The sequence below is a fragment of the Blennius ocellaris genome, assembly GCF_963422515.1.
Source record: "Blennius ocellaris genome assembly, chromosome: 15".
Classification (NCBI taxonomy): Eukaryota; Metazoa; Chordata; class Actinopteri; order Blenniiformes; family Blenniidae; genus Blennius; species Blennius ocellaris.
The window spans coordinates 8,896,176-9,006,703 of NC_137664.1; the positions used below are offsets into that span (position 1 = coordinate 8,896,176).

Below are 110,528 nucleotides of genomic sequence, written 5' to 3' on the forward strand. Positions count from 1 at the left end.
GTGTGTGTGTGTGTGTGTGTGTGTGTGTGTGTGTGTGTGTGTGTGTGTGTGTGTGTGTGTGCGTGCGTGCGCGCGCTCGGATGGGGGGGTTGTCAATAGTTCATCCCCGCTTTGTCCCAGGATCCCCCACTGGCGCCGAGCAGGAGCGACGACGCAGCAGCAGCCCGACCGGTGCGCCGCTTTTAAAGGGAGTCTGGAAGCAATCAGTCAGGGGAAAAGGTTTGTCAGAGGGATTGTGGAAGTGACTGCAAAGAGTGCAGACTCACACTGTCCCCGCCTCTCTCTCTCTCTCTCTCTCTCTCTCTCTCTCTCTCTCTCTCTCTCTCTCTTTCTCTCTCTATTTCCTTTTGAGTATGTGACTGTTCTCCAGACTCCAGGAAGTAGACAGTTTTTATCTCACCGTTTTCCATTTCAGTCTGGCCCAAGGAGTCTGCACTGTAACCCGCATAAAGATGCAGGCCAGGACTTGTGCTTGAACCAGGAAACATGATTTATTTATGTCAGGCCACTCATGCAAATTAATAAATGCAATGCGCTCATCATCCCGAGTAACTCGAATCCTGTAAAACACAATAGATTCGCCAGAAAAAACGTTTCCCAAGACAAACATTTAAAGTGAATGCTCGAGTTTTATCAGTAGACTCTCATATTAGATTTACTAATTAAGATGTATTCATTGATTAATGTGTTATTGGGACGGCATAAAATGGCAAATGGATTTCACATATATGGCAATTTCCCACTGCCTGGGAAACCCCCCCCCCTCCCCCAGTTCAAAAGAAAAAAGTGCTTTATACTGTTAATAACATTCACCCATTCACACATGCATTCACTCCATTTTTGGTGGATTTACTCTGTTGATAGCAAGCCATCCAGGCTCTGAGAGAAAAAAATAGCAACCCCAATCTATAATGCTCCCTCTGACATATTTCACTGTGAGGTTGTTTCTGACTTGCCATGCGATTGTGTTTTTATGCTATTGGTTGTGTGTGCTTTTTTCTTTTAAAACAATTCACACTGACTGTCAGCAGTGGTAAGATGTGTCAAGATGGCAAACGTCCGACCTGCAGGGATGTTGCTCCATGTTGTCCTCTCACTGATGCCATGTGTGTTTAATGTTTTGGCTCACGACTATGTTTAATTCAAGCCTTCATTCGTTGAGTCAACATCCTTTAGCTTTAGTACCCTCATTACTAAACAGGAAACATTTAAGGACATTTCTTTAATTGTGGACTGGTGCAATTTGAAATGGCTTTGTAACTTCATCCAGTCTTTATTGAAATCATCTATTCCTCTACTTTCACGCTCTCGTGTTCAGGGTTCATATCAATTAATGCTTCATGTGAAGAGTACACTCATAAGGTCTGAGTCTTTTAATTTATCAGCCCCACACACTTGTTTCTAGCAGTTTATTGACTGTGTTCAATTCACATGCAGTATGAAAATTGTTGTTGCGGTTTCAGTTAAGGTGCGTATAGCGTTTGCCTTCACTCTGACTCAGATGCAAATCTGTTGTAATTTTATGACCAATTATTGCAAGAAAAGTCAGAAGCTTTACAGGGGTCATGCACTTTTTTTTGCCATTGTACAAGATGCTCATTTAACTCCTAACCAGAAAGTAAGCGAGTGCACTTCCAAAAATGCTGAACTATTGCTTTAACAGCCTCCTTAAGGTCTATCAAGTGGCCCACAGAGCTAATTGAAGAGAGGGCATGCAGAGGGGTAAAACAGCATTACGGAGAAGGAGGATGATTAATATTCCTGATAGCAATCCTGGCCTTTACTATAATTTATTGACACAGTGACTGCTTCCAGACAAGGGGTCATACATATGCAATTAAAGAGACTTATTCTGTGTGAATCACAGCACTCACAATGGGGTGAAGACGGCACCGGGAGCTGGTCAATGCAAGATAAGGCTGATAAAAAATAAGACAACTTTAATTAAAAAGATAGAGGAGTTGTTTTTTTTTTTTTCCCTCTCTTCCCCTCACACATCTGATATCTTGTCAGGAGAGAGCAAAACCGCTCACATTGGTAAATGTCACTGCATAATTAGAAAAATGAGGATCCAGAGGGGAGAAGTGAATAGCTAGATGGATCTACATGTGCTTCTGGAAGGAATTAAGTGTTTGTCAGAATCTCCAGTGATGAATAAGAAAAAGGGTCAAAGCTCGGGTGTGATGTCCTAAAACACGCTGCTATGTGACCCATATTTCATCCCAGAATAGCTGTAGATCTACCTGTCCCATGCTGAGTTGAAAGAGATCCGTTCCCTGCTCTATCTTCTCCAAACGGATGTTCATGAATATGCGGTGGGGATTTATCTTGTTGAATACTTTCCCTGGAAAGTGAAAATGAGTCAAATGTAATCTGACATGCCAATAATGAGCTGCCAGTGACAGCTGAATATGAGCCCCACGGAGGTCTAAGAGCTCATCTCATGTGTTCACAGAGTGAAATATTACCGTGTCAAGTCACCAGAGCAGCTCAAGAAAATATTGGTCAATGATATCACATCTCAGAGTGCAGGAGGCGACAGATATTATAGATACAGATCACAGAAATCATCTCAGCAGCACGGATACTGCTGCAGCCAACCATTATCTTCATTATAGATTCCTCTGCAGATTATTTTCTTATTCCATTAAACCGTTCAAACGGTCTGTAACATTGCAGACGAGGATTTGAAAATACCCACCGCTGTTTTCTAAAATCCACCGAGATATCGCCGTGGCAAAAAACACAGCTACGCTTTTACACATTCACTTTATTAACAGAGGAAATTAAGAAGTGAAACGAGAACCAGTGTTGATAGTAAAGTTCAACTGAATGCGGACATTAATCCCCAGAGATAATTTATATTTTTGCTTGAACCGTTAAAAGTAACTCATGACAAAAATAAGCTGCAACAGAAAAATGTATATTAGTGTTGTAATTACAAAAAATGTGCAAAACGTAATGAAATGAAATACTGTTCTATCCTCTCAGACATCAATGTAAGTTGGATGACTCTGAGGTTGATGTCTCAAAGTGTTCACTGTCAGCTGAAGTTGAAGAATTGCATAACATTTTTGCTCTTGGAGGAGAAAAATCTCTAACCACAGTGCTAAACAACGAGCCTGGTGTCAAATCACCACCAAGCAGTGCAGCAGTAGGTTCAGAGGATCTTGAGAGGTTGTTTCAGACATCGGACAAATTGACAAGATGCATTAAAAAAATAAGCTACATTGTTTTGCACACAATGTGTTTCACAAAAGGAGGGTGTTGTAGAGGATTGAATATGAAAACGGCTTATAACAAGCAATATTCAACCTTTGAACTACCCATCTCATGGTTAACTTTTCGAAAAAGCTCAACGGAATCAAAAAGTTAATCGAAAGCCAATGAGTATCAGCACGCTCAGTGTCAGCCTCTATTGGAAACGTTGACAGCTGAGCTCTTCATTTTGGGGTTAAATTGTACACCAAATCGTGATCTTTCACTGTGAGTTACACGATTCAGACAACACCAGTGATTAAAATCATGCTCGGGTTCGCCAGGTGTTAACTCTAATACAGGATGCACATGCCTCAAGTCTTCCGAATGACTGCAAATATTAGGCAAATGAGTGTCATCCTGTCAAAGGGAAGGAAGACAAAGACATGCAGATGTCCTCAGGCAGCAGAATCCAACCTGAGGGCTGAGGCCCCTCGAGGGATCAGGTGATCAATCTGAAGGGGCGTGAGATTAATAATAATAAAAAATAATCATAATAATGAGAACAGGTCCTGCAAGCTGAAATAATGCATCCTGTCTGTCCCGACTCAGCTGATTTTCATTTTCATTTTTATTATTTTATTATAGATAGATAGATAGATAGATAGATAGATAGATAGATAGATAGATAGATAGATAGATAGATACATAGATACTGTACATATATAGAGATGATGGACAATCAATAGTAGAAAAGTCCAATAGTGTGTGTAGGTTTTAAAAACATTGATTTCATATTTATTCTATACAGACTCAACAGTGCCTTGCTCAACAATGAAAAAATTTACATTCTTATGAATCTATATATATCTTAGCAGCTGTAATTATTTCTTTCTTTTCGTCTTTCTTTCAGAGTAATGAACGACAGTGTTTCTCACAGAACAACAAAAAGAAAACAGTGAGCCACAGTATTGAATTCTTCAGAAAGGTTTCTGCAGCTTTATACGCCAGAGCTGAGACATTTTACCTCCAACAAGAAGTCTGTTTTTGAATTGTGACACTTCCTATATCTACTACCGCTCCACAGATGTGAACTTTAAGATTTAACTGCACTGGAAAGGTCACCCGAATTAAAACCGTACGGTTTACGAGGTAAAGAGGAAGCTAAAACTGAAGCAGGCCTGCAATAAAGCCAACGCCGTCAAGGTTTTAATGTTCGGTTTTCGGCAAAACCTGTCAGAGAGGTTTTTCTCCGATCCCTCATTATCACTTTGGAGGGCGTCTACTGTTGTATCGGTTCAGATTCTCCTCTTTACTTAATAAACCTGCAGCTCAGTATGTAGCTCACAGCCCACAGACAGCAGTCAATAAAAAAGAAACACCTCAATACAATATTAATTACTTGTAATCGATCCAGACTTTTCTGATGAATCAAGGTCAGACTGAAGCAGGGTGATGCGTCGATGCATTTCTTTCTATCATATCGCCAATCATACATGTGTGCACTTGTTAAAAATTGATATGTAGCCAGCCATCACAAGCAATTATAAAGGGTAGCGAAGCAGAAGAAGATATTCAACCTTACATAAGAATCCTCCTGCTATCACAACCATATATGTTTTATTTCTGCCATAATTTTTGTGCGCGAGAGTTTCTCCGAGTCTTTTTATGATTATTTTTATTAAAATGTATTTTTCATGTATAATTCATGTTATAACGCTGTGCTGTAGGGAACTTACGCAAAGTAATTTGTAGCTCAGAGTCGAGGTAGCAGGAGGCCCCAGTGAGCCTTTTCACTGTGGTGGAACCAGATTGAAGATCTGCATCAGTCTGATAGTTTTACATGCTGAGGCCAAAGAGTGATGGAAGTGCTCCAGGTGTCTGTGGTACAGTTTAAAAAAAAAAAAAAAGAAGACCGCTCTGAAATCTGGGTGGGACATAAGGATGTCCAAAAGATGGAGGTGGTGGAGGGGGGGTTAGCCCACCACCTACAAAGTCCAACATGGAGGAGTGGTGCATCGCTCACGCATTGCGAGAGAGCGGGGAGCCACCCGGTCCCTGGCTTGAGACTTGGATTCTTAAGTGTTGAAGTGATTATACTTTAGTGTGAAATTAAAAAAATAAATCACCGCATGGTTTTTCTCTGTGGATAACCAAACAAAATGAATGTGTGGATTCATGCAGCATTAGGTAGTGAGAAGTTGGTCGATACAAGACTGAGCAAACAGTTTGTTGGAATTCTTATTATCATTCTAATTAAGCACGGGTATCACTTGAGGTCATTGTCAGCATTCACAGCCAACATAAAGCACAGCTTCAATCTGGTTAACCCCCAATGATTTCAAGTAGATAAACACAAATGTGTTTTGTTCACCCCTCACATTACAGGATTCTATCAACACACCCACGTCTTTCTTTACACTGTAAAATAGCTTCATAACAAGCTGTTGTTGGTTTCTCACCTTTCCTATGAGTCATATCATAAAGACTGAAGGATTTTTACTATTTGATCGACACCAATTGTATGAAAAACTACATTGACCCTTAAGCTTAACTATTTTATCTTTGATAATTCCCTTAAGTTTCCTCTGACGTCCTCATCAGATCAAGATTTTGATTTGGCAGATCTTTGCTTTAGGTTTTTTATTTTCATTGTGAATTGAAGATGAGCTCGACAACAGGGATGTTCACACACTGATATTGTGAGGTTAAACATGGTGCAGAAAATATTGTTTTACCCGTTGTCTTGTTTTAGCTTCCAACAGCTGCCGTTTTGTGATATAGTACAAATGTGATCCCGTATTGGTCTGAATATAGCACAGGCTTATTTTCTAGGTAATAAATGGGGTTGTCTTATATTTGATGTATTAAATTCACACATAATTTCAGGTGTATTGATTTCTTCATTGCAGCACAAGGGCCTCAGGCTCTGTTCACACAGCAATGCTTTCAAGTGAAACTTGCTCGGGTTTTGGCTGTTTCATTGTTTGACAACAGCTTTGTAAGCCTGAAAACCTTGGTTTAAAAAAATAAAAAAACAATTAAAACATCCCGGAGCATTGGTGCTGCTCACTCTTTTGTATTTAACAGCACTTAGATGATGATGATGATAATAATAAAAAAAATATATATATTAAAAAAAAAAAATTATAATAATAATACATTTTATTTTCAGCGCCTTTCAAAGCACCCAAAGTTAAAGCAGTTAAAAACAAAAACAAACAAACATATTAGTAGCACTAATAACAAACACTAAAAACAAACATTCCAACATTATTTATCAGATTGGCAAAGATTAAGATTAAGTGTTCAAGCATGGGATGCTTCTGATATTTGGTAAAAGTGAGTTTCAGAGCTGGGCCGAAATGTGTTCACATTTACCTAAAGTGTACATTTACTAAATCGTCACCTGGATCACATGCTGAGACTCTCTTATGATATAAGCCAGCTCCTTGGTGGACCCATACAATGAAGACAGATGGCTAAAAGGACCTTTGAATGATTTCATACTGTTCTCTGCGTGCATGGCAGTACTAAAAACACACACCAACGAGCCGCATTTGCTGCAAACTACAGTGTTTCTATTATGTACGATGGTCATTATCAAAGTACTGCTGTCAGTCTTTGTGACTTTGTGATTGTATCGGGGGGAAGAGGAGCTTGGTCCAGGTACTTGACGCTGTTGATAATAAGTCATTCATAAGCTTATGACGGCAGTAAGGAGGCGCCGCGAGGAGCAGACGGATGATAGCTGGAGAGAAAACAGTGAGGCAGGAGATCTGGGAACAGACTGAAGAAAACCACGGACCTCAGACTGAATATATAATGATGAATATATGTAACGTGGAAACATCCGACATGTTTGGCAAAGATTACACAGATTGCTGTTTGTTGGCACGCGCCAATGTCTGTGGGTGTATTTACCCTATTCCAGTATTTAAAGAATGTTAACATTCTGTGTTTTTACTATTTTTCTCAAAGATAATCGAACCATGTCTTCAGAATAGCAAGATTTCGTTTGTAAAAATGTTTTTTCAAATATTTATAGTCTCAAAGTCAGACCACTTGAGTATATTCCAATTAGAAGCTAAGAATCTCAGTGTGAAGTTTAAAAAGATCAGCTATTTCCTCAGTAAAGCCGTGGTTGTTGGCTCCAGGTGATCGATGTTGATTATCTGGTGTCTCACAGTTGTCAACATCCTGATGGTCCATTCGTCTCTTCTTTAAACCCCCTTCGGGAGATTTGTTTTTGTTTCTTTATGGGTGGTTCAGCGCTTTTAAAAACTCTGTTTCATGCCAGTGAAGCTTTGTAGGCAGCAGCGACAGCAGGTGGCCTGGTGTCTGTTTATTTCTTTATATTTATATCGAAGTCTCTGTTGTTCTCATGCTGCGAGCGAGCTCGTTTCTCGCTGTGACCTCATCCTAAAACCGCTGAGCCTGACGACCTCCCAACGTTATCATGGTAATCTGTCATATTAATGAGTTCTGTGTCATGGGGAGGGTGGAGGGGCGGGTGGGGTGGGGGTGGGGGGGGGCTTGGGGTGGGAAAACTCATACTTTGGCAAACTGGTCTCCGGTGCCCCACTTTCCACATCACTCAGCAGACTCTGATCTGCGTATGACCTCCGAATCGGTGTCACACTGCTTCTGGTAGTCAACACAATCTCTCGCCTGGACCTCGAGGAAAAACGTACCGGCATCCAGAGAGAAAACTACCTATCCCACAATCCCCTGCGCCATCCATCTTCCTGCTGTCACCTGAAATGGGAGCCGATGGTAAGGTGACCCCAGAGCCATAAAGGAACAAGGAGAGCCATGTCACTTTGTGAAAACCTCCGGCTCAACCATCTGGCACTACGATAATAGGGCTGGAAGCAGGTGAGAGTCGGCGTGGCAGCAAAGAGAGCGAGCGAGAGACAGCGCCGCGGTCTCCTCGAGCGTGCAATCTCGCTGTAACCCACCGACGACCCCGTGCTGAAAATGAGCCATTCTTTACATCCAAATGCATCCATTATATTGTCCTTGAGAATAGGAGAATTTCAGGCATGAAAATCAATACAATAGAGACGAAAGGCATGAAATTCTCTTGGGAAGTGGGAGCTCCAGCAACACAGTGGGTGCCATTGTGTTGTAAACTTTTCCCCTCCGAGTGGTTTTTTTCCTGCCTCCGTTTCTGCTGCATCTGCAGCTCTGACAAAAACTGGCAACGATAAGCCGTGAGAGACGCATTCAGCGCTCAAGTGTAATCATTTTCCGGGACACAGACGTAACTGGGCTTGACAGTTGGGGTTTAAGGCTGATATTTCTTTTGTGTTGTTTGCTGCTCAGAGGTACAAAAAAAAAAAATAATAAAAAAATAGGCCCTGTGGGTTTATTGAGCCAAGAAAACAAGTGAGGAAGGCCAAATAGGAAAAACATATTGGTGTATTTGCCAATTCTGTTGAAGCGATGTGAGCAAATGTATGTGATCTGCTTTGACTTGTAGATATCAATTCTACAGGAGCGAAAGGAGCCAATCATTGGATAAATCTGAAAGGCTTCATAATTCAAAGGTCAGGGTAAATTAAAAAAAAAAAAAAAACAACCCTGCTACAAAAAAACATTTTTCTAATCTTTCCTTCATTGCAGTTCAATATCTTCAGGGCTAAATCAAATAATCTATAAGACTGTATAAGGCATGTTTGGAAGATATCTTCATTTGCTTTCATGGGAATTAAAACATGATGTGGTGCTCAGATATTAGTGAAATATATATGAGAATTGAGCCAGCTGCTGGTCAGTTTAGCATAGAAAAGAAAAATGAAGGCATGGGGCTGTGCTGGCTAAACAAACTTTATTTTCCAGGACCTGAACATCCACTATAAATAAGTCATTCATTGACAAAATATTGATAGGAAAAATGAAAATTAAACCAGACAATTTCATGACTTGTTAAAAAGGAATTAAAATTATAAACTTTAAACAGTTGCAGTCTGTATATAAAGACCAACAACATTTTGAATTGAAGTAACAAATGATGGTTGTTAATGCTTTTGACATTTACATTAGTTTTCCAAAAAAACAGGATAAAAAATGTTTACAAGTGGAGTTCAAAAACTAATATTTTATCGAAACAAAGTCTTTAAAAGACTAAAGAAATTCTAAAGCAAGCTGTAACTGAACAACCATTGGTGTGACAGTCGCAGTCCTATATAAGGATGCATCACCTGACTTAGCAGGTTTCTAATAACAATGATATGAAATGAAAAATCTGTTTGAAGGTGAGTATTCTCCCCGAGCTGCTGCAGAGCTTCTCCAATAACCACACGACACTGAGACTTTCTTGTTTCATATTTTTATTTAAACCCCCATCGTCAAAGAATTTTTTATTTATTTTTTTTGCCATAAAATGACTCCTATTACAGAACATGTAATGATATAAAGCCAGTTTCCCACCTGGGAATCATCAAAGGGTCGTACCACCAATCCCCCCCCCCCCCCCCCCCCCGTCTACTGTAGTTTCAATACTACAAGCATGTATATTTTCTAGGTTCCAGATATATTTTATGTAAAAAAACAAACAGAAAAACCCCCAATATGCATGAAAATAAATAACTTAAGTCTCGAGTTAAGCATGCAGAAAAGTAACAATGTAAAGCGGCAACTGTAATTATGCACATGAGGACAGGAGGTTTAACGGCTGTCCTAGTTTCAGTGTATGTCGAGGGTTACCATCAGGGAAAAAAATAAAAAAAATCAACGTGACAAAGACAGGTTAAAGTCAAACAAAGGAGCTGGAAGCAACAATGAAATCACATAAACCAGAGTGATGCAGATGGTTAATATTATCCAGGGAACGCAATGAAGCTTTAATTAAACTGGACTCCGACAAGATGCCTTTAACATCCAGCCTTCACCGTTTTCAGCAAAACAGACCTTCTGACGGCGATGAATTCTCTTCAAAACTTGCTACACAAACCCCCCCCCCTACATTCACGGAGTATCACGTGGCAAACAAATTCACGGGATAATCGCATTAAAAACCTCGGAATAATGAAGGATGTTTAATTAAATTTCTGTTGTGTCTTTGGAGACGTGGGGTCGGCCTTGAATATTAAGTCGGAGAAATATTTTAGCATTCAGTGCAGCGACGAACGAACCAAAGCAGTCTAACACTGCATATGTTTTAATTGACCTTTTTCTTTGTAAGCAAGGCGAGGGGGGGGCAAAAAAAAAAAAAAAAACGAGGGATTATCCATCGCCCGTTTCCTTAGCTCCTCGCGATGACAGGAGTCGGCGTGTGCTGTGGCCCAGGTGCTCCGATGTTAAATAGGTGTTTAATACAGGGCCGACTGTACACGAGTGGGAGCTTCACAGTGTTGAAGCACAGGACTGATTACTATGATATGAAGGGGGGGGGGGGGGGGGGGGGGGGGGGCATAGAAAGAAACACCATCCTGTACAAGGTCGAGGCACTTTCAAAGCAGCGTGCACATACTATAAAGGGTAATGCACACACTTACACACACACACACACACACACACACACACACACACACACACACACACACACACACACACACACACACACACACACACACACACACACACACACACACACACACACACACACACACACACACACACACACACACACACACACACACACACACACACACATACACACCCTTAAAACACACACACCCACACGACCAGTCCAGTCTTTTATTGAATGGGGATGAGGACACACAGTCTGCTGCTGTGGGTTTTTCAGCCGGAGTCCATGCTGAACAGCTCGATGCCGTGCGGGCTCCAGTGGAGGCCGACTCCGGAGTTGAAGACGAGGGACCAGACGTACGGGATGAAGAAGTCCTCTGGCTGGTCTTCTTCCACGTACTTGAACTTGAGCTCAGGAAACTTCTATTCGCAAGCACAGAAAAGGAAAACAAGAGAAAGATCTTCATGATTTAACAAAGGATAGAAAAGGAAAGAAAAACACATGAAGGCTTGAAGTTGGAAGGACATAACAGCCGTCATGAGCAACGGGACAAATCGAGGAAAATTGATCGCAAAGAACAGATGCGATTCGATAGCTGTGTTGAGTAATATGTCTCAATATCTAATATGATGACAATGCATCAAACATTTATATCAATGACAAGCCCGAACATATGCATATACAACGTGATAGACAATACACAGTAATGTTCAAAGTGTTCTACTTTTTAGCAAATCACACACTTTATTAAAAAACATTAGTTATCGTTTGTTAACGCTCAAATATTTATAGAAATCGACTGAGGACTTTATCTTCAGTCGACAAATTGTGAAATATGTAGTATTTTGGTCAGTTGATTTATAATGACAAAATTTATCGAAATATGTGCCTCGGAAACTTGGAGCTTTGCTTCCAGGTACTTCTCTCCAAAGTACCTGAAACGATCATGATGCACTGAGGTTACATGTGAACAAGCCTGTTGACGTGAGGGAAAAGAACTGAAAGTAAATGCACTTCAGCTACGATCCAGCCCGGCAATAACAATACCACCACAGTAGGACATCACCTTCTAATGGAGGCGCCGGAGTTCCCGTCTGACCAACCGCATGGCGGAAGTGCAACTTGTGTCGTTTATAAGTGTGCTTTATCACACTGTAAATGGGTTCATTGAGACAACAATGGAAAGGAGATGAGATGAATAGAGAGATAGATCCAAAATGTAAGATATTCTCAAATCTGCCCAAATGGATCAATTAAAACAAAAAAGAAGATAACAAAAGGCAACTGCTGAGGCTTTTTTTTTTTTTTTAAATACATGTTGAGCAGTCATCTTATCACATATGTTCGGTCCTGCTGACCCCACCCAAGAGTGACTGAACCTGTTGAAAGAAGCATTGAAGAAATTTGTTTGGAGGGTAAAGAAAAATACCCCTGGATCTCACTGTAGACCCTGGATCCACCAATTCCAAGCAACGACAGAAATAACTCACAAAAGAAGCCCAAATCCTCTGCTTGCTTCCAGACAGGGTGGCCCAGTCTTTACAGTACACCTCATGAATCCAACCCTGTCCATGTTCGCTGAACAGAAACACTAAATTAAATCATCTAGGTGCACTTCACAGTTCGTACAGAAGTGTTTTAACTCACTGAAGCAGAATACAACGTTTGACAGCCACAACAAAAACGTGTTTTGATTCAGCCTCAAAATCACAGTCACTTCTTCATGACAACTGCTATTCCTCATGTTTGTACTGTGTCATGTCGTCCATTTTCTTATAAAATCTGTAGTCAAGGCAAGAAAAAACTACGATTAAACATCAAGCTGAGTGTACCAGGACTCCAGTTATTGAATCTATGTACACCTGTGTAAAACATTTTTTTACTATCCAACGGTTTTCCTTTCTTCTCCGTGGCTTTAATTTGGAAATTAAAAAAAAAAAAAAAAACCCACATCCCATAATGCTTTCACTGAAGATCTGATCTTGTATTTTTGCGTCAAATGTGAGAAGGTCCACTTTAAAATGACACATACACGAGCTTGAAAGGCTCATTTCAGGACTGAGCACTTTGTAGCAGTTCACCAGAGTCGAGCTATGGGAAAAATTATTTTAAGTGCTCCAGATTGTGCAGGAAAGAAAAAAGAAGATTAAGAATCTGCTGTTACATTATTACCACAGACTGTGACACATGGCACACACCTGGTGCTCTTTTCTACACTCCTGGTTGACTCACCGATTACAACTGTGCTGGAAAATGTCACAGGTTCAATTAAGTTTCACTTGCAGCTCCAATTAGTTTTATAACATTGAGAAGTTTCATGTTATTTTTAGGCCGCCTTTTAATTGCGCAACTGATAGAAAATGAGCTGTTACCGTTTCTGTAAATACTGTATGTGAGCACAAGGGATTGCAGACTTGAATAAAATTCTAAGAAAAAAACAAAAAACTCCTGCTTGTAAAGTGAAATATTGTGAAAGGTTTAAAAGTAGCAGTGCTACCTATACACAAAGGTTAACAGCTACAGTTGAATAATTTCTAATTAACATCTGGACCGTCTTGACATTTCATGCAGAAAGCTCAGAATGAGTCCCGTGACTCGCGGATCCAATGACATCTCGAGTCTAGCCGCTGTATTGACATCGAGGCAGCAGCCAATTATTTTCATAATGAATTAGGTTTGGTTGATCAATTAAACAAAGGTGTCAATAAAATGTCAGAATAGAGTAGAAAATAGCTCATTATTACAGCCCAAGGCCAAACATGACCTGCTTCAATATCAAAAGTCCAAAGACTCAACTTACGCTTCAATTTATAACAACATAAATTAGAAAGGTAAAGCAGAAATGATCCAGGTTTGACAGGTTACAATGAGAAAATGTTTGACACATTTGTTTAAAGCGCGCATAAAATATAAATCTAAATAGACTGAGTGAGCTGCTGGACAGGCTACGTATACACTCTGCTTTTACCTGGCTGTTTAGGTCTCTTAGTGGCAAACAATATATAAAAAGTCCTGTGTTTAAACATTTGCATGACAATTACTTTATATATATATATATATATATATATATGAATCATTAGAAAATTCCAGTTAATCTGAAAAGTAAGACTAATGAAGCTATGCCAAATTGAGAATAGAATTACAACACATGCGCAGACATGAACAATTTCTTTCTGTGAGACACAGAAACTCTCAAGCAACTCAAATCCTGCCTGACATAATATTTAGTCTCCAATGAAATAAGAGCTTTATTGTTTCATGAGCCTATTGGCAGAAAGTTCCACAAAAACCTTCCTCCACTTGTGTCAACATTGGTCAACAGCGGCACGATTAACAACAAATCAGTATCAGCATACGACTCTGAAGACACCACAGGAAAAACAAAGGCAAGAAGGCATTTACTTAAACGAGACACAATATCAATCCTCATCAATCCTCAATTGTGTACAACCTGACATTCTGACTATCCTCCAAGACGCTGAAAGCAGTTCAATATCTCTGAAAGCATATTCTTGGACAAACACAAGACCACTGAACGGACCGGGCGCCTGGCAGCCCACCTAACAGCAGGTAGGCAGCAGGAGAAGAGCATCAATAATAGAGCGCTGCCTCATTATATCTTCCTGTCTTCACAAGCATGTATGTGCGTGCACAGCCAGTAATCAGTCTGCGGTGAAAGACAGACGCTGAGGGCCTTTATGCGACGGTCCCAGTCCGGTCTATTGAGTCCTGACTGGCTCTATTCAAAGCCTCACTATCGGTATCATAATGACACAGACAGAGGGGCTACGGGGTCACAGGCCATATGCCGGGGCTACTGAGGCTAGACCACACACACCACGGCCATTGTGACTGGGAGACACAATGCAGGACCTGTATTATCCGACTGGTATTTGTGTGTAGGTGACCGTCTCAAAGCCTGGACTGATCAAATGTTTATATGACACTGATGGTGACAGTTACCCAACCGTCACACCACTTTCACATCCTCACACAAAGGATTAAAAGGGGTGCTTTATTTGATTTAAATTTTCAATTAGAGGCTATTATTTGCACCGATATTGATTTACAAGCATAATTCGGTCAACACAGACGATGACAGCAGATCGGATTAATGTCCTGCTCTCATCGTGGTGATATATGAAACATAACCAGTTATGCTAATAAGGTAATTAGGATAATTAATGCATTAATCAGCAAATACTGCTATACCAGCATACTTCAAAGCAGCATTTGTGGTATTACTGTTCTATTTTTAAAGCACTAAAGAATTACAATTTCCCTCATTAATGTGCAAATATATGTTAATAGTGCTCCAAACACGGACCATCAAGAAGAGGTTGAGGGGTAAAGAATCTTTAATTTCCCAGTTGCGTCTCTGCAATCAGACTGAAGACATTGGGATATAATGCAAAATCAAACATGTTTCCATAGCAGCACGACGTCAAGATAACATTTGAGGTTAAGGAGAGCAAATATAGTAATAACGACGTGCTTGGGGGCTCTTCTGTGTGGATTTACTCTGGGTACTCTGGTTTGAAAAACTGTTCACTCGGAATTGTCCGGAGTGTGTGTGTGTGTGTGTGTGTGTGTGTGTGTGTGTGTGTGTGTGTGTGTGTGTGTGTGTGTGTGTGTGTGTGTGATGTCCAGGGTGTACCCTGTCCTCACCTGCAATGATCAGCTTCAGCCTTCAAAATCCTCAGCTGGATAAATCGAAGGATGGATAATACTATGCCGTGACGTCACATCTTGACGTGCCTATACTCAAGTGATGTATTCCAAAAGAGAGTCTGGACTCTTGAAGCAGCTTTCACATTACAGGACTGAGGATTTAAACGTCTCAAGTTTGATTAATTCATTAACAAATGATCATATTTATCACTGTTTCTCAGAACAGAAAGTTCATTTTAGTTTCCAACATGCTGATCATAGTACATCCATGTGGAAATTGCTGTTCAGAACAGATGATCTACTATATACACCAAGTAAGCATGTATTTCTTTAAAAAAAAATTCATCAAGTCCTTCAAGTAGTTTTAATTTTTTCAAATGTAGTTCAACAGTGTTCCTTGCTACAAAATCTGATTTTACAGTATGTGACAACATGTGTTGTTATAAAGAAACTGTAGCGTGAGAGAAGCTTGTTGTGATGCTCAAGACTTTCAGACAGATATTGTGATTTGACTATGTAAATGTCATCACCTTTTTCCTCATCGTCTGCATAACATGGTAAACTGGTTTAGCGTATCAATGCAGCGATGTCTAGACACGGCCCAGTCAGTAAAAACCACAAACCAAACCACTCGTGTCTCTCTGAGCACCTGTCAGACTAGACACTGTATGCAGACTGTGTTGGTTAAAATAATAAACCATATATCTAGAGATAACAATGCCTCCTGTAATCAACTGTTTCAATCACAAACAGAAGATGGAAGAATCATAAAACAGTGTTCAGTGAACCACTGCCACCAACTTATTGATCATATAATCACATAATCTATCATATAATATGCCTCGGAGGAGGCTGCCTCTTTTTATGATTGCGCACTCATGTCACGGCTTGACAATTGAACCGTACAGTATGAAAACATGGCCGACGATTTACTTGGAGGGTGAACGCTAAACCAACTTGCTGGTCAAGTACACGGTCCTAAAATGACGCATCTATTAATATTTGAATTTTCCTCTTGGCACAAAAAATGAAATGGACATATTTCCTAAAAGTGGAATTGTTGCGTTAATGAAGCCGCTACTGTGCAGTTATATCAGAAAAAGAGTAAAGTAATCTCACAGGCTGCGCAGAGACTGAAAAGATGATGCAAGTTGTGTGGCTAAAACAAACATCATTTATCCAAACAAACGCTCCTCAAAACAAGTGCCTAGTGGAGAAGGAAAAAAAAAAAAAATCATAAACCTACATGGCAGGAGCATCAAGTCCCGAGTGAGCATCAAACCAGTTTCACTAAACCGTGAGCGCAAAATGAGAAGACAGAAAAATGATCCCACAATCACAACGACCACCATTTTTCCTCTGACTTTTATATTGGACACAGACACCGGGGGGGGATTTGGTATGATAGGAAGTCTTGGATATCACTACATGCCTCACGGCAAAAATATGTCTTTTCCAGGCTTGAGTGCTTTCTGGAAGAAGAAAAAAAAGAAGAATCGGAGCATTTCCAGACTGTCACATCTCATTCTAATATCATCTCTGTCCCTTTAGTCTGTCTTTACCGAAGCTTCCTGTCTGTACATATCTGGTCTGGTTCTCTGCTGCCTTCAGTCTCCCTCCCCTCCTCTGTTATGGTCTCCGTCTGGCTGCTGTCTGGGCCCAGTTGGCTCGGGCTCATATCAGTTAGTTAAAGGTCCCGGCAGGTCAGGCCCTCGCCCCTCAACATAGACTCACTGGCTGGCCTCATATCTCCACTCGGGACTCTGTGTTCCCGTTCTTCCTCTGCGCGCCGCTGCGCTGTCCGAGCACGGCCAGACACAGAAGAATGCAGCGGGGGAGCAAATATGAACCTGATACACACAAACACGCGCACACAGCGACATGCAGGTACGTACACAAACATGAGGAGGTTACGTTTCAAATTGCAACCATCAAGATCTCTGATTAAAAAAAAAAGACGTGAAAAAAATTCACGCCTGTACTCTGGCCATTCAAAACATTTCACCTCAATGAGCTTGTGATAAAGACAAATAATTTCAGTTCAACTTCACTGTCCTTATATACACAAAGTGCACTACTAAGTTTCAAAACAACACAGAGGTGTGGGAAAGACACGGCTCGTCTCAACTTTCAATCATTGTAAATTAAAAGGTCTTCGGGTTTGTGGCAAACAGAGATATTAAATGTGGCCAGATAACAACTCAAAATCTTTTTGTTGCCTGCACAATCTTTTGCTCGTGACATCAGAAAGTTCACTTAGTGGTCCGCAACACTGTGCTACCTTAAACAAAATAAATGCTACATTAAGCATTCACATAGCTTCTTAAAACACGTGAAGCCCTGTGCGCCTATGATGGACAGGATGGAAGCGCATACAACGCCACAGGTCAAAGAGAAAATAAAAGCTTGCAACCCCAAACCTGCCATCATCACTGGAGGATGAACCAAACTACTCTAGCCACTTGACTTCTCAGGGAAGCGGAGCTTCAAGATGGCATTGCATCACTGTGGGGGGAATGGATGGTGGATGGAACGCACAGCTTTGCGGCAACTGGGAGGACGGAAGTACCGGACGCATTCAACATGTTGTTTCATGTGATAATGAGCATGTAATATTTTTTTATATTTTAATCATCTTCATGATGCATTTTTTTGACCGATGTGGTATATATGAGTCGGACATCGGGACTGAGAGACCGGGCTTTTTTTTCTTTCTTTCCCCGGGCCGTGATTTTAAACCAATGTTGAGCTACTTTTTCAAAGGGAGTCGGTGTCATTGTGTGTAAAAATACATGACTATTCATTCTCGGTCACTGAAATGTTACAAATAATTAACGTAGTATAATAAGGTATGTAAATTGGAAGCGTCTTGGGAAGCATTTATCTGGGGGGAAAAACACTTGGGGTCTAATGGGGAAATGGCTATCTGGGATGACACCGAAAAATTTCTCAAGGTTCTTTGCAGAATCTGCATGTTTCTCCTGTGCATATATGTATATATATGCTCCATGGGAAGGACTGGTGTACTCTGCCTATTTCTGAATATATTTGCTGCGATCAGCTTTTCATGACCCCACTTTGAATAAAGTGGATACAGAAAACAAATAAAATATAAACTTTAATAACTCATCTATTATTTTTGTGTTTAACCAGATGAACACAAATGAACATCAGTCCAAGGATACTTTGTGACGAATGTTAACATGCCAAAGTAAGAAGGTCAACATCCTGCCCATTCACATCATGTCATACACGTCTTCTGAAGCCACTCCCTTGGTCTGGATAAGGCTTCAGTCTTCAAAAATGCATATTTGCTCTTAATGTGTGGGAAATAACAGCAACAAGCTATCAGGGTGACAAAGGTGCCGGGTAACAGCTGCTAATCTCCCCTCCCCACCCCTGTCTGTCGTTCACCCAGGAGCCAGGCAGTCTGTAAGCTATCGCTGCTCAATAAGGCAGATTTCAGCTGGACAGGCGAAACAACACATTCCACAGGCGCTGCCCATGAGCGCCACTCGAGCCCGCACACCCTGAAAAAACACATTCACAAAGAACGACAGACAGACAGACAGACAGTTAAGTGAGGAGGCAAGGAGGGTCGTCTCTGGGGTTATTTACCACCTTCCTTTTAACCCTTTCTTTCAGCTGGGAACTAATTTCCATGTCTGCGTCTTTGTGTAAATGCTTTCAAGCCCTTTAGGTAAACAGATCTTTTGTCGTCCCATGCCTATGATGTCCCCCCCCCCACCTACAACAACACGGATCTGTCAGCAATATCTCAACAAATTGGTTTAGTCGACATGTGGCAAGTCGGGTTCAAGCAAAGACTGGTATACAAATGTATTTTAAATTAAGACCTGAATTAACACTTTCATGTGTCGAGTTGGATGTGTCAATATGTTTTGCATGCGAAAGAACTTTTTAAAAAACCCTTAACAATTAAATACATCGGTAGGAAATGTATGTGGGAGGAAGTAAATTATGTGGCACCCAGCACTGCAATCATTATACTGGGTTACAGGTTATGCTGCATCACAATATGATAAAATGAAAAGTAAGGCCCAATTTATTGTCAATCAGGTTTTGAAATTCCTATTGCAAAGCAGTCTGGGTACTTCTTGGATGGTTATCTATTCAAAACATAACAATGCTGGTATTTTTGGATTGTAAATAGTCTTCTCAAAAAGTTTCAGTTTTGGTTGTTAATATAGGATGACATGAATTGAATACCTGCAACATAAACCAATTTGCTAATAACATTATGAGGTAAAGTTGAGGAACTTGGAGTATCCAGTTGGATATAATATATGGAAAGTGACTATTTTTAAGCGTGAGGAGACAAATAAATGGGCAAAGTGTAGAAATATGAACAAGCTTGACAAGAGGCGATTAGTGATGGATCAAACCATCTCCAAAACTGCAGTTCTTGTTGGATGTTCCAGGTCTATTTCAGTCAGTATTCATCCACAAGTGTTCTGGTGGGAAAAAAAGGTGAACTGGTGACATCATCACCAGCTGCCAAAACTCAGTGATGCACTTCCACCAGTTAAATCTGCTTCACAAGGAGGAAGGGTGACGTCGCCAGGTGGCAGAGCTTGGATCGGAGGGGCGGAGCCATCTTTCATTCTGCCAAACAGCCAGAGTGCAGTGTGTACTTTTGCTGGAGTGAGCTGCAGCTTTTGAGTTCAATCTTTTTCTCTTGTTTATTATAGGTAGGAAGGAAATACTTTGTGTATGTTTTCATGTTATTTGTTAGGCAAGTTTGAACCCAGAAAGAAAAGCGTGATTTTTGGTTTGTTGCTTTTTGGAGTCGAGCTCACTCTTGGATTAATTTGTTAATGATTCCTAATTTGTTTGTTGAACACTCGAGCACCTTGTAAATAAATTCACTTTTGCACTGAGTACTAGTTTGTTGTGGCTGTTTGGACCAGTGGAGTGATGGCAATTTCATGTTGTGCTCCAGTTGCTCCGAGGCTGGGGCACAACATAAATATTCAATCACAGAAAATGACCACAGGAGACAAAGTCACCAACAAATGACAGTGGGAGTTGTATAACATGGGCCCGACTTGTTTTTCCAGAGAGAAACAAATATCCTTACATCTTTGTATCTGGCCGCCACCCCCCTTCCCCCTCGCAGCTCGGCTGATTGAGACACCCATACTCTTTTGATGAGTAATTACCAACTTATTGGTGATTCCACATAACATTAATCTAACCTATGGATTTCCACGTTGGGGGCTGAATGGCACAATGAGCTCATGAGATGAGGGGACGCACAAGGTGGAGAGACAGTTGTATGTTTGAGCGATGGTACCATCAAACGGCGGTGACTTCCTCCCAGAGGAAGCATTGCCCAGATTTTCTTTTCGCTTCGCGTCACCCTGCAGAGCTGGAAAAGCACTCAGATGGCGGGGAGTCACCGTGAGACTCCGTGGCGCTTCTCTGCACCGAGGCAAAGACCGGCTGCCCGCTCGTGACCAAACATAGTGACGCTGACACACAAATCTGATGACAGATAGTCATCACGGAGACACGGACTCGCGAGCGGCGCGCACACGCACGTTCCCTCTGACGGCATGAGCTACAGGTACGGCACTTTCCTGAAGGACGCGAGAGGGTTATCCACACGGCTCCACGTGTAATTCTCCAGCGCGACGCTCGACCGCTACATTAGCGCTCCGAGGTGCTGACTTGAGAGTGAGACAGAGAGCACATGGACTCGCGGCTGTGCGCCATCCCTCTTCCACATCGGCTCGCGAGACAAATGCCTTGCAGCCAGCCGCCAAGTATAGAACATGAAACACATGATGAAACATGCAATTAAGAGCTTCTGTGCTGGTGAGGAGTGGAGTGTGGAGACTGCTGGTTACATATTTCCTCACTGATTAATGGAGGAGCATTCGGAGGGGAGGGGTTAGCGAACCCGCCAGGAGTGTTGGGTAACGAGGCAGGGAGGCAGATTTATGTCGCCCCCACCCCCCCTCTCCGATCTTATGTGCCCATGACAAAGTGCCCTCTAGCCCCCCGTCCCATCTCCTTGAAATGTCATTACATGTTCGTGTGGAGCAGGCCAGCAGAGATGGAATGAAGATGGGCATTAATGCTAATGAGAATTGGGCTTTGGCCTTTTGTTTGAAGTCCCGATGGGTCCTTCCATCTTTTCTCTCGCCCCAGTCCAAACTCTTATCCCGAACCTTTCCCTCATTCACCTGTCCACAAAAACGAATTCTCTGACTTCAATATCCCCAGGACCAATTTACCAAAGCCTGCAGTCTTTGACAACACATTGTACCAACTGCACATGCATCTTGCCGTCCAATGAGTGCCACTTCTTTTGTCTTCAGACAGCCTCATGTTTCAAGCCTGCTCGTCTCCGCTCTCTCCCGCTCCATCGACTGTGCGACTGTGTGCGCGTCAATTACCTTCAGCCTGTCTGTCGGCAGCGCCTGGGCTCCTTTCATGATGACCTCCTGAACCCTCTCGACGGAAAGGTCGCTTCCAGCTTGCTCCAGACGCTGACTGAAGAAGCCGATCACCTAAAGGTCGCAGAGGAAGAAACAAACTATCACAAATTTGGGAACTGTGACATTAGAAAATACCCGTTATTGAAACTGACATCATTAAAGCACATTTTCTTTGTGGTCGGGGTCTGTTGTCTGTTGAGTCAAGCTTCATTGCTTACATTGTTTTTGTCTTTTCGTGTCGGAAGAGAAATGGATACACCAGGAGACACACGCAGTCTTTTATTTGTGTTAATGTGTCATCAATTCCTGTTTTAAATGTCTAAACTTGGATTAAAATAGAAGAAATGTTTGAAACCATAAAGTTTTTTTGTTGTGTAAAAGCTTAGAATAACAATGAAAAGTCATTAAAATAATCGTAAAGTAATCTCAACTACAATCAGAGTTCTCCACCCTTTCTCATCTCTTTGTAGTAAAACAAGTGAAGCAAAAATAATGACTGTAAGATAAATTACTGTGATTATTTTGCACTAGAAATTAGGTTTACTTTCTTATTTTCCAATGGTAAAATCCATTCAATAAAGAGGAACATCCAGTAAAAGAAAACTAAAGAAGTAACGTTCTAGATTCTGAAAAATGTCAAATATCCACCAATGAACAAATACTAACATTTAAGTACAGATATTTGTAGAAGACAAATATTTGTATTCTAAATAGATATACTTGTTGATGTCCTGCATGAAACATTTACCATTTTTTCTGACTGTACTTCTAAGAATTAGTCAGGAATATGAGAATTCGCAGCAGAATTTAATGTTTCTCCTGTTGCGAACTGCACACGCAGGACCCAGAACCCATTGGGGTTTCATGTGAACACCAAGTACAATCACAAAGCTCTGTGACTCCTCTAATCCCACAGTTTGGAGCTGTCACATTAATATTGCAGCAGCCACACCCAATATGATGACACTGGGTGTAATATGGAGATCCAAGAACAAAGTGGCATCATGCTACATGTCAGGACCATAGAGAGGGGGGAACTCTGTAAACAATAACACTGATGAACATTCAGAGCTCTGAACAACATAACGTCTGAGAGTAATCCTTGTTAAGCCTACATAACTACTCTTTAACAAGTTTGTTTTGATATGTTTGCTTTCAGACAACATTTTGTAAAATCTGCCAACAGCCAATTAGATGTATGCATGGGCTGTCATGTGTCCTAGCAACAGTATGTCACTCTGAAAAGGAGCAGCGTTTAATGTAATTATATATATAAATATATACATATTTTTTTTAAAGCATAGTGGCAAAATGTGGAACACTTGCAAATAAGTAAGTAAATAAGTAAAAAAAAAACTAAACAAAAACAAATATGAATCATGCTCTTTTAGTCATAGGATACAAATTACAAATTCAACATCGGGCTTCTTCAACATGTTTTATCTCACTTGAAACAAGCACTTCAGTGGAGCTCAAATTATCTGATGCCTTCTGGGTTTAAGCTCAAACATGAAATCAAGCAAAGAGTATTTTGTGCTTTCACTGCAGTGCCCGGGTCTTCCCCGGAGAAATGTTTGATGTTTGATAATTAAAAAGCTTTAGGTTTTACTAGATTGTTTTTAATGTTGGTTTTTTTGTGTGTTTTTTTTGTCAAACCAACAGTGGAAAATGCTTCTACAGGCAATGTTTTTCCTGCTCATGCCCCATGGTTGCTTTAGAGAATTCAACACACCACAGCGCATGCGAGCTTGAGTGTGTGTGTGTGTGTGTGTGTGTGTGTGTGTGTGTGTGTGTGTGTGTGTGTGTGTGTGTGTGTGTGTGTGTGTGTGTGTGTGTGTGTGTGTGTGTGTGTGTCTGTCTGTCTGTGCGTGTGCGTGTGTACATCTATTTAATACTAATCTCTTCATTAACTCTGAAGGCCTCCCATATGGGGTTAATTTAGAGGAGCAAAAAAGCAGCCTCTCATCCTGAATCTTGTGCTCACACACATGGATTTGTGAGTGCGGGGAAGGCTTCGGAGAATAGCCTTAGGGAGGCTGACTTAACCGAGGGATTCTAGCTAGCATGCCTCCCTCATACTTATGGATAACAGCAAAGCCCGTGGCAATGTATGCAGCAACCCCCATCCCTTGCACATACACACTCATGCACACCAAAGCTTCCTTTCCTCCTCGACATGACTAATACGGGCATGAATGACAGCTTTCTCTTTCACTGTCCCTTCCTCCCTATGAACCGCACACTCTCAATGAATTTTTGAGATGGAGCCTCTTGGCACAAAGGGCCTGATTAATTCATCGATACTACTTAAGTTCACAGGGCCAAGTGTGCCATTCACTCAAACTGCACACTGGCTTAATGATGCACTTCACACGTGTTGCAGAGCAGTCTGAATTCTCTTAACCCTCTCCAGCAGAGAGGAGCGACATTGACAGAAAATCTTTAGAATCTATGCAGTAAATCTAATAAATCAACTAACAGCATGCAATAAAGAGCCATTAGTCAAACCTGTTTAGATCAAACAAGAAAAACATTGAGAAACATTATCTTCCTGGTTATGCTGCGTCCAGCATTTCTAATTCTCCCGAAACATGTGAACAGATGGCCTATTAAACACTTTTACAACTTTATAATGCGACACATCAGAGCTGTGTATTGAACCTTGATGTACTCATGAGATTATTGTGTATTTTTACCAGCAGAGCTCTTAATTGTTTTCAAAGTGTATAAGTGAACGAAAACAAAGGCAGGAATGCCACCATTGTACACACAAACAAAGGCATTCTGCAAGGTGACAGGGATTCCAGCGTCTGTCAGATCTTATACTGGGTTGATTTAAATCTCTGAGCCTCTGGGAGGCGTTACAGGAGTCTCCAGAATAAAATCGCCAGGTTTCAGGAGCATCTTTTCCCCTGACAGCTGTCTTATTGCGGAAGTTTGTCTGCATATGATACATATTGTGCATATTGTATTTACTGCAGCGTGAAGCACTTCCTTTCAGGTGCAATAACGATTTTGATGATTTGTGTGGCACATGTCATCACACTCATAGGTGAATCTGAATCTTTTTTTTTGCTCTGGTTCAACTGAATAGCTGAATAGTTTTATTTGAGGTCCACTTCACTTCCATCAAGCTTCAAAGCACATGTCACGTCTCTGCATCTTCTCATTCGTCCAAGTAGAAGACATCGCAAAGCAAATTGAACCTGGCCAACGTTACTTGGTCATGTGTCTTGGATGGTGTTTGTTTCGCCCCCAAATCCACATGGCTTTATCAGTTCACAATGTTCTTGGACAAGACAGTCTCATCAAGAGACCACGATAAAGTGATGCAACACAATTTTAAGTCACGGATTCTGCATGAATGTTGGGAGGAACAAAGCCAACTGACCGTATCCAGGTTCTGCATGATGTCCTGGAAGGACGGATGCGTCCGGAATTGCTCGAAGAGCTCCCTCTTGTAGAGTAGCGCGTACACCAAGTTGGGATTGTGGTGTAGAGAGTTGCACAGGCAGGAGTTGATGATTTCCAGCATCATGCGGATAACCTCCTCAATCACATTTAGATCTTGGGCCTGGAGGGAGAAGAAGAAGGATGTAAAGGTTAATTGGTTTCCCACAACACTGATTTTACTTATTATGGTGTTTTTTTTTTTTTTTATAATTATGTCCTGATAGAAAGACCATCAAGGGGAACGAGAGGGGAAAAATGACAGAAGGAAAGGAAGGAGGCTGGGGGGGGGGGGGGGGGGGGGGGATGCCAGCCAATATCGAGAACCAGAGGTGATCTTGCGAGTTGGAGATCAGGTCACATTGCAAACTCCAATGTGACCTGTGCCTACTCTAGGGGCTGGGACGAGTGACAGGTGACAGTATAGGAGGAGAGTGGTATAGGAATCTAGAGAGAAGGATGTAGCCGGTTGAATGACTAACATGATGAGTTATTTACAAAGTTCCCCATACTAAGCAGGCAGCGAAACAATGCACCACAAACCGGTAAAGAATAGGAACATGCGTGCACAAATGCGTTGTAGTCACAACGGCTGAAACCTAGAATATATTCCGAGAAAATAGTTTGACATGGGAAATATATTCAGGAAATATGGCTGGCTATTTGTGTCAAAATAAGTTAAAATACCAACAGTGTCACAGTGAATAAAAGGTTTAGCGAATGCATGGCTGTAGCCAAGATGAGTGTATGTTACAGCTGCTCCTTTCCAGGATCGCCACAGTATACCACAGCGTGTTTAATTCGGGCCAGCCTTTATCGCTTGACCCAACGTAATGATTGATATACAGTTGAGTGCAATCAAATCCACATGCTAGTACATAAAAGGTTCACTATTTAAAACACTATATCTCGTGAGTTTGTTTTTCATATGAACACTGGTGTTAAAATAAGAAATAATCTTCTGTATTGTATTTGTGCTCAATTGGTATTAAGTATTAAATACGTAACAGTCATTTTCTTTGTCACCCGAATCAAACACATGGGCATGAGCAGAGTCTTCATGAGTTTCAGTTCAGAGTTTCTTCATGAAGTACACACATTCTTAACACCCTTGATCACATCAGTTGGCAAATTAAAGCCAATGTATGGGAATGGCTCACTTTAATCAAACAAACTACATTTTTTTAGATTGCTCATATTCTCAGTTTGTGGCTACTCGGAACTAAACTGATCTGAAAAAACCCCCCAAAAAACCCCCAAAGCAATGAAAAAGATGTCAGATTTTCAAAAGATTAATCAAGAAATAAGGTTAAAAATAGATTTTGAATCGAGCATATCAGTTTCTAAATCAAAATCCAGTCACGTCTGCCAGTAAGTTGTATTTAAACGGCTCTTTTCACAGACATCAACAAATGCCTCAAATCAATGTGATACTTGTGCCTTAAAAATGCTCACCAGTTTAGGTTAAAAAAAAATCTTCAACTTCGGTACTAGCGATCAAAGACAAATGTACAGCAAAGACGTATTTGTTCTGAAAAAGACCCTTTCATCTCTGCTCTAGATCGCAACATCAAAATGTTCAGTCTCATCAGACGATTTGCTCCAAATGCAGAAGCCGTAGTTTCAGAACAAAGATGCGATCATGAGCCGTTCTTTGGTCAGTGCGTGTTGAACAATGCGTCTGCAAGATAGACGGACAGACGCCACCATGACCAGATAACGCCTTGATTGCCACGCTCCGCTGTGGAAGACGCACAAAGAAAATTGCAGAGACTATGGAAAAATGAATAATCTTTGATGAGATTACAAAAAAAAACAACAGGCAGTAATGAATTGGCCAGCACAGTTCAAGAAATGTTAACCAGCCTCCCCGTGGTGTGACAACTGTGCTCAGAAATTCTATCATGTACTCGTGGTATTACAGATAAGATCATGAAGTGATGCAAGTTTCCATCCCGTTCTAAAAATGGCCCCAAAAAATAAATAGCACCAAGAATAATCTCAATACAGCCGAGTGCTGCCGTCATAATGGACATGAGGCTGTACAGTCTGCTTTTTCATTTCACTTGGCAAATAAAATCGAGAAATACAGTAAGTGCGTCACATTTTGGTCAAAATTTATTGGAGGAGAATTTATAAAAGTGCAAAATTAGTGGCTAAGAAGCTTAAGAAATAACACTGGCTGCATTGTATTGACTTTAATCTACAAACAGTACACAGTGTCCATGTCAGGCGAAACCGAGCCAGAGATCTGACTGGTCAACAGCTAAGCTGAGCTGAGACAACAAAATGTAGACTTGCAGACTCAGAATGCAGGAGTCAAGAACATTCAAAGCAGCTTAGCTAGTGCCACGGAGTTCTAATGAAATCAGTCCAGTGTAACGCATGGCAAAGATTATGTGACGGGTTTCACTGCTGATACTGGCGGCATATGATTAGCCGGCATCACAACGACTAACTGTGCGTCTCTTCGCGTGAACATAGATGCACGTACAGTTCGATGGCATGACAGCAGCTCAGTAAGTGACTGAAAATCCATCAAGGACGTGGACATAAACAAGATAACACTGGAAAATAAATAAAACATCATGTAACAGATGCAGGTTTACAGGAAATCATGTCTACTGTAAGTTCGGTAAATGTGCAATTGACCACTTCAGTCAGCAGGTCTCAAAGCTTTAATCACCATCTTTGCTTTACGGGAGACGTCGCCTGAGACGGGACTGATCTGCATCTCCCCATGAGTTTATATTCTGCCGCACTTCCAAGTGGAAATGAGCAAAGTGTATTCCCCTGAAAGTATTGTGAATCCTGTAAAATACATTAATACAAGGTGCTGAGCAAGACAGTTTAATCTTTAATGCATATGAATTAGTCAAGCTTCATGATAAGAAAAGTGTCTCTTCTGCACTATTGGACACATTTCAAATTCCAGAAAAAGTGATAAACATTCATAAAATAGGCTCCTATGTGAAATAGAGGGGCTTTTAGGTCCTTAGTGGTCAAAACTGGTGCTTCTGGATCCAAGGAAACCAAATATTGTTTTTAGACAAACACCATTGTTCTTATGATGACCTGTTTCGACAGAGTTTTCAAGAGCAGATTTGAAGCAGCAAACCCAGAGTGATATCACAAGCCGATTGGGAACTGAGATTCCACCTCCAATCTGGGCTAACCATCTGTAACAGAACTGCATGTGGTAGCATTTTATATTCCATCTTCTGTGCCCTGCTTTGGAAACAAGTTCTTATCTTATAAATAACTTTGCTCCCTGTGTGGTTCTTTTTTTTTTTTTTTTTTTTTTTTTTTAATGTGTATATATTGCGGTCATAAGCGCCCCTCACCCCACCCACACCCCCACCCACACCCCCACCCACACCCCCACCCACACACACACACTCCCACACACACACCTGAAAGTAGCCAGTGGGATTAGGATCCTTTTAAATAATTGTCTTCTGTTGTGTACTGACCATGAATTACGCATGCAACACGGATGCAATAATGTAGTGCATCGATTTCCACAAGCTGGCAGACGAAGGTGTGTGCAGCTTTAACATGCAGACGTGAAGAGGCGAAAGCAGGAGAGTCAGCTATAATGAGGATTGATTGTGCGTCTAGAAGCAGAGGTGGCTCTCTGAGCTCAACTCCAGTTCTCAGCCAGACCTGCTCCATTCTGTTCCGCCGTGGCAGGCCATAATTAGACAGAAAGCAGGGACAGATTCAGGGGACAATTGAGTGGGAGGAAGAGGGGGGAGGCAGAGAAAGGAAGACAGCGATAAAAACGGGAGTGTAGGAGATGAGAGTGTGGGGGTGAGCTGATGGAGAACACGGAAAAAGAAAAGACAAGTGCGGGAAGGGAAGGCAGAGCAGGAGTGAGGGATGCCTAGTGTGTTTGTTCTCCAGCTCTGCACCCAGCTTAATGAGATTAGTCTGGCAGGGAAAAAAATGCCACACTGGGGAATTCAGGTCACATGAAAATAGGCTAGCTAGACGTCTGCCTGGCCCTGTGTGTATGTTTGTCAAGTGGATGAGATTAAGAGGTCCATGGACTACTTGAAACCCAGACAGGATTTAAATATCTTACCAGCTCCTCCTCTTTCTCTTCCACTCCCTGTTCTGTCTTCTTGCACTTGTTTTCCCCCCAAAATGCACCCTCTGACAGTCAGAAACCCCCTGATATGTGTTTGTTTGAATGCATAAAACTATTACTGCAATTCCCTCCCCTCGGTCTCTCCCCCTGTTCCTCTTCTTATCGTTCCCTCCCCTCTGCTTTTTCTGCTTCTTCTCCCGCAGTCATGTGCTCTTTTCCCAACCTCCAGCATTGTCATTTAGTCACAACCTCTCACGCTGCTATTTAATGTCTTCTCTCCACCCAGGAAAATACAGGCCTCAGACATGAGCTGTATCATTAGTCTCAATGATCCTGTCCCATTTTGCTTGTTTTACCATTTACCCAACACACACGCCAACCGTTAGCAGCTTGTGTCTGGGAGAGTGAGAGAGAGAGAGTAAGAGAGAGAGAGAGAGAGAGCAAGAGAGAGAGCGAGAGAGCGAGAGAGCGAGAGAGCGAGAGAGAGAGAGAGAGAGAGAGAGAGAGAGAGCAAGAGAGAGAGAGAGAGAGAGAGAGAGAGAGCAACAGAGAGAGCGAGAGCAAGAAAGAGAGAGAGTTCAGCTGCTAATACTTCTATAGGTCTGGACCAAATATGTTATGTCTACAGGTTTGTTTAACCTCTGCCATGTAACCGACTACTGAAGTGATGAGGGTTTTGCAAATGCAATCTGCGACTCGGAAGGACACACGCGAATGTGTGTCTAGCCGTCCTATCATACCCACGCATGTTTTTATGCAAGTGTTTGTGTGTGCGCGTATAAGTGTGGACAAGGGTGTTTAGAGGCACAGACATGTAAATCCCTGTAAAGTAGGAGCTGGCATCATTAAACCAATAGCTTAGTGATTCCCTGGCTGGCCCCGCTGCTGACTGCAGGCTGTTGCGGGGCAGACAAACCAGATATATTAAGAAAGAGGACTGACAAAGACAAAAGGAGCACAGATATGAAATAGACACACAGAACAAGGCAGACCAAGGGAGTGACAAGCCACACCTCAAGAACCACACCTGCTTGAAATCTTGGTTTGGTTCACGGTGACCGAGTAGAACTATTTCTAAGCCATTATAGACAAAATACAGCAAAAAAACAAAAAAAAAACACCAAGTGGATACAAGTTCAAAAACTTATAAAAACTCAACTCAACAACTTTAAAGAAGCAGGGTTTAATAAGAGGTTGTGAAAGGAAAAAAAGGTGCCACATGGACAGACAGAGAGGGTCAGACTGGCTGAGCAGCAGCAGCCTGCCCTGTCTTTTGGGAGTTTTTTAAATGGGTCATTGTCTGACCTGCATTATAGAACCAAAGCCATGTCATAATCATACCATTTTGTCGAGCGTTGTGGCCGGGTCAGTCTCTCATTACCACACAGTCTCACACACACTTTGAAGAGTACATACATACTTTCAATTAGGCAGAAGACTGCTTGACCTCCAAAAACAACTGCAGTACCAACACACTTTGCCATTTTCGGTCTCAGATCTGTTCAAAAAAAGCGAATGCTGCACCACCTCGGCATTCCGGTCACGGTGGAGGAAAGGTCAAGATTATTTGCAAATTCATTTCTCATTATTAGTTTAAATAAGCATACTACTACTTCTCGGGAGACCTGGCTCCCGCGAACAGCGGGAGCCACGGGTGGGGAAGCAAAACAGCGGTAACGTCGGTGATGATTGGGAGCAATAGCGATTTAAAAAAAAAAAAAAAAAAAGATGATGCCAACAGCTGCAACGGCACTCTGGCAGATAGGTGGGCAGTGCTAATTGATTTGCTATGAGGTGTGCAGCGTGTTGCAGGGGCTCCGTCACGGAGAGACCAGGGCGCAGCAGGGGTGCCCTAATTACCATTTGGAAGCAGACAATCATTAGGACCCCAGAGCACCTGCTGCCTGCAGGGGTGGCACTCCTACTGTCCAAGTATAGATACAGAAAGAGGCAGAGAGAACAGACAAAAGGAGATAAGAGAACAGGCACATTGAGAGAGAGGCTAACAAGTAAACTAACAACTAGCTCTGTCATCCATTTTCTTTTTTTTTTTCCTTCAACTGGGCAGGTGAAGAAAAAAAGAAACATGAGAGACCACAGAAAGGGGGTGCGATGCTGCTCTCCGCGCTCAGCAGGAGACAGACTTAATGAGGGGTACACAAGGAAACAGATTTATAAGTCAGAGAAGAGAACATAATGAGCTACTTAAAGACTGGTAAAAAAAAAAAAAAAGGTTAAAGGTTACTTGTAATATGTGATAATAATATGATTTAATTCACAAGAGATGTAGCATATAAATCGTGAGTTTAGTTCATTTAGTGGGGCTGACAACCCGTCTCTGGCTCATCTTACAATAAGCAGCTTTCTAGACAAACATTTCTTCAAACGCCTGCAGGTGAATTCTGAGTATGATTGGTGAATGTAAAGGTTCTTCAGCCACCAAAATGCTGTGCACAGACAGTGACACAAAAGTCTCCAAAAGTTTAGAAAAACACATGAAGGAAATACAACTATAATGAAGAAAGTGTTTTCATGGTATGAGGATGTAATGCCCCTGACAGCTTCTCATTAGCTATTATAAAATCTTCAAAGACACCAGCGGTGTATTTACTGACAAATGTGTAATAGATTGATGAGCCTGTAGACGATACAGACCCTCTGATACAAATTTTAGTATAAAACCTCTTCTGAAATCAGGAAATCTAAAAACATGAACACTATTCTGATTAGAAACAATTACAGTGAAATCAGGATTAGCTTGGTGCACGCTGCTGCAGAAGTACGTCACTGAGTGGCCCTCATACTGTATTCTGTACTGCTGAACACAAATCTAAACCTTAAACGGCAAAAACATACAAGCAGAGGTTAACGTGATAGAAAACGGTAAAGTATCTTCACTCTCTTCCTTACTCATTTGTTTTGCCATCTCTTCCCTCCAGTTATTTTCATTCAAGATGACAAGCAGCTCCCACTGCGAGCCCTATAACCTCTGAGGGGAATAGTAATGCACATCAGGTGGGTGGTGGTTGCCAAGGATTGGCTCAACATTGAAGGGCAATAAGAAAAGTGACAGGATAATGCAAAATTCACACTTCAATCAATCACTTCCTGCTTTCAGGTAAATGCTGTTTGAAGTGAGACAATGATCTCTGCCCTTCCACATGACATCTTGCCAGAGTCTCGATCAGATGAGACATCAGAGTGAGACCAGGTTAAAAAAAAAAAAAACCAACAAGAAACTGTGAGGAATAATTCAAAAACACACAAAGCTGGATTTTGTGAATAAAAGAACAAATTGGTAAAATCTCCCTCTACGTTAGAGGAATACTGCAAAATAAAAGCGGGAAATGTGGCATTTTGGATTTCAAATGAACCAGAGAAGAATGTCCAATGCAAACGCAGCTGCTTCTCGATTGTAGTCTGCTTCAAAGATGCCTGTTGTACTTATCTCAGGGATACGACAGCATTAATGGATGGCTGTGGATTTAACAAAATCATTTTGTAGGTCTCAAAAGAAAGTGGCAAATTCCTAAAAGCCCGGACAATAAACAAGAGGCATAATGTTTATTATCTGTTGATATATCCGCGGGCTCTGCTTTTCCACTAAACGAGAGGAATGGTGCTTCCAAAGCTAATGCATGTGTCTACTCTGGCTATTAAAAAGAGATCACAGATTGTGACTCAACCAGCACACATAAACACATAGACAGGGTGGTCCAACATGCTTCTGGCTCTGCGTGCATGTTTGTGCGTGTGTGCACGTGAACGTGTGTTTATCACTCTTGCGGGGACTTAAATCTGAGGGTCCCAAATTACGGAGATTTGCTTCTCTCGTGGGGACAAAACGTTAAGTGATGAGCGGTTTTTAAACATCAGATTGAATCGGGGTATAGATGAGGATCGCGGTTCGTATAAAGTCAAGTAATAGTTATGAATGGTTGACGGCTACAGTGGGTCTAAAAGGAAATTAATGTAGGTCAATGCAATGTCCCGAGAAAGTAATGAATACACGCCCTGTGCGTGTGTGTTTTCCAGGAAAATGTGCAACAGTAAACAGAGTACCGGTAAGAGGCAGAAAAGTAACATTACCATTACCACTGGCTGAGAACATAAACATTGACACACAATCCAATGCAACACAATGCAATGCAGGGCATCACCACAGCACATACTTACTTCTATTTTATGTTTGTATGTATAGGCACACACTGCATGTCACTGCACATGTCTCAAAGGACAAGAAGAAGAAGAAGAAGAAAAAAACCAACATCTGTAATAAGAGGTGCAGAGGCTGCAAAGAGCAACCACTAGGCCTCATGGGAGCTGCCCTGCTTGGACTGGGAGCCTCTGGATGTTCCCCGGAGGGCTGCAGGGGCCCTCACCCTTCACTCTTTCTTCCCTGACACTAACCAGATACAGCAGCACAAACACATTCAGGGATGCGTGTGTGTGTGTGCGTGTGCGTGTGCGTGTGTGTGTGTGTGTGTGTGTGTGTGTGTGTGTGTGTGTGTGTGTGTGTGTGTGTGTGTGTGTGTGTGTGTGTGTGCGTGCGTGCGTGCGTGCGTGCGTGCGTGCGTGCGTGCGTGCGTGCGTGCGTGCGTGCGTGCGTGCGTGCGTGTGTGAGAAAGCGAGACAGCGACCCAGAGGCAGACATCAAGAGCGAGGGAGGAAAGCATGGGAGAAGACAGAGAGTTAGGGAGACATTAACACCAGAGCAGAATGCGCCCAGCTTTAACCCACAGCTTAGAGCATTTGACGACGTTTTTTTTTTTTCTTTCTTTCTTTTTTTTTTTTTTTCCTTTTCATATCCTCTTCTTAGTCTCTCCCTCGTAAAGAGAGCAATTACATGTCCGGGACAATCCCACATTAAACAAACATTAGTTCTTTCTCCAGAGCCAGACCGGCCAAATTACATTGTTTCCAGATGCCTGTCACAAAAACACACTTACACCCACTCTCAGCTCGCCTCATGTTGTCCTCCACTTTGCTCCTGCCTGCTTCTCCTCCTTCTTCTATTGTTCTTGTTTTCTCCTCAGATTTTGCTCCTCTTTATATGTCCCTGGAGTTCCTTAAAACTTAAAGCAAGGGTTTGTGAACAACACCAGAGGAGTCTGTTTCCAATTAGACTGCCACATCCACTTGTACCGGAGGAGGAGAGGAGGGCCAGAGATGGAGGAAACAAAGGAGTCGGCATAATAAGACAGCAGTCCTTCCTTCACATGTCACATCTTTCAAACCAGTGACGGGCCTTGGCCAGTGCATTAGGTCATTATAACTGAGCAGATAAGCAATGCAGTGTACGAGGTATAATGGGAATTTTCTTTCAAGAAGAATACTAATGAATTGGGGTGGTGATAAATGACTAGTCAGCTAATGTTGAGCTTGTAGATAATGCTTGCAACCGTTTACTTTGGTACCAAATTATCAGCTTTTTCATTTAACATTTAATTGTTTTTTTTTTTAAATGACAATCTCATTTCAAGGTGGACATTAAAAATGTCAAATGAATTCAAAATGTGTGAAATATTCAAACATAGCTTATCTTCTCCTCAATGATAGGTAAGACAATTCCTAGACATGTCTGTAAAAAACAAACATATCACACATACTCACACCAACAGGGAATTCATAGTGAACAACTGACCTCAGACGTGCATGGAGAACATGCAAACTCCACTCATGGATAAGCTCCCAAGCCTGAACTTAAATCCTGGAACTTCTAACTGCTAACCACTACACAACTGTGGGAACCGTGTAATCCGTCTAATCCAAATGCTGAGGAGCACAGCAGCCGGGAAAAAAGGGGGTAAGAGATGCATCATATTTTTGTATTAAACTTAAAAGTAATAAAGTGTAGAAAAATATAATTTGCTTCATTAAAAAGCACTTTCGGAAGTGAATCCGCTGGATGTGCACAAGACAGTTGTAGGCTTTATATAAAGACTTAACATATATTTAAAATAATAAGCATCCAACTTGCACAAGAAGAGATTTCTTTTTTCCAAACCCCACCAGCCATTTGCAATTATCTTGAAATATGAAAAGCACAAAGATATTCAACATTTATCAAGTATTACTGATTGGTGTGGAGTGAAATAAAGCACGTGCAGCCTGAAAACCAGTGGCCAAGAAGAAAACCCTCAAGGTTGTTTCGGATATTTTTATGGATATAAAACAAGTATCTTTTGAATTGTACCGTGGTAAACAATACCAATGTGTGTTGTTGAGATTTCATTCATTGATTCATGAATCAAACTCATAAAAGAAGTTGAGTGAGCCTGGGTATGCATTTGCATTTACACAGTTTACACATACATTTATATACGAGTTCAGTTTTGTTTAACATTATTCCTGTTAAATAAATGCATGACAGAAATGGCATCATTTATTTAGCTATCTTTTTATCCAGTAAGACAAGAAGCAGTGTCGTGCAAGTATCACAGCGCTAATGTGTGGCGCGAACCCACAATTTAGGAGGGGCTGTAACACTCTACAGCCTAAAGGTGTATTCGCATATGGTGCTCCACCTCATTATTGTGTTTCTATTGTACACAGTTGTGCTGCAGAGCAGCAGTGGACGCAAAGCGCCTCCTTCTGAATGTTAACATGTTCATAATTAGCAGGCATAATGTTGACTAAGATAAACAATTTAGGTTAGGGGGGGGTTTTGTGCGCAATCAATTGCCAATTCTCACCGAACAAACAAATTGAGAAAATGCAGGGTGATCGTCCAAGACATTTCTTTGTTTTTCTCTTAGCACAGTACAAAAAATAAAATTAAACAGTACACAATGCTGTCGTCTCTGACTGACATGTTTCAGTCTCGACTTTTTCCTTCTCAAGTACCCATATCAAACAATGAAAAACACTTCAGCCGAGATGTTTACCAGCAGAGAGATGAGAGAGGCAGACTGTGCAGTACTGTTAGAGCACACATGACACTCAGTTCAAGACATGATTAAATGCAATTTATGTTGAGTGTGTGTGTGTGTGTGTTATCAAAAGAGGGGGGAAAAAAAGCTAAATATGTCCCCTTTCATGAGGAAATGCCTTTAAATTCAAAGTTAACTGGTAGAATTGGATTGTAAACACCAGAACCCTTGTAGACATGGGAACCAATGTCACATTGAGTTAGTATAGTCTAAGCTCAAGGACAACACTGGTATCAGAGAGGTTGACCAGCTCTGTCTTAAAAAGTCTATGACCCAGACGGCGTGTCAGACGCTATTCAAGGAAAAAAACATTGTCAAATTCCCATAAAATAATCATGCTGAAAATCTGTCATCTGCCCTTGAGCAACAGACTGAATTACTCCAAAGCGGGAGAGCTATTGACCTCTTACACTATGTAACACGTATTTCTTATTCACCCATATATTCTCTCTGAATGCATTCTCTTTTGGGAGCAGCTGGCCGGCCCAATTTCTTTAACAGATAATATTTAATCATGGCAAAGTAATATGTCTATGTTTTTCTTTTTCCATTTTCAGTTATATATAGTGTGTGATTACACATTTATGTAAATACATGAGAGCATTAAAATAGGCCCCGAAGGAAAGAGGCATAAAAACAAAGCTGGATAATTGCATTTTATATATTTCTATGAGTGTTTACGTCTGTCCGTATGCGTCTGTTGGTAAGGGGGCCTCATCAGACAGTCACTACATGGTTGAAGGAGCACTCACATACACTCATGTTTCCACCAACACCTCAGGGCATTTATGGGGGCCTAATCTAAACACATACACACAAATATGATTGTGTACACACACTCATCGAGGACCATACAAATCAGATGAGACAGCCAGACTGTGAAGCAGACAGACAAACCTGGAGGCACAAGGGCTTCGAACGCAAATACGGATGATGACATTTGTCAATAGTTAACAGGAAGTCCTCATCAGGTGCTTCTGCTTGTGAGATGTAGATATATTTGATAGTATTGGAACATTAGGAATATTGAATTGGAGGTTTAAGCATCATCACGTGGCTACAAATGTGTGACTGATAAGATTTAGATCTCACACCGGCACTAACTCGTCATAGGATTTTCTTCATTACTCCATTGCCACTATAAATGTAAAGTTGCACATTAAATTGTGTAATCGCTTACATACATAAATGCAAGCTGCCTGATGTGACTGTCGCCAGTTGTCAAACAATAGACTTTTTAGAATAAGAGAAGAGAATAGCTCTGGCTTAGGTTTGATCTCCATGCACATTGACACACAAGGTAGCGGTAATGTCATTATTTACTTATCCCCGACATGGGGACAGGATGAACCAGGATCTGACATAAGATACGATTGTGAGCACCAGCTGTCACTTTAACTACTGCTTGGCGACTATGTAGTTGTATTGGCAATTTTCAATTTGATTTACATCCCCGCCTTGTACGTTTTAGTCATCTCACAGTGCTTAACATAATTTGAATTAACAATATAATATAGAAAAAAAACCCACAGCCAATAGCTTCTGTTCAAACAAATGTGAAAGATAAAAGAAAGACAAAAATACTGTTCCACTTGAGCTCATTGTAAGTTAATTTAGATTTTTAAAAGGGAGAGGGAGACGGTACTCTCAAGTGTTTGTATTATCTACCAATAATGCAGTGATAAAGAACTAAGATGTCTTGACACATTGGATCTTAAACAGTGAGCTTTAGTTTATTAAAATAAGGCCCTTTGGGGTATCATAATTAAATTAAAATTGTGCGTCATTCATTAAACTGATGACAAACTGGCATTACTATTTACTTTTAACTCCTTGCTGAAATTTGAAAAGTATTGTTATATTATCATAAAAAAACCAACACTAACACTGGATGCTCAATCACTGTTTAAACATAAATATTTAAAATGTTAAAACTAATTCATGGCAAAAAAAAAAAAAGAAAAGAAAAGTGCAAACTCAACTCACTTAATCTCATACTTGCCAAACAGTCACAAACCCCCCTGTCAAATTAGTGCTCCTTATCCATGTAGACATAATTTGGCAACCATTAATAAACTTAGTGCAGACGGAGTGTGTGCGTGTGCGTGTGCGTGCGTGTGTGTGTGTGTGTGTGTGTGTGTGCGTGTGTGTGTTTTACTCACGTAGTCTGGCAAGGCTGTGCTGTCTCCCTGTCTGCCTCTCAGAGACTGTGTTGCCTGCTCCAAAACCTTGTTGTGCTTTTTGGAAAGCAAAGCAAATAAACTGCAGGGGAGACACAGAGAGAGGGAAAGGAATGAAAGCCCTGGCAGATGAAGACTTGTGTACTTCAATCAAGACCAGAGAACCTGAACTCAAAGTAGTTACACTTTACATGTTTTTCAGTAATGCTCCATAAATACAGTGAATAGTGGCCTTTATTTACGACAGCTGGAGAAAGAACGCCTCTATTTATGACAGATTATTATTAAAGTCAGTCTTGTTTTGCTTTACTAATGAGGCCTTTAAAGAACAACGAATAATGGAGGCTTTTAAATTGAAAATAAAAGCAAAGTTGGATACACTTTTAGAAAATAGATGTCAACATACCAAATCGTGTTTGTTTTGCCATCAATTGTCAATCACAAATACACTTTTTAACAGTGCTTTTAGTGTTCCCCTGATTTTGTATATGCACATGTTTAATTAAAGAAATCCCCTCTGAGATTAATAAAGCACTTCTATTATATTCTGTTTCTTCATTTTAGTCCGACATGCTGTGATCTGATTGTCATGTTTGTATATAGTGTTGTGTGTGATGGGACTTCATGACTGCGCCTGATGGCAGGATGTAGACATACATCACACATCACTGTGCCTGCTCGAGTGACCTTGGGTCACTAGCAATAGGGCGGCTCAATGCACACATGATGTCGTGTTCACATCACAGCAAACTGATTCACATATGTGGCTGCACATTTTTGCCACGTCTGTTTTTGCTGCGACAGAATTGTTGGTGAGCTTCAGACTTCACTTTTAATTCAAATTTTAGGGTGCATTTTTTTTTTTTTTTGTCTGTAGATTCTGTGATGATCAAGAATGAGGGGGAAGAAAACAGCATAAATTATTGAATGGGAGCAAAAGTCTCTGGAAATCCAGCAACACAAAAAAGCTCTAAGCCCCCTCAGAGCTCCACATGTCCATCTGCCAGCACTGGAAACACACATCGACTCACAGATTCTCCTATATCGTTCTTTATCTGGGATAATTGGTTATAATGACGGTTTGTGAGCTGCTATGTGGTTTTCAGGCTTAATGTCAAAGGCTCTATTAGACAAAAATACTTAGGGACCTGTGTTCCTGTGTTTTCAGATGGGAGACCACCGACGGAGTACCACCTGGGACGCTTGCCTACAAAAACGCACTGTGACCAATCAGTACATCCATCCGTCCTTTACACAGAGGCACTGATGGACACGGTGAAGGAAACGGCAATACAAAAGATTCCCACAGTGCTTGCATGATCCCCAAATCAGTTATGAGGCTGAGATAATGACGGACATGGCTCACCCTGACGCACCGAAGCCGGAAAGAAGCCCTGTCTCCAGTGGACAGATAGCTTTGTCTTATCTGGACACACAACGTGGGTGGTTGCTGCTCTTCAGAATAAAATGCCATGTCTCCTACAGCACATAGGAAACTGTCCGGTTCAGTGATTTTCAAGGTGTGGGGGATGCCCCCACAGAGAGATAAATCTGGGGGCCATTGGACGCCATCATTAGCCCCTACTGCTTTTTTTATTCTTTTAATTTCTCAGACGCATTTGTGATCAAATGAAATGTAGAGTGTAAAGCTAAAAAAGAATTAACTGTTACATGGAGATAAATTGAAAGTTATATAAAAAAAGAAAACCTGAGCGCAAAACTAAGTGTAATGGTTGTGAATGTTAAAAAGCATTGAATACACACGAGAAGAGTTGTGCTTTTAATTTGCCGTGGATTCAAAAAAAACCTGAACAATATTTCTTATGTGAAAAACATTAAGACGTCTGTGATGCGTCGTCATTGGAGCAGTAATCTGGGTTCAAGCTTTGAGAGGAGCGGCTCATCCCTCTCAACTTCAGAAACATTCGGTGTAGTTTTTGAGTGGAATAAAGAAGACTGAAACTGGTAATAAACCACTCTGCAAAGTGACTTGATTCAATTTGAAAAGTAAATATTTTCTTCTCTTGCGCTCATTGATTTAAGTTCAGTTGAAGTCTGATCTTAGAATGGAGCAAAGAGCTCTCTACACAAAACCAGGAAAGATTTTGAGAAGTTTTGTATCCTTCATGAAGAAGTGAGGAGGGAAGAATTCCTGCTGCTGTTTTAACACATAATTATTGCCAAGTTCTTCAATGATAATAAAACACCCCAACAACACTCCAACATGATTTATTTCCCATTTAACTCAGATTTTTTTTTTTTTTACGAATTTTGTTTCCTTTTTTTTCTGACCCAGTGTTTCTACCAAGAAGTAGAATGAATAAGAAGTGACATTTCTGTTGCGAGTCTGCAGACCTCTGAGCTGACGAACAGGCCTGTACAAATGGAGAGAGGCGCAATCCAGCAGAAAGGAAACACTGATGGTGAATGTGAAAAAATAAGCAACGACGTGTGGTGGCGAGGGTGAATCAACCCAACGCAGCCTTTAAATAAACAGCAGTAGCCACGATCCTCTCTGAGAGTCAATTATGGGGGACAGTTCAGTGCCGTCCAGCAGACATTTGGAAATTCCTGGCAGAAAATCCCCTTTATCTCACAGCCAAGCAGTCAGTTTAGCCGAGCCCCGGCCATCACAGTCATCTTCATTATTATTATCAACAGACGTGGAGTCGGTGTCTGTGCATCAGTCCCGGACCAACGTGTACGCATTCACAGACAGTGTTCCTTTCTGACTCAAAACAGCAGAGACACAGATATGGGGAGAGACACAGGCGGGAAGATAAGACAATCCTTGAATGTGCGTGAATGTGTGCACGTCTTTGGGGGGAAGGAAACATCCCTTCCTGTGCGCCTGGAGTTAAATGACTATGAATGACTTGGTGTGTGTGTGTGTGTGGTTTGGCCCCCATCCTCTTCTTCCGTCTACTCATGGCCAAACCCTCTCCCTCAATTTCCCTCACGTTACATAATGTTCTCTCAACAGGCAAAACACCCTCGATACTTTATATCTCAGCATCTTCGTCAAGTGAGGATTCAGCATGAATCATTCAAATGAATGCTTATCCAAGTCGAGTGATGCAGAAGATTCTCCAATTTTCTGACAGCTACATTAAAAAGTAAGCAGTATACAAGTGTACTATTCAGACTTACTTTAAGGGTCTTCAGGGAAAATAAATAAATAAATCGCAACCTTTTATAGCGGGATTGCTCAAATTTTGGCAGAGATTGTTCATGGGGGACAAAAGGTGAAACCGCATGTACAATTTAGAGTTTAGAGCAGTTGTGTCCCCATTTCAAATCGCTTTTATAGATAAAGCAGTGGTGTCCACTTGATCTGCAGCTCAAAGGATTTTATGCATTTTTCCCCCTTCATTTACTACAGTATTGTCATGAAATATTGTTATTTTTCTGTTGATTCAGGATTTTATTACACCATCGAAAAAGTACCGACTAAATGAAGATTTTAGGTGGCAGTTGACATATTCCTTTATGGTCTTTTCTATTGTAGTCGTTTTGTAACCTATACATTAATGGTCAGACCTCACCTGATAATTCGCTGGGCAGCATATTGGTGGAGACTCCGAAACTGGGCTGACATGTTGGCAAGAGCAGCAAGACAGTTGGTGTGCAGGTACTTATCCTGGAAATAAAGAAATGTGGTTAATAGGTAGCTTATTTATCAATGTTTTCGCGGCACTGGCAGTCATGTTTATGTAGAGTAGGTGGTTTTACCCTTGTCCGGGTCATGTTGAACTGGATGGTACGGATGACTACAAGGATGAGCAAACTGCCCAGTGAAATCTCTGTCAGCGACCTCTCTGTGTACCAAGAAATGTTCTTTAATACCTGTAAAGAGAGACAGAGTGATTTCGACAAATGATAAAATGTATATACTGACATTTGGTGGGATGTTGGCTGTGTTTGAAAATGTGCTTCTACCTACCACCTCATGGATGGAACGATTAAAGGCATCATCTTCCGTGAGGATGAGAAGAATTATAAGGGCCATGTAGACGTGATGGGAATTTCTTTCTTCAACATGGTAAAGGATCTCAAGGATGGGCAAAACCTGTAATAAAAAAATAAGAGCGCTTGAGGAAAAAATGTGTTTAATCCTTGTTAGAAGTCCTTGGACTTCATTTGAACATTAAATTGGACTTTTCAGGGACTGGGCTGAAGCATTGACTGGGGCCGGGAGAAATTTACTTTCAATTTGAGTAGGTTGTAAAGAGGTCAGATGTGTGGGAAGTGTGTAAGTATTCATGGTTACTATCTATATCGGTATCCATTGGTGAACAATAAAGCCAAAAGCTGGATCACAGAGACTGGATGTATCTTTTTAGGCTATTGCAAAAGTTTCTTGACAGGGTAACAAAATGAGTTCTTTGGAATATGGAGGAGCTCCCTCGGGATGCTGACTCATCACCACATGGTACAGCAATCTAGAAGGCGGATGTGCTGCGCTCTTTGGAGCTACTTTTTCATTATTGTAGTGGCTGCTGGTGGAACCGCTGAGGATTGCACTAATATTTTACTTGTTAACTATGGACGTAAACGTCCTTGTTTTTCCCTATCACTGATATATATATAAATTATTCAGATTTCAATTCAAAATACATTACTTTAGTGGGAGACGGCAATAAATACAACAGATGGCAAAAGTGATCTGTTAATGACAACAGTTTGCAAACGATTTGCCTCCGAGACACATAATACCAAAGTGAAGGTACTTAGAAGCTAGCATGGTGAGAAATGGATATACGCAGTGGCAGGGTTGGCTCATTATGCCGTCGCGTAGTGCTGCTTTATTGTTCAGCAGAGAAAGTGGCTAGACTCATTAAAAGCCCCCCCCCCACTTAATAAGCTCAATCTCGATCTGTTAATGATGGTGTTTTATTGATACTATAAATAGGGAGTAGCACAGAAAGGTTATGGGGAGAATTTTAAATCGAATGTACATGATGTATCCGGCACATGTTTGGGAGTTGTCAGAAACGTATCGAGGTGTGCTGCTGCACTTAAGGTTAGCTGCTGCTCGTACGTCCGTGTCCAATCCAATAAGTCAAAGGTGTGTGAAAGAGCCTCATTTGTGAATGTCTACCACTCCTGCATGTGATTCCATCTGACATGTTGAGTTTCAGATTGATTTCATTCACTAAATGCCCTGGTACATTCACTCTCCTATAAGGAATAACTGGCACTGTCCCACATGGACAGAAAAAGCACCAGCTGCTGCTGCATACATCCTGCCTGTTTACTGAGCCATGGCATTGGTCCTAGATGAAACAATTTCATGGCCATACCCAAGTGTGTATGGAAGCACTGCATAATGTGTTTTATTAAGCATTACCAAGTCACACATGGATTGATTCATAGCAGCATTTTTTTTTTTTTTTTGCTTCCACTCTGCAAAAAAGAAAAATGTCAGGCCGGAATAATGAAACCCGAGAGTCCTCATTCCCATCCTACCCACCAGATTGTCCATGTCAGTTCTTGACAGCATGTATGTCCTCATGTTGGCGTTCTGGTGAAGCAGGGTGTACAGCAGTAGCGTAGCCTGGTCAGAGCGTTGCTGCTCACACAGAGCTGTATAGAGACTGTTGAAATTGATCTGGAAAGTGTGAGGTTGCTCCACAGGCAGCGATGATGTGTCTGCACGGGCAAGGATAAACATTGTCAGGTTGATTGTCACATCTCTTCACTGTCCTCTGGTAGATGTCAAACATGCAAACAGCTGTCTCAAATTTGTATAGCAAAATCAAACAAACAAATTATCTAATGTTCAAATATTACCTTGTGTATTTCTGAAGCAAGTAATGGCCTGGCGGTAGGGGTTGGGCCAGTCGGGTCCATCTGTCAGATTGGCTAGAACCAGTAGTAACAGAAGGCTCTGATTGGACAACGGTAAGGGGTTGTGCTCCTGGTCTGTCCCAGCTTTGCTGCCAGCCCCACCCAATGTGAAGACACTCCACAGGCCACCTGCGGCGAGGCAGAAACTCAAGTAGTACACAGAAATAACGCCACATAAACATACACAGAAGTCTAATTTCCATTACTTCAGAGTTTGTATTTAATTTAATCTCATGTTAACGTGCAATAAAAATACTGTGAATAACATCAATCAGACGTAATGTCAGAAAGGACCATTTCACTGTTAAATAATTGCTACCAAATCATAATTTTTTAAATTATACAAGTTATCACTCGTAAAATCAGCCATATATACTACACCAATGAATACTAAAAACAGTGAATGCCCAAGCTGAAGGTGAACTTTCTTCATCACAACCGCGATAAATTACACGCGTAGATATTCTGCAAAGGCCACCAACTGATGATATGTATCCAATTTAAATTACCATGGAAATGGGTGTTAAAAGGCAACAACTCCAGTGTCAAAGAAAGAGCAAGCATCTATGCTTTGTAGAGAAAAATATGCTATTGTAGTCAGATTAGAAAAAAGAATATATAAATATTGACCCATCTCAGTACTACAGATGAGTGCATTAAAAAAAAAAAAAAAAAAAGCACACATGCAAAGCCACAAAGATCATCCTCAGAGTGGATTGGATCAAATGAGTGTGAAATCAAAATAAAAAGGCGAGAAATGGCAGCGAGCATCGCTTTGGAGATCAATGAAAATTACCAGATACAACTCAGTTCACAGGCCATTTGATGTAGGATCAATGAGTACATATACAAAGTGAAAGAGATACAGCACAAATCATTCATAGGCTCACACATTAAGACAACTGGGATTAAACTTATGCAAGTACATGCACAAAAAGACTGCAGCTTATGCAGACGTGCCATTTTCAGAAGGGTTTAAAGTCAGCCTACAAGATCTGATCGTGGAGATTTTGTATATAAAAGCAGAGGGATAAATTGCCGCCGCAATGCACAAAGGGTATTAACATATGGAGGTGGGAGAAGGCAGGGTTACACCGGCTGCCTGCTAAAAGAGCACATTTCAGCACATGGAGTATGCCATTGGGAAGAAATGTTGTCAATGCCATATGTGAATGAATAGAAAGCTCTTCTGAATGAAATTTCAGCACAGCAGTTTCAGGAAATATTTGAATCCCAAATTCATTTAAACTGCTTTCTAAGAAAAACAATTGAAGGCTAAATACTAAAACATTTTATCGATGAGTATGGATATAACAACTATCAAGTTTTCTTATTTCTTCATTGTATAAACACAACTTTAAAGTACAATACTGTGTGAACATTTTTGATTTGCATAAGTACTGCTTGCTGTCGTATTATGGTATTTGATCAATATGACTGCTTTTGGTGCCACTGCATCCCTTTGAAGTCAATATTTGAATCCCGTTTCCAAACACATACTCATTTGCATATCTAGTACTTTCAAAGAAGCATCCTATTTAATAAGAAGTCGTGTTTGTCTTTACCTGACAAACGCAAATCCAATGTTTACTCTATTTTCTGGGGCCGACACCATCTCGCGAAGGAAATCTCTGACTCTTTAGCTGCTTAAAGCTCTGTGTTGTTCTCGCCACAGTTGTTAACCGTGTCTGCTTTTCATAAGCAGGTACTGCACAATAGGTATTTTTCCACCGTCTTCACTAAAGGCAGCTTTCAGATGGAGCTGAGTGCAGTGAAGCTCCCAGCAATTCAGCTGAACAATGAGCACAATCTCTCTTTAAACCCTTGTAAAGATGAGGAGACCTGTTGCAAGTGACTCCTTTCACGTTGTCATGTGATACCTTCTTATTATAAGTATATCAATTATAGCCACTTGTCTGTGTTAAGTACACCTCTCTAGGTTGGACTTCAATATGGCGAGCGATCTAAAGACTGGAAACTGCAGCTCTCTGTTTGAACAGAAGGGTAATCGGAGTAGGATTCGGCGAAGATGAGCAGTTTGGTTATCTATGTCGACCTTTTCATAATAGGCATTAAAGTATTCTCATAACTGATGGATCTTCAGCCATATACTGATTTGCACTTCGCTGGGGAATGAATTGCACAAGAGTATGTGCGGTCATACTGATGTAATCAAGGCCAGAGAGGCCACAATGGAGTCACACACAATGGTTTGCAGCACCTGAAATTTGAAACAACATAGACGGCGCCACAGAACAAAGAGAAACTGGAACTCGTGGCCAACAGGACTGGGGCTGGAGCTGTTGTTTTTGTGTGTGTGTGTGTGCGTGTGTGGGGAGGGTGAGAGAATTTCTTACAGACCCACTGAAGTGCGAGTGCTTTCAGACATCACCAGAAGCACGAGAGACATGAGCAGCACGGTACACAGACGGCAGTCCGTGGCTCCTCCATGTCTAGCCAGGCAGAATGCAGGGACTGGGCTCTGCTGAGGGGCTGCCTGAGTGTTGGAGGTCCACACAGCTCAAGCTACTGAATCTGACGAGAAGCCAAGTACATCTGTTGCCATCTACAGGACAAGCTGGGTAGAGCTGCACCGGTGTACTGGAAAAAGTAATGTTGTGTCGACGTTCCTCTGTGACACCAGTTTAATGGATTTACTGAACGAGAAAGTCAAGCAACCGAGAAGACTTCGGTTTGAAATAATTATGCTTCGTGTAGTCTGCAGGAACATGACCGGCGACATATATGTGACTTCTGCTTATAGCAGTGGTGTTAAAATTGTAAGACAAGTCCTTGTGTTTATATAGAATTAAAAGAAAATAAGGAAAATAGAAATACTGAGCTCACTGAAGAAAATATCTACAAGCATAGAAATGTCTGGAGACTGTCTGGATTACTTCCAACATTGCTGTGATCTGGTTCTTTTTTTTTTTTTTTTGCCATGCTGCTTCAAGTACATATGTCATCCATGCAAAACACAAAGCCTTACTCAAAAAGATGGCCTTATCCATGTGTTATTGGTTCACACTCAAGTTAAAATCAGTGTTGTTGTCAAGGAGATCCAATGATCCATTATGATTCAGTAATGGTGATAATTCTCAAAAGATAAAGACCAAATGCTTTGCAGCTTAACTTGAGATTCCATGTATCCGTATATATTTGTTAGACTATTAGTCCCCACCTCTGTTTTGTTCCAATGAGACGAGAGAGAGAGAGAACAAAGCAACAGTTTACAACTGATAGAGATCATATGAGAGCGAAACTAAGGTTTTAAACAATACTGCACAGTGAAAAAAACCCTTTCAAGCACTTTCTCTCACTGCCTTCCCTTTATGTTTGTCTGCTGGTTTGCCTCTAAATTCACTAATGGCCTGTAAAGAGCTACTCCAACATTTGTGTATGCAACTCTAGTGTGTTTGAGGAAAGAATTTGTTTATATCTGGGCGAAACTACATCAACAAAGTGCTTTCACAACAAAAAAAAAAACTATCCTCAAGAGAGGAATTACATAATTTGCATTGGTCAGTCTGTCTCCCCCATCCACACAATGTTTCAACTGACCAGAACAGTCGTGAGTCTGAGAGAAAACAAGATCCAGTGAGAGGGGGGGGGGGGGGGGGGGGGGGGGGGGCATTTGTGACGGAGTCCTGTTCATCTCATCACTGGCACCACGGTGACTGGCCCAGCAGTGTCAGGGAGCCCGATCTGGCAGCCACATTTCCTGCACTCTCTGACACGCACGCATTCACAGAGCGCTATTTTACCTTAGTGGGTGCTGTTTGTTATCCGTTTGGCTGGTTTCCCTCTGCCTGTCTGCCTCCGCACCACATAAACCCAATAATGCTACACTGCTTAGGCTGCTCCAGCCCTGGCCAGCTGCCCGGTGGAAAAAGAGGAGGAGGACACAAAGTGGAGGAAGGGGAAAGTGAGGAAAAGAGAAGGTCACACACCGACACGGAGGCTGGCACGCTGAAATCAGATTCTGGGTTTTGTGGACTTTAGGGCATCGAAGGCATCCAACTGTGAGACACGCAACACATCTGCACCCACAGAGTCTCACTTTACGCGGGCTGCGACTGTTTTTCGAAAACAACAACCAAACGGTTTATTATTTCCTCTCGGAAAACTCTTCATTATCTGCCAATTTTCACAATTTAGTCTCCCAGACATCCATGAAAAGTCTTTCACCGTGCACAAAAAAGACCAAATTACAAGTTTTTGCAAGAGAGAATGAGCTGTTGATGCTTGACAAGACTTTAGCTTTAGGACAGAAGGCAATGACGTCCTCATTTTAGCCTTACATAATGACCACCAACATGAGAGACACCACCGCTGGCACATATGAGATTTCTCTAGTCAAACCAAATACTAAGGAGGCTTCTAAATCCAAAATCTTCTGGATAAAATAATCTTGATAAGCTTTTGTCTTATCACACACACACAGACACACACACGTACTCTGGTTACACACCTATCAACTGTGCCATTAATAGTCTAGTAGCGTATGGTGGAAATATAATGACTTCCTTAAATTAAGGGTTTTCACAGCATGGGTGGATGAGCCTCAAGCAGAGCTTGAAACACACTGTGCCCACCCACCCAATTCTCATGGAGAAAAAAAAAACGGGAAAAAAACACGCTTTGTCTCACACTAACTGGTAATTTTTGTTTGAATGCCGGACTTCCTGATGTTTTCCACAATATTACACGTTACTGTTAACAGCTGTTGGGATCCACAGACAATAAAGACTGCTATATTTTTAAGCCCCTGACCCTTGTGGTTTTGTACAAAAGTGTCTCTTATAACTTCATTTTATTTTTATGAGACCTGAAATGAGTTTCAAAACTGTGTTTTTATTAAATAATTCGTAAGTTTACCATGTTTACCATTACCAGGGGAAGCCCATTGCAAAATGAAAACAACTACTTTAAATAAAATTGTAGATGTTCTTATTCTGTATTGTAATTGTAAATGTTATGTACCAAATAATGTAGACAATGTTGTTTTTTTGCAGCCTTTCAAATCATATGTTTATGCAAACATAGCTTAAAGTACATGCAACCGTCATTGAAAATGAGTTTAACTCACTGTGGAAAAAGCTTAATTATTTATATTAAATGGGTTCAGCATCATGCGCAACTATCGTCTCAACGTGTGCACACCTCAGGAGCCTACACAGACTTGAGAGAAACAATAAGAAAACTGGGCTTTGGAAAGGAGTTCATTGTTGAGAGCTTGTGCGTGAGTGCAGACAGCGCTGTGGATGGCTGGTGAGCAGAGACAGACACAATGTGCTACTTAGTTATTTACTTGCATAACAGTGAATGAAATACAACATTGGGGCTTAAGGGAGAATGCTTCAGCCAAGCACGCAACAACACACACACACATAACACACACACACACACACACGTTTTCCTAAGCTGCAATGATTACCCAAAAATGCATGTGAGGAAACAGGCTGTACCGACGATAAATAAACATACTCTGCCGATAAACTCGAGCAAGTCAAAAAAAAAAAAAAAATCAAAACTCAGTCCAAAACCCTCACTCTACCATAAAAACATATAACGTATAAGAACATTCCACAGGGCTTTTTTTTTTTTTTTTTGCAAGAATAACTATTATCATAATAAAAATCTATCACTAAAACAAATCATTTGCCACTAATGTTCTATTGACAGCAGTTCCCAGTAAGAACTGCAAATACATTTTCTGGTAAGTGCGCACTTACAATAATGACTTCACACACAGGCATTAAAGATAAAGTGTGATAACTTTTTTCTTGTTGTTTTTTTTTTTGGGGGGGGGGATCACTTAACTTTTCATCTGGCATGATCAAAACTGAGCGAGATTAAAAGTGGAGAAGAGGAGAGGAGCCAGTCTGGTTGATAATCCCCATGCAGACACTTGCTCAGGCTCAGACAGCAGCCTGCGTGACTGCAGATCAGGAGGAGACGTTCAAGCACTCACACATTAAAACGGCAAAGGACATCATGATCTGCTTTGTTGTGCTGATGACCGGCGCTGCGGTTGTGGGAAATATCTAACTCCAATACATGAGTGATGTGAAATGCCACCGACGAGGAAATGTCATTTCCTAATCGCACAAAGAAAGATATGTCCCGTCGTGTCTCGTTCTGACCATTAATAAAGAATGCGTCTGCAAATTGTAATTAGAAGCTACTTAACTGGAAATTGCATATGATTTAGATTGTTTTACCACTTAAGCTGCAAGAAGACATTTAGAGGTGTGTGCTGCATATTTCAAGAGTATTAGTTCATACATGGACTTGTCAGTGCTACTGTAAGGCAGGATTGGGATTTTTATAAATGTTGGGAAACCTATGAAGGGCATAAGTGGAGATAAAAAAAGTCAAATTTAAATAATGGCGTCCGATCAAACATGACTACTATTAACAGTTGTATTTCAAACCTTTTGTTGCGGACAGGACAGGTTAAAAAATATGAGCTTAGCATCTATATACCAGTCATTATGTTGGCCAACAGAGACTTCTGCAGACCATTTGTCCAGTCGCAGACAAGAATCCCCACCAGTGTGTCACCCTCTGGTAGCATGCTAACACTGAACAACTGCCAGACACTGAAAGTTACATTTATCTTCAAAAATGGGCAGAAGTGCTTCATCATTTACGTCATAATACAAACCAACCTGAATATGATTTCAGTCACAAGAATGTTCACACTTAAAAACACTGGTTTCCAAAATCTGTCATGATGCAATTGTATCTTTTTGTAACTTTTCCCAATAAATACTTTACTAGGAACCCAAAGGTTTCTTAGAAAAGGCTTTTCTAAATACAGCTCGACGATTCTGTGCCAATTTCTCTCTAAATTAAAATGTGCTCGTGAGGTTTTTAAGCAACATTTGACCAAAAACGATCCAAAACAATATCTTGTCATTTGGTACAGACTTTCTTGTCACATTGTATAATTTCAGGAGGCTTTTTTTCAAACTTTTTTTTAACTTCACATAGGAATGTCACATGACAGATATCATAATATTATATTTACTTGAATAACTTGGTGCTGATAGTGTTGAATTACTGTGCTATACAAAGACCTAAAAGTATGGTGTTTTAAATTAATCCAAATGTTGGCAGCTCTCTGTTACAGACATAGCTATGGTAAGCCATTACAATGTAGACTGGGCTAGTTTTCTCAATAGATGCCCTTCCTACTATAACTGACACTGGAGCCCAGGTCCCCCCCCCACATTTTCAGTTGATACTTAACCTGATGCTCTACTGGGCGGGGCAGCATTGACACGTGGATAAAGACGCACGATAAACAGAGCTATCTTGTATTTTTAGGAAGTTTCATGATGTTGCTTGCTTTTACAATCCACAGCTATGTAGTCCCAAAATTCAACTTGATGCCTTGTCTCCTGTCACGTCATCCAAACAAGATCGATATTGCCCAGGCCCTTCCTGTAAGGTTCAAGAAATGTCTGAGGTTCTGCTGCGACCACAGAGCGCCACCCTTTTGTTGTGTATTCTATCAATCCCAAGTGCCAGTGAGCGTACGAGACAGAGAGACAGAGAAAGAAAACAAGTGTTGTTTCTGAGCTCAGAGTATAAGGGAGCTTGTGTCTTTGTTGGCTTGCGCGTGTGTGTATAAGGGAGGCGGCTGCAGACAGACAGGCTCTAGGGGATTACAGAACAGGACAGGGCACCATAACTCATCGAGCCGATCAGTGGCCACAGACAGACAGGCTGGGCTGAACGGTGATGGCTCTCTGATAGGAATCAGCCACCAACAACCGAGCATTTATCTGAGGGGGGGAAACCCAGCCCTATTCTCACACTCAAACAAACAAACACACTGAACTTTATCCGCATCACACTCGATTCATTTCTGACTCATCATTTTCAGGCCGACTCCCATGACTTGCTTTCATGGCTCGCACTTTTAATTACCAAATTAATCATATTTCCCTCACTTTTTGGCTACAAAGAAGAAGAAAAAGAATCCCAACCTAAAAATCTTGTTATTGTCATATTCAAACTCTGCAACTCTTATTTGGGGTTAATCATCACTGTGATAATTTGATGAAATATAATACACCATTTCAATTGTGATGTGTGGGCTGACGTCATCACATCATGCACAATGGATGAGCAGCGTGAGTGGTCATAATGACAATAATGAGCAGAAACCGGTCACAAGATTATCCAGACAAGTGAGAACATTCATGACTCTTACACAATATACAGTTAATATTCTTGTTTTCCTGTTTTGGGAGAAAATACTTGACATTTTCAAGTCAGTAAAGCCATAAAAATCCTTTCAATGAAACGAGCTGAGAAGGAAAGTCAGTACTTGAATACAAGGCTCAACAATCATCGTCATCGCTACAAAATATAGTGAAGCAACTTTAACAAATGATTCTTTATATAAATCACAAGCCATAAAGAAGCATAAAGGCACCTACATCTAAAATGAAATATGCTGCCAAAGTGCAGTAACTTTGTAGTTATGCGAGCTCCTCAAAATTGCCTTGGGTGAGCAACATGAGAATCTTCCAACAGAATGGTTCAGATTGCACCAAAAAAAATACAAAATTGCTGTTGGTTTTTGCCGGCTTTGTTTGATTGTGAATGTGTGTACTCGTACTTGCCACTCCTGACGCCAGGCCATAAAGCAAGCCGCCTTCAGCTTTGGACTCAAAAATGTGGGTTGCGGGAGGAGGACATTTCTCCTGCCTGATGAAGTTGTAGAGCAGGGTCTTCACGAGTCGACTGGTTAAACACAAACTGCAAAAAAGAAAAAAAAAAAAAAAGGAGAAGCAAACGACTTTTTAAAAACAAGCCGGAAAACATTCACAATATTATCTGGGACAATGAAGTTACTATAGATCTATCACCGCGTTCATAGTAAAGTCCATTTTATTTCGGTGTCTTATAGGATTTATTTACCATTACAACTGGTAGGAGAGTCTAACATAAAATGAGGAGCTGCATTGGACACCATATTCCTTTGTTTGCTTTCAGTGCTTAGCCTAGGGAATGTAAGACAAACACATCTGGCCAATTCTGCAACCGTGCTGAATGCAGATGTAGAATCTGCAGTATATAGCTGCAGCCTCAGCTTTATCTCAGTTCTTTAGTCAGTGCCACAGAGTTGCATCTTCTCTAAGATGTCCCTTGTGTGCTGAACCATAAGGTTTTCATCAGAATAGGGGTGAAGCCTAGCATCGCTGAGCGCCTTCCCAGAGGTTTTCTTTTTTAGTGATGCGATTGTATGAAGCTATTTCACATTTTAAACATTCATGCCGGCATTCTCTGAACACAGAAAGATGGAGTATGACTCATTAAGGAGCTTAGTTGCAAAATGTTCAAAGTAAGATGACTTAATTGAACTTTCACTTAGAAAGGCATTAAAAAAAATTTGCACAGCTAAAACATAAATTGTACAATACAATACAAAAAAACATAATCATCAACAATGCTGAAATTTGTCTTCGGTTTACCCATAAAAACATGCCATTAAAAAAAAAAAAAAAAACCCACAACACCTAAAATACCCCCCAAAAACATAATGCATCAACACAGAAAGTAAAAATTTGATAGATATAAAAAGTTTGAATTATTGCAGCAAGAAAGACAACACTAAGTTTCCTTGCTAACTCAGCCTTTGCACTTTGTACTGAGGCCTATTCAGATCATAAAAGCACCTAAAAGCAAAGACTGGACATGTGCCTATAGGCAGGTGGGCAGACATCCTATTCTTAGAATAAAAACATGTCTACATCTTCTTTCCTCATCATGTAAAGAAGTGCTTTGTTGTGCACAACATTTGTTATCAGTGTTGTTTGGTTTCTTGCCCGACCAGATCATTAGAGACAGTCTTGTGAACTCGTCTGCCGACATCAGCTGATCAGTTGACCGATCAGACATTTTACATTTTCCGGTCACTTTTGGGTTCACACACCCCACAGGACTATTTGAGCAACATATCTGAATGACCACATAATCACATAAAACATGGTAAGGTACGTCCTGGACAGTACAACACATGACCAAGCCAAAGACAATCACAAACATACATTCACAGCTATGTGCAATTTCCATTGTGGAATTAATTTTTCTCAGAGTAGGAGGAAGTCAGCATCGCGGGAGTAAGACCATCCATGCAAACTCTTCATAGAAATGCCCTAAAACATATTCTCAAATCAAGGATTTTCTGATATAGAAATGAATGTATTATGGTAGAAGTCAAGACCAGAGAGTGAATTTTAATTGGCTGTCTTAATTTTTCATCTATTACAATTTTAAAGTTACACCAGTTTCAGCAGGTACATGTGGCAAGGGTAAAACTTGCTCTTGCATAAAAAAGAAGTCGAATAGATCATATTCATCATCTCCTATTCTTTAAGTCATGATCGTTTGCTGAATTCTTTTCAGCTCACATGCACTCCTTTTTTTTTTCTCTTGCAAGGTTGCTTTTTTGGTTAAAACTGTGCTTTTCGGTTGACTTTTTTCTCTTTCTCTTCCCTCTTACCATCGACCCTTCATGATGTGTTGGTAGATCAATCCATCTCGTAGGATGTCCTTGTTGAAGAGCTGATAGGAGAAGAAAACCAGCAGGGTGGTCACTGCTTCAAACAGGATGCTGTAGGTGATGTCACTGCAGAAACACACATGGAGTTCATGTCAATTAACTTTAAAGTCCATCTTCATGTCCTCTTGTGTCATGAGTGGTTTTTTTTCTTCTGGTCTTTACTTTTTGTATGATCTGTATTTAATTGTTGTACAATGTATTATGGGTTTAATGTAAAAAACACTTTGTAACTGTGTTGAAAAAAGTGCTTTATAAATAAATGTATTATGAAGGGTGAAAAAGCACATGCTGCTTTTCAATTCTGTTTGTTTTGATCATTTTATAGAGCTAATTCTCAACCTGTGGTAAAAATGAAACCAGTGGCCTGATAGCGCCCTCTGGTGGTAATTATCAAAAAGCCTTGAATATAAAAAAAAATTCAACCAATTTGTAAATATTATGAAGAAAGAGAAAATAACTTGTATAAAACATGAAATTCACATCCAAAGTAAGTCATCCTTTTTGTCTCGATATCAACCAAGTTAATTAAGTTGTTTTTTTTTAACTTATAGCATTTTAGCTCTACTGTGTGAATGTGTGAAGGATTAAAAAACAGCAGTTATTACTACTCCAACAAAAGTTGGAGTAGAGGTTATGTTTCTTAATGCTTTTGTTTACGGCGTTTGACACATAAAGAGGTTCTGAGCCTGTTACAAATCTGGTGATTTTTTTACATTGAGGCTTTCTGAAATCATTGATGAATAACCATCATATTCAAAGTAAAGACATCTCCTTTGTGAACTGTCCAAGACGCCACAACTGAATGTTCTGGTCGACTGTGGAGATGCTACTTGAAGAGCTCAAGGTGGTGCACACTGTAAAAAGTTGGAGAACCACAGCATTACGCCATTGAGGGACCATAATTTTCAGGCAGGTGGGAAAACGATAAACGACAACCTGGTTAAATAAAGAGTGCAGAAGGCACAACTTCCCTCTTATTTTCTATGTTTGTATTCATTTCTCTCTCCTGCATATGATGCAAGTAGAGTACAATAATCAGCATAGTTACAGAAATAAAAGGGCTTGGTTGAAATCCTTAAATGACACTTTTTTTCCCCAAAATATTTGACTCTTCCTTTGAAATGTATGTTGTCAGAAAAAACGCTCGTCTAAAAAATTGTGTAGAGCAGTTATACAACAGTACAAAAGTCATTTTTGAACATTGTACAAGACAAATCTATCAAGTGATCAATAGGATCATTTCTTTTCGCCCGACGCCGGTGAATGGGAACATTATCATTTAATAATTTCATTTATTTGAGAACAAAAGAGCACAAGGGTATGGGTGGAAGTTTGGGAAAGCCATTCCAACTACAAGGGGAAAAAAACAAAAAACAGAGGCAAGTTTTACCTCCAAACCAGCACGTACAAAGGAAATTGGCCACAAAGTGGTGAAGGGAAGAAAAACAGGGAAAGTCTTTAGGCTCAGAACAATGAATAACGTCAAAATGCTGCGCGCGTTCACACGTGAAGGGTTTGATGTCCGGAGATGACAGAAGAAACGGAGGGAGAGATACGTGAGCGAAAGAAAGTGCGAGTGATTGGTAGACAGTGAGAAGAGAATGTAAAGAATGACAGGCTACAGATAAAAAAGTGTTAGATGCCGCGCCAAGGAAGCAGCAAATGTCAGTCATGTTGCATGAACTTGTTTTGACACTTTTAACAAGCGTGTGCAAAGTGCTGAGGAGATCTTCTGTACAGAGAAGTACTGTATATATACTGTGTCTTTGCACATCTCTCCCTGACAGCCTGTCAGCCAAATAATTCACCCGCCGGTACGTAAACACACTGAAATATTCACCCATTAATTCAAGAGTGTGCACAGCGCCCGTTGGGAGTTGAGGCTGATACCATTATTCAACCATTATGTTCCCCATGCTCCCATTCCTAAACTTCCACGTAGAGCCATTCCTCTTCTCTTAAATACCAAAATGTCCCCCCGTCTTTTTTAGTATTTACAGTTGCGCCGCTTCAAGGCCGTCATGTTGCCAGCACAGACTTTGAACATGTCAGTGCGGCATGTTCCGTAATGGATTTCGTCTTTTCTTGATTAGTGGATCAAGACGCGTAAAAGCACGCAAAGCTACATATGAGAACTTTTTTTTGTTTTTTTTTATTATAAACTGCTTTTCATTAGCTGCTTAATGACTAACATCCTGGGCAGATTAACAACAGAAGAAAAAAGAAAACGAACCCAAACAACGGAGTGAGAATCAGAGGGAATGGAACTGTCAGCGAGAACGTTACCAGCTCAGTGTGCCGGGGGTACCACCGACAAACTGAAGACATAAAATATCTTTTTACAGTGTATCGGAATCACTCTTGCATGTGTGACCTTTTTAGTGTGTGCAAGAGACAGCGGGGTGTTTTCATTCAACCTCCTCTTCACACACGCATTCACCCATAAGCATGCACAAACGCGGGAGGCACTTACAGCAGGGGCACTTCCACGATCAGGTGAACGAGGTTGGACAACAGCTCCTCGAGGAGGTCGTCACTTCCTGTTTCTACACAAGGGGTTCCAGAGAGTTATTACACCAGACGTGTTTGGCAGCACCCCATTGACAGCAGTCTCTTTGCTCTTTCCATCTCCCACTGCACCAAATCCTTCTCCCAAATCCCCCACAGCCCCGAATACTTCAAGCGATACGGCACAGAGGAATAACCCTGAGAGCTCTCCGCAAACGATGACTCTCGTGACATTTTAAGTCGCTGTTTAACTGCAAAGGTATGACAGCAGAATGGGAAACTGGTCGGAACGATCAAATTGTTTATTCAAATAATCTTTCAGCGCATCTTAGAAGTTCTGAATGTTTTGTATTTTTCTTCTTAGGTAGGTACCAGCATTTAAAAAAAAAAAAAAAAAAAGCAATTTAAAATTCTGATTAAATGTCAATTGCTCTATTGTATCTGTTAGTTTTGAAAGAAAGTGATCTCTGTTATGATAACGTGATAAATCACCTTGTGCCAGAAATCTTAGTTCATGTTGCAAATGATATTTCTCTCAAGCTGTATTTGAAGCAAACTGAAGTGTAAAAATGACTATGATATACAGACGATTCAAATAATTCAAAGTAAAAATACAATGCAGCAAATCTAGACAAGACTAAATGAATGTTTAAAAATTAATCTGCAAATAAAATCTGAACAAATTGTCTGTATCTTTGTATTCTGGGATTGCGTTTACAATTTATTTATTTGTTGCTTCTGATTATTTTAGTGTTTTATTTGAATTCATTCAGCTTTTAAACTATTTATCTTTGCCTTGTTATTTTTTACAAAAAGAATTACAAATACATGTACAGACATAAATAAGGAATAACGTCAATAGAAAATAGCATTAAAAAAACATTTATTACTGCTAATCTTTAGTTCCGTTTTTCATGTTTGTTTTGGTTTTCTTTGGGTGCATACATTGGTTTATTTAGCCGCTCATTTCATTGCGTTTAGTCATTTCAGTGCTTTCAGGTGACCACGTGCGAGCAACAACAACAGGTGTTCCCTCTGAGTCAGTCGTTGATCCTTTCAAGCGGACTTCTGGGAAACATCGGGACCAATTTCCTGGACAGTGGCGGACCTTCCCATTCCAAATCAACCTGTGACAGTGACTCACCTCCACAGAAGCCTGGTGCCCTCTCCTGGTAGGAGAACTGCAGGTGCAGCTGCTCTTCGCTCATCTCCCGGATAAACACCTTGAGCAGGCAGCGAATCATGAACAGGGCATTGTGGGCCTGCCAGATAAACAGCTGACTGTGGAAGAGAAACAGGACAAAAGCGTCCCACCCAAGGTCAAACACTCATCTGTGGCGGAGACAAAAGACATAAAAGTGCCTGCTGTCGGGCTTTTACGTGGAGCTTTATTTCCAATCATACCGACATTAGACTACAAGTATTTATGCTTAAAACTACATAAGAGCTCCTTTAATCTCCTCTGTTTACACAGGGAACTGAAACACGATTTCTATCGGCATATATTATGTGCATAGAGAAAGCCAGATGCTCATCAAGTATAAATGCATATTAAAGACGGGGACATTTGGAGGTGGTCGGGCTCGTTAAGATTGCCGATATCGTCTCAAGAAGAAGCTAATCCAATCCATAGAGCACAGCCATTCCCCAGGAGAGTAAAATCCTTCCCAACATCTCAAACGCACTGCTAACTCTTCCTGACTCATGCGCAGCCTGTTTCTTGGGAAAAACAAAAGAACTTTGTCTTAAGTTGTTTGTTCACAAGCCTGCCTGAGAAAGTGGCATCACAGACCGCACCCAGAACATGACCTTATTGGAAAAGAGCAACTTCATTTCCCGGCGGGAACTAATGAAGCACCAAGTTATCACACTGAAATCATTATTCCCCCGACAGATGGTCACTTGACTGAGCTTAGAATGAGGATCAGAACTGAGTGGAGGCAAACGGTAGACCTGACCTTGATAAGATTCTGGATCATAACGCAGGACCACAGGACACGATACACAATGAAACAGTCTGAACATCTAAAGCACAGATTAACAAAAGATTCTGCATATGGAGAGAACAGAGATTTAACTTGGATGAGGAGCAACGCGATGAGATTTCCAGATAGCAGGCGCTCACACTACACAAAATACTGCATATGTATTTAAGTCAGGGATTGAAAAATGATCTAAAAGTATGCAGCGTAAGCCGACATGTTTCACAACCACTGAAGAACAACTGTAGGGGTGTTGAATCAATCCCAGCCATTGACTAATAGTGTCATTTACTGGCGCCAATAAAACGTCCTGTTTTGCAATATAAGGACAATATACCGGTGTGGACAGATGCGACCTCGAATTGAGTTTACATTGAGCCTTGAAGGCCAACGAGGAGTTCCCACCCGAAGCGCTCGGGCCACTTGGACAGAATCAGTCCCTGTGGAAAAGGAGCTTGGCAGTATGTGGATGGCTATATACCTCAGTGGTTTTCTCATGGGAAAGTGGACAACTTTTTCCCTGTCTTTCCTTCTAAAGCAACCCGGGGACTCCCTGCCTGCAAGCAGTCAACAGTCCATCATCAATAACACAGTTCATTATCTCCCCTGACGTTCACATACTCACTCTTGGCATTCTGTGGAGATTTTCAGCTCTTTGGTTCTTCCCAGGAAAACTCTCACGAGAGCGCCAAAGTTCCCGGACCTGGGATTGTTTTCAACTTGGAAACAAAATAGATAAATAAATAAATGAACAGGATTATATCATCCAGAAACCCCCAAAATATGACTGTTTGGCAGGGCAGACAACACACACACACGCAAAAAAAAATCTTAATGTGAAAACTGAATTTTGAAGCACGGAGAAGTTGTCAATCCGTGGGGCTGCTCGGGTTCAGTAACGTTCCATTATTAAAAACAGACATATTTAGAGTTTAGTCAACATACTGAGGGCCTTGGCGAGAGGAATAACAGCTTCTTCCAGCAGCTTCGAGTCTCCGCTGTTAACAAGAAAAGAAAAACATAAATCGAATCAGTGGAAAAAAAAAAAGAGGACTTGCATGGTAATATAAACAGGGATTGCTGAGAGCTTTTGGGCATCTGCCTTCTACTGCAATGTCACTAAACAGTAATGCAATAAAATAGCATAGGTCTTGTCAATCCAGCCCGCATGTTTTATGGAGTTAGAAAGACCGACGACCGCATTTCTGAGGCACCTTTTGGGAAAACTAATCCAAAACTAGGTTGTACTGAGGCCTCTATCGTAGGCTAATTAATCTCGGTGCGACCGGTGTCTGTATATACTCGACGTCAAGTGAGCAGAGTTTAATTAACTGAATTTTCATCATGTGCTGAAGAATGTCATGGACAACCTGATTAATTGCGTTCTAACAACTGCTTCCGTTCATAATGACGGACAAAGAACGATGAGACCGACGTAAATTGAATGCGAAGTTTAAATTAATCAATCGCTCGAAACGCTGCTGCTTCGCTCGATAAAAGTCATGGAAACTAAATCATTACAAAATGTTGTGAAGATTCAGGACAGTGAAAAATTATATTATATGTATATTAAAAAAAAATAAACAGAGTAATACTAAAACTTCAATTCAATTTTATTTTTATCGCGCCAAATACAACATAGTCATTTCAAGGCACTTTTACAGAGGATAACCCAGCAGTTCCACAAGAGCGAGCATAGGCATCGGTGGAGAGGAACAATTCCTTTTTAACAGGAAGAAACCTGCAGAACCAGGCGAGGTGGAGGCTTTCTATTGTCAGAGGTGGAGACTTTCTATTGTTCTGTTTGGGGTTAGGGGATAGAAAGAAAGAGAATCTATACTTCTCTAAAGAAAATAAAAGAAAATAATAAGCTTTACATGCCATGAAAGATATTCAAGGTGCAGAAGGAGAGAACGTGTCTTACAAAATGTTAACAATTAACTAACCCATCTTAAGTCGAGCAGAACGTTAATCCTGTTGCCTCATCACTCATGTGCCTCTGCAAACATCCTGTTTGGGTATCCCTGCTGGATCTCATGTCTTAAAATTTGTATTTGGTGAATATGGTGTGGCAGACATTTAAAAGTAATCTCCCTCAAGGCCAAGGCTACTTAGGTCTGCAATTCAAAAAATGTTTGCTTGTATCATGGCCTGCAATTTTTTTTCAGCTTTGAAATATGCAAAGGTCAACTCCGTGGCTTTGTTTCAGCTCAGAGTCAGTCTTCAAGTGTATAAAATTAGATCATCTGTGAGCGGTGTCCTAAATGTTAGAGGAAAGAGTCTTGAGGACTGGGGTTTGAAACCCTCTGGACCTGGACGCCACTGCAAAATAACTTTCCCAAGAATCAGATTTGTAACTAAACAGAACAAAGTGACTTCAAAACTGTCCAAACAGATCGTTTGTAGGACCCCTTACAGCACAGTAGAAAATATCATCATATTATTATATTCATTTACCTGCTTGTGGGACTGATGAAGGTGAAGGAGATGAGCTGGTTCCAGAAAGGGTCATTCTCGGATATTGACTGGGTACCCACCAAAGCTTTAAGGCTGGGGTTATCAGACAGGTCACTGACCTGGCTGGTGTTGGCTCCCATCTTTACTGGCTCCACTCAGCCAGACTCACCACACTTTACTGCTTTTTAAGTGGGCATATGCTGAATCCTGAGGACAAACAAAATACAGTAATGAACAACTATACTCGTATGGAAATGATTCAGGTGTCAATGGGAAGAGCTTTGAGTTTACATGGACCACTGCGTAAAGAAGAGGTTGCAAATGAACATAGAACCTTTGAAGAAGTACAAATATATGCTATGAAATGCAATCTGTGTGGAAAACACAAATTGGCCCCATGACGGACATTAATAGCAGATTCTGTTGTTTGAGATGACAAAAAAAAAAATTCTAAAATAGGATCATGAATAAGCAGGTTGCCGGTGCTCTAAATTTGCTCCATCATCAGTGTTTTCTGGGTCATTTTTTTTTCTCATTTGTTCCCACTGTCAAGAATATCTTAGACGATTAGCATTCCTCTCTCTTTTGTTCCTTCGAGTTACACCTGTGATGTAGTTTGTGCTATTCAGTATGATTGCTTTTCTTGTGCTATTGTCCTATTCATTTGGGTATAAACTGAGTCTAGATGTAGAATGGTAAATAGATTTCACTTTATCACTGATTCAACAGCTTTACAGTGTTGGTCAGCTTTAACCCATTCACACATATAATCGCACAACAATGATCACCGCTGCCATGGAAGGTGATCAACCTCCCCTGTCGAACAATTTGTGGTTTAAAGTTTGCCTCAGGGACACCTGAACATAATACACGCAGGAGAAGATGGGGGGGATCTAACCCGCAACCTTGCACCATACAATGACCTTGGCACACAATGATGCAAATACCATTAGGTACTCTAATTTACAAACCTAAATTTGAACTAAAGTAATAAACCTGTTTTGAAAACATAAAGCAAGCAGGAAACAAAAGAAGCTTGAAAGCGTTTGCTATGAAGGATGTGCTTTTAATAACTCAGAGATATCTCAGATATAAGTGAAAAATAATGTGTGTGTATATATTTTAATGAAATCTTGAAAAATAGACAATTGTTATATTTTAACGAGTAAATGCAGGTGTTTCAAATAAGGAAGCAGTAATAAAGGATCTATATATAGCAACTTCACGCCACTGAATTTTAAATCGACTTTGAAGACGAGCATTTTTCTACAGTCACAGATTCCCAATAGGATGACACGTCAAGAACCAGGACGTGTATTGTTCTCAAATGACACACCTTTGGCATACAGGTGCACCATAAAGGAGACATGCACGCCAATAAAAAAAAAAATATTTGAAAAAAAGAAGCTGTTTTCTACTTGTAAACAGGCTGTCATTAAGCTGAAAGTGTCCGACCGATGCATGTGCAACCATATCCATTTCCAACATGAAAAGTGTGTTTATTTCTAATATCTCAACGTGTTTGGCGTGAGCTAGCATACACTGATCCCCAGGAAACGATCAATATCGCAGCGATTCACCAAGCCAACGCCTCTAAACAGTTCCAAATGAGCATAAAGTCAGAGATCAGATAAGCTGAGGTTCCAGAAGATGTGATCTGTTCACTGGTGTTGAGAAAACACCATCCGGAGAGCAGCTAACGTTCACTGTCTGAAATCAGCTGACGACTCGGCTTACCTGTCATAAATGCCCCTCGCAGCTTCGGAGGATCTCCTGGCGATCAGAGCCGCGAGGAGGCGACTGTTATCCGCAGAAATCTGAGCTTTAGTCCAATTGTGTTTGGAAAGCTTGACTTGGAAAGGCAATGACATAAAACGATGGGGGGTTTTTTGACAGTGAAGTTTACTCTACATACTCCTTTCCTCCATGTTTTCCACGTCGCCACCCCTTGCGTAATGACGTCAGGTGGGCGTCAGTTACGTAGGGTGACGTTGCAATCAGGGCACGGGATGCGTGTCGTATTTTATATTCGGCAAAATATAAAAATAGTCAATTCAAACTTAGTCAAAACTTCAAATTGCATCAAGAATATACCTTAGAAACATTTAGTCATGGAATATCCTTGTTCATATCATTGTTTATAGCTTTAAAACTATTTCGTTTTATATATTTTCCAAATGTATACCAAAGGTGAGTGAATTATATGTAAATAATGATCGGTGTGAAAGTGTGAAAAACACTTTATTAAGTAAGTGTTGATTTGATTTATAACACCTTTTAAAAACAAATATTAAAAAAAAAAGTTCAATATGCAAATGAGCACATTGCCTAAGATAGTGAAATTAATATTTTAGATATCACATAAGAATACTAAATAACTCTCACAGTATTGGTATTAAGTCAAAGTATTCTTAGTGCCACCACCTTTACACTGTCTCACAATGATCTATCAACATGCATTTTCCAAAAGCAGTCAAATGTAAAGTGACAAGGCCAACATTGATATAATGTTCTGATCTTCAATCATTGAGAAAATCATTGGAAAAGCCCAGTGAACAACCATGACCAAGCAAGGAAATGTAGCATGTGTTCCATGAATTCTTTTTTTTAAAAGAGCATTGTTCCTCATACTCAGCTCCCACACAAAAACACAAATGAAACAATTTTTATATTGTTTTAAAACAAGCGTGGGAATCCTATTTACTGCAGTATTTTTATCAACCAAGTGAGCAATGTGATTTAAGAACCTCTCCTTCGTCTACAAAATTGTTTTTCTTACAAATCCTTGTGAAATGTCTAGAGAAATGTACTGTGATGGAGACAGACTAAAGACAATATAAACATTGCTGGTTTAAATTGTGTAGGGCCACACGTTTTGTAAGTCACTTTTAAAAACACGTGGACATTCCACCAATGGTGCCATAACTGCCTGAGATGAAGACAGAGCAACTTAGCCTGAGAGCAACAAACAGAAATTCTTCTTATTCAACATCATTTTATTATCTCATCCATTCACTAAATTTAAGCTTTACGTACAAAATCTGTTTCATTGGGACAATGTCTTTAATACAGGAAGGAAACATATCTATTTATGATTAATGAAGAAATCTATACATAATAAAAATTAAGAACACGTCATCCAATGAAATAAAAGTATGCAAAATGTACTTAATTTGAATAAAACTGATAAGTTCATTTATATTTTCCTCTGTTTTATATTAATAGAATATTTACACAGTTTTTGATGCATAATTAACATTCTGAGCTATCAGTCCGTCTTCTTATCCCCTGCTATAGTAGACCCATTGGCAGTGACCTCGCCATTGCTTGCAGGCTGAAAGACAAAAGAAAACAGTATTTGACACACATATTTAATATATGAAAATTACATCATTGTGGAAACTCTCTTTTCTTTTCAAGTAATGGTTTCAGAGTTAAAGGTTTACACATCAAACCCTAAAAACCTCATGCACTATGGTTTAAGAGATGCATACATAACAGAAAAGATAACATTTTGAAATAATCTACAAGTTTGTACACTTTCTTTTTAAACATGTATCCTTTATGCTTATGTTCATAATGCACAAAAACCAATGATTGGCTCATCATTAAAAATTATAAAACACTGAACATTACATGAAACCCTTTGATCAAATCATTACACTAATTATACTGTGGAATAAATGTAAAAATAGTCAACAAAATGCCACACATTTTTTCATTGATCAAATCAACTTACCTTACAAGTCCCATTACTCTTAAGATTTTGATCCACTGTTCCAGTTTCCTGGACTGCCTTCTTAGTCCAGAATGTATTTATAATAGGTGAAATGAAAGGATAGATGAAGGGCTCCAGGAACCTCTTGTAGACCCACAAAAGGACAGGAATCACAATGCAGGGAATGCAGACCATGACTACGGCTCAGGCAGGCAATCCAATATGGAAACCCTGAAGTTATTAAAAAAAAGAAGACAATCTCAGAATACACAAGAAGAGAAAATGATTTTACGAGTTACGAGCAAGCTCTCTACTGTGTTTATATTATTAAATAAACACATATCAGCATGAACTGCAATTAACTTTTGAACTGGTCCTGCTCGAGAGCTTTAAATGCACTTCTGAGTGGTTGATGACATCATTGTAGATGGTTGCTGGTTGTAGTACTGTAATACACTTTTGATGCAGATCACTTCTCCAGTATGTTGTTATTTGAGCTTAGAAATAAATCAATCAGTAGTATATACGAGAACCACACTCTTTTCTTTAACATTCCGTATCGGAGCATATTAGATAGCACTGCTTGTACTAATGACAGGGGTATATACAAGCACGGCTTTGTGCGAATAGACACTAAAGTTTAGTAAAGATAAAGAGAGTGGGAAAGCATTGCGTCACGACCAAACTGTCAACAAAGCTAACATGACCTAGCCGTGTATCGTGGAGGAAGTGAGTAAATCTTTACCTCGCTTCGTCTCTGTGTGACTTTCTCTTTTTAAGGAGAATATTTACAACGCCACTGAGTGTTGTTACTCATTGATATTAGTCACTAAGTAATTAGCAGAACATGTTAGCAGCAACGCCATTCGCCTGCTACCTCGGGCTAACTTTTAGCATTAGCTCGGTGGCTAACTTGACATATAGTAACGACACGGCAGAATGACAAGCCATCTTTTGTTTTCCACTGTGTTGAAACCCTCACCTGTGTTTATAAAAAATAAATCTCCGCTGGAACGTTTAGAGGACCAAGACAACGAGATCCGTATGGCGTTATCAGGAGGCTTTAAGAAGAAGTGTCTGGAATGTGACAGTCGCTCGTTTGTGTCCGTAGAAGAAGAAGAAGAAACCGGAAGTTGAAACAATATCGGGCGCCTTCTTTCAAAACAGTCGTGTGAAACCCTGGATTTAGTGAGCATCGAGCATAATTTAGAATACATGGTAACAAACTTCAAATATTTAACGGGTGTTGCGTTTTATAATGCAAAAACCGTCTTGTTAAATCAGCCGCAATATTTGTATTTGGTTGCGTCGTCTGAAATTGTGATCTCCTCACTGTCGTTAGCCTAGCTTAACAACTGTTAGTGTTTGTTGTGAGTCTGTTTAATGTTAGTATCTTTAAAACTTCACTGTTGCATATCAACATAATATCTCGTATGCAACAAAATAGTTGTATTTTGTTAGTGGTACCTTGCATCGCATTTGCTGTAATAAGATTGCTAATTTCTTTGATCAAATAGAAACTGTATGTGATAAGTTCAAAGACCTGGAAACGAGAAAATTAGAGACACTAAGCATGTTACAAATTTAATCATTTCTGTTTTCTGTTATTTTCTGCAAGTACTTCTGTCATAGTTTGGAAATGTGTCATTTTGCTTATGTTGGTGTAAATATGAAATTACTGGCTTTCCATGACACTGTGTAGTCTATTGGTTGCAATTCCTAAAAGCATTGTGTTTCTTCATCACGCATGCATTTGCAGTTCAAAGGCTCTAATGCACGTGGTCCTGGCTCCTTTCTCCTTGTATTTAGGTGCTTAAATGCAATTTCTTGTGAAATCCACTGGTGTTTTTGTTGTTTTTTCCTCAGCTTTACCATGCCGCTGTCCACTCACTCCCAGAGCGACGATGAGCAATATGTTTTTGTGGCCAGTTTGGATAATGCTCGTAATCTCTCCAACATACTGAAAGCCATCGCCTTCAAAGACCATGCCGTCTTCACCGCCACACCAAACGGTCTCAAGGTCACTGTGGAGGACTCTAAATGCATGCAAGCCAATGCCTTTATTCAGGTTTGTTCAGTTCTTTTGTCATTGAGTATGCATTTGACTTGCACATGTAGAGTATTCATTTAGATTTATTTTCTTTGATATCTAAACGAACTGTACTTTTTTTTTTTATATACCAGGTGGAGGTTTTTCAGGAATTCACCATAAAGGAAGACTTGGTGGGTTTTCAGGTCAATCTCACAGTGCTGCTTGACTGTCTCAACATCTTTGGAGGAAGCACAGCACCAGGTACAAAACACGAGTTAAAAAAAAGAATGGTCACTAATATATAAAATCAGACAATCGTACTAATATCACACACGCATATCTACTTTATGTGATGTTGCAGGAGTGTCAACTGCGTTACGGATCTGTTACAAGGGCTACGGCCACCCTCTGACACTATTCCTGGAGGAGGGGGGTGTCGTCACAGTTTGCAAAATTAACACTGAAGAACCTGAAGAAACGATTGACTTTGAATTCTGCAGCAGTAACGTCACAAACAAGGTTTATTTCACTGTTTCATAAGCTTAATGTATAATCGACAGCTAAATTGTAGAGGTACAGCATATGAGAGGATCTAACTCATGTCTTCTCTTTGCTTTAGGTAATCCTGCAGTCAGAGAATCTGAAGGAAGCCTTCTCTGAACTCGACATGACCAGTGAAGTGCTTCAGTTCACCATGTCGCCCAGTCCGCCATACTTCAGGTTTGTGGTCCACACTTGACCATGTATTGTGTCTGTTGGTCCATATTAACATCATTTAAGTTTATAATAGCCATGTTTTGAAGAGAATGAACCTTGTTTCAACTAACAATGGAAGAAACACCCTTAAAATGATTTGCCCCCCCCCCCCACCCCCCCTTCGGTGATGTCCTGTAGAATGTTTTTTCTTCAGGAGATCTTTTCTAATGTTAAAGGTTCAGTAAACACGGGGTGTGATGTTAAACTGTCCTTTGTTCCCAGAGATGGTAGCCAATAAAAATAACTATTGTTCCTGTTAATCAGCACTTGTACTGAACCGAGGCTGAACACTGAAGGATTACTGCACTCTCGAGTTTCACATATGTATGTTTTGAACTTTATTGTTTGTTGATTTGTTTCACTCTCCAGGTTGTCCACGTTCGGGAACTCTGGAAGTGCCCATTACGATTACTCCAAAGACTCAGACATGATGGAGCTGTTCAAGTGCACCAAGACACAAGTCAACAGGTTTGCACAGTCACTAAAATAAGTGTATTGTCAACATCATAAGGCAATAAATGACAGTGTGGCATGTTGGTGGAGGAATAGAGCCTCTACACGACAGCCAAAAATAATTGTGGATGTAAAGAATTGATCAATTGATAATTTAATTATTGATTATTTAATGCATGTTTTTTTACAGGTTTAGGTGGTCATGGCCAAGCGACATAGACTTAGGATTTTGTGGTCAAATAAATAGTTTGCACTCTGACTCCACATTCTTGTTTACATCAGGCCAAAAGGTGTAAACAAAACATGCGCAACGGGCGTGAAGTATATTCACATAACAACAATGCTGTATGCTTTGCTAAACACAGCATAATGTATTTGGGACTCGATGACGGACGATAAAATATGTAAACAAATCAAAACAGTGACACAGATGACTCATCTGTGTTAATAAGTAAACTGAGGATAGTTTTAGTCTGCTTACTGTTCTTTGTATCCTCTTTGCTGCTTTATCCAACTCACAGGTGCTTTCCTGCAGAATCACTGCAGCACAATACATCACTCCAGGTTCATTGCTCTGTTGTCCTGTTTGACAGATACAAGATGTCCCTGCTGAAGCCGTCCACCAAAGCGCTGGCGTTGTCCTGTAAAGTGTCTGTGAGGACGAACAGCCGGGGATTTCTCTCTCTGCAGTACCTCATCAGGAATGACAACGGACAGATCTGCTTTGTGGAATATTACTGTTGTCCGGACGAAGAGGTGGGCGAGGCTTGACAACCAGCCCACAAAGTGTGACTTTGAATCGGCCTTGGAGCTTCAGTGCTTGGTCCGAGGTTTAAACTGGGTGGTTCAGATGCGAGAGGACTGGACTTGCAACGAGCACAGTAAAACTAGTGTGGAAAAGTTCCGTTTGTTCGCCACACATGGAGACGAGTTGCAAGAAAGAGTATAATAAAATTCAGTTGACCGTTTTGGTCCTAAGTGGAAACAATTTCCAGTAAGTGTGAGTGAGTGGACGGCACAGAAAAGGACATTTGTTGCATTGTTTGTGTTGTATGTTAAGAAAAAAAGTTCTTGTACATCACTGCACGCACATCAGTTTGAACTGTTTATTTTCATATCAAACTCAAACAATTTTATCAAAAAAGATGGACACAATGTTAACTGTGAACATCAGTGACTCTACAGGCATCGTTATGTCAAACAGGGATCAGTAGGTTTTCTCAACAGACACTCATGAGACACGCGCTCTGCGTCCTCTTGATGGTTCAGTTACCTGCGGGCCTTTTGCATCCTTTGTCTTTTGAAAGCTTTGTGTTTGTTCTTCTTCACCACTTTTGGCTCCGGCGCTTCTGTCTGGATGTGAACGGGCTTCTGCTCGGCCCGTGTCAGGAAGACGTCGGCGGTGACGTCTTTGTTCAGATCCTCCTTCGCCTCCTTCCTCTTCACCTTGTGAATGTCCTTCACCATGTGCTTCTCGCGCACTTTGGCTGCTGCTGCCAGTCGGAGCGTGCGCCGGTGCTGGGATCAAGAGAAATAACGACACTTAAAAAGGAAATCTATGACGTGCCAGACAAATGAGATCTGATGAGATACGTTTTACACATTGTTGAGCAACGTGCACTGGATGTTACCATGTTAGGAGACAGGAAGTCTGGGTTTTCAAAGAGCGTGGGCCCTCCGAAGCTCCCCTGGAAGATCTTTATGAGGTTGAGCACGAAGCGAGGCCCAATCTCCACGAGGGATGCATCTTCTTCAACGATCTGAATGTGCAAAGGGCAAACAGAAAAATTCCAAGGAAAAAAAAGTAAAAACCAACAAACTTCTGCACGATTCTGCTTTTTGTTACGACTTATACACATTGTAGAGAAAAAGTTTCAGAAGTGAGCGACACCCAGGAGGCTTTTGAAAACATCCATGAGTGAAACTACTATAAAAAAAAAAAAATTGTATCCAGCAATAAATGAAGCTGCAGACGACCCAATGTCTTTCAGTTGTTAGATTATTATATATTATGTTGTGAAGATTTACCTGGTAGTTTCTAAACCATATCCTGTTGTCTGCAATGGTGAACGTGAGGACGTGGTCCACAAAAGGCTGACTCTTTGGGTGGTAGCGAGGGGTGGAGAATGTCTGGAACAAAAAAATAAATACGCAAATGAACACCTATCATATATAAAAACCTAATGCTGCTACTAACTGATGTGCAATTTACCACAACACCCCGTAAAACACTTCAGACCAAATGGATTTGTACCAAACACAGGCAAACAGATACTTAGGATTATTGGAAACAATTATCTTTGATCAAATAATGTCACCTGGATGAAGAGCTCTTTCAGCAAAGCGTAGTGGGGCTCACTGTTAAATTTCTGCGAGGAAAAACAAGATTGTTCAACACTTTTCAGATGGCATACTTCATTATTAACGACTGACATTATTAGAAAATGACAACGCATGCAAGGTTTAAGCTATTTAACTTGAATCTGACACGCCATGACAAGATACACCTGGTGAGGGCCATCATGTTTCTGTGGCTTTTATTTGACTGCTCAAACTTACAGGATCGAATGAGAGCAGCGGCCTGGACCCCTTGAGGCAGTTTCCAGTCATTTTGAGTTCAGCCAGAGTATGAACTGTAAAGGTCACAACCATGAAGAGTTTATAATCATACACTTTCAGATATCTGCTGCACTTCATACAAACAGGAGAGAAGTCACTTACTGTTCTGGACTAGAAACTTAGCTGAAGGCCCATGAGGGCTGTTCGATATCCTGCAGATTAAGAACATAATATAAATTACTTTGCCCTTTAACATGAAATATGCCTCCATTCAAAATTAACAGGAATAAAAAAAAACGACCAAGTACGCACCACATGTACAGATCTTGCTTTTTCTTTGCTTCAAAAAACAGGCACTTGTTGCAGTTTTTTATTTCGCACACCTGTTAAAAAAGAAATAAACAACCAATACATTTCAGATTTGCCAACATGCAAAATATCATTTTGGAATGACCCCAACTTTAAAAGCAAAGACTCACCTCATTAATGACAAGCAACTTGTCCTTTCTGTCCATTTTAGTATCTAGATGATAGAAATGTGATTATTGTCACTGCAAATCAGTAAATGACAACTCACTTGAAGTTAACTGCACCGACCTGCTTTAGAATGAGGCATCATGGTCCTCAGATCCTGCATCAGATGTCTGGTCCTGAAGTTGATTCCTCTCGAGGAGAATATGAGCACTCTTTCCTTGTTGGTCCACTTTCCCTGTTCAGCAGAGTTAAAGTTATTAAATAGTTAAAATCATACTTTTATGCATACGTGCTTGGACACATCGATTCTCATTCATCTCGTCTTTTGTACCACTGTGCAGGAACATAGTCGATTGCATTTTACCTAACGTGTCTCACAATGTTACCCAATAAAAAAGTAAAGTCGAACTGTTTTAGCAAATTTGTTCGTATACAAATAACTTAATGAGGCTAATGTTGTGGTGGACAGAAGCTAGAAGATTGGCTAATTACAGTAATTGCTTGGTACGTAAGGATCCGGAGATCTTACCATGGAAACAGGAGCTGCGACAGTGATTTCATCGTTCTCGTTCTGTTCATTTTCGCCTCCATCCGCGACAATTTTCACTTTTTTAGCCCTTTTCTCAGCCGGACCCAGACCCCCACGTTTTCGCTTGAATGCCGCCATGTTTGGTACGCATGAGGCAAGTCTCGCGTGTTCAATGAACTCACGTTGGAGCGTCAGCTGACGTCCCCTAGTGGAGAGGAGGTCGTGATCTTTCCACTGAAACAGGAACCTATGATATGGAGAACAGTTATAATAATAATAATAATAATATAATAATAATAATAATAATAATAATAGTAATAATAATAATAATAATAATAACGACAGTAAAACGACCATAAAACTATTTCCGCAGTAATTTGAGAGAACGAAGCTTGCAGAATGTACATGTAGTAAGTAACTCTAATCAACAGGGGGCAATAAAGGGTCATCGAAGCTTTAAATCAACAAAGAAGGTTGAGGCGAGAAGTCAGCAATTCTCGCGAGATTTAGCGGCACCCGGCGGCTCTTGCATTCTAGGGGACTGACACACTCACTGAGCCATTATAAGACAACATCTGATCTAAAACTGGAGACTGGGATCGTCATTCAGATCTGAATATGTTAGACACAAACAATCGATTTCTGTTGCTGTCATACTTATAATACTGACTGATACTAAAGAGATAAAACAACACGGCGAGCCGGTGAACTAGCATGCCGCAGGGAGCTGGATGCTAACGTTAGCCTCTCGTGAACGCAACGTGAAGATCTTCAGTCTTCGTCCTCCAGTCTGAGTTCTGTAACCATGAAGTGTCACTACGAGATTCTGGGAGTGAAAAGGGACGCGGGAGACGACGATCTGAAGAAAGCCTATCGTAAACTCGCCCTCAAATGGCACCCAGGTAAATTGTGGCTTTAACATAAGCTGAAATGTTTGTCTGTGTGTGTGTGCGTCACTTGAGGTCACTGTGTTGGAGACAGCTCCCAGCTTTCCCAGCTGTCAAAGGATGAGGGGCAGGGTAAACCCTGGACAGGTCATCACCAGTCCATCACAGGGCAAACAGAGACAGGATCTCAAATGCACATATTCATACATATGTGCAAGCCATATTTATTAAAAATGCATGTTATTCGACTGTAAAGCACCTGAGAAAATCCACCCATGCACATGTGGAATACACACACGCACACACACACACACACACACACACACACACGTACACACGTGATGGTTGTTAAAGTCATCACTCTTTGCAGTGTTGCAATGTAATTATAGATTTTTGTTGATCAATTCAGAAATGTGAAATCTGTAGCAGTTTAATAAGGTAAACTGGACTTGGAAGACATTTCTTCTGAGACTAAGGGACAATACATCTCAGAGATGTCACCAAGTCCTTGTCCAAGATCTTGACCTGATGGACTTGCTTTGGAATGATTCCCGACTTGGACAATGAAAATTTGCATAGACTTTAGTTCTTCATCTTTGATGTCCTAGACAGGCTTTGTATTTTGTACAATTGTCTATAATGTATATAATGACTGTTTTCACTGTAATCTCTCCTAATTCTCAGATAAAAACCTGGATAATGCCGAGGAAGCAGCCGAGCATTTCAAGTTGATTCAGGCAGCTTACGATGTCCTGAGTGATCCACAGGAGAGAGCGTGGTACGTACACACTCATCTCACCACTGCTTGTATATGACATTGAAGCTGCATGTGTGCATGTGACTCTCTTGAGAGTCGGATGACAAGTGAGGCCTTTGACAGTTATGGTGTTGTCATACTCTTGACTGATCAAATGCACCGTGACTCATACGGGACATGGGGGAAATAATGAAATTATATTACATCTTGCTCTAAAGGGACCCTCACAAATGTCACACCTGGTTTCCTGGCGTACAAGTAAATATTGCCTCAGGTTTCTAAAGCAGTGAGAGAGCAGGAAACTGAGTCTGCCTGCAGTGCTCCTTTTCATTTATTGTACAAATACCTACATTTAAATTTGCATTTCCTTGTTTGTTTTTAGGTATGATAATCACAGGGAGGCTCTACTGAAAGGCGGATTGAGCGGGGATTACGAAGACGACAGCATTGACCTGCTGCAGTACTTCACAGTCACCTGCTACTCTGGCTTTGGAGATGATGAGAAGGTTCGTAGTGAAATTTGCTTGGTTGATGTACATTAAAACGTCATTATATTGCTTGCATTCGTCTATTCTCCAGGTCTGCAGTATCCCTGCAACCACTCAATTTCAGAAACAGAAGTTGTTTCCAAGGTTACACCGCTGCCCCCAGAGGATTGTGTGGCAAAGGAAGTTCTTTGTCCACTGAACAACCCTTTTACTGTTTGCCTTTGTTTTGTCCACTGTGTCTCTGCAGGGCTTTTACACAGTTTACAGGAATCTCTTTGAATCCATCGTTAAAGAGGAGATGGAGAACAGCAGGGTGGACGATGACGAAGAGGAGGAGGAGGAGTTTACTCCTTTTGGAGACTCTCAGAGTGATTACGACACCGTAAGTCACAGCCATACACGTATTACACCTCATCATGTCTCATTTATATGCATTTCTTGGATTTAAAAAAAAAATAAAAAATTTGAAAATCAAGCAGTGCATTTGTGAGGTTAGTGTATTTCCCGCTTTGTGTTCGCCTGTCGCAGGTAGTGCACCTGTTTTACGGTTACTGGCAGAGCTTCTGCACCCGCAAAAACTTTGCCTGGAAGGAGGAGTACGACACGAGGCAGGCGTCCAACCGCTGGGAGAAGCGAGCCATGGAGAAAGAGAACAAGAAGACCCGGGAGAAGGCCCGAAAGGAGCGCAATGACCTGGTGCGGCAGCTGGTGGCGTTCGTCCGCAAGCGGGACCGCCGCGTGCAGGCGCACCGGAAGCTGGTGGAGGAGCAGAACGCGGAGAAGGTGAAGAAGGTGGAGGAGCTGAGGCGGCAGCAGAAACTCAAACAGGCCAAGTGAGTGTCGAGGATGGGTGGTTGCTTTCCATGTGTTTGCTGTTTCTTTTGTTCGATTCTTTTTTTCTCTCTTTTTTTTTAATGCTGCCTGTTCTTTGCAGGCTGGCGGAGGAGTATAAGGAACAGAGCTGGGCGGCCATGTCTGAGCTCGAGAAGGACCTGCAGCAGATGGAAGCTCAGTACGGGAAAGAGTTTGGAGATGCATCTGAGAGCGAGGAAGAGGAGCTGGGCATAGAGAAAAATAGTGAAGAGGGGGGAGGTTAGTAAAACGGACCGGAGATTCATTCGAGACAATCTTGTGTCTTTGAGAGGAATCATAATAAAGCATAATTTTCTGAGGATTGTTTATTTTGTGATACGTGTGGAAACATTCTTCCATTAGAAGCCGATCAGCCTGATGAAGACACAGTGATGATCGATGACTACGATGATCTCTACTGTCCAGCCTGTGACAAATCCTTCAAGTCAGATAAAGCGTGAGTGTCCTTTACGTCTCCCCTGCGCTTTCACCCCCTCTTGCATCCCAACAATGGATATTTTGAAGCTAATTTGAGCTACTTTTTGCCTTGATTACTTGATTATACTCTCATTGTTGCTGTTCTTTCACAATTTCCATTTCCTTCTGTAGTATGAAGAACCACGAGAAATCCAAAAAGCATCGTGAGATGGTGGCGTTGCTACGACAACAGCTGGAGGAAGAAGAAGATGCACTCGGTCTCAACGTGGATGGAAAAGAGGGAGCAGAGAATGAATTGGAGCAACGGGAGGAGGACGACGACGAAGAAAAGCCCAGACAAAAGTATGTGTTTTCATCTTGGGCCGTGCAGGCGAACTAAAAATAGAACGACTTGGTGCAGCTCTGTCAAACGTGATGCTTTCTTCTCGTCTCCACAGGCTGTCCAAAAAGCAGAAGAGGAAAAAGAAACAGCAGAAAGTCGTACATGTGAGTCGCACTTTTACCTCTCGGCTTCTGTGCGTACTTATTTTATAATAAACCCCTCTTAGTGGATTTATGCATTTGTGCTCTTCTCTCCTCCACAGCAAAGCGCTTCAGAAGAGGAAGATAAAGACGAGGAGAAAGCTGCACCGACCACCTGCGAGGAAGACGCTCCCGAGACGCCTGCAGACGCTCCCGAGAAGCCCGCAGACGCTCCCGAGAAGCCCGCAGACGCTGCAGAGCCCGAGGAGCAGGACGAGGAGCTCCCTCCCTCCGAAGTCAAGAGGTTTGTTCAGGTTTTGTTTTGTTTTTCCATCCATCTGACTGTTGTTTGTGAGGTCATTCTCGCTTCTCACATTGATCACCTTTTAGTAATATAATAAAACCTGTATCAGTATCTTCTGCAAAATAGAAATACATTGTGTACAACAGTTTGTGGTTTTTAGTGTCGTTGTGGATGAGTTTAGGATCCTGATAAAGATGACCTCTAGCAAGGCTCATGTTTGTGCAAAAATATATGGTATTTGTGATAGTTCTGGGGTTTTGATGTTCTTATTGCTTTTGCCTCCACAGCTCTGGGAAGACAAAAGCAAAGAAGGGAGGAGGCAAGGACAAACCAAAGAACATCAAGCCACAGACGGAAGAACAGATTCCTGAGGTTTGTTTGAGTGTTTTTATTGTTAATGAGGAAAGACTCCTTTAGTCCAGTCTTTGTATTTTATTATTTAAGTGTAATAATAGGCCCTTACTTATCTGAAATGTAATAATTTCTACCTCCAGAAAGAGGCGATCCTCCACTGCGTTACCTGCAACAATGAATTTTCCACAAGAAACAAGCTGTTTGACCACTTGAAGACCAGCGGCCACGCGACTCCTCTCTCCAACGCTCCTCAAGTTTCCGCAAGCAGAAGTAAAAAAGACAAGAAGAAGAACAGATAACGTACCTCTGTGCAGACCGATGGTCCTGGAAGAGTTTGACTCCGAAAACATGGCTGGGAGGAAAAAAAATCTCAGGAGTCTATAAAGACTGCTGACTGAGAACATGGGCTTTTATTATTATTTTTATTTTATTTTATTTTTTAAATTACACTGCATTCGTGTCAGTGAGAGACTTGAGTCTTCCAGACTAATGATTGCTCGAAGTGCAGTTTGACAGTTTTGACGAGAACAGCAAACAGGATGTTTCTAGAACACATTTACTCTCACCATCAGATCTGTTACTTCAGGAATCGTACATATTTGTCCTGAAGTTCGTTGTAGTGATGATACTTGTGAAAATGATTCTGCACACTCATATCTGAACAACCCTGCAGTCATATCTGGAAAACAGTTAATGTAAATACATTTATGTTCCCAAAGGAGAAGAGAAAAAAATGCTTCTTTTTTTTTTTTTTTTTGCTACTTTATTGGTGAAACAAAGCAAATTTATACAAAATTCAGCGTATGTGCTCAACAAGAGATACCGAGTTAAGGAATATGTGATATAGTCTTTTCCTGCTTTTGATAAATGTATTTAATGCCTCTTTTAAATGCGTAAAATGTTGCTGACTCGCAACGATCCCATTGTTTTCAGGCACGATCGTGAGGCGTCAAGCTGTTGAAGGCAGAAGTTGCACTAAATGGCTAATCATTATGTTTTTGTCTTTAAATAATTTCCAGCAATTTCAGTTCTTCAGCTCACTTTTTGTCCATGTAACGACTGACGGCTCTGTTGAAAACTGCCAGGAAGAAATCTACATCTTCCCTGGTGATGCACATCGGAGGCTGGACGCGGAAGGTCTGAAATGGTGAAAAGGCACCAGATTAAATGAAGAAACTCAAATTCACTCGTAAAAACACTGAGCAGAAGGAAATCTCATTTGGTAATGTCGGGAATTAATCCAGTCCAACCTTGAGTTTCCCTTTTTTTGCTCACAAATGAGCTGCGAGGCTTATTGTGGAAAATTACTGTAATCAAGCTCAGGTACAAAAACTTACCATGGCAACCAGTGGAAGAAATGCCTCCCTATTTAAATGTGATGTATTCCATGTGAAGACAAATCAGTGTTGTAGTACTAGCTTGGACCACAAGATGGTGTAGTGGGATATCACAAATCTTCCCACATCAAGGACAGGACATACAAAGTAGATTCAGATACTAAATAAACAAAAGAGCAGTACAGAAAGCACTTTGATTTGTAACTACAATCCCGTGACATTTCCTGCGTCAAATCAAATCACATGTTGGAGAACTAAGTGACAGTTTCAACAATGCATGTCACATTTACCCACTTGTAAAAATGCAGCAGTGAAAATAGAGAATATACTTTATTTATTACCATTTGTACACAAAGTACAAGTGAAATATGGTTATGACTGATCATGTTATACATACATAGGTTCTCTTACCTGTCCATATATGCCTCCCTTTCCTATCAGAACCCCCATGTCCTTTATGTCCTCAAAGATCTCGCCCATCGCCTCGGGAGACAGCGGCTCTCTGCTGGCCTGTGGAGCATAAAGACGGCTGAACGTCTTCCTGAAGATACGCTTGTATCTCGCTCCAGCACTTAAATGTCTGAGTGTTTCCAGTCGGAATAAAGAAAAGCTTCCGCAGGTCACACGGAAGAATCACAAGCAAGCCAAGGTTGTGCTGGTCACACACCTGTTCTACAGGCCTAGGAGAAGAAGTGTCGCTCGGTACCTTGTCTTTGACCATTTCCACACCGATCTGCAAGCCTTTCCCACGGACATCACCGATGATCTCATGACAGTCCCTGAGCTTTGCCATCTCCGTCATCAGATAGGTGCCCACCTGGAGACTGTTCTGCTGCAGGCCGTCCTCTTTAATGGTCTGTCAGATGAGAAAAATGCACAGCGTACAGATGTCTAATTTCTGTAACCCTTACAAAGGAAATTGGTTTCTAAGATGAAATCATCAGTACTGATGTAGAAATGCTGCTTTAGGTCTTACATCGATCACAGACGAACCGACGGCACAGGCCACAGGATTTCCTCCGAAGGTGTTGAAGTGGAAGGCTTTTGCAAAAGAAGCAGCAATTTCTGGAAAATACACAAAAGAGAGAAGCTTAAATGACTTAAAACTCCCATCAGATATACAAAGTGTCTGGGCTAGTTCTGGTCCAGTTGAGGATCTGAGTATAAAATATGGATGCATTTGGATTAGAATGTTTATGTAGTGCTTGTAGTCAACACATTAAGAAGTGTGTTAACAGATTTGGGTTTTTGTTGTTGTTTATTTCAGGTTCTACCTGTAAAAAAAACACAAAAAACAGATCATTGACTGGACAAGACATCCAGTTGTTGATCGTAATTATATGGATAAGAAGATACTACAGCTAACAGGTCAGGTACTTGCTACAAGGAAAGGTATTGTGATGAATCATAACACACACTTTTGATATCATTCATGCACTTTGGCTGTTGATTTGTAAGAACAATGTGGAAAAACTGCAGCATGTGGAACTCTTAACAAAGTTTGATGTTTGATGTTTCAAAAAGGCACATTGTTTGTAGAAACGTTGTTTATTATCTCACCCGGAGTTGTAACGACAGCTCCCATTGGGAATCCATTGCCGATGCCTTTCGCCATTGTAACCATGTCAGGAAGGACGTCATATCCTTGGAAACCCCAGAAGTGGGTTCCTGTTCGCCCAAATCCAGTCTGGACCTGCCAGATACAAAGCAATTCAATTAGTAATTTGTTGTTGAGGGGGGAAAAAACAAATCAACCCACAGAGAGCGTGTCCATACAAGGTCTCACAGTGACTAGAACCAGAGAGAAAGCATGTTGGTTTTCAGTTTACCGGTAATTCTTTTAATTTATAAATCTCCCAATACAATGAGTAACTTATTTAATCAGAGTTGATCTAATACACTGTTTACTCTATTTGTAGGATGTATTGATTTTTAAAGCTCCACATTAAAATAATTGACAGTCAAGTTACATTATCTGCTTTTTGTGTGTGAGGTTCATGGAACAATAGCAACTGGATAATTCAGACAAATCCAACCTCATCTGAGATGCAGATCCCTCCTCTTTCTCTGATGAGTTTGTAGGCCTCCTTCCAGTAGTTTTTAGGGGACTGCACAGCTCCTCCCATTCCCTGTATAAACATTCATATTTTAGTGTTTTGTGTGAAACAGCACAAACAGTCACACCAACAAAAAACACTTGAGACGTGCACAAAATTCTGAGTTGAAACAATATTGTTTTTAATTTTCTTGAGGTACTTCAGTGACCCTGATATATACAGTACCTGAATGGGTTCTGCAAAGAAAGCAGCGATGCGACTGGGGACGCTCGTCGCAAATGTCTCTTTGAGCTGACCGATGTAATGTTCATTTGCCATGCAATGGCCTGCAGGATGAGGAGAAATATTTTTGGCAGCCAAAAATCAACAATAACAATTGCAACAGTAAACTGCAGGTTCGTAGAGAAGGCCTCATGTCATGGTCACTTTGCACTGATTCTAAAGTCCAGTATTTACTTTAGGACAGCAATGTCCTTATCCTTTAGTCTGATGGAGATAACTCTGTTTATGAGACTGCATGTACTTGCTTACCTTGGGCACAGCTGCACTCTCTGATGGTCTGCACAGGTGAATCCCTGCAGTGGCTTCCTCCCCACGGACCCCTGAACACGTCGGGACACATGACCTGTGACCAAACACCACCAAGTGAGGTACGGCTGCAGGAGGTATTTACTGTATCAGTAACAGGGCTTGCAGTTTTGTCGAAGTGATGCGTAACGACCATTAAACACGGCCTCCAAATTCATTTTTCTTACATTCGTTAGACACACTGAGGAAAGAAATTAAATGAACTATAGGCGTGTGCAGTAAAATCCCGGCTCTGCAGCTCTCACAACAGTCTATTTCTTGTTGTAAACCCTGAAAGTTGAGCTTATATCCCCAGTAATGGCACTGTGAAGGGATTCTGTGTAAACCTGAGAATTCTGTATCTTTATTTAACCAAATTAAAAATACAAGACACTCGCATAATGTTTTTCCAGCATAGGCCTCAACACATGTCGCAGCCTGTCATACAATGTAGATGAACTGTGATATTATGCCAGGGTTTTGTTGAACATGATTATATATTTGTTGAGGATGAAGGCCCTTGAAGAGCTTGTGGAAAGATGGAATTTTCTTCTTCACAGATTTCTTCTTCACACCGAATTGACTGAATTTTAGCACCACAATGAGAAGCTTTCTGGTGCGTTGTGGTCACGAAGGTGGAAAAATGTCGTTCTTACAGAAAACGTCCAAACTCCTTTTATGTAATATGTTCCCTTTCAAAAACAAAAAAAGCAAAACTATCATGATTCTCCAAAAGACGCATTCTTATGGAGCATGAAGTGGCCTATCGCAGCTGGACTCCTAAACAAAACAAGCATTCACGCTGCGTTCATGCTGCTCATTAGTATGCAGAGCTAATTTCGCAGCTTGTGGGTGCTTAAAGACGTCAGCTAATTCGTGCTTAGTAACAGTTGTCATAGTTGGCCGGGGAACTGCACAGACCATTTGCTTCCTGAGCAGAGCTTTAGGTTGAGCAGTGTTACATGATAAGCTGTGTGCCGAGGAGATGTGTCTCTCCTTCTTTACAATGACAGAGTGGGATGAACATTGCCGGAGCAACAGCAGCCATGCATTGCTTCCCGGGGTGTGAGATTGCCACGTACAGTCGTGCATCCTGAGCTTGTGGCAACAGGGTATTTAAATCCAGAGTTGGAGGTAAGGCCCATGGTCTGTTGGGTGCCACCGTGATACGAGCCCCTGCAACAGAAAACCAAAAGCTCGACAGGAATTCATCAAGCTGTCATTTGTTCAGAAGAAGCAGGATGGTGTGAATAAATATTCAGAATCATCACATCATTAAAGTTGACGTACCGATTTTTTAAATCTGCCGACAGCCCATAAAAATGGAGGTTTGTTGTGTACCGGTATGTGTGATTTTGACTTAATAGGAAAGTCAAACTAATGTTACTAACAAGTGCACTAAAACAAACCAGAGCATTTCTATGAATATATTTTTGTTCAACTAATATTACCTTCAAGTATTAAAGTGACTTAAAAATAACTCTTTAAATCATATTATCAATGACTTAAACATAGTTTTCATATTAGATGAAAAAACAATATTCCAGAAAGAATTACGGCTGATGAATGACATTATCTGTGACTTAATAAGTAATACATTAGATAAAAACGTTGCTGGTGTCATTGTGTTGATTTGTGTGAATTGGACAAATATACCAGCAGTAAGTGTCCATCCATTGCAGCACACGTACCTGAATGTGATGATATCAAAGTTGCCCGTGTGGAGCCGAGCCATCAGCATGGCCAGATCGTTGGCTTCCGAGCCGCTGTTTGTCAGATATACCACCTGCGTGAAGAGAGACATTTGAGTCGCAGTCTTCAGTGTGTACCCACCTCGTGGTCTGTGTTGATCAAGTGCAGCACAGCACCTTCAGAGGATGCGGTAAGTTGGATGTCAGTTTTTCACAATACTCATGGAGCCCTGGATGAGGGTAGATGTTTGTAGTGTGCCACAGTCTCCTCAGCTGCTTCTCTGTCGCTGCTATAACTTTCCTTCGCAAGCAAGAGTCAGAGTTGGGGGGGAAAAATAATTATTAGATGTTATTTCTGACCGATGAACACATTACTGAGTGACACAATGAAAAGAGAAGCTCTTTACGGATTGCAGTGACCCACAGCCACGGTGGCCACCCCAGCAAATAAATCCAAATATCGCCTCCCATCCACATCCCACAGCCACTGCATGTGTCCCTGGTGGATGAACACTGGTTTCTTGTAATATGTAATCTTCGTGGTGACAGGGTTACAGTTCTGTCTGCGAATCTCCATCATGCGCTCTTTGGACATGCCCTGGAGAAACATGCGCAGATGAGAAGTTATTAGAAAAGAGATCAAGAGTCATGTTTTAATTTGACCTTTTAAGTGAAGCATCAGAGCAGTATGTGTGAGTTATGAATCACTGAAATCTGTCTTGATGTCAGCCACCTTCAATACACTGCTTTAGTGAAATATATCGAAATACAACGTCACTCTTATTGTATACTTACTGTATACTCCTCTGGTTTGAAACTGCATGGAGGCATCTCCAGGAGGTCGACGGGACTCGGATTGACGACTGCTTTCTGGCATACTGCACCTGAAATGTTAGTTTGATATATACAAAATATATATATATATATATATATATATATATATATATATATATATATTTATTTATTTATTTTTTAAATATATATCAAGTGTGTGTGTGTGTGTGTGTGTGTGTGTGTGTGTGTGTGTGTGTGTGTGTGTGTGTGTGTGTGTGTGTGTATATATATGTATATATATGTATGTATGTATATGTATGTATGTATATGTGTGTGTGTGACACACACACACACATACAGTTAAGATGCCACTGACTTTATCAAACTCATATAGGAGTAGGCTTCAAAACCTTGGATTGAGCTGCTTAACTACAAAAAAAACAGAATCTCTGTGTTTTATATTCACCTAGTGTTGTTTTCAACAATGACCTGGTTAATATTTGATCAGATTAAATTTGGGGTGATGTTTTAACCACATTAACGTTTCAGCGTAGGAAGTGTGCTCTTGCTGCTTTGCAAAACATGGATGCTTCTCAGATTGTGCCAGTTGGATCTCGTTTGACTGACATCAGATAGTTAATGTTTGATTGAATTTTTCAAAACATCTAAAACAAATGCAGGCAGAGACTTTCCAGTGTACTCATGTGCGTACTGAGTACATGCCAAGCAATACTTTTTTAAATGATTGTCTAGGTTTGTGACATCATTTTACATAATAAGATCAATGAGAGATGGTAGTTTGCCTCCAATATTTTCAGAATAACAAATGTTTTTTTTCCCGTGCAAAAGATACAGGTCATTAAAAAAAAAAAAGAAACCTTTATCCAACCAGGTCATTAAGAACAAATTGTCATTTACAAACAGTGAAATAGCAAACTTAAAAAAATCACACAAAAAAACACAAATACAACATTAGTACTTTGATGTCAGTAATTTGATGGTAACAATTTGATGCAATTTAGAGTTGTTAAATAAACTGAACTCCATGTCTACATAAAGTATTTGTTAATTTACAGGCTCCACAAAAATTGCAATGTATTATTCTAGTAACAAAATTGTCTTTAACCATCATCCGCTGACCCACCTGCATAATCTGTGAGAATATTGCTTTGGAGCAATATAATTTTTCATGTGACGTCAAATTAAAAAAACATTATTTTGGCACTTTTAACGACAACATTTGCACCACTATAGACTTCTATTATAACAGCGTTTTTGCCATCTTCTTCAAATTAAAGTGAAAATGTTATTTTTGTAATTTCATAACCCTGCCAAATTTGTGAAGTTTTGTAAAATCAAGACAAAATTGCCCAACTTCGTCACCTCTGACATTTGTATGATGGAATAGCCATAAATTACAAAAAGGATAGTACTTTTTTTTTTCTTTTTATAAAGGGTGTAAATAATATGATTGATTATTCTTACAAAACTTAATGAAGTGTACTACAGAGAAGGCAAACCATGACAAAATCATAACAAAAACACCTCACAGTCAAAACAAGGAATGCAAATAATCCTTTTAGAAAACACAATTTCTCACCAATTTTTATGAAAGACTAAATTGGTGTCAACAAAAATAATAATCATACAGACAGGGTGCCAGGTTGGACCGTGGTGGTCACTCACCACTTCTCAGGTGAAATCTGGCTGCACTGGGAGAGAAGCAGGTCTGTGGGGTTGGCAGTGCAAAGCGGCCACTGAAGTGCGCCACCGCTTTGTACATGTTGAGCAGGTGGAGATGATCTTCTGCCGCTGTTGTCTCTTCAAGGTGTGACTCTCAGCAGATGCTTCAGGATTGTTTTAAGAAACGCTATGTTGTACCTTGATCCCACCACAATATCCCTTCATTGTCACACTGACGAATATGTAACCAGTTACATCCTTCTTTTTTTGGGGGGGGGGTCCAAAATTTGAGACACCTGCTTTGGAATATTTGTGCAATCTCGTTTGATCCAGTAAAGTCGCTGCCACAGATAAATCTACCTTTGCAAAAGTATTTAGGTTCTCGAAGTCTGAACCTGTGAATATCGTTTCAACTTTACTGAACTTAAGAAGTGGATTAATTGAAAATGAATTGGGGTGTAATAACAATAGAATGCAGGAACCAACATTTGGGACAAAGAGCAAGGCAAGAATTAAGCATAAAATAAAATAAAATACAAATGTTTGACTAAATAATTAAGAAAATAATGTGTGTGGAACATTCGTACCAAAAATAACAAAACAAATTAACCAAATGTAAATGAATATAATTATACACAAATCTAACGTTTTATCTAAGGTATGAAAATGTAATGAAATGTATAACTCAATAAGTGAGTCTTATCATACAAATGTGCTTTATTTTTCTGGTTTGGTCCAGCACAGGTGTGAGGACACAGTCTACTGGGATTGTTTCCAATCATTCAAGCTCCTCCCCTTGAGTTTGAAAGAACATTGTTACAGAGACTGAAGCTGGCTTGAACTGGTACTTTTTAAATTTTGTTTATGTCCAGATTTTTGGGTGCCACGGTTTTCTTTGGTGTCAGTTTCTTTCTCACAGTTATATACATATATATATATATATAAAATGTGGTCCTAACGTTACTTATGAAGACAATTAGATATAATCTCACCGTTTTCAGCCAATCACCTTTAATTTGATCAAAACAAGTTGCTGCAAAAGCTCATACAGATTCAGTAGGTTGAAAAGAGCTAAATATATCAGGTGGACAATAGATTTTCTGTCACATTTTATTATCATAATTGCTCAAGTGTGTTAAATGTTTCAAGTCCTTTTGATTACAACAGTTTCTCTTTATATAGTTAAAAATAATACCGTGTTAAAGAGGTAGATGGTCATGATTCCATATCTAATTCAAAGTTGAGCTGGTCTCCGGGTTCGTCCTTCCCACGAAGCAATTTGCTGACCTTTCATCTTCTTTCCATGAAGTTGTGGAGGGACTTATCAAAAACAGCCAAGAAGAAATCTGCATCTTCTCTTGTGATGCACATGGGAGGTTTGATACGGAAAGTCTGAAATTTTTCCGACAAAACAACAGGAACGATTATGTAGCACCCTGAGAATAATATTCCCAAAAAGACCTAACGAGGTACTTTGACATTTGTAATAGATTCCCCATCTTAATGTGAGTGACATACTTCAAAACCTACACTGAATACAGTTGTGAAAAAAAAATTGTCACCTGTCCATATAAGCCTCCTTTCCCGATCAACACTCCCATGTCTTTGACGTCTTCGAAGATCTCACCTATTGCCTCAGCAGGCAGCGGATCTCTGCTGGCCTGGAAATCACAGAGAGGATAGATGTGACTATATGCCGCAGTAACCACAGTAATTAGTAACTTGAACACGGTCCTGATAATTATCTGATTGTGGGTCTTCAAGGCTGACATCCAATTGCTATATTTGTGAAAGATTCCCACATGGCCTTTTTTTGCACTGTGAAATCAGAACTTCGGGCAGACGTACATGCTTTCCTGTTGAGCTTCTACCCTTCACAAACACAGAAGGTCACTGCTGTTGCAGCTAATGGTTAACTGGGGCACTGCTGAACCACGGCCCCCAGAGACACAGTGCAGACACACACATTGTTCAAGCATGTGTGAAGAGGAGAGTGCCACTTCTGCCACAAATACCTTGTCTTTGACCATCTCCACGCCGATCTGCAGGCCTTTGCCGCGGACATCGCCGATGATCTCGTACTTGTCTCTGAGTTTCGCCAGTTCGGTCAGGAGATGGGTGCCCACATCCAGACTGTTCCGCTGTGTGCCGTCTTCTCGGATAGTCTGTCGGACAAAGACATACCGAGTGTGTCTGGTGCAGCCGATTTCAGCTGCAGCAATTAGCAACTTTGTGCATAAAATGACAGGGTTAACTGAAAGTCCTTACATCAAGTACTGATGAAGCAACGGCACAAGCCACAGGATTCCCCCCGAAGGTGTTGAAGTGAACCCCTTTGGAAAAGGAGGCGGCGATTTCTACAAAACACATAAAATAACAAGTTCATGCCTCCAGCCACAGAGAAGCACTATTCAGGCTGCAAGTGTCAGTGATGGCTTTATAGAACTACAAATTGTCTGCAGTTTGCGTTTAAGGACAGTGAGAAGCAACTTCAACAAATAACACAAGAAACACCTTGTTATCACTCATCATTTGAGGAAAAAAAGAAAAGTTCGTACGACAGTGTGAAAATGGATATAACTGTAATTAACACGTCAGGTGAGACTGCTTCAAGAACGGTCGACAGCAGAAGTGAGGGCGAACCCCGCCAACACCGTGTTTTCTCATCATCAACCATAATTAGTGGCCTTCAACATTATGATTCATTCATTTCATAAATATTCAAAAGTGCAGCAGATGTTCTCTTTCTGTCTTCCATCTTCAGCACAGAGCGATGTCGAAGTGGTGATTCAGAAACTGGCAATCTATAATTTTGTTCGCCCACATACAGCATGTTATAGATATGTCATCATTTCAAGTCTAACTCACATCAGGTACAGCTAAAGAGCGCTGGAGCTGCACTGTGGGCTATAGTTTAGCACGAAAAGAAAAAGGTCAGAGTCTTTATGTGTGGAATCCACATTATGGTTCTGTGCCTGAATGGGTGCAGGATGAATCATGTGTCGATCTGTGAAAGGCCTGTGATGGAACTGGTGACCTGTTAAAGGTGTACCAGGCTCTTTGTCCAGTGTCAGCCCCTTCTGACATGAACTTGGATGGAGGGATGGATGGATGAAAGTGAAGGCTATCCCGATAATTCTACGCTTCTTCTACATTATTTACATTTTCATCCAATCAGAATTACAGGGGCCTGTGTCGTCCCCAGTCGACTGCGGGCGAAGGCGGGGTAAATCCTGGACAGACTCCCAGTCCATGACAGGGTGAACACAGAGAGACAGATGGTCACAGATAATCACGCCTCCAGCAAATAAGAGTCATCCAATAATTCTACAATCCATGTTTTTGAACTGTGGGAGGAAACCGGAGTACCCAGAGAAAACCCACACACATGGAACAACATGCAGGCTTCACACACATAAACGTCCCCCAACCAAATTCAACTCGGGGATATCTTTAGTGTGAGGCAAGATTGCTGACCAGTATTTCTGCATATCATTGTTTTCAGATACAACTCCTCTCTGGCTTTCCAGATGTATTGTAGTCTTGTGCGTCTTAGTTTAATTGCCATGTGAACAAAACTCTGAACAAAAGCCTCAATCATCAGTGAAATGCCTGACGGTTTGTCAGAGCACAGGTTGTTTTCTCACCTGCCGTAGTAATAACAGCTCCCATTGGGAATCCATTGCCAATTCCCTTTGCCATTGTAACCATGTCAGGAAGGACATCGTGTCCTTCGAAGCCCCAGAAGTGGTCTCCTGTGCGGCCGAATCCAGTCTGGACCTACAATATCCAAAATAGATTGTCAGCACACATGAATTGATAATCTTATTTTTCAATCCTCTTGATTCCATCTAAAAATATGTCATAAGATGACTCCCGCCAGACTTTCACTTGGCTGTTTGATAAAGCTGTACTGATGAACATTTATGTGTCAATATTGGCACAAAATTGTGTAATGTAGTGTCAAATTCCATTCTTGAAGACTAAGACTCAATATAAAACATTAGAATTCCAATACATCAAAACATATAGATGGGGTGTGCAATATCCAAGCAGGGCTCAAAGTGTGTGTTTTTTTTTTTTTTTTTAATGAACTAAAGGGACTTTGTTAGCAAAAAATAAAATGTGTCTTTAACCTCGTCGGCGATGCAGACCCCTCCTCTCTCTCTGACGAGTTTGTAGGCGTCTTGAAGAAAGTTTTTCGGGTACTGCACAGCTCCCCCGACACCCTGTGCAAAGAGACATAACATTATCCCACAGTCCCATCTTAATTAACAAACCCCTCATCAAACGTTCCATGAGTAAACAACAAACTCAGAGATTCAATAAATGATTTTCATTCTGCCTTTTCTGCTTTAGGCCGAGCACACCCAGTGACTAACATGAGAGATGTACTTTGTTAAAAGGAAATTCAAAATATCAGTAACCAACACGAATGTCAATAACATTTCTGTGTTGATCCTATGAATCTAATAATACTTTACCGCAGAATACAGTACCTGAATTGGCTCCCCAAAGAAAGCAGCGATTCTGGTTGGGACACTCGTAGCTAAAGTCTCTTTGAACTGTTCAATGTACTGTACGTTTGCCATGCAATGACCTGTGGACATAAATAAATAAATGTCTTTTGGATCAGTCAAATACACATCTTAGCACGTGCACATATATAAGTGATTGTACATATTTTATGTTTGGAAAACATAAAACAAAAACAAAAAACAAAAGCATTTTTTTATCTTAAGATACGGCTGTGATTCGTTTGGCTTGTTGTGACAATGCTGACATTATGATGCTAAACACATTGTATAAAATGTTTATGTCCACATGAGAACTAAGTTGAGCTTTCACTTTAAGACTGAAGGACACAGTGTATGTAGCAAGTGAACATTGTCAAAGAAAAGTAGACCAGACTGGTAGACTTGAAATTGTATCTAGATTATTAAACAGCTCAGTTTTCTTTGTTTCTTTGTTGTATTGATATAGAGACAAACCTTTTGAAAAAGGGCAGTCATTTCAAAATATTCACTCTGGTAAAGACACATTACACTCATGAGCAAACAATAACAAAAAAAAAAAAAGTAATTAAACCCATTAGAAACACAACAGCGGTATTATGTATTCCTGATGAAAGGAATGTGTTCGGCAACGTGTGCTTATATATGTGTACCTGGTGCACAGCCACAATCTCTGATGGTCTGCACGGGAGAGTCTCTGCAGTGGCTTCCTCCCCAGGGTCCCCTGAACACATCAGGACACATGGTCTGTTCATTGGGCAGAAACCAAGTCACCTGGATTAACCTCAGTGCAACAGCTTTACGTAATTTTCAAACCACGTAAAAAATATTTTAAAAAAAAGATCATGGAGGTCGGAACACAAGACAGCATGAGTTACCTTCAGTGCTTTTAAGGTCACTGTGGTCAATCTGTGCACTGGTTGCACATTGTTGTGCAGTTAAGTTAGCTCAAGTATTAACTGAATGTAAGGATGTCAAACAGGGTGACAGTTTATTAACTTTGATGTGCGTGGTGTGTATTCAAATGTGTGCTTTTCTCGTGACACGGCACTGTGATACTTACATTTGTACAGCCTAAACCATTGGCAACAGGGTACTTGTACGCTGCATTGGAGGTAAGGCCCATGGTCTGTGGGCTGCCACCGTGATATGATCCTCTGGAAGGAAAACATCATGACATTTGATGAGTTTTGAGGACTTTAGATAACAATCAAGTCATCATGATGATGATCATGTGAAGCATGCAGAAATACACTTTTATTTTCCTCAGTTAAAGTTGTTGCTGTCAGTGTAGTTTGTTCAAAATAAAAGAGAAATACAAATCCAAGTAAAACAATGCACACCGATGAGAGAAATAAAAAAAAAAGAGAAGAAACTCAATTCAAATAATAAAAAGAAACAAATGAGATAGGTTAAAAAGTTAGTCCTGTCAAAGATGTGAACAATGTTTGTGACATTTAGTCCAGTGAAAATGTGTAAATGACAAATAGTGTTATTTAATACATACAAGTGATCGTAAATCTCTTAGGACATGATAATAAAAAATTAAAGCAATTTGCACCTGAAAGTGATGATATCAAAGTTTCCTGTGTGGAGCCGAGCCATCAACATGGCCAGGTCATTGGCTTCAGAGCCACTGTTGGTCAAATATATCACCTGGACAAGGACAAGAAAACAAACCGGCAGATATATCCTTATTGCTTCAATTTATAGCCAAGCTGCTGAGAATAAAAAGAAAACTCCATCAGCACACCTTAAGAGGATCTGGGAAGTAGGAAGCCAGTTTTTCACAATACTCATGGAGAGTAGGATAGACGTAGATGTTGGTCGTGTGCCAAAGTTTGTCCAGTTGCTGCTTTGCGGCGGCTGTGACTTTTCTGCGAAATCAGAGGTTAGAAAAAACTTCGAGCTAATCAGTGACTCCATGGCGGACGCTTAATACGTTCACTGTGGAGCACAGTCCTTACGGGTGGCAGTGCCCCACGCTGACAGTAGCCACACCGGCGAAGAGATCGAGATAGCGCCTCCCGTCCACATCCCACAGCCACTGCATGTGGCCCTGGTGGAGGAACACCGGCTTCTTATAAGAGGTGATCTTCAGTGTCATGGGATTGCAGTTCCGTTTGCGGATCTCCATCATTCGTTCTTTCGACATACCCTGGATGAAGACAAATGCACAAAATGGGAATTAAGTGTGTAAAATGCTAATCTTTTTTGTTTTTAGAGCGAAGGGCCGAGTGCACTTACTCAGCCTGAGTGAGTTCAAGTAAAAGCTCTGCTGTAAATGACAATGTTCATCAATCTACCAACATGTTTGTAAGAAAGATAAATAAATAAAATAAAAAGTCTACCGGCATGTTTCTAAAATACAAGGCCCTGTTGTTTGCCATGGAGTCACAGTATGTTTGGTGGAGTTTGTGTTCACCTTGTATTCTTCTGGACTGAATTTGCAGGGGGGCATCTCAGGCAAGTCTTTGTCGGGGTGTTTGAAGGTTGATTTCTGACATATTGCACCTGTGAAATCAATTTAAATGCAGTTCAAACAGAGACAGTGTGAAATATTTTGTGAGACAATATCTGCCAGTTATATCCAAGCCGAAAGTCTTACAGATGTGACAGAAAAAGAATATTGTTTTATGTTTTATAGGTTTTATATCATTCAGATTTCTTCTTCTTAGCCTGTAAACAGATTAAAATCAGGTCAGCATTAAAAAACAAACAAACATTCGGTTAACCTTAGACCTCACGTGTGCAGCAGACACATGACGACTTTTTCTGCGTATTCCTGGCTGTACAAGGTTCAGGGGAACCAGCTTTGGTCAGCCTGAACATTATCTGTTTTATGGGATCATAAGCAGGGGCAGAAAGAAAATAGAAGATTTGTACTCAACTGAATTGCATGCTAAAGTGTTGATGCTACAATACACTCAAGTGAAAGCTGAAGTTACTATTTAACTCCAGTATTAAAGAAATGTAGATAAAAAGCACAGATTTCCTCTGTTTAAGAGGAAACATTATGACTACCAGCATGCAAATGAAAGTATTAATTCAAATTGTGGGTGTATTCAGTTGTAAAAAAAATAAATAAATGTGATTTTGAAAGTGAAGAAGTAGATTACATAGTGCAGATTGTTCCGGATTATTTATCAAATCATTGCTTACAACCATACCGCCCCTAGGGGATTTTTTTTTCTGATTCTAATAAAATCCCAAAAGTGCAAGTACCCAATATACTACACAAGTACAGATATGTGTTTTGATTTTCCAGTGCTTTGCTGACATATAAATAATATACCCTGGAAAGAAAGAAAGAAAGAAAGAAAATGCAACAGCTCTGCTGCAACTTTACTGTGTTCCTTGTTGCAATTGATTCATGGTGATCTTTAGTGTTGCATCCTTCAGAAAGGTCTATAATCTATTTAATACATACTTAATGCAGTGTATCAAATTAAGCTTTACAGTATATTGTCATATGGTGAGCATTTATTGTCAGTAAATATCCCTAATGCTCGATGATTAGTGTATACTCCACTACTCTCTTCCACAGAGGTCACAGCAAGTCATGTTGTAATTACACTGGAGAATAAAGTTGGATCTGCAATCATAATTTCTGGAATTCAATCCTAAATGTCACCGATAATAATAATAATAATAATAATAATAAAAGCAACCACACATAGAAATGACCATACACTTGACATCAAAGCTCGACGTGTGCATAAGTGTATGAAGGCAGCATTTCACAAACCATGTGGATAACTTTTATGCAACTTATCACAAATCGGTTTAGTTATTGAGGTCAGTTCAGGCCGAACTTCTGTTTTTAACGACCTATTAAGAAAGTCTCTCCTGGTGCACCATGAATAAACAGCTCGCGCTAGCGAGCTGGAATTTGGTCGTTTCCAGGGTAACTCACCTCCTGCCAAGTGGAGTTTGGCCGAACTTGACCGAGAGCAGCAGGACGGTCCGGATAAAACCGCACCGCGGCCGCTGAGACAGGAGACGACTTTATACATGTCGAGGATAATCTGACAGAGAGCACAATGCTCACACTTCTCTCACCACAACTTCTGACTCTCTCTGCCACAGCAGTTTCTTTCTGTCTTTCTTTCATTGTTTTTTTTTTTTTTTTTTGGCCCAAATGTGTGAATGGGCGGTGACAGTCGACCTGCGGCTCCACGTCCTGATTGGAGCGCTTTCACTACGTACAAGAGTTATTGCGCAAAAATAGTAAACAATCGTTCAATAAACATTTTTTTTTTTTTTAGAACGAGAAGAGTATTGGGGCCACTGAAGACAAAAAAATAATAATTCGGAAGTTAAAAAAAAACAACTTTCATGCATTTCATAAAAAGTCGAAATATCAAAGTCGAGGTTTTGTTTTGTTTTTTTTAAGTCCGTCCATCCACGTGCCAGGCGTGCGACTGCTTCAAAATGCTATTGTAATTAATATTATTTGAGATGTATGAAAGGGAGAGTACTTTTTTATGTTACAATTTCATGTAAAAGAAACAAAATCTTAAAAAAAAAAGAATCTCAAGTCAATACTGCGTTTCAGATATTTATTAGAAACATGTTTATTATGGCAAGCATTCCATTCCAAAAGATACGTCTGCATGCACCAAAAGAAAATAGTATCTGGATCAAAAATAGAATGATACATTCTAACTTTCTCAATTTTCTTTATCTCCGTGTTTCTATACACACATATACAATAAATAGCAAACAACCTTAAGTGAAAGTCTGTCCATTCATTCATCCATTTTCTTTACCTGCTTAATGGAAGAAAAAAGAAAATGCTGCAGTTATACCAAACAATCTAACAAAGCAAAACACATGATGACTTACTCTGCAAAGTTCAAGTGCCTGCTAAAGATCATTTATGACAGATTGTACAGCAGTTTAATTTAAATTACCTTGTGTGAAACGAATTTGAATTAAAAATATTAAAAATATTAAAATATTTTTTTGAAGACAAAACTAGAAAAAAAATATAGGGAATATTTCGAGAATACATATTCAAAATATATATTGCCTTTGCGGTATTTTGTTTGAAGAAGTCATCCTGTGTTGGTGACTTTGGTTTTGGCTGGACAGTATCGGTAGGGCCCGTCCTGTAGATGTGAATGTTGCAGCTGACTGATGTTTATGTTTGGACAATGGTGCAAATTCATATATCCATTGATATTTTTTCAAATAACAAACAAATTGTACAAAGTCCGGCCATATACTAGAACGTTTGTCCAAGTCCTGGTCGAACATTTGTCTCTCATAACGTTAACATTCGACGTCGGTCGTCTGGGCTATTTAATCACCTAGTAAGAGGGCAGGGTGAATATGCTGGCAGTGTCAATATAGCCAGTCCCTGCTGTGGCCTCTTCTTCCTGAGCATGCACAGTGGAATAAATGCAGGTTGGCTTCTGAGTGTTGCGAGATGATGTATGGTAGCTCTCTGCAGCTCCATATCCTTCCTGGTTTTCACACGCTGACATATCCGCCTGTTCTTCCGTGAGCTGTCTCTCCAGCAGCAGCACATTGTCTTTCCCCAAACACTTCACCTTGCTGTACTCCTCCCCCTGGAAAATGTGGGTGGAGCCTTTTATGTGGTCATGGCCTGAAGGAACGGGATGAAGAAGCACCATGTTCTCCTCATTGACCCTTTGCACTTCAACGTACTCTGTAGATCCGACAGCAGGCACCTGTAGGCTGGCAGACGCTTCTTTGAGGCCAATGGTAGAGATGTTGGCTTCACTGTAGGCCTGTAGCTGCTGCCGGTCCTCTGTCTGGGGACAGAGTAGATGAGGACGCTTGTTGTTGGAGCCAAACTTCCAGTGATTTGACGCATCTTTGCTGTCGTGGCCCGGCTGAGAGAGGCTGTGGGGTAAACAGTCTGAGGGGAACAGAGTGTCCGAAACGCAGTGTGGCCTGGAGGTCTCAAGTGGGCATAAGCTGTACTGGGGCAGCGGAGAAAACACAGAAGGCCAGGTCTTCACCCTGCCACTACACACATCAGGGCTAACTCCATGGGAATATGTCTCTGCCTCTTTTTCCCAGGTTGCCTTGTGCCTATGTGCATCATTCCTCATTTGATTGCCGGCCAGATCCGATGGGTGTCTGTCCTCCTTTGCACACTTATCCATCAGGAGGGTGTGACTGTCACAGCTGCCCCGGCCAGAGTCGTTGTCTGATGTGGAGCCATCAGATTTAAGGCACCCGTTATGCAGATCCTTGCTTTCTTCCAGCATGCTTTCCTGCTCGTTTGGGATATAAACCTCTAAATATTCAACCAACAAGTCCTCATAGTTCCAAGGTGCAGTCGGTGGGAAATCAGACAACACCAATGCGCTGAAGACGTCCTCAGACTTGCCACTCTACAGAGAGAGAGAGAGTCACATTTACCAATTAGAAACAATTAATTGGAGAAATAGTCAAATTTTCCCTTCTCTGATAATTTGTTGAAGTAATAGAGTTATCGTGTATATTAATACATTGGTCATTGTGCTGCTGCTTTACCTTGAAAAGCTGCTCATCAAATCCTTTGATTTTAGGTCCAGGGATTGGTGGCAGGATCCAATGTTTCAGACTGCACCCATAACAAAATAGAAAACAAATGTCAAGATTAGTGAGCAGAAGTTTGGTGTCAATAGGAGTTCAAGGTACTCGTGACAAAACAAGTTTTTTCTTAAGGTATGACAGTATTTTTGTCTTGAACTAAACATACAGGTAAAGAAGAAAATACATAAAATTGTTTATCACAGCAAAGCAAGTACTTCTCAACAGTTAAAGAAATTGCAAGTTCAAGTGAATTTTTAATTAACACTCTTACCTGTGGCTGTTTATATGCATGAACCATGTGAGGAATAGAAGGATAAAGGCAGAAAAAACCATAATGAGGATCCACGCTGACCTTTCCCGTTGGAAATCTGGAAAAAGAAAAGAAAAAAAATGAAAAAAGCTATAAAATTGTGAGTGCTTGAAAAAGGCATCAAATGCTTTTCATAAGTATTTTAGTCAGGCAATCATATATTTTGCATTTTGAATGAATTACACTAATTCGATTTATGATGTATGCTATATGTGCTTAATGGTTTATTCCATTTTTGACCTTTTGATAAAGCCAAGGTCACTTATCTTCATGATTTCCTGTGTGAGCGCTTGCTCACTGGGTATGACTTTTATAATCTACTCATTCAGACTTGAAATAGCATTGACATAGTTTCACACGTTAGAACTGGATGTGACATGAGCACATTTTAGATTATTCCATCTTTTTAAGACCTGTCACCAGTGGAATGCATTATCAACAATTGGAATTCATGTAGGAAAAATTATAGTTGGTGGACATCTTACAGTCAGGAACCTCGACGTAGGATGTGGAACTCCATTCACTCCAAAAGCCATGATCGGGCTTACAGCGCACCTGAATGAGGTAAGCGCCACCTGACCTGAGGCTGAAAATGTTAAACATCTTCTGCTGGCCGGCGAGGTGCACCTAGAGGGACAAACACACATAATGGAGACAAGTTAAGTTTCTTCCTTTAGGTTTGAATGGACAAGATGAAGAAGGGTGCTTGCGAATTGGGATGGAGGCCAAGGTTCATGTAACTTCTCTCTTGTTAATTTTTATTTATCTTATAGGGGTATAAAGCAACTTAATCAGCACACTGAACGATAAAATAAAATGTAAAATAAACGTGTTTTGAAAAGAAATAGCAGAGATACAATCTATATGTATCTAGAGTGGACATCACCTGAATAACACATCCTGTATTTTCCAAGCATTAGAATACGTTATTATTGGTTTATGGTATTGGGAATCAATAAAAAGGTATACTGAAAAATCTCATAAATTTTTACATTAAGCTTTGGACCTTTAGTTTTAAAGTGTGTATTTGAATTTAATATATCCAAAAATTAAATAGGAATGTTGTTGAAATCCCCCAATCTCTATCAGAGACACATCAAATCACATCCTGTGAATCTGTCAATGAAGATTTTCCTTTAGTTGTTTACACAGACAAAAAAATGGCAAAAAAATTTGTGTACCTCCCATTCTTCTTCCTGCTCTAACTTGACACGGAGCTCATAGATGAGAGTGATCCAGCCAGACCGGGTGTCAGCCTTATGTGGCGGTTCCCATGACACCCGAAGGAAGGGCCAACCTTTGTCCTCCAATACAGTCACTGCAACCTTTTCTGGAGGATTTGGCTTCACTGGGGAGGAAGAGACACATTGTCTTGCATTGGTGTAAGAAAATAATAATAATAATAATTTTAAAAAAAACCTCATCTAAGTGAATAATGATGTTTTAGCAGAGAAACACTCTTGATGCCAACTGTGGTGGTGACAGCTGGCTTTGGCATTATGGTAATATATTTAATGGACAGTAACCTCCACAGTATCTGATGATACACAGCATGTCTAATGGCAGGGAGAGGATAAATATTTAGACTTTCAGTTTTCCTCTTGGAGATACACCGACCGGCCACTTTATTGATTTCACTGACAACATTCAGCCAATTACGTGGCAGCAACTTAACATGTAAACATGTCCAAGATGTCCCTGCTGAAAGTTCAAAGCATGAGAATAAGGAGAAAAGGTGGTTTAAAGCACTTTGAAAATGACAGGATTGTTGGGAACAGACAGAAGTGTTTCAGAAACAACTGCTGATCGATAGAGATTTTCATCTGTTGGGTTTATAGAAAATTTGTTTAAAAAAAAAGAGAAAATATATGAGTTCTCTTGGTCAAAATGACCTTTTAATGCGAAAAGTCAGAAGAGACTGGTTCAAGATGATAGAACGCCAACAGGAATTCAAAGGTGGGCATGATTAGACCATCTGTGACAGGACAACAAGGTGAACCTTGAAGCTGATGGGACACAGCATGAGACCACTCTTGGTGTCACTTCTGTCAGCTGAAAACAGGAAACTGAGGCTGCAGTTCACACAGGTTCACTAAAATTTCACAATAGGAAATTGAAAAGGAATTTGCTAAAATGACTCAATCGCTCCTGCGATAGTCAGACGGCAGGTTCAGACTGCTGCCGATGTAATGGAGTGGCAGATATTTTTTGGCAGAGTTCTTATCAAACTGGTTTCTTGAACACAACCATGATTCACTTCTCTCCAATGGCCTCCACAGTCACCAGATCTTGATCTAAAGAAAGCTCCTTTTTGAAATGGTGGAATGGGACATTCATATCACCCAATGTGACAAATATGGAGCAACTGTCAACTGCTATCACATCAATAGGGACGAAAATCTATGAGGGACGCTTCCATGTGTAACATCTGATGAATCTGTACCACAAATAATTAGGGCAGATCTGAAATGGGGTTCAATTCAAGGTGAATTTAATAAAATGGTTGAGGAACAGACAAAGCTTAGGTCGGATAAGCCCATCGAGTAAAAAGAAAAAATTAAGAGATGTTTCAGTTGAGTAGCTTCAAGGTCAAATTGGAATCTCTCAATCTGAGATTTGCTGGTATACAGTTCTTTTTGGACACTTTTTGAAGGTTTTTTTTTTTTTCACATTTACCAACAAGACAGAATGGAGATAATTCAATATCTCCTACAATATTTATATTCTGTTACATAATATGAAGTAGAAGCTAATATCAATGGGCAGTATTTATATTTATGCCCTAGAAATGACAGCGACAGCTGGTTTTACTCGAAATGAGTGTCCTTCTAAACTTTCAGATTTTCATAACCTGTCTGTGGCACTCATTTCCCCCATTTGTTCCTGCTCTTAAAATGGGTCACAACGATAATTTGTCATTTGTCAAAAGGCAGAGCAATTTTCTAAAACAGCTGGGCGCCGTACAGTTTAGAACCATCCCTCAGCGAGGAAAAAATAGAGCAGTTTAGAGAGTATTTTGAGACATGGATTAAAACATATTTGGTGCGCTTTGTGAATATTTTTAGCAGTAGAACAGTGCACATGAAATTGTTATGAAGTAAATACAAGTGACCATGCCGCCTGTAGTCTTGTTATCAACAGCCCAATATTCAACAAAATAAAGGTCGAAGTAGCAAGGGGTTTTATTTCACATGATGAGTATGGTCAAAATGGAAAATATTCATCAGGGCCATTAATCATTGATAGATTTGTTGAACTCATTGGGATGTATCCAACACTGTGATCAAGGAAGTAAATTACAGAGATTCTCTCAGGACTTAAAGGGGCTCATATACTATTGATGTACACACAAACAATACACATTTTTTTCACTAACCAACTTCCTGAAAAACACCATAGGAAGCCAAGCTTGTCTGAATTGTGATACTTTTTCAGTGACATCCCGCTAATCCGAAGTCCCCTATTCTCCCAGAGAACCACCGTCACCTAAAATTCCCCTTACCTATGTAGACTACGTCTACGTCCACAGGATCAGAGAAGGTGCTGCCCAGCGAGTTAGTGGCTACCACTGTGATGTTGTAGTTGACCCAGATGGACGTGTCGTTCTTGTTAAAAAAGCAGGAGTTCTTCCCGGCTGTGTGGTAGTCGGGACATTCGTGCACCGTCTCAGAGCTGCAAAAGAGGCAGAGGTGCAGCATTTAACTATATGCATACATTACCATGGTACTGCACTGTTTCAGTAGTATATCTAAGTATATCTAAACACTGTTTCAAGATAAAACTTGCATGTTGGCCTTTCTGTACTCTGCACTCTCATTTAGCCTTTTTTTTGTACTTTATTCTTAGAACTTACCCCTCATCCAGTGTTAAAGTTTCTTGTTAAAAGAAATAAAAGAAAGGGTGACTTGTTGAACAGCACTTACATTTAACTGTGTTCGTTTGTTGCTGCTGCACGCTAAGTATTCCTTTTGTAAAAATAATGACTCCGTGCAGAATTGAGAGTATAAATGGGCAATGCTATCAGGAGATATACAAGCACAAGTATTTTTTTAATTGTCTGTAACACTGTAAAAGAAAATGGCTGGAATAGCAATACATGAATCAGTATTTTGAAAGGTGACCATATGATGGCATCATTGCACCACTAAATAGATGAACACACCTGCTTTAAACAGACAGTACAACAGTGACTGTTAACTCAATGACAGGCACACAACTCTTAAAATGCCACCGATTTCATAATAATGGTGACCGTCAAACATTTTTTATACAGATGATTGGGAGATGAGGCAATGCAAGTATTTCATAAGTATGTCCATTTACTTTTTCAGAAAAAAAGGCCGTCGAGTTTTACAATTTCCAGTTTTCCACCTTTCCTTGTGCAACTGGGATTTGAAGCTCAACCTTTCAGACACAAGCTCAATGTGTGGCAGTGTTTGAGCTAGAAAAGTGAACAGAGTTCTTCCTCTGCAACATTAGCAATATTACAACTCACTATTTACACCTGATGTTCAATCTCTGACATCCTCAACTTTGCTCTTCTCCAGTCTTCATGAACCTCATAATCCATCTATCCTTGTTGATGCAGAGAATTAAGTTGGGCAATTGAACAAAAATCCCTTCTTCTACTTCTCTGCATCGCTGCTTCCACGATCAACATTGGATAATCACAACCATATAATCCTTCATAATCTACCTATTTCTACACCTAGCCATAATGAGAACTGAGTGAATTACAAAAATGTCTCACAGCCACTGTGAGACCATGAGTGTGTGGAGAGTGTGTGTGTGTCAGCTACACTGATGTGATATTCTCTCAATGAAAAGCCACAACGTCTCTGAAAACAAGAACCTTTCAGATTCATTGAACCCCAATTAATGTCCCTTTTCTAGTGGGAGTTAGTAAAGAAATTAAAATAAAAAAATAACAAAATGAAGTGATATGTGTTAATATAATGTACAAAACAAAAGAATATTACTTTTCCTTGCGATAGTACAATGCGTAGGTAGTGGGCAGTCCTCCATCTGAGCCCGGCTCCCACCAGCAGGTGAAGGTTTCTTTTTCGGGTGAACGACATCTGGTCAGGGCAGGTTTCCCGGGAAGGCTGTAGCCTAATGAGAGGCAGCATATAAAAGTAAATCAGAAAAGAATATTACATCACTCAGTAAATGTGTCTTCTGACAAATATAGAAAACCTCTGATGAAACATATCATACAGAGAAACTACACTGTTGCATATAAACTATTAATTACTCTGCTCTCTTACTCCTGCTTCAAGTGTCAACAGTCAACCAAAATAATGTAAAACACACAAGAAGATGAGAGGCCATATTCTTTCCTGGTTAAAAATGTGTCTACTGTTACTTGGTCACAAGTGAACTGTTTTATTGGTGTTTCAAGTTCAGCCATAAACACTCACGTGTTCCCTCTGCATGTGGCACAGAGATCAGCAACAACAAGAGCAGGATCATTTCTCTAGCTTTCCTCATCATGGCACCACAAAGCCTGAGCTGTTGGAGGGATAAAAAACAGAACGGTCAGGATTGGGGGGGGGGGGGATGTCTGATCTTAATTTATTTTTGATGCTCAATGCATATCTTGTACATGTCATGCCTGCATGATTACAAAACCTGCCCGCATATCTTGTACATGTCATGCCTGCATGATTACAAAACCTGCCCTCTGCAGCTTTTTTTTTTTTTTTTTTTTGGGTCCCATCTAGGCTGATGTGCAAGAGAAAATATTTCAACAATCCTGACAGCACAGTAAAGAAACAGACAACAAAGTTGATGGCATCCACGGGTGAACAGCAAGTGGAAGAAAACATTATCAAATAGATCTGTGCAGTAGCGTGCCATACAAGAAAACTGTTGGAGAAAACACCAAAGAGGAGAATCTGAAAAAAGCGGTGGGTGTTAAAAAAAATGGTTGAAAGCAGTATTCACATAGACTGTGTGGCGGCTCACTAAGGATTAAAAAACATCCCCTCCATTTCTACCTCTACCAGCTGGCACATGCGGCACAGCTGATTGCATAACCCGAGTTCAAGCCTTTGCCTCAAAAACAGAGATGCACACAGCATGAGGATGGCTTGCGCTGCTGGCGACCAGCTTGACTTGGAAATCTGTATTTGCATAGCCATGTGCAGATGTGTAAGTTATTACTCCACGTGATCTTTTAGCTCTAAATCCGTGGGGATGGCAGGGAGAGGGGGCAGAGGAGAGGAGGTGGGGTGAATATAAAAGCTGAATTGACAGCATCATGTTGCATCAGCGGAAAACTGCTCACAAGCGTTCTCTCTCTCGCTTTCTCGCTTCTGATTTCTGATGGGCCGTTGTCATCCGTTCGAGTTTCGACACGATGATATTTTAATCTATTTTCCCCAAAAGGACATTGAAATGTGCACGGTTTAATACATGCAATTTCACATTCTTACTGTTTTATGGATATTTTTGAATTAAATATCATCCTATCCAAACGAATGATAACAGATGAACGTCACACAGAGAACATTAGGCTCTGAAAAGAGATGTCCCTAATACAATTTGCATGCAATAAAGCAGAATCCAAGGGAATGATTCCTGAAAAGCAACCTTTAGAAAAAAATGTGCAAAAACATTTTCTATCACCAATTGTTTGATAAATGCCATTTGTAAATTAAGCAGCGAGAGGTAAACCCACCTTCATAAAAGTTTGAGATGAAATTCAGCCATTGTTTTTAGAAACATCGTTTCATTACCATGATATTTTTTTCATGTGCCTCGTCTGATGGATCTGGTTCTCTGTCGCCCTGTCGCCAGCACAACAAAACATGGCACAAGAGATGCCTTGCTGTTCTTTTTGTTCCGTGAGCATTCTGTTTTAAACATTAACAGCGAACGAAGCAGCACACACAAGGTCTCCGTGACGATTTTAAAAGGTTATATGGTATATGAAAAAGATAATAAAAGCCTCAAACAGGTTCCAACAGACAAAGACAGTAAAGCAAAGAAGATAGTTAGAAATAGTCGCATCAACTTAATTGAATTGCTTCAAATGGTAACATCCAAATGAATGAAGTTCTTCCAACTCAATCGTAGTCATTAATATAATATAGAATATAACATATTCTATAGAGAATATAAAAACACATTTTTTAAACCTCATACTATGTATGGTAAATGGTCTAGATTTATATAGCGCCTTCTAACCACACTGAGTGCAGTCCCAAAGCGCTTCACATATCAGTCATTCACCCATTCACGCTCACATTCACACACCAATGGGACAGAGCTGCCATGCAAGGCGCTAGTCGACCACTGGGAGCAATTTAGGGTTCAGTGTCTTGCCCAAGGACACTTCGACTCATAGACCAGTGTAGACTGGGATCGAACCTCCGACCTCTCACTCCAAAAGACGACCACTCTACCACCTGAGCCATGGCCTGGTAAGGATCTTCCAGTGTACACGTTTTTTTTTCTGTAATTTGTTAATAATTTCATGACATACAACTAAAATAACTTGAAGCCTTTCCTGCTTTGCAGTTAAAGCATATTGCTTTAAAGTCGCCCCATTTTCATTACGATCTTGAAATCTTTCGGCGAGTGACTGCTACCTGTTCCTCTTTAATGTGCCTTAATTTCAAAAACGTCACCATGATCTGATAATTGGCATTAAGATCAAAGCACTGGATTAGCTTCCTGCTGCATATAGCCGTCTTACGTAACCAGGAGCCCAAACTGAATAAGCTGCTAAGCTGGGGAAGTGCTGGCCAACAGGCGAACGGTTTCCCTCATAGAAAACAATGGTTTTCAATTTACCTGTGCTGCACTGAATAGATTCTCAGCATGAGTCAATGTGTTTGGCTATAGATACATATGTCATCCATGTATGACCCTTATAGTATACATAGTACATTTTGCTGCATGCTTAGGTAAACATGGTGACTGAATATTGCATTATTTCGACCACAAATGCATGCATACCTTAAATTCATGTGAAAAAGCAACAGTATTGAAGGTATCAAAATATTGGAAGGTATTCAGAGTAGTAGAAGTGTGTTTTTTTTTTTGTTGTTTTTTCAGAATTGTGACTAAAAGTATTTCTCAGAATTTCTGAGAGCACAAGAATAAATGTCAAGTTGCTGCTGTCCTTTTAGGTGAACAAACACCCACAGAGATAAATGTCGAGTAATGTTGATTTCGCATCACTTCCAAGTACATGACAAGCAAAACATACAAAGTTGTCACGGTGTTAAGGCCTCTACATTCAGGTTAGTGTTGAGCAGTTCAGAGATCAAGCGAGAGATGGTCTGGACATGTGCTGAGGAGAGACAGGGGATATTAGCTACACAGGAAAAGAAAAAAGCCCCAGAGCAGATTCATGAATGTTCTGTAGAGAAGAACAGGAAGACAAGAAGAATGTGGATATATCACAGTCCGTGCATCACCAGAAGGTTGTCGCATAAGAATACGTGTCAAACAACACAATCCCAACTTGTCACGATTGTACAGCAGCTCACCAATGGAAATATTTCAGATTTTTCATAAAGGCATGTGTCGATCTGAGTCACACAGCTGAACAGTCCTGTTTCTAACAACCAAGATGTCTTTTCTCTAACAGAACAAGTACACAGAGTGCGCAGTGTTTCCTCAGCAATCGTCTGCAAAGTCATACAGCATATGGTAGAGAATGACAAATTAAATTTCTCAGGGGACAAGTGACCTTGCTAAAACCACAGCCTTGTTTGTACCCTTCCGTGTTTTGTCCAAGAATGAGGCGCAGCTACACATATTCACAGGACTCGATTGGCCGGTTTAGTGCAACTAAAATGTGGTTCCTTGAGTAACAATTACTTATTGACACTTTTATCAGATAATGATGGAATGAAATTGTAACTTAATTTATTAACCATCATGGCATGAGTGGAGGCGTGTGTAAAATGTGGCAAAAGAAAATGTTGACTGTAGAGTCTTTCTTTTAACAACCTAAACACTTCCATGGTAGCGTAAAAAGGCAGGTTTGGACACAGACACCTTTCGAGGACAGTCTTTTGATCCTTAAAAGGGAAAATAAGGGCAGTGACACTGAGTGGGATAAGGCAGGTATACAAGAAGATGGATGGATGGATGGAAAAACAGAGCATGGTGCAACAGAAAACAAGACATAGAACCTGAAACTGCTGAGCAGTTGTCACAACAATGAAATTGCTCCAAAAAGGATTCAAAGTTAAGAGTTCAATTAATCTGCACCATTGAATATATTTTAAACTTTAAAAATATTGGTTTGATAACAGGTTTGAATAGATTGTGGAGAGAAGAATCAACATAGCACATCTTTTCACATTCAATTAATAGAATGGAAACTACCAAAAGCCAGATAGGTGTCAAAAATATTTCGGAACACTTTTCGCGTAATTCACATATTTTTTTCCCATTCATTATATTTTTAGAAGTGTGTCTGTAATATCATGAATTGACTGACTTAATCCAAAATATGCCAAAGGAAAAATGAAAGCAGAAGAACGGGAGGCTTTGATAAGTTTTGCATGGTCATCAAACTCAATCACAGGTGGCAAACAAAAACGTTGGCACTTGTACAAAAACATCCTCCATTCAATCTCGCCATAGTTTGTCCTTTTCATCAACTGCAACACATGATAGCAAAAGTAAGTCGATGTGAGATCATTCTGATGAGTAATCATAGTGGATGATCTTCATATTTCATACAAATAACATCAGTGCAACCGGAATATGGTAAGTTCAATGTTTTTCAGTTTTTTTTACAGAAGCTTTTGAAAAGATACTAAATGGATTTCACCTATATGGCACTTGTCACTCATTAAACGTCCCCCCAAAGTGCTTTACTTTGTTAGGCACATTCACAGACATGCCAATGAAGGTGGTTGCCATGCAAGGTGTTCTTCAACCTGCAACCCCTTGACTGAAAGAGGACTGCTCAAAATGAGGAAGTCATGCAAGTCTTTCTCAATTGTTCCTGTTTGATGACATTTTCAGAAATGTTTCCACACTATGAAATCATTCACCCACAGTTGCAAATTCAACTGGTCACAATTTGCTGAGAATTGATTTTGAAAAATGGAAATAAAACGCTATTGTTTATTGACAATCGAGGTTCAGTCTGACACAACTTGACAGATAGGCCATAGATTATGAATCTTCATATTTTGTAGACACCATTAATTAAAAGGTTGATAATCCTACTTGAAGTTTGGTGTCGGTGATTCAGTGGTTGTTGATATTGCACCGTTTCATACGAAATACTGTAAATATGTAATTCAAGTGTTACCACTCTGAATTTATAACAGCTATGTGGGATTAAGTTAAATTGTACAAGTAAACGTGATGACAAGTCCAGTGAGTTTCTAACAAACATGTTGAGAAACTTACTTTGTAACTGGGTGCATGTTTGACACAAATGAACTGTACCCTTCGATATAGCCTCATCATGAATGATCTACTTTCAAAAGATAGAAAGAAGATATGAACTGCTTCAAAATTAAAAACAAAAATAAAACACTGAAAACAAACTCTCATAAATGGAAACAAACAATGCACTGCTGAAAAAAAAAAGCTTTAAAAACAAACCCCATAGGCAGCTTTATTGGCTTTACTGAGGCTGTGTGGCCTTATAGAGCAGTAATCAGCATTCAGAGCCCAGCACTGATGGAGCTATATAAAGCTATTGAAGGGCAGACAGTGGAAATAGTCAGTAAGCTGCAGGCAACGAACATGGTAATCTGTACTGAGTTGATCAGCTTGATGCTTTAAAGGCCAACAGAGTCTCTCCCTAACTGACACCAAATGAGGAAACATGGCAAACCCCCTGACACAAGTTGCACTTCAGCATCACCATCCTCCCACACGTTCAGAAACTCAATGATAAATGCCACACATCTGTCAACCAAGCAATCTGAATTCATCTGGTTTGTTTTAACACTTCCCAGTCACTTCTTTACTTTCACTGCATTCCACTGGGTTCAGTCTCAGGTGACGATAACAGGAGTATTTGGAAGTGACCTACCTTGCAGGTGGCGGGACTTTTCAGTCTGACTCTCCGTGGCTGAGCCGTTGTGACTCCGATGTGTCTCTCACTTCTTTACCGGGATGCCATACTACAATCACCCGGCGCACGGGGCAGCACAGCCGTACACCGTCAGTGAGGCAGCCGCGGCATCATCCCTGCAAAGTGGGTACGATCCGGAGGAGGGCGGGGCAGAGGACGGTAGACTCACGGTAAGCCCCGCCCACAGCTGTCTCCAGACTCGTGCCACAGTGACGACGCGCCACGTGGGAAGTAATTAAAACTCCAAAAGGAAAAAAAAGAAAATGAATTAGTTGGAAAACAAAATATTGAATCGGTTTCAGTCACATGCATGACTTTTCAGTCACGGCCTCTCCTGCTTTGCTGCCACTTGCATATTTAAAGCAGTGAGTCGATCCAGAACCACCTCCTGTCTTTTTGTGGCATCACGTGTGTCTGGAATTGTATTTCTACTTAGATCTGTGCCTAGACAGACTTGTATGCACATATCAAAATGTGTCTTTGTGTAAAGACACACTTAATCTTCACCATGACCTCCCTCCAATTTAGGGCCTCAAGGGTATGGAAACAATCCCAGCCAACTTGACTTACTAGTACATCATTAGTCAACACAGAGAGACTAACCTGTCTCAAACACATGTTTTTGGATTGTGTGAAGAAACACTAGTATCCAGAGAAAACCTAGTCTTGCACATGTAGAACATGCAAACTTCTGCACAGAAATGCAGCCAAAACCGGTACCGGAAGCTGGAGGTCTCGAGATATGTGGAAAATGTGCTAAAACAACACCACTGTCATATGTTTGTGCATATCAATATGTATGTATTGACAAAGGACAATTTTAATGTGTTTCATGCGTTTGGTCTGTGTGTACTGAGTTGTGAATATGACGACCTGTAAATGTTTCTGTTCTCACTTGCCAAAGCTTTACACCAAGCTGGATTTATACAAGTCCACTTCTCCACTCGAGAGCTGTGCCTACCTGTCTGTCTGTCTGTCTGTCTGTCTGTCTGTCTGTCTGTCTGTCTGTCTGTGTGCACACAAATCCAACTAACAACTCTCCTTACAGATTCACAAATAACATCACTTACGCATACAAATATCAAAATGACCACACACATTCTTTTAACAAGCCAGAACTCACCTAGGAAAACCTGCCATATAATTTCATATTGAAATCACCTTTATTTGTATGGTTTTGAGAGTGGGTTTCTCTAACAGTGTTTGGCTTCTCTGTAATGTTTTGGCATCAATCGGACATCATCTGTTGATGGACGAGTTTTATAGTTCTGTCAACAACATTAAACATGATGATCTATTTGGTGTTGACGAATCACTTAATGAATTTCTTCAAAATATGGACCAAAATATGATGACATCAATGTTGGCACACTGACTTTGGAAAGTGAGGGAACCCGGTTTTTAATCAGGGAACAGTCTAGTTGACACTATATGATGTTGATAATTGACAGAGAAAGAATTTAGAAATATAGTGTATTTATCTTGATTTTCAGTGGTGATTTATTATTAAACATTAATGAACATTAGCATTTTGGGGGTTTGATTTATCTCAATGAGCTCAACATCTGGAGATTTGACTCCAAGCTGTTGTGGTTTATTTTTAATTTAGTAACTTTTCAGTATTAGTTGCCTTTTTTCACATTGGGTCTTATTTCACTCTTATTATTATTATTATTATTATTATTATTATTATACATTTATCCTCAAAGATGCAATAATTTATTTATATATATACACTGTGAATAATGATAGAAACTGTGGTTTCAGACAGAGTAAATGATGGTGTTCTATCGGGAGGGACGTGGGAAATCTCCGGCCCTCCCCTTTTCATCTCTGCTTAGAAGCAATAATGTTATATAAGGTGGCCATCTGCTCTTCACATCAATTTAAAAGTACTGCTATTCGACACGGCCATGTGTGATTGCCAGTGACCAAAATGATCACCAAAATGTAAAAAAAAAAAGATTATTTCCCTGAATCCTTTACTTTCTGTACTTTATTAAGAAACAGGCTGGTTTTGAGGATGGACCCGCGGTGTCTTGTTATTTAAAGGACCAGCCTGTATTTCAGCTCCTCTGTGCAGGTTGTGTTGCAGAACAGTGGAGCTGACGTACAACCACCAGACACATGAGAGGACCTCAGCTCTGTTTTCAAATCGATAAAACAAAACCGATGTTTATATCGGTGTGCATTTTGCATTTGAAATGCAGTCAAGTCTGTGATTTGTACAAACCGGGTCACATAGGGATTACGGAGGTATAGCGCCACCGAGCGTCGTGTTGGTGAACTGCTTAGCAACGAAATGCAGTTACGTATCTCATTCACGGTATCTGGTTATGCATGGTTCGAACAGGTCAATGGATTTATACAAATTATGGATTATCACACCCCCATTTTCATGCATATAGAACAAGTGATACAAAATAATGACAAATGGTATTTTTTTAAAGAAGCGCAATTTGTGTGTTTAATGTGTTGTATTGCATTATCATTACAAATAAAGAATGAAATGTGTTTTCTGAATTACCAGATTGGGAAATTTCTCAAAATATGTGAATGTTTTAATATTTGACACCCTTGTCTGTATTTCTTGAATTCACAACAGACCCCTCAAAAACATTTTTGACAACCTCCTCTGTATTAATCTGGCACAGACAAGATTTTCTTAATAATAAGTGGATTGCACACTCGATTATTCACTGATAACCATCTGCAATGTTGTATGTTTCTGATAATTTATGAATCATGCACAAAAACTAAAGATATTCGTGCTCTGTGGATTGTATATTAGTTGTACTAGTGCTTCTTGGCAATAAGTCATATTGTTGTAAAGTCTGATTATTTCACTTGGTGCCATATTTGGAAGGAGCATGCATTTGTGGGATGAGCAGTAGGGAGGGGGTTGTTGGTTGTACCACTGAAAGTTTTGACAAACTTTGTTTCTTTGCTCTTGAGTCTGAATAAACAAGACATGATGGTAATTTACAAGCATGTGGCAGATCCATACACAGCCCAAAATGGTGGTCACCAACATGCTTGCACCCAACTGCAGAATGGTACTC

General features: G+C 40.4%; 7 protein-coding genes across 8 annotated transcripts; 2 read left to right on the forward strand and 5 right to left on the reverse strand.

Annotated features, from left to right (window-relative positions):
- Nucleotides 1-10,687: 10,687 nt before the first annotated feature.
- On the reverse strand, nucleotides 10,688-63,764 carry dym (dymeclin). 2 transcript variants are annotated; one of them, XM_080509731.1, is made up of 17 exons: nucleotides 63,588-63,764; nucleotides 61,851-62,057; nucleotides 60,339-60,391; nucleotides 60,019-60,112; nucleotides 58,556-58,692; nucleotides 57,377-57,449; nucleotides 54,844-54,969; nucleotides 52,957-53,096; nucleotides 44,262-44,447; nucleotides 43,942-44,120; nucleotides 42,412-42,537; nucleotides 42,201-42,314; nucleotides 42,014-42,108; nucleotides 38,451-38,550; nucleotides 25,205-25,387; nucleotides 21,772-21,885; nucleotides 10,688-11,094 (listed from the first exon to the last, which is right to left on the reverse strand). In XM_080509731.1, the coding sequence occupies exons 2-17, from the start codon at nucleotides 61,988-61,990 to the stop codon at nucleotides 10,948-10,950; spliced, it is 2,007 nt and encodes a 668-aa protein (XP_080365857.1). In that variant the 5' UTR covers nucleotides 61,991-62,057; nucleotides 63,588-63,764; the 3' UTR covers nucleotides 10,688-10,947. The 2 variants fall into 2 exon arrangements, with proteins under 2 accessions (XP_080365857.1, XP_080365856.1); XM_080509730.1 differs by having other exon boundaries at nucleotides 10,688-11,097.
- A 3,677-nt stretch (nucleotides 63,765-67,441) lies between these two features.
- On the forward strand, nucleotides 67,442-69,580 carry rad1 (RAD1 homolog (S. pombe); the record flags this gene model as incomplete). Its single annotated transcript, XM_080509890.1, has 6 exons — nucleotides 67,442-67,636; nucleotides 67,753-67,861; nucleotides 67,962-68,119; nucleotides 68,220-68,320; nucleotides 68,726-68,824; nucleotides 69,403-69,580. 6 exons carry the CDS (start codon nucleotides 67,442-67,444, stop codon nucleotides 69,578-69,580), a joined length of 840 nt encoding a protein of 279 aa, XP_080366016.1.
- Nucleotides 69,581-69,932: 352 nt separating this feature from the next.
- Nucleotides 69,933-72,509, reverse strand: bxdc2 (brix domain containing 2; the record flags this gene model as incomplete). The annotated part of the gene is made up of 10 exons (XM_080509616.1): nucleotides 69,933-70,327; nucleotides 70,441-70,569; nucleotides 70,838-70,939; nucleotides 71,128-71,178; nucleotides 71,369-71,442; nucleotides 71,531-71,580; nucleotides 71,681-71,751; nucleotides 71,848-71,891; nucleotides 71,966-72,077; nucleotides 72,372-72,509. The coding sequence occupies 10 exons, from the start codon at nucleotides 72,507-72,509 to the stop codon at nucleotides 70,079-70,081; spliced, it is 1,020 nt and encodes a 339-aa protein (XP_080365742.1). The 3' UTR covers nucleotides 69,933-70,078.
- Nucleotides 72,510-72,900: 391 nt separating this feature from the next.
- On the forward strand, nucleotides 72,901-77,927 carry dnajc21 (DnaJ heat shock protein family (Hsp40) member C21). Its single transcript, XM_080510022.1, has 12 exons — nucleotides 72,901-73,273; nucleotides 73,943-74,036; nucleotides 74,398-74,521; nucleotides 74,751-74,885; nucleotides 75,032-75,336; nucleotides 75,438-75,595; nucleotides 75,719-75,812; nucleotides 75,965-76,135; nucleotides 76,231-76,279; nucleotides 76,378-76,559; nucleotides 76,847-76,931; nucleotides 77,054-77,927. Exons 1-12 carry the CDS (start codon nucleotides 73,177-73,179, stop codon nucleotides 77,210-77,212), a joined length of 1,653 nt encoding a protein of 550 aa, XP_080366148.1. The 5' UTR covers nucleotides 72,901-73,176; the 3' UTR covers nucleotides 77,213-77,927.
- A 23-nt stretch (nucleotides 77,928-77,950) lies between these two features.
- Nucleotides 77,951-83,396, reverse strand: LOC308140206 (alanine--glyoxylate aminotransferase 2, mitochondrial-like; the record flags this gene model as incomplete). The annotated part of the gene is made up of 13 exons (XM_080509891.1): nucleotides 77,951-78,052; nucleotides 78,662-78,760; nucleotides 78,957-79,106; nucleotides 79,227-79,315; nucleotides 79,811-79,943; nucleotides 80,287-80,379; nucleotides 80,533-80,633; nucleotides 80,839-80,932; nucleotides 81,957-82,050; nucleotides 82,566-82,660; nucleotides 82,743-82,866; nucleotides 82,973-83,163; nucleotides 83,361-83,396. The coding sequence occupies 13 exons, from the start codon at nucleotides 83,394-83,396 to the stop codon at nucleotides 77,951-77,953; spliced, it is 1,401 nt and encodes a 466-aa protein (XP_080366017.1).
- A 2,854-nt stretch (nucleotides 83,397-86,250) lies between these two features.
- Nucleotides 86,251-93,552, reverse strand: LOC308140207 (alanine--glyoxylate aminotransferase 2, mitochondrial-like; the record flags this gene model as incomplete). Its single annotated transcript, XM_080509892.1, has 14 exons — nucleotides 86,251-86,414; nucleotides 86,585-86,683; nucleotides 87,038-87,187; nucleotides 87,291-87,379; nucleotides 88,670-88,802; nucleotides 89,159-89,251; nucleotides 89,522-89,622; nucleotides 90,190-90,283; nucleotides 90,600-90,693; nucleotides 91,098-91,192; nucleotides 91,290-91,413; nucleotides 91,504-91,694; nucleotides 91,962-92,050; nucleotides 93,453-93,552. The coding sequence occupies 14 exons, from the start codon at nucleotides 93,550-93,552 to the stop codon at nucleotides 86,313-86,315; spliced, it is 1,554 nt and encodes a 517-aa protein (XP_080366018.1). The 3' UTR covers nucleotides 86,251-86,312.
- Nucleotides 93,553-94,851: 1,299 nt separating this feature from the next.
- prlra (prolactin receptor a) lies at nucleotides 94,852-107,526 on the reverse strand (the record flags this gene model as incomplete). The annotated part of the gene is made up of 9 exons (XM_080509894.1): nucleotides 107,425-107,526; nucleotides 101,822-101,912; nucleotides 101,381-101,513; nucleotides 99,904-100,073; nucleotides 97,583-97,749; nucleotides 96,887-97,028; nucleotides 96,363-96,459; nucleotides 96,050-96,119; nucleotides 94,852-95,907 (listed from the first exon to the last, which is right to left on the reverse strand). The coding sequence occupies exons 2-9, from the start codon at nucleotides 101,892-101,894 to the stop codon at nucleotides 94,852-94,854; spliced, it is 1,908 nt and encodes a 635-aa protein (XP_080366020.1). The 5' UTR covers nucleotides 101,895-101,912; nucleotides 107,425-107,526.
- Between the last annotated feature and the right edge of the window lie 3,002 nt (nucleotides 107,527-110,528).

Excerpts from the sequence above, each read along its gene's own strand:
- dym (XM_080509730.1), bottom strand. The coding sequence starts at position 61,990 with ATGGGAGCCAACACCAGCCAGGTCAGTGACCTGTCTGATAACCCCAGC. Across the intron at positions 58,693-60,018 it reads ATCTCCACAGAATGCCAAGA|TCAGCTGTTTATCTGGCAGG; the intron begins GTGAGTATGTGA and ends TCTCTTCCACAG. Across the intron at positions 25,388-38,450 it reads GCACAGCCTTGCCAGACTAC|GCCCAAGATCTAAATGTGAT; the intron begins GTGAGTAAAACA and ends TTCTCCCTCCAG.
- dnajc21 (XM_080510022.1), top strand. The coding sequence starts at position 73,177 with ATGAAGTGTCACTACGAGATTCTGGGAGTGAAAAGGGACGCGGGAGAC. Across the intron at positions 73,274-73,942 it reads CGCCCTCAAATGGCACCCAG|ATAAAAACCTGGATAATGCC; the intron begins GTAAATTGTGGC and ends CCTAATTCTCAG. Across the intron at positions 76,280-76,377 it reads AACAGCAGAAAGTCGTACAT|CAAAGCGCTTCAGAAGAGGA; the intron begins GTGAGTCGCACT and ends TCTCCTCCACAG.